The sequence below is a fragment of the Symphalangus syndactylus genome, chromosome 3 (genome assembly GCF_028878055.3).
Source record: "Symphalangus syndactylus isolate Jambi chromosome 3, NHGRI_mSymSyn1-v2.1_pri, whole genome shotgun sequence".
Classification (NCBI taxonomy): Eukaryota; Metazoa; Chordata; class Mammalia; order Primates; family Hylobatidae; genus Symphalangus; species Symphalangus syndactylus.
Genome location: NC_072425.2, coordinates 94116471 through 94238366, shown reverse-complemented (window position 1 = coordinate 94238366; position 121896 = coordinate 94116471). Strand labels below are relative to the sequence as shown.

The window sequence follows — 121896 nt, the reverse complement described above, 5'->3', positions numbered from 1 at the left end:
TATTATTTAATACTTTTGTCCTACTTTTATCTGTGGCTTCATAAAACACACAAAAAAATCCACATTGCATTCTTCACATTAGAGAAATAGCTTAATATATGCCCATTCTTAGGTGCCCTTTGATTACACAAGGATTTATTTTTTTCCTGCCATAATAAAAAAATTCAGAAATGAAAAAAATGTAAATAATCCACTAATTATAATCATCTGGATTTGCACAAGAGCAGATAGATTTGAGACTTTGTTAATTAATGATATTGAAATCTATAAAAATTAAGAAAATTATAGTAGGGAGACCAAAGTTATTTACAAAGGATCATTTATTAAACACATTTTAAAAACAAAATACAAAGATTGTTGTTCTGCATGAATACATCACATATGAAAAAAATAATGTGTTTTTACTGAATTTAATTTGAAGATATTCAGAATTTTGTTTTCTATCAACTTGAGCAATCAGTTTCGCTTTGCACCTTATCTAACACTGTTGTCAATCAGGAAGAAATGTTTCCTTGTTAATTAAATCATATTCATACAGCTAATATTTTACAGAAATAAAATAAGACAATGTCTGTCATACAAAGCTCTTTCTGCAAGGTAACTGATTTGCCTATGATCCTAATTTTTTTTAAGCTATAAGATAGGAAGAATTCAGGAGCTAGGTAAGTTTTATAATAATGTATTAGCAGCAGTTGATAGTAAATGCAACATAAGATTTGTTTTGTCTGTGGTACAAGAACATGTCCTATCAGACTCTACTGTATTTTTCTCTACTTGAACACGGGTAAGCACATACTGATTGTCTCTGGGATGACAAAATGTATAAAAAAGACAAGAAACTGGCTCTGGTTGTCATTGTGAGTGCCTATTTTCATCAGCTAATATGAATGCATTGCTAAATTAGTGAAGACAGGAAAATGACTTAAGGGTAATATATACAGAGTTAAAATACACTTTTTATCCACTTGAGTGATTTCAGGCACTGTGGCTGTTCAGGATAAAATGTTTCATGGTTTATTCTTGATAGCAATTTAATTTTCAGTGCAAGCAAAAGCAAATACCTGCCCACTGTAATACACATGACCTCACACATCTGGAATGTTCAATGCAAGTTCATCCTCGGCATCTTCACTCTGGAGGCATCTTGAATAAAAACTGTTCATAGTTTGCTCTTGATAGCAATTTAATTTTCAGTGCAAGCAAAAGCAAGCACATACCTGCTCACTGCCATACACACAACCAAACACATCTGGAATATTCAAAGCAAGTTCACCTTCTCCATCTTCACTGTGGAAGCTCTTTAATAAGTGGCACTTTGTGTAAACCCTCTATAAATCATGAAAAACAGATTCGAAATGCCTGGATTTAATAATATTAAACATCACTACCATAGTCATCTCTCCGTGTAAACGATGTTTGGGTAAGGCTTGCCATCACAACATTTCTTTCCTGAGAATGGAGCTGGTCCTCTGTTTATATCATAAGTGCGCATGCTCTGAGCTGTGGTCACTGTCGTGACTGTCTTCATTTGCTAGAGAGTCCCCTGTTTGCTGGAGGGTGGCTGCACCAATTCCCGACAGCTCTGATGGGAGAAGTGTTCCTTTTTTCACATTCACCAGTTCCTTTTCCCGAGCTGCAGCTCCTTGCTGTCCACCCTTTACCCTCTTCCACTTCATCCGCCTGTTTTGGAACCAGACTTTCACCTTCAACCAAGAAAGGGAACAAACAAACAGAACAAAATGATAATTAAAATGACATTTTTTTCTCCTTAGTGTCATCAGTGAAAAGTAGTTCCTCAAAGGCTTATACAAAGACACCATGAAGGAGTGAATAGAAAAATAAATCCACGTTGAATTTAATCAGGTTACATATTCATGATAATAATTTTTAAACTTTCAAAAGGTGCATACAAAGTACTATATTTGTATTTTACAGCATACAATGTAAAATATGGAACTAGACAAAAACTTTGTCATTTAAGATCACTCAAAGCACTTGGGTCTATAAAGAGTTTCTGTGAATTGGAGCTAACATAATATTTGTGTTGGTCAAAGCCCCCTCACTCCTAAGTTCTTCTTTGATTTGACATCCAGCTGTCATTTCCTGAACCAATTTAAAACACGCTCCCAGCAGCTACTGATTAAGCGGCATCTGAAAGGCCATACGCTGCCATTAGAAACTACTGCTGCTTTCACAAATCTTTATTTGACCATTCCACCTCACACTGAGCCTATCTTCTTTTGAACTATTCTTCTTATTTTCTACCTTAATTCATTTATTTTACTTTGCAAATATTTGATCTAGTGATTTCTTTAAAATATGGTCACAATAAAAAAATTCTCAACATTTGTTAAATGCTAACACCAAAATTATATACTACATCATTCACGTCAGCTTTGTACAGGTATTTTCTTTTTAAAAGCTTCATCGAATTTGCCTAATACATTTAAATAAACATATATGTAAATAACATATATGTATTAAAACAAAAAAAACAGCAAACAGACATTAAAGGTCTATCCATTATCAGAACTAGAATATAACTGGCATTATTGCATGTTGTTTAGGAGGAAATCTGTTTCTTTCACATTGCATTTCTCATAATTATAGCTTCTAGTAAGCTAAGTGTTCTTTTTACATTGTATTTCTCTGCCTGCCCCACCTAAAAGTACCACAAGCCTGAATTTTGTGTATCATCTCCAAGTCTTTCTTAAAAAAGAAAACAAATTTTTTCATAACACGTAACATTAAAAATATACTCTTTAATTTTATTTGTTTGTTAGGTTTATCAATGGAATGTTCTTAAGTGTAGGCTTTTTGCCATATCTTTGTTAATTCAAGAGACTGTGTTTATTCATTTTTTTAATCATTGTATAATATTCCAAATTCTGTCAATAGAGCACCATTTTTTCATTCTACTGTCCATGGATATTTGAATTCTTTCTTTTCTATATGTAATGCTGCTATAGACATTCTTGCATTTGTGTCCTGATAAGCATATCATGGGAACTTCCCTGGAGACTGCAGTTATATGGCTGCTACTATCTATCTTCTCTCAATGTATGCTGTTTCTTTTTCCTTTTCTTAGAGTATCTTTTGATGATTAGAAACTCTTAATATTAATGTTTAAATTTATCTATTGTTTCTTTTATGACTAGTGTTTTTGTGTTTTCTTTTTCTAAAAAAATCTATTTTCTGAGGCCACTAAGATATTCTATTGTGTCTTCTTCTAAGAGTTTTAAACGTTGCCTTTTCCAACACAGTGGGACCCTGTCTCTACAAATAAATAAATAAACTAAACTAAACTAAACTAAACTAAAATAAAATAAAATAAAATTAGCTGGGTGGGATGGCACAGTGCCTGTAGTCCCAGCTTCTCGGGAGGCTAAGGTGGGAGGATTGCTTGAGCCCAAGTGGTTGAGGTTGCAGTGCATGGTGGTTGCACCACTGCACTCCAGCCTGGGCAACAGAGCAAGATCCTGTCTCAAGAAGAAAAAAAAAGTTTGCCTTTCAAGTTGAAGTAGTTAATTGATGAAGTACAGATTTTAGTATATAGTCTGAAGAATAGGCTTAACTTTATTTTAAATGGATAACACATTGTCCCAGGTCCATTTATTAAATAACCCAGCTTTTTTCCAGTGATCACTGTTTCATCTGTGTTCATAAATCAAGTTTCCATATATGCATAGCTTTATTGCTGTATTCTGTTCTGTTCCTTTATTATTTTTTCTATAGTTGTGATAAAACCACATTATCTTATTAATTATAATTTTATAATAAACCTTTATATCTGCTAGGGATAGTTCTGTTTCATTCTTCTGTATCAGAAATATTTTGAATATTCTCTCTTTTCATTTTAGAAATAATCTCAATTTCTGTAAATAGTGCTATGGAGAAAGTGAAGAAAAATATATTAAATTTCCAAAGACATAATTATATCGGTGATCTTCAAATCACGATGCTTCATCAGCATGCTTTCACAGTGAAATATTTAAACTGAGATAGTTCTCTATTCTGGATTTTTCTTGGTCTCACTTTAAGCCATAGTTGAATTCATGTATCATATATTGCCCAAACACACATTAATCAATTTGACAATAAAAAATAAGCAAAAATAGTACAAAAAAGATTCACTAAAAAGTAGTTGACGGGTGTTCACATATTATTATTATTTACTAAACAAAATAATCAGTAATTGCCTTTTATTATATACCTACTTAGGGATAGACAGCTATACTATTGGTGCTGTTTATCAAGTATTCTAATACAGTTTTCCAGATATTATTACCATTATTCTTATGTTATAGATGAGAAAGTTGAGGTAAAGGTTAAGTGACTTACCTAAGATTACACAGAAAGGAAACCGTGGTGCCAGTATTTAAACTTGAGGGCTGGGGTTTGTTTGATTCCAGATTCTGTTTTTTTCGTTTGTTTGTTTGTTTGTTTTTGGTTCCTGTTATATTTCAATCTCCTATTTTTAAAGCATTTGGAATAAAAAAATAAAGCATATACAGTATGTGGACGCCATCCATATGATTACTATCATTCAGGTAATTCTCCCACTTGATATAATTAGGTTTGTAAATATGACACTATTTTCCTGTACTATAATTTAGGTAATTATACTACTGAGTTTAATTACCTTTGCAAGCTTGACATTGCATTTTGCATTAGATCTATTCCACATGAGTTGAGTTCTACTCTTGGCTTTCCTTCTCCATTTTGTGTGAATTTGAGAAAATTTTACTTCTCTCTACCTCAATTTTCATATTTCTAATGTTGGAATCATGAACCTTTCAAGATTCCCTATAGGGATATTTTCTCATGGACAATTTCAGATGGAAGAAATACATATGCCATGATCATCGTCATTGTCACCAAGAGCTGAAACATTCAGTCTAAAAAATCTTGGCAGAAAAAGAGGAGAAATATACTTTTAAAAATCTACATATATTTCCTTTTCTAGGAGAAGGAGTATAGTAATTATATAATATCAGTATAAAACCTGTTATGGGCAATTCTAGAAAAGGTAATTATAAATGTAAGAATATGGTATTGATTTTAGATATATTATAGCCTATTTTGTGTTGTTTTCTATGTCTGTCATGTGAAATTTTACCATTTCATTTTTTAAAATAGATTGAAAAGAGATTGAATAGTTAATTGCCAATAGTAGCTACATGTATATATATATATATATATGAATAGATATATACATATAAGAATATGCATTTGATTATATAGAGTAACTCTAATACCTTATATACTATTTTAGTTAAAACCTAGATTACATATTTGATACTGAATTTCTGTGATCTTAGCAAGGAAACAAAAAATAGCAACAAATACATAATGGGCATATCTTAGAGAAAAGAGAAGGAAGAATATAGAACTCTAAAAGTCAATATGTTCAGATTTATTTTCAAATATACTATAAAATATTGGGGTGAATTAAAATAAGTGGAGAAGGATTTTCAGAAAAACACACATTTTTCTATTAGCATCACAGTATTAGCAACCCCCGCAACAAAATCTACCAATTTAATTCCAGATTATAAATCAATATTGTCATTAATGTAGGACAGTAGTCAATTTATAAATAAAGAGACTTCATAGTATAACTTAGTATCACTTTATTAACCCAGCTTTATTGACTGTAATGAAAAAAATTTTTTCTTTTAGTTCTTGTTTTTAAGACAGCTAAATTATAATCATCCAAATGCCTAAAATTTTATTTACTAAAAAATAAGTATTTGAATTATTTTTATTAAAATTTATAAGCACATTTTATATAAAAAGATTAATTTATAAACTAGAGTACAAGAATTCTCAAATTTCCTTGGTGACTTGGGATCTCTATTCATTCATTCATACATTTGAAAATATTACCAAATGTCCAGTAACCTGTACTGTGTTAGATCAAAGATGGGAGGTGTTGAAGCACAAATAAAACATAGTCCCTGCCCTTAAGGTATTCGCAGTCAAGAAAATGGAGGAAATGTAAATGTAACTTATTTGGACATCACATTACATCCTTTACCATGTAAGTTCGCAATACCTGTCCTTTTAGGTTTCACAATATATTACCAGACAAAGTAAGTGACTTATGAATCTGTATTGTCACACAATTTCCTAAGGTGTCCTGAGGCAAATAGGTTGATAGAAAGTTGAATCTATATAATGCCATAACCCATATTTATGTAACACCATAAATGTCTGTGTTTTGAAGAAAAAACCATAACATCAAACATCTGGATGAAAACTAAATAGTTCAGTGACATAGCCAGATGCCTCTAAACATCTGGGATTTGTAGATTTAATATTCCAACTGTTTCCATTTTTATCTGGGCACTTGGAATATTGTAGACATTGTCTAACAAATATTTATTTATATCTTTGAGATGTGAAAACATGCAAAGGATAATTGTACAAATAAAATTTTCAGATTTAGTCACATCCCTAGTGATTAAATTTGATCATGGCAGTGTATCTAGTAAATCCAAAGACTCGCCTAAGTAATTCAGTAACAAAGTAGCTGAACTACTGATTTAGTAGTATTAGAATTAGAAGCAAGAATGCTTAAAAGTAAAGGTGAAAAATGGGGAAAAAAAAGCTTTTTTTTACTCTTCCTGAAGAGATGGATTTATATATGATTAAGAGAAGGAATTCTTCAGCGATTTCCAAAAGCTTATTGGAGCCACTAATTGACTCTGTTGTTTCTACCACAATTAAAGGTCGTTTGTGTGTGTTGGGGAGGCTGTTTAGAGTTAGGATATACTTCATAACTAAAGGCTTAAGTCCTGTTTACAGGGCTGCCTCTCACCTTTATCCACTGATTTAGCACATTGGGAATCATTTTCCTACCTCTGTAATTTTTAGTTCTGAAGCCTCTTCTTTTTCTATTTCCAAGTCTTGTGAATCAGGCTCATTAATGTAATCATAACATTTACAATTACATATTTCATATGTTTTTAAAGCACAGTGAATACACATTAGCTATAGACAGCCATGGACAAATAACACATTAAACAAGGATTAACCCTTTCTTGGGGCAACAGATTAAATTCCCCATGACAGATTTGAATCTCACAGGCACAATTATAAGCCAACCTTATAGTCTCACTCTTCTTTCCAAAAATGAACCGAAAGCAACCATTCACATGATGATGCAAAGTGGTTATATGATTGATTCCTTTTAACTTGGCCTTTAGTAAACCATTGCTTTCTCTCACACCCGATAAAATTCCACTCAAATGGCTTCTTTCACTATATTTACAGTAAAAATTCACTATTCTTAATCCCATTTTTACACAAGATAAAAAATAGACACGCCTTTTAGTTATTTTAAGTAAAATATTGTTTACTTAAGTATTTCATGAATAAAAGACTATATCAAATTTAATGAAAATATCAAAACTAAATTAGGTACTTTTTTCTTTATTGTGTTATAAAATTACTGAATAGCAATACCTGAAGATAGGAATTTGTATATTCTGAGCCATTACTTCATGCTTATCTTGTTCAAACTACTGAGACCAACTACAATGATGGTCTTTGATCTCAACATCTTGCCCAATCTCTTGGCTGATGTTTAACAATAATTGGCAACATAATACCGTCAATATTTTGGCTAACAGCTTCTAAGTATAACCTATCAAATATAAATATTTAGCTGAAACAAAGGAACTAACCCTTTTTATAAGAACAGTAGAATACTGAAATATTACTATGATTCAATCTAAATTTATATTCTGTTATTAATATAAAATTGATATTTTGATTATTTATGATTGTTTAAATTCTTTATCAGAATCTATGTGACCCTTTACTGCCCTGGTTATTTCATTTATTAGATTTAGAGACTATCACCTTAGATCCAAGTTTATTATATAAACTTATAAAGATAATTATTAGTTCTGTGTGAGTATACACTGACTCATAAAAAAGTCATTAATTTTAATAACTTCAAAACCTTCAAAAATTTAAAAATATACATTCAGCATAAAAAGTTGGAAGTGATAAAGGGATTTGAAGTTCAAAGTCTATTCTAAATTGAATGCATCTCTGAGTTTTTCATGAGGAGACACAGAAATATGAAGAATAATTGGTACAAAGTCATTTATAGTTAAAGTCTCTAGAAAATTGTCAGTTCTCTTAGGCCTGGGTTTATTATTGTATAGATGTCACAGAACATATGTATGTACTCTTCTATATAAAGATGTAGATAATAGAAAGTTTTCTTAAAATTGAAAATGCCAACACAAAACTTGCACCAGCTTCTCAAAATATCTAGAAGCTTCTCAGTTTTAGAATCTTTTTTAACATGAATAAAACTTATGGATGCAAGAATAGTGTAGAAAAGGAATGTTTGGAGTGATCTTTCATAGCAGAAGTCTCTTTCTTTAGCAGTACACTTTAAAGGATGATGCTGTGATGTAATGTATGATATGTTTCCAAACATTGTTTTTAACTGGTAGATTAAATATAAATTAATAGTTTTGCTTCCCTAGTGAGGAAACTGAGAAACAAAATGTGGAAAATTCTTAGACTCCTGGGAAGAATTATCTTTATCCTTTTATTATACCAGCTTGATGAATGTTTACAGCAAGAATCAGTGGAGCAAATTTCAGTAAAATCTCTAAAATAAAGGCTCATTTTATTTGCGTGTGTGTATATACACACATATGCAAACACATACACACATATACACAGATATGTGTGTGTATATATATATCTATAGATAGATACATCTCCTTACCTCTAACTATACATATGTCTACCTATCTACATCAAAAGAAAGCATTTTAAAAGAAAACAGATTATATATTCTCAAGGCCAGTTCAATAAAGGTAATGTTTATTTTTCTTTGGTTTTTAAAATATTATTTGAAATTTAAATATTTACATTTATTAGGGATGAGTACTTATTTCTTAGCCTTTTACTTTATACAGGTAATATTTCTGAAAATTAATTTTAGGTTAAAACATTGTTTGCACTGAATAGATCTTGCTTTATTATTGATCTTAAGTTACTTTTCATGTATCATAACCTTTTTTGTGTGAAAGCTGAAGTGGTTTTGAGTCTGGTTTTTGATGCTTACCAATACTGTCAATATGTAATTATTTAAACAAAAGCATTATCAGGAATGTCTCTTTATATTTAATATTAAAATACCCTCTCATATCCCATCGTCAACTCTTTTACCCTATACTCTCCCCATTTTACCAGTTGTAGTCAAATTATTCTTAATAATTGTCATATCATGAGTTAAGCAAATAAAACATCTTACTGTTTCTTTAGTTGACTCCCATATACTGCTGTAAAGAAATAAAGAAATATTCTAAAGTCTGGCTACATAAGTAGACTTGAATTAACATGAATAGATGAATAGACAATAAGTCAACTTGGAGACATAATTAGCTAAGCAACTAAATGTATAATTTGTAGAAATGAAACTATGAAGCAGAGAGATTGTGTAAAATAGCTGAGCAAAACAGGCGTGGTGGCGGGCGCCTGTAGTCCCAGCTACTCTACTCGGGAGGCTGAGGCAGGAGAATGGCCTGAACCCGGGAGGCGGAGCTTGCAGTGAGCCGAGATCAAGCCACTGCACTCCAGCCTGGGTAACAAAAAAAAAAAAAAAAAAAAAACAGCTGAGCAAAAGACAAAACCACTCTTTATTTGGCACACAAAATATTTCTCCTTAGTACTCATCAAAAAAATGATAGCTATTTTGAAAATACTTGGCTTTGGGCCATTTGATGATTTATGAGTAAAAAACAAAACATAATCCCGTCATTTCCACCAATGGAGTATGATCTAGCTAGGTGGCAGTTTCCATTTATCTTGGCAGAAGTATCATTAATTTAGTCTGTTTATTCCAGTAATCTTAACTAGTTACAAGTCTGCAACATTGCACCTTTGATTAGCTCTGTGAAAAAGATGTCTTGAAGTGAAAGGATCTCCCATTCTTTCTATATTTGGCAGCCTTAACTCTATAAGAATGTCCATTTTACCACTTCTTTTATATACTCCTGCAGCTGCTTTCTCTCGTCTTCCCACTGTGAGATATTAAAAATCTGGTGGGAGTTTTCTCCAAGTTTATCTGGATGGAGAAAAAAAACGCCAGAATAAGCTTGTCCAAATTAAAAATACCTTGAAACTGGAGAGCCTTTAGACTGAGTTCTCTGCAAATCATTCGGGGTGACTCTGACAATTGAAGATTATTATCTGTTGATCTTGAAGGTTATATGAGAATATGTTGTAAACTAGAAGCTGTAAGTTAGAAGCTGGAAGATTTACTGGAGTGATCTGTAACTGTTCAACAAACAACATTATATAATTAAAATATTTGAAGCTCAGCTTCATTCTAGTTTCTGCATTTTTATTTAACATAAAATGATTTTCTTTAACACTTGTGTGCTAACATGGAATTACTTTGCAGAATGAGCCTCTTTTTTTTTCTTCTTTGGCCAGATGAAGTTCAAACAGAATTATAGACTACCCTGACGTTGCATTATGGAAGATGCAAATGTAAGAGTGTGACATCTTTGTGTGATTCCATGACTATTCTTCAGAATGGAATTTGGAAATTCAAGTCCTAAGTGATATTTAAGGATTTAACATATCTTATGTTTTTCTAAAAGGAAACCTAATTATTATTGCAAATCTTCATGACACATATATGACTCGTCATAAAATTTGTGTTAGATATACTGATCGGTGATATAAGTAAGGTAGGGGTAGCCACAAATAACATCAGTTATAAACATGCACATTTTATTGGCAATCATGTACAATTTCCACATGACAATATGTCTAAAGACTAGTTCTGATTATAAAGTAAGTTTTCATGTAGGAGAAAATTATTTCTCAAAAACAATTCTGTTACAGGCCAGGTGCCATGGCTCAAGACTGTAATCTCAGCACTTTGGGAGGCCAAGGCTGGTGGATCACGAGGTCAGGAGTTCAAGACCAGCCTGGCCAAGATGGTGAAACCCCATCCCTACTAAAAATACAAAAAATTAGCCGGGCATGGTAGCAGGTGCCTGTAATCCCAGCTACCAGAGAGGCTAAGGAAGAGAATTGCTTGAACCCAGGAGGCGGAGCTTGCAGTGAGCCGAGACTGCACCATTGCACTCCAGCCTTGGTGACAGAGGGAGACTCTGTCTCAAAAAACAAACACACAAACAAAAGCAATTTTGTTATATAATTTAATATTTGTTTTCTCTGTTTGCATGATATCTTTCTTTTGATGTAGATAGATATACGTATAGTTAGAAGTGTGGAGATGTGTATATATTTATATGCACACACACACACATATATATCTGTGTATATGTGTGTGTATGTTTTTGCATATGTGTATATTTACACACACACACATAAAATGAACTTATGAGTCCTGTCTCTGCTTTTGAGTCACACACCCACATAAAATGAGCCTATAAGTCCTGTCTTTGCATTTGAATTTCAAAAGACCTTGACAATGTTAAGGAAACTATTTTATATTCAGATAATTCTATCAAAGCTAAGGAAAATATTGAACAATATGAGGTTAGATGTAATATTCCTTGGTGTATATGTTTATTTTACTGAATCTCAGGTTATTTTAACATATGAAAAAAATAAGTCTTAAAGAATGAATATGAAAAGACAACATATCTATAATTAGATATTTTACATGTGGAAATCCTAGGGAAGGATGTTAAGATTATATAAGGTCAAGATATAGATTACATGGCTAAACATAGCATTTATGAGATTAATATAAAACCTAAGTAATGGAATAGCTGTGCTATGGTCTAAATATTTATGTCTCCTCCAAATTCTTATGTTAAAATCCTAACCCTCAAGGTGATGGCATTAGGAAGTGGGGCCCTTGGAATGAGATTAGGTCGTAAGAACAGATATAGCATTACTCAGATTAGTACCCTTATTAAAGAGGTCCCAGAGAGCTACCTAGCCTCTTCAGCCATCATATCAAGGTAGAATGGAAAAATGGAAGTCTATGAAGAAGTGTGTGCTCACCAGACACCGAATCTGCTGATGCCTTGATCTTGAACTTTCCATCCTCCAGAACTGTGAGAAATAAATGTGTGTTGTTTATAAGCTACCCAGTCTATGGTATTTCGTTATAGCAGCCCCAGTAGGATACAAGCTGCATTGCAAATTACAGAAGATGGATTTTAAAGTGTTCTCTTTGTAATTCTGTTAATAACTTTAAAAGCCCAGCCTCCAGAAAATAAACTGAAAATATTTCACTGGGATGAGAACCCTGGCATTTTGAAAGAATATGCCATCTGACCTTCAAGAATAGCAAAGTTGACAACTGACATCATACTATACTTTTTCTGATAAATTCAGCACAGTAAAATTCAGCCCAGAAAATACAATATAACTTAAAATAGATACATAATTTAAGTATGTGATTTTTTTTTATATGGAGTCTCACTTTGTCACCCAGGCAGGAGTGCAGTGGTGCAAACTCAACTCACTGCAACTTCTGCCTCCCAGGCTCAAATTTTTCTCCTGCCTCAGCCTCCCATGTACCTAGGATTATAGGTGCCTGCCACCACGCCTGGCTCATTTTTGTATTTGTAGTAGAGATGGGGTTTCACCATGTTGGCCAGGCTGGCCTTGAACCCCTGACCTCAAGTGACCTGCCTGCCTTGGCTTCCCAAAGTGCTGGGACAAGTACAGGCTTGAGCCACCACTCCCAGCTTGATTGTTAATTTAAGATATTTTGTGCACAGATTCTTAATTTAAGAAACTTAATATGTGTCCATAGAAATGTTGGAATGAAATGGTGCAACCAGAAACATTATCCAATACAATTACATCATCCTTCTCCTGTGACATTCTACACTCATAACAATTGTGAATATTTGTTCAACTTTTACCTCTTCTGTGAATTCTAACAGGTATTTCTTTAGCTTAAGATTTTATTTCCAGCACTTTGCTCAACAAATATTTGTGTTACAAAATGATTAATTCAACATGCTTTGCATAGCAAAGGTTTTTCCCACCTGGGTGATAATTCCGTTTTATAGTTTACACTAAAAATTATTTCATATCCATTATGATATATAAATCTACATAGAAGAAAGAGCAGGTAGTTTTAATTTTCATTTTATGCCTTGGGGAAGATTGTTACCTACTTAAGAACACACAATTCTAATCGGCAAACCTTGGATTTTTATTCAGATTTTTTTCATAACAATTAAATTATTTTTGAATAACCCAGGGAGGCCCTCTAAAGCCTTAGTTTTGATTAGGAATTTAAATTCTGTATGTATACATCTTTTCCCATTAACTTGCAAAACTGCACATAGAGATTTATAGAATAAAAATATATTGTGCACAATAACAAATTTTCAATTCAATGAAAACTGAACTATCTCTCATGTTCTTTGTTAATTTCCCCCCCGTGATGCTGTGGTTGTATTATTTCAGGAATGACTTCCAATGAAGTGGTCCTGTCCTACACTGACACTAAGTTTGGTCATGTGGCTTGCTTTGGACAATGGGGCACTAGAAAATATGACGTAAGAGAACTGAAAAGCCCTTGCTCACTGGAGTTTTCCCCCTCAGTGCTCCTGGGAATGCTTCTTTCACCATTGGAAGGATCCCAAGCTAGCCTATAAGAAGATGAAACCACAAGCAACAGAAACTAGCTGTCCCAGCTGAGGCCCAGTCGTCTCTTTCTTAGTCAACCCACCAGCTGACGGGAGCTCCATGAGGGTTCCATGTAGGGCCAGCAGTATTACTGTCCAACTAAGCCCAGTCAAAATCTCTAACCTACAAAATCTAAAACAAATAAAACTTTGGTTATTATTTGAAGCCATTAAGATTTGGAGTGGTTTGTTACACAGCAAAGGGTAACTAACACAAAATGTTAAAAGAATCTTTCAAAAAACATTAAAATAGTATGTATAGGTATATATAATTCTTGCATGCAATTCTTTACCAAGCTCGCGAAGTCAGTTAGAAAGAAGAAATACCCAAGACACCTTCAACATTTTCAAACCAGATTTACAAAACTGCTTCTAAAAATAAATGATTCTGCTCCATGGTCAAACAATGACAGATAACTGTAGACCATCCCCAAACTGTCAAGTACAGAATCTTGTTTTTCCTCTTGGCTGAGAGCACAGTACTGGATCCTGTCATTTCTACAGATTGGAAGCAAATCCTAGTTTCCTAGTTACTTCATATACTGTATAAAACACGGTTGCATTTCCTAGAGTTCACCATCTCTATATAAGAACATTAGTGTGTAATTCTCCCTCTACATACACCTTTTTATTTTCCTGTTCCCTGTTTAAAAAAAATAATAAAATAGAGGTTTGATGATGTAGATTTTGGATCCTGCTTTCCAGCATGCCAAACGTTGATCACATAGAGGGAATTTTGTATGTGAAGTCCAAGGGAAGGAAAATGCTGTGCTCCATAACATAGGCACTAGTCATAATATGTAATAAAATATAAACTGCCAATAAATAAAACCACAGAAAAGTGTTCCTCTGTATATTTCTACTACCCATAAATAACCTATCAAAGCTGAAATGTAAAAATTAACAGAAGGAAAGCAGATCATTTAAGAAATTGGATAAAATAACTTGCTCTCTTAAGACATGCATTCATTTGTCCACACCCTGTTGATATTTCTTTGATTCCAATGGGATCCTGGAGGAGGTACACACAGTGAAAGAGGAAATGAGACTCTAGCCCTAAGAGTGCCAATCATAACTGCACTGTCCATAAAGATGTTTGCATTTGCCTTTCAGGAATGTTTTTGTAAAGATTCGCAACTGTTAACCGGCAGTAGGCTAGATTCTCCTCAGGGAAACAAGAATCTGTACAAGGAGTTCACTGGGAACACTGTTAGAACAAATCATTTGTCATTCAAAAAAATGCAAGAAGGGACTGAAAAAGCAATTAACTTAAAAATATTATTTAGGTCTCATTAATTGGAGTCCAAAAACATTAATAATTTCAAAGTATTCTCTGAGTGGGTAGCAGAATTTTGAATTACTGAGACCAATACAATTTCAAAAATATTTTGGGTAAAGGGGCAGAAATATTTACCAATGATTTATGTGTCCTTGCCTTTCATCATTTCCCAGCCATCTTGCACCTAAGCTGCACCATTTGACTATTCTAGACATTAGTGTGTAAATAGAAGTGACATGGCTAATTTCCAGGTGAAAACATTTAAAGGTCAGTGCATAAACTTCCAATTCTTTCATATTTCTTGTAGTTACCATGGACACCACATGTTGAGATGCTAAAGAGTCAGAACGGGTCTGTGAGTGATTATCTGGAACGCTGGACATGTAGAGTTTGTATGGAGAATGAGTAAGTAATGAACATTTTTAGGTTATGCCATTGAAATTTGAGGGTGAATGTGTTACTGCAACGTATCTTACCCCATCCTGAGCAATACAGAAAACTAATCTGGGGTTACCAACTTTCTAATATGCCAAATAAGGAGATTTTAACATGTAAGCACACACAATTCCTCACTGTATGCCATCATTATGTAAAAGAAATAATATTTTAAAACCCAAAAATACAGAACGATAATAATCATAGGAGAATTCTTTCTTCAACTCAGTACGTATGGTTTTCTTTTAAATATCATTATATTATTTTTAATTTTGTCATTTTGCTGGCAAAATTTTATCACGGAATAGTATACCTGTCTTCCAACTGGTATTCAAGAATTCTGGATCTAGGTATTTCAAATATGGCAAAGAAGACTTGGACCCAGGGCAATTAAAAAAGATCATATAATGACAATGTCCAGCTTTACCTGTCTTTCAGTGAGATCCAGATTCACTGCTATCTCGTATCGCCTCAGTCTGGTGAGATAATTATGATGGGCAAATTCTGCTTCAAGTTCTCTGATTTGCTCTTTGGTAAATGCTGTCCTTTCTTTCCTGGGTTTGCTGTTGACTTCTGACTTGTAATTTCCTTCCTGGGAGTCTGAAAAAAAAGGGAGACAGAATTGGCAATAACTCATTTATTCAAACACATGCAAACATATTATTCACAGTCATTGAATTACTACTTTTTCAGGTACTGTGCCAGACATGGAACAAATAGAGACCAAAGACAATAAGACTGACAGCAGCTCAACAGCGGGAGATATGATTCTTATTTTTTTCATCTTCCTTCAGGTAACTCACAGCCTATTTGGGAAAGCATGTAATTTTCTTCTTATAAAATATTAACAAAACCTCTAACTGCTTGTAATATGATATTAAGATAAACGAAAACCTCTCCACTTTTAGATATGAAGTTTTTTTTCATAAGTTGTTGAACATATGTACTTGAGGTCTAAGTAGGATTGAACATAGTAATCCTTTAAAAAGTGGCATCTTAATATAGGAGTGTTTGAGAAATTCAAGCATTTAGCAACTGGACCATAAAAAATTTTATGCTCAGACTGAGCATATGTAAAAGCATGTGTGTACTTATTGGCTTTTTTATCTGTATTTAAGTAAAATTCTTGAGGGCAATAGCAATGTTATTTTATTTTATATTATACTTAGTCCAACATGGAATCTATAAATGAAATTGTGTTCATATGACTTAAACTATGGATAGAGTTTTTAAATGTGTTTTTCATTATACATAAGATAAACATAAGACGCACAACATGTACCATCTGTGATCTACAACATCAAATCTTATAATGCAGTGTAAAATACCAATAACAACTTTGAGCATGTCATTCCATTTTTCCTCTTAAGGGTTCAAGACATAATTAACAGATAGAATTTCTTTTATCCTCATAAATACCCCTGAAATGTAGGTCAGAAGGCATTCTTAATATACTAAAAAGCAGAACGTGAATCAATAGTAAACACATGCACACACACACACACACACCAAGTAAAAAGTAATCATACCCAGCTCTAATAACTTTGGGCAAATTTATCCTCAGTGAAATATCAATATAATCAAGATAAAAGGGCACATTAATGCTCTTCTGAAAATTATTTCTGGTATCTAATTATTTTTGCACATGTACAAACAAGCAGTGATATCTTTAAAAAGTGTGAATACACTTAACTCTTCTAGGAGCCCAAATGATAGAAAATTGATGTAGAAAGATGATCATTAACCAAAGGTTTCAAAGAGTGACATTTTAATTGTTTTTTTAATTGACAAATATAATACGGCATGGCTTATACAGGATCTTTTTAGATTATGTTTTTTTCATGCAATGATGCTTAAATATGCTAAGAAGTACAAAAATGAATTTTTTAGTGTTCTATTTCTTTCTATCTGCCCGAGGGATGTTTAACTGAACTAAAGAGGACCCTGCATAATCAAAGTTCACTAGACAAGGCACTTTGATATGAACACTTTTATTTTGATTCTGAGCAGTATCTAAGTGAGCCAGATGTAAAGTTTTCTAGGTCTAGTAGCAGCAGCAGCAGCAATAAGTTGCCTCAACAACTTGGCACACTGACCATTACTTATCCTCTGATGGATCACAGAGTGTTTCACTCACTGGTGCACTGGCACTATCTAAAACTCTTCATTCACTGACCATATTTCTGGGCTTGTCACGTATGCCTGTATCAGCTAGCTTCTCACCTTAGCAGGGCATGTGGGGCTTTATCCAGCACAAAAGTAGTTTGTGACATGTCATGCACAGGTTGATTGCACTTTATAGAAAGCCACTGGGACCAGGTGAGTGACATAAGAGATGATGTGTGTGCTCTCAGGTAGGACATGTTTACATGGTGCCAACTTACCTGGCTGTAAGGATGGAAACTGCAGTCCATCATCCAATTGCCTTTAGCTACAGATATGTCAACATCCACACTGGTGGAGCATTTAGCTATTCTGGCACTGTGTGAGCAACATTTCCAAATGATTGATTTTTTTTTAACTTTTCCGTGGGCTGTTCTTGCAGCCTGCAAACTCAGTCACAGTACAGAATATTCAGATAACAAGACCCTCTCACAAGCATCCATGTTCTCAGGTGAATTGAAAGAACTTTTGCCAATTTGGATCCCTGCTTTGCCTAAAATCTGTGGCTGATTATTCTTTATGTGGAGACAATGCTCTTTTCCTTTCAGTCAAGCAACTCTGGAAACTGACAGTAAAGCCAGCACATTTTTTCTCATGAGCAATTCAATTTGAATGATTCATGGTTAGCACATTCCCTTATGTAAGCATGAATGAACAAATTCGAATTCAGGAAAGGCTTTGACTTATATTTATTTGAGTTTCTTTGAAAGTGATCTTCTTTAACTTTTGCGATATTCAAAAGTATTTCATAAATACCACACAGTCACACAAACAAAAACACAAAACATGGGCCAATGCTCAGAAGGACACTCACAGGTAATAGGTCTATATACACACTCATTGTAACTAGAAATATACAACAGGAGGTTTATACAGCCAGTGACTGGATTTAAGCTAAAATCTGGCTGTAGTTCAATATTTAAATCCATAAATTATTTACTGAATGTTTGATTACCAAACCAAAAATTGCTCACAAAGTGAAATCCAATGATTAAAATGAAGTAAGTTGTGCACACTCATATTTATAACCACAGAAGGAACCATTAAATTGTAATTAAATTACATTAAATTAGATGACAGAGAGTGGATATATGCTTCTTGATATCACCTCCTGTGAGAGAGAACGTTCATGTAGTTGAAGTGGCACCAGTGTTGATTAATCCAGCCACTACTTTTACTCTTGTATGGTAAAAGGTACTTTTACCCTTGTATGGTAAAAGGTACTTTTACCCTTGTAGTGTGGTTTCCATCACAACCCTCATTCTCTTTTATTAAAAACATGCTTCTTGGAATTGCATTTCTGGATTTGTATTTCCTACAGTCTTGGGTTTTTAAAATTTTTTTACCTCTTTCTTTACAGTTTCCAAAGCCTATCACTTGCTGACCTGAAGGCCTCTACTGCCATTACCTAACTAGACTTTCTTCGGTAGAAAATGGGTGGAAGATTTGCACCATGCATTTGACAATTTTTGCATCAGTTTCCATCTGTTTCCCAGCTGTTTTAAGTGAGGCAAAAGTCCCTCCCTTTTCTTCAACCTCCCATATCCTATGCCAAATGGTAGGTGCTGAGGGGGGAATCTGGACACTGCCTTCCTTTCTTCCCTACAACCACAAACAAAATGTCACCATCTGTACAGTGTATTCTAATGTAAAATACTACATTTGTTGTTTTTCGTTTCAAATACTTTAATGCACCTGTGGGTCCATTCACACACACTCTCAGCACTTCGAGGAAATGTTGACTTATGTGTTCAGGTATGGTTGGCAGTCCCAGTTCCCTAACCTTTTGCTCCCTGGGACTACGCTAATGGAAGAAGTCTGCAATACTTCCGTGGAGGATAAAAATTGCCCTCCAAGGATCATTTCTGTCTAGCATTTAGAACTTCTCCACATGTGACTTTTTATTTCCCCTAGTGCAAGAGAATGCCAAAAGATAATAATGTTTTATTGAAGACAAGTAATGGGAGGGCTTCGTCTGTTCACTAGTGGCACAGAGTGCTATTTAGCAAAAGAGAAATAAAAGTACGATTGAGACTATTTTTGGCTACTCTGGGTAAACGTATTAGCTCGTTTAAATGAAGAACATAATTTACCTATGTCTGTAAAATATCAAAATGGAATGGAATGTCTATATAGCTTGGACTAATATAAATTCTTATTCCATATCCTGAAGAAAAATGAATACTAAGCCTCAGCATATTGATGTAACTTTCGTATCAATGTTTTGTAAACTATTCAAAATGAGAGATATTTCATTATTTATTAACAAAACTGCACCAACACATAGTTATGGAAAGCTAATAATTTTTACGTAGGCATAGGGATTGTGGATGGAGGCAGAAAACTTTATGAAATCATTCTACTGCTGCTAGTAATTCTCACATTTAAAGGGGAAATTGCCTTCTTTATGGGCACTTATCCAACTTGCTACTCCGGCTTATTAATGAGTGAGCATTTCAGCTTTTCAGTGTTTCTTCTCTTTTCAAAGTAAACAACCTTCTCCAGGAGTTCTCAAATCCTCTTGCCAATCCACTCTCCAGATTTGAGAACCACAGTCATAGTGAGCTACTATGATTCATGAATGTGTCTATTATACACTAATGTGTGTGAGGAGTTAAAAATTGGATCGAGCACCACTATGTTACATCCAGAATAGGATAGCCACAAAACATCTATTATTTCTTGTACCTCTTTGATAGCTATAATAATACTTTCTCTTACAAAGCAAACCCAAATTTTACATACGAAAAAAGGAATTTCCATTGATTTGTAATTATTATTGTAATAGTTGTCTTCAAAATGCAAAAAAAAAAAAAAAAATCATTGTACCTGCTGAGCAGTGATTATCAATTGGCAAATGTACTCTTTTTCACTATCTGTCCTCTCTGCTCAATATCTTGATTAATCATAGGTTTGTCTAATATGCTTTCATGGAGGAAATAAATCAGATAAATCCCAATTTAGTATAATTGAAGATAGATTATTTTTGTTATATTTATGTAGCCAATTATATGTCTTGAACAAGTAATTTATAGGGGATATCCTATTTATTCCTGTTAAAGGCATTTAAGTTCATACATAGTGGTCTATATTGAAAGAGTAACTGTATAGCTAAAAATTTTATGTAATACGGCCGGGCGCGGTGGCTTACGCTTGTAATCCCAGCACTTTGGGATGCCGAGGCGGGCGGATCACGAGGTCAGGAGATCGAGACCACGGTGAAACCCCGTCTCTACTAAAAATACAAAAAATTAGCCGGGCGGGCGTGGTGGCGGGCGCCTGTAGTCCCAGCTACTCGGAGAGGCTGAGTCAGGAGAATAGCGTGAACCCGGGAGGCGGAGCTTGCAGTGAGCCGAGATTGCGCCACTGCACTCCAGCCTGGGTGACAGAGCGAGACTCCGTCTCAAAAAAAAAAAAATTTATGTAATAGTTTTTCAATTTAAGTTTATAGACTTGACTTTTTCTCAATATATATAGGCTTATGTTTACACCACTCATTCTTAAAATGAGATCGATGAAAATTTTATGCACACGAATGCATCGGTATTTAGCAATAGCTACTTACATAAGAAAATATTACAATTGCTAACTTATAATTTGTGCTGTACAAAGCAATGATATAAAAGGGAAAAGTATGAAGATTTGAGATGCTTTATAAAATCTATGTATTTTACATGTTATTTTAATATGAAAGAGAATTTTAATTTTTGGAAATATCATAAATTTATCACAGGCTGTAACATTTTACCAAAAGGAAAAGAGCAAGTTAAGCCGAGGTTAAATGTGTGTGTGTGTGTGTGTGTGTGTGTGTGTATGTGTGTGTGTAAAGAGAGAGAGACAGGAGAAAATAGCACAAGATTATTCTTAAATTGGTAAAAATTTAGCAACTTAGCATGGATATGGATTTGAAAAATTTGCAAACACATATCTCAGAATTTATATAAAAATAAAATACTTAGGTCTCTAAAGTCCTCCATACCTTAGATGTAGACGTTTCCTTGAAGTAGGTAATAAAATTTCCTTGGCATTGCATTGCATTCCTGGAATAAACTGGCGAGTATTAGAACAAAGTCTTTCTTTTTGCTTCCTCCTCTCTTCTCTACAATTTTGAGGTGATGGAGTTACAGAAATTTTAGCCATTTTAAAATAGGTGCGTAGTACGTAACTCATTTTAATTCCTTATTTTTTGTGCCCATCATCAATATATGAATTCAGTTTTACCTTACAGCCTGTTTAGTGAAGCCCCTTATTTTTAAATGATGAGATTTTAATGTGTCATTTTGTTTTAATTTTATCTTTCCTTTTCTAGAATTTATTATTATGTGATGCTTCATCATAGTAAGAAGATGCCAACCCAAAGGTTCTTCCTCCATGACCTAAGTACAAAGACAAATTCACAAAGAATTAAAAATGGTGATGGAATTAATATCATGATTAATGTGCAATTCCAAATCCATTTAACAAAAACAAAGTATTTGTGTTAAAAATATTTTTAAAGGCCAGAGACACATCAAATAGGAATATAATGCAATTTACTTGAGTTACATTTGACACAGATTTGATTCTTCTAACTACCAACTTCAAAGCACTTAATGCAAAAACAAAACCGGGACAAGTCTTCCGGGTAAAAATAAACTTTGTAGATTTTGCTACACATTTCTAGGCTTAGGAAGAGTTTACAGAGTACAGAAGTGACTTTATGGCTCTTGCTATAGTCCAGAGAGAAAACATAAACTAAAGAAAGATCATGGCTATCGATCCAACAAAACAAGGCACATGTGCCTGGATCTGTCTAATAACTGTAGGTGTCATTGTTTGCACCTACAGTGGGACTAAAGGCCCTAATTAAGACTTTTTGACATAAAGCATTCCATTCCATTTTCCCTGATTATATTAGTTTAAAGAGGGTACCACTTCTGTCAGCTCCCTTCAAACTCCTTCTGTTCCTTTCTTACAATGCTTACCACATTATGTCACTGTACGGATGCTTTCTTTCCTATACTAGAACGTAAGTGTTTGAGGCCAATTTTTGTTCCAGTTTATTCAGACATTGGAGGTCAATAAAAATAATACTTGCATTCACGCTTAATTTTAATACACGCAGAAGCAATAGGCAAGATAGTGAAGAGAACTCAAGCTTCCACATTTGCCCCCATTCACCTCCTATTCAGCTCTTTTGTCAGCAAATGGCCTGGAATTACATGGTGTTACTGCATATTTGAGAAGATAGGAAGGGAAAGAAACTATTTTCACAAATTAAGGACAATAGTAACTTGGCAAAGGCCAAGAGAATTGTGACATTTCTGATTTACATCTGTCAACAGGGCAAAAAGGATTGAGCCCTCTTATGGCATCAGATAACACCATACAGATTTGCAGTGTGATGCCAGAAAATTCAGCACCAATTCTGCTGGTAGTGCAGTAGAACCCTTGGACATGCAACAGGAAAACTTCCATAGAATTTTTTATTTATATTATGAAAGACAAGTCCACACCTTCTCAGAGTGTAAGGACTTGCATTTATGCTGTAATTCTGAGCCATTTCTTTAGCAAGTCATCATAGTGGCTTTAATGCATTTTTAAGCAGTGACGTAGAAATTATTGAACTTTTCATTATTTTCATGTCTGCTTTGCTTCTCTGGACTCTAGACTCTGGGTAACTTACGATTATGAATTTTGTCTTCATCTTTGTATTTCTAATACTAAACACCTACTATTCTGCTTATCTTTGATTTTATGATCTGGTTATAGATTACAGTTACAAAGATAACCCTAAGGAGCCTTGTTCTGGCATAGAAATTTAACTGACCTTCAGCTTAGAAAAAGGAAAAGTATCATTTATTATTGCTTTCTATTAACTTTTAAGACATGTTTACACATATCTCGTGTTACTAATGGCAGACAGGTAATGTTATCTTCATTCTATATTTATAATGATATCGCCAAACATGTTCACATAGAAAAGTACCAAATCAGTCTCCCTATTATAAAATTTGAAACCAAAATGATTGAATGTTATACTAAGTGAAGGAACATATTGCCCAGAGATTACAGTTCTGAACCTCAGCACTATTGACGTTTTGGACTGGATAATTCTTGTTACATTTATATTCAATGAAACATAAACGTATTCAAAATAAAGATGTCCGGTGTGAGGCAGGGACAGTTCTGGGCTTTGTAGAATGTTTGGAACATCCCTGGCTTCTACTTACTGGATGCTTGTAGCAAACCTCAACCTTAATTTTAGTGTTGTCAGATAAAATATGGTTCTCCCAATCCAATTTGAACTTCAGACAAACAATAAATACAGTTTTAGTGTGTTACAAATATTACACAAAGCATACTTGTATTTTAAAATGTTTATTGTTGTATGAAAATTCTAATTCAACCAGATATCTGCAGTTTAATTGGTTAAATCTGGCAATCCTAAATTGCCAATGTACCCCACGGGGAAAAATTGCTCCCAGTAGAGAATCATCGCATATAGATAATATTTGGATGAAGATGTCAATAACTTTCAGTTATACAACTCTCTCTAGGAATGACCAACATGATTCATAAGTTGCATGCATTATTTATGTGTAAATAATCCCACCTTTATACTGTGGTCACGCCCTGTCTCCTCCAAGCCAATGACTAGATTATTTGCAGATAAAAACGTTCAAGAAGAGATTTTGTCAGTGCTAATTCACCCAAAATATAACTGCAGAATAAGTGACTGTAACTTCAGAGGATTATCCACACAGAACAGTAAAATGACACACATGGCATCACCATAGAAATTGCCATGACCCTAAGCCATCCCTTAGAGGTGTGATAGTTTCAATAAATTTCAGAGGGAAGTATTATGTTTCTACAATGCATCGAAGCACATAAGCACAAATAATAAATCAACTATTTGATTACTATTTCATTTAATTACTTACTGAATTAATAAATATTGACTTTGTAGGCACGCATTTTAGAAATTGAGGAGATTCTCACAAACCATCTATTTCCACCTGCTCTCTACCTGAGAAAAGTGAGGCTCAAAGTGGCTGAAGGGCTCATCAATGGTAACAAATAGTCACAGAATGTTTCTAGGCCTATGTGTCATTCAGCTACAGAAACCAACAGGAATACATTTTATGAACTCCCGAAATATCCTTTACATACTGCATGGCGTTTTCACAACGAGGATTTGGGGACCACTGCCATTTAATTGTGATACTAAATATGGTTATGAAATCTAAAATACTCAAACAGAATCTTGAGTACCAAAGATTCCAAATACACAGATATTAAGAGCATCCGCTCTGCTCCTTATCTGCTTATTCAACCCCTATTGTCTCCACTGTGCTCATCTTTACACAGACTTTAAGTGAAGAGGGTTAAATTAAGCAAATCATGTAGAACAATGCCTACATATTACGGGCACTCAATAATCAATTGTAAACTCTAGCCTTTATTAGGAGAGGACTGTGGTCCAAGGCCTTAGCAATGGAAAACTATGCATTTGATAAAATCATGTGTTAGAATTAGTTTTTTTAAATGTAGCAAAATTTTGTTTTTAAAATGGACCTCAATCTAAAAATCTAACAATTTAGGAATTTACACAGTGACTAGCAAAGTTCCACTTTACATTGAAAAATGGTTGGGCCCCTAAAAGTATCTATGTGTTATTTTTGGCTAATGTACAAATGAAGCTGAAAGTTTAATTGCAATTTTCCAAGGAACCTGGGGAGGTGACACTTTACAAGGCTTAGTGGTATCAATGTATGAAATTTTATTTCCTCTGGAAGTTTTATTTGGAAATTCAACGAAACATAACCAAACCTGGCATACCCAGTAAAATGGAGTCAGATAGTGTGCTTGTGTTTGTGTGAGTATGTGTGTTTCTTCTCTTTTAGAGTCCTGGCAAACAGGTACATAAATTTAGGAAGATAGGAGTCACATTCTGCCTAGTTGTTAAGGTATAAAAAAGTTTAATTAATACTTTTAAATGGATTTTTAGAAGACCAAGATAAGAAGTATTTACTGAAAACACAAGCCGATTCTCTTAAATGTAGTGCTCTTATTTGTTTACTTAGAAATATTCTCTAATTATGAGTTTCTTCATATAGAGGGTTTGAGAAAAAAATTCCCTTAGATATTTTTTGTGAAATAATCATATTGGAAGATTAATGACCAAGACTTTATAAATTGATTTTGCTTTAGTTTCAAAGTATAATAAACAAATTATAAACAATAATAAATAATGCATAAAGGTAATGAAATAAAACTAATTATAAAATACCAAACAATATAGGGTTCTAGCCCAGGCATCAGTTTCCTTTTGACTGCGCTAGTGAAGTTAAATTCTTGTGATCTGTTACATGATTGTAGCTGTACTGGCAAGAAGGGAAACAATCTCAGGTTGACGAATCTGTATTATAATCAAATTGTGATTGTTTTTTGCAAAGATTTTCCCAATTAGAGAGGATCTAAATCATTTCTTTGAAGATCTTAAATTCAATTATACACGCAATATAGAAATTTAAGAACATAAATGTAATTATTATCTGCCTCAGTCCATTTTGTGCTGCTATAACAGAATACCTGAGTGAATAATTTATTTAAAAGAAAAACAAATTTATTTCTGACAATCCTAGAGGCTGAGAAGAAGTGCACGATCATGGCAGCAACATCTGGTGAGGGCTTTCTTGCGGCATCCTTAATGGCAAAAGGCAGAAGGGCAAAAGAGCACGATCCCATTCATACAAGCCCTTTTCATAGCGGCATTAATCCATTCATGGGAGTGAAATCCTCATGACCTAAACACCTCCCAAAAGGCCTCACCTGCCAACACTGTTGCCCTGGGGATCAAGTTTTCAACACATGAATTTTGGGGAAAACATTCAGACCATAGAATTATCCATTCATTTATGATATTTTAGAGACTAACTTTAATGTTCTGTTGAGTAAATTATACTAGGAAAATAATTTCACTGAAGTCTGAAATGTTTTTTAAAATCATACTTACTTTCATATTAGATTAAATGCGAAAAATGTTCTACACCTATTTCTGATCTCTGCCAAGATAGCATATAATGATACAGCATTAAGTTTTTATGAATGTGAAGCTATCGTCTAGGTCTTACAGACAGTCCTTGGGTGGTAATTGTATAACAAATTCAGGCACTCAAAACTCACAATATTTTTTTCGTATGTCATAGGTTACATCTTATAATTTCTGAAATGATTCATAAGTTTCTTCCAGCTAGATACTAGATAGCATTCAGTATTCCATTACATGGTGGAGAGAAAGGGACTTGAAGCATACACATTTTTGTTTTACTTAACACGTGTGCTACCACCCACAAAAAGAGTACGTGCTTACTCCTAAAATGTAATTTTCCAATACACACACACACACACACGTAAGACATACCATCTGCTAATCTTGCAATATTTCTCAATAAACAGAAAAATCTTAGTAGTATCCAGTTTTTTTTTTCTTTTTTGAGACGGAGTCTCGCTCTGTCGCCCAGGCTGGAGTGCAGTGACGCAATCTCGGCTCACTGCAAGCTCTGCCTCCCGGGTTCACGCCATTCTCCTGCCTCAGCCTCTCCGAGTAGCTGGGACTACAGGCGCCCGCCACCACGCCCGGCTAATTTTTTTGTATTTTTAGTAGAGACGGGGTTTCACCGTGGTCTCGATCTCCTGATCTCGTGATCTGCCCGCCTCGGCCTCCCAAAGTGCTGGGATTACAAGCGTGAGCCACCGCACCCGGCCAGTATCCAGTTTTTAAAGTTTTTCATTGATTAAACAGAATTGTAGTTATAATTATAGCCGTATAACTTGTATAGTTTTGTTTACAACTCTAATTATTTAGAAGGAAAGAGTGGCTGAGGAATATATCAGGGGCTTTGAAGCCAGCAGACTTGAATTGGACATCCATTGTTGCTACTTACTGTGTGGCCTTCTGAAGTTGGTCTTTTGAAATTCAGATTCCCCATCTAAGAATCCACAAAATTGTTGAAAATAGGAGAATTAGAGAATTTAAAGTGTGTATATCTGAGATGTAGTATTAATTCAATAATACAAACCTACTATTAGTAATATTAAACTTAAAATGTACCAGGAGTAGGATGGTACTGTTATGTTTATTAGCCTTTTCTAAGTCAAATTTATTAGTTTACAAATTTCATTTGAATCATTTAACTTTCATTTGACACCTAACATTTAGTGAAATACACCTTTATTTCGTTTTTAGTGATCTTGAAGTTAGTAAAAAGATGATTTTTATTTTCTAGCTCTTTATTTTAAAAGATCCACAATCCTCATAATTTCTTTAAGCAATCAGCAAGAGTTGTGTATGATTACTTTTAAAAAAGTTAATAGGTTGTGAAAGTCTGTAGGCTTTTATTTCTTTGATGTTTTATAGCTTTGCTGCTAAAAAGTGCAGTCAAGTTTAAATCATAAATTATTTTTCTGAGTGCAATTAAATGGCATTATCTTTTATTTACGAATGTTTGTGTGTGGGGGCATATATATTTACAGTTAACAAAGTAACAAAATACTTTGTTTTATTTAGTCTTCATTGGTCTGATATGCATTTAGTCAAATTCATGCAAATTTTGTGCATACGTAAAACATTTCTAGATCTTTATTTTTTAGGTTCAGCGGGGTACATGTGCAGGTCTGTTACGTAGGTATATTGCATAATCATAAGGTTTGGGCTTCTAGTGAACCCATCACCTAAATAGCGAACATGGTAGTATTTTTTACCCTCTCCTCCTTCTCTCTTTCCCTTTTTGGAATCCCCAGGGTCTATTATTTCCATCTTTGTGTCGATGTGTGCCTATTGTTTAGCTTCCACTTGTAAGTGAGAACATGTGTATTTCATTACTTTCTGAGTTATTTCACTTAAGATAACGGCCTCCAACTCCATCTCTATTGTTGCAAAGGACAGGATTTGATACCTTTTTTATGGCTCCATAATATTCCATGGTGCATATATATCACAATTTCTTTACGCAATGAACTGTTGATGGACATTTAGGTTGATTCCATAAATTTGCTATTGTGAATAGTGCTGTGATAAACATGATAAATAGGTGACTTTTTGATACAATTATTTCTTTCCCTTTGGGTAGATACCCAGTAGTGGAATTGCTGGGTGAAATTATAGTTCTTTTTATAGCTGAGAAATCTCCATACTGTTTCCTATAGGATAGAAGCTAATTTACATTCCCACCAACAGTGTAAAAGTATTCACTTTTCTCCACATCCTCACCATCTGTTATTTTTTTGACTTTTTAATAATAGCCATTCTGACTGGTATGAGATGGTATCTCATGGGGTTTTTATTTGTATTTCACTGATGATTTGTGATGTTGAGCATGTTTTCATATGTTTATTAGCAACTTGTATGTCTTCTTTTGAGAAGTATTTGTTCATGTCCTTTTTCTACTTTATAATGGGGTTGTCTGTCATTTTCTTGTGGATTTGTTTAAGTTCTTTATATATTCTGGATATTAGTCTTTTGTTGGATGCAGAGTTTTTGAATATTTTCTTCCATTTTCTAGGTTTTCTGATTATTCAATTGGTTGTGTCTTTTGCTGTGCAGAAGCTCTTCAGTTTAATAAGTCCCATCTGTCTGCTTTTGTTTTTGGTGCATTTTCTTTTGAGGTCTTAATCTAAAGGCCAGTTTCTAAAAAAGTTCTTCCTAGATTTTCCTCTTTTTTTATAGTTTTGGGTCTTATGTTTAGATCTTTGATACACCTTGAGTTAACTTTTGTATACAGTGAGAGATAAGGTTCCAGTTTCATTCCTCTGCATGTAGCTAGTCAGTTTTCCCAGAACCATTTATTAAAAAGGGTGTCCTTTCTCCATGATTATTTTTGTTGACTTTGTTGGAGATCAGCTAGCATTAGGAGTGTGGCTTCATTTCTAGGCTCTCTATTCTGTTCCATTGATCTATGTGTCTATTGTACCAGTACCAAACTGTTTTGGTTACTAAAGCCTTCTAGTACCCTTTGAAGTCAGGTAATATAATATCCCCAGTTTTGTTTGCTTTTGTTTTTTGTTTGTTTGTTTTGCTTATGATTGCTTTGGCTATTTGAGCTCTCTTTTTTGGTTCCATGTGGATTTTAGAATTGTTTTTCTAATTCTGTGAAAAATGACATTAGCAGTTTAATAGGAATTGTGTTGAATCTGTAGATTGCTTTGGGCAAATATAGTCATTTTAATGATATTGATTCTTCCTAGCCATGGGATGTTTTTCCGTTTGTTTGTATTATCTATGCTTCTATAATCAGTGCTTTGTAGTTCTCCTTGTAGAATTCTTTCACCTCCTTAGTTAATTTCTAAGTTTGTTGTTGTTGCTGTTTGGGGTGTGTGTGTGTGTGTGTGTGTGTGTGTGTGTGTGTGTGTTTCTGGCTACCATGAATGAGACTGAGTTATTGATTCAGTTCTGAGATTGAGCGCTGTTGTTGTATACAATGAAATTGATTTTTATACATTAATTTTGTATCCTGAAACTTTATTGAAGTTATTTTTCACATCTGGGAGTCTTTTGAAGGAATGTTTAGAGTTTTCTAGATATAAGATCATGACATCAGTAAACAGAGGTAATTTTACTTCCTTGTTTCAAATTTGAATGCCTTTTGTTTCTTTCACTCGCCCTGCTAGGACTTCCAGTACCATGTTGAATGTTGAATAGCAATGGTGAGAGTGGGCATCCTTTTCTTCTTTCAGTTCTTGAAGGGAATGTTTTAAAATTTTCCCTATTCAGTATGATGTTAGTTGTGGGTTTGTCATACATGGCTCTTAGTATTTTGAAGTATGTTCTTCAATGCCTGGTTTGTTGAGGGTTTTTATCATGAAGGATGCTGGATTTTAACAAATGCTTTTTCTGCATCTATTGAGATTATCCTGTGGTTTTTGTTTTTAATTCTGCTTGCATAGTGAATCATATTTATTGAGTTGTGTATGTTGAACTATCCTTGATTCCCTGGAATTAAATTGAACGTGATGAATTATCTTTTTTGATATGTTGCCAGATTTGGCTTCCTAGGATTTTCTTGAGAATTTTTGCATCTATGTTCATCAGAGATATTGGCTTATGATTTTCTTTTTGTTGTTGTTGTCGTTGTGGGCTTGCCATATTTTGATATCGTGGTAGGATGAGTTAGGAAGGAAACTCTCCTTGATTTCTTGGAATAATTTCAGTAAGTTGGTACCACCTCTGTCTTATATGTCTGGTAGAATTTGGCTATGAATCCATTTGGCCCTGAGCTTTTGTTAATTGGTAGATGTTTTTTATTACTGATTCAATTTCATAACTCATTATTTGTCTGTTCAGAATTTCAATGTCTTCCTGGTTCACTCTTGGGAGATTGTATGTTACAGAAATGTATTTATTTGGGTTGCATATATGTTTAGGGTAGTTAAATCTTACTGAATTGAATGGAACCCTTTATTATAATTCAATCCTCTTCCTTGTTTTTTGTTTTAAATGTTGTTGGTTTAAAGTCTGTTTTATCAAATACAAGAATAGCAACCTCTGCTCTCTTTCCTTTTCTGTTTGCATCGTAGATCTTTCTCCACTCCTTTACTTTGAGCCTGTGTCATTACATGTTAAGTGGGTCCCATGAAGGCCGTAAATGGTTGGGTCTTGTTTTTTACATCCAGTTTGCCAATCTGTATCTTTTAAGTGGGGCAGTTAGGCCATTTACAATCAAGGTTAATATTGATATGGGAGGTTTTGTTTCTCTAATAGTGTTGTTAGATAGTTGCTTTGTAGTCCCAATTGTGTAATTGCTTCATAGCATCTGTAAACTTTGTATTGTCATCTGCTTTTGTCCTAGTAAGTTTTGTCCTTTTATTTCCATTTTTAGAACTCCTTCAAGCATTTCTTGAAGGTCTAGTCTCATGGTGATAAATTCCACTAGTGTTTGCTTGTCTGAAAAAAATATTTTATTTCTCCTTCGTTTATGAAGCTCAGTTTGACAGGACAAAAATTTTTTGTTGCCATTTAAAAACAAAGGCTAAAAATGAGCCCCCAATCTCTTCTGGCCTGTAAAATTTCTGCTGAGAAATCTTCTGTTAGTCTGATGAGATTGCCTTTATAGGTGATTTGACTCTTTTCTTTATCGGTCTTTAAGATTTTTCCTTCATGTTGACCTTGGATAGCCTGATGATTATATGCCTTGTAGATGTTCATCTTGTATGGTATCTTGCAGGTGTTGCCTGCATTTGTAATTTCTGGATATTTATCTCTCTAGCAATATTAGGGAAATTTTCTTGAATTATCCCTTCAAACATGTTTTCCAAGTTAGTTACTTTTTTGTCTTCTCTCTCTGGAGAGCCTTCAAGTCACAGGTTTGTTTGCTTCACATAATCCCATATTTCTGGAAGTCTTTGTTCATTTTTTTAATTATTTTTTCTTTATTTTTGTCTGACTGAGATAATTCAAAAGTACAGTCTTCAAGCTCTGAATTTCTTTTTTTCTGTTTGTTCTACTCTACTGCTAAGTTTGCCACAGTGTTTTGAAGTTCCTTTAGTGCATTTTTCATTTCCAAAGGTTCTGTTTTGCTTTTCTTTAATATATCTATCTTGCCTTTTGTCTTCTAAATTGATTTTCCGGTTTCTTTGTGATTATTTTCAACTTTCTTTTGGATCTTATTGATCTTGCTTACAATCCATATTTTGAATTCCTTATCTCTCATTTCAAAGTTTTCATTTTGGTTAGGAGCCATTGCTAAAGAACTAACATCGTCCTTTGGGGGTGTCACAGCATTCTGTTTCTTCATGGTGCTAGAATTCTTTATGCTAGTTCCTTATCTGCAGAAGCTATTACTTCTTATTTTTGAATTTACTTTCATTTGGGTGGAGGTTTCCCCCTCTTGAGGGTGTAACTATTGCATATGCTGGGTAGGTCCCTTTAGCTTTGTTTCTTTGTGCTTTTATGATTTCCTCGGCTATAGAGAACCTTAGTTTAGTGGTTTTCTCAAGCGCTAATTGTTGTATGTTGTAGTGATGTGCGGTGCTTGTGGTCAGACTCACTGTCTCCTACAAGGATAAGGTGTTGCAGGTCTAGAGAGGCTTATCTTGTTCCTTGCTGTGCAGTTCTGTCAACAATTATATTGGGTTGTGCAGTTTATGCTACAGGTCAATAGGTAGCTCTTGCAAGTAAGAGCCAGTTGGGTTCCTCACAATCATGCCAGAAGTTGTGATGGGACATGCAGTTTGACTTCCAAGTCAGTAGGTGATGCTTGCAGGTGAGAGGCAGTTGCACTGTTGGCAGTGGGATTTTTGCTTGGCCTTTGTTGATCAAAGGAAGTATTGGTATGTCCCTGGTGAAGGGTGGGGCTGGGGCTCCTGGGGGTATGTTCTGCACTCTGCTGCCAAGGTAGCTGGAGGTGGCAAAGCTGGGTGAGGCTGGGTCAGGCAACTCAGCCACCAGGCTCTCCAAGGCAGGTACAAGCACTGACCTTGGTCAAGGTCTAGGGGCAGCTCTCAGGCCACTGGGCCAATCCTTCAGTGGTGTCCCTCCTGTGCCACAGAGCTCCCATAGGGGAACAGGGGTGGGGGAGGGGGCTGGGGTTTGCAGCCCAGCAGACAGACATGAGGCATGCCCAGGGAGGCCCAGGGAGTCACCCTCCCGTGTTCAGCCCAGCAACAGGCCTGAGCTCATCCCAAGCTGTCTGTTCCAGGTCACTGAGCCATTTTAGGCTTTCCAGACTGTGGAACTCCCAGAGGGAAAAACTGCGGCTGTCAGGCCACACACCCTTCACATTCCAGTTTCATGAAGGGAGGGGTGCCCAGCCCCTGTGCCCCTAAAAAAACCTGTGCCACACTCTTCTCTGTTTTCTAACAATGGGGTCTCCTCCTGTAGTCAAGATCAAGCCATAAATCCCATTTTCATGCCCCTATGCAGTGTGCTTGTGTCCTGCGGAGCTGGGACCAGACCAGCAGTTTTGTCCTCTGGCCCTCGGTGTCAAGCATCAACTGTGATGGAGTTGGTGAGCTGCTCCCAGGCCACCAACAAAACAAGACAATGCTGTGGTCCCACTGCAGGAACAGCCAGGCAGGCAGGCAGTTTTGGTTGCAGGGGTGGCTGGAAGGCAAGGCGATATGTGTTTAAGATGCATCTTGCTCCCCTGACAATGGCTGTGGACCTGTCTTGGGTGCATGAGAGTGTCTGGGCTCTGTTTTCTCCTAGCCAGGCAGACAGCAGGAGCTGCGGCTGTTCAGTGCACGATGAGGGCCCTGGGTGATGAGCACTCAGAGTCACATTTTCATTGTAGCTGCCCAGCACAGTAAAGCCTTCTGGGCTCTATGTAGGTTCAAGCAGTGCGTCTATATGTTCTCCATTTGGCTCCCTCTGCCAGTCCAAAGGTCTGTAGGGGTTATGGAAATTCCTGTTCCTGTTGCTAGGATGTCAGAGTTCTGTGGCTAAATATGGTGCCTGGAGGTTCCCTCTTTTACCCCTTATGATAGAATTTCAGTGTTTTCTCTCAAAATATTTGTTCCAAGTGTTTCACAAGGAATCTAAAAGAGCAAAATCCTTCTATGCCTGAAACAGAGGAGGACGGAGAAGCACACAGACCCAGGAAAGTTCCCCAAGAAAAGGTGAATCTGCTCGTGCACCTCGGACAGATCTGCAGCACAGCCTTTCCTGAGATGTCACTTTCTGCAGCTCATCTCCTTGCTCCAGGATTCGAGGGAGGTGCTCTGGACATGCTTTGGATAGTGGCAGAACCCAGAAGGATGAGAATGCAAGCCTGGCCTCGAAAAGAAAATCTAGATTTTTTTTATTGTCAATTACTTATGCAATGCATGAATCTTTTTCTGGAGTAATTTACAGTGAATTATACCCAGTTGTGTGCTGGAAGGAGGGAAGAAATGCTCGTTTTGTACAATTTGCCACTTCCCATGAAGTAAATACACCTACCAAAGGGGATTCCAAGCCAGTAAGCTAAGGTGATGTCAACAAGGTTACAAACTTCCTGAAAATTTAACAGTCAGCTTCCTAGAGCCCCTACTCACTGGCCCCAGAACACCCACTGCTGTAATACCTTACTAGTTGACAAACTGAATCCTGGTATTCAGAAGCTGTCATAATATAATAGATAACAATCTCCTTAGTGATAACCTAATAAAGAAAGAAGATTAAGGTAAGGAAGTATGATTAGCTAATTTGAAAGTTCTCTCAATGATTAGACAGCAGTATTGAAAGTGATATTCTAAAAGTTCATCTATAAAACTGATAATATTTTTCTGATTCATTAATAACCTTTCTTATAGTGTTAATCTGACAATCAATTCACCAAAATGGGTAAATCACAGAGGCTATACAAATGTCATTGTAAGCAAGGAAATTGCTAGGAGTAGCCATAAATAAGTGCAAAAGATTTCTTTTTAATCATGTGCAATACATAGTAAGCAGTGTTCTTTAAATGAAATAACAGCTATGACAAATCGAAAGCATTGAGAAAAGATATCAAGGAGAAAGCAAACACCCTTTTATATCCAAATACCAAAATGTAAAAGTATAGACATGGGCTCATACCAGTGAAAAGAAACACCAAATTCGCCATGACTGCAATAATATTTTTCAAGATGGATATTGGAATTATTTTTTATTGAAAATATTTCTACATTGAAATTACTTAAGGAATTTACAACCTAAAACAAACAGAAATGTAAAGAATTGGTTGGTAAAAAACACCCTTGGTAGTTATTGAGTACCTGAATTATCTGGAGACTATTAACAAAGAAAGAAGCATTTCTCAAGTGGTCTCTTGGCTGTCATGCTATTTTAAGTACCAGACAATGAAAGTAAAATATGCAGAGTGCCTGACCTCTAGAAACAGTTGGCTTACAAATAGTAAACAGAAGGGAAATGATCACGGAAATATATATATATATCTTGTATTCTGAGAAATGTGTATGAATATTTTTGTGTCACAAGCATTTGTGTGTGCATATGTGTATGTCCTTGTGGCAGTACTAAAGGAAAGTGTTTCTGGTTTATATCTTCTCTTTAAGTACAGGGTCAAAGGAAATCTTTCATAAGTGGATGCCTAATATTCAAAATTAAGAAGAATGTTTATGTGATAATATGTATATTAGTAGCCACACAATAAATGCTAATTACTCTGCACTAAAACCCTACATTTTGTGGTGGTAGCTATGAAAATAAGAATAGCAACAAACTTGGCATAAAAACCTCCGTTCTAGTCCCTGTTTATTTATCTGATAGTTTTAACATCGCTCTACTCTTAGTTTACTCCCCGACTTCCAAATTTTTGTAAATGAACAAATGGGATAATATACGTGAAAGTATTTTATAAACTCCCCCATAGATAAACATAAATTTTCTTCTTTGAATAGCAAAATCCTTTGTCTGATTATATTTTAAATCCTTATTATTTACAAACAGAGCTCTACCATACTTATCTATGAAGCAATGTCTTCTTAAAAGAAAGTACTTCAAGGAACATAACAAAGTTCTCATAATGGAAGGAGAAGTCTCCATAATTCGTAATTACATTTAATCACAAATTTGAAAAGAGCACCAATATTTATCACTTAAAAAATCACACTGACATAAAACTAATGTTCAGAATATGAAAGATTGATATGCAAATTAATGAATGAGCATTTACTCTTCTTCTCTAAGGTGACAGTTGATTTTAATTAATGTTTTCTATTTATTAATATTCTGTTATCTTCAAGACACTATATTGGCTGTGTTTAAGTGCTTTTGTCAAAATATATTTGCTACATTAAAGGCAATTTATCTACAGCATTATCTACACATCCAGTGCATTTATAAATCTGGACATACTCCCCCAAGAAACAAATATAGTAAGTATATATTTATCATGTTAAACTATAGCTAAAGCTTGCACTTTGTTTGATGCTCATAAGACTCATATATTAGGAATATTCCTTAATTTAGGTATTTCAGTACTTCTACAGGAAGAAAGTTTTTATTAGCTAAGTACAGTTGTTTTTGATAGATATCATGCCTTAAAAATATTAAAGTTTCTGTTGAGAAAAAGGTAATCATCCAATTCCCAGAAATCGATGGTACTCAAACATAGATAAAATGAGTGTTGGAAGAACATCACAATTGCTTATTTTTACCAATAATCCAAGTTTGCCTCATGAACGCACCATAGCAGTATCTCAGAGAGGTTCTCATGCTTTCTGCATTAAATGGTAAGACATTTCCAGACATATGGCTGCAAGCTACATTTTAGTAAATTCTCTAGCTAAGCTCGACAAGCATTAAGATTCTGCTTATTATGCAAGAGTCTACTTTGATGGTTCAATTTCTTTGTCTTCTCATATTACAGTATTTCCTTTTCTTAGCAATCTTATGCATTAGCATAGACATTCTCAAGGATAATGATCTAGGTTCTAAAATGTAAAGACAGGAAGCTCAATTTTACGGAACATGAAACTAAAGCTGCTGTGAACAGTCACTGTATAATAATGGAAATGCTAGATGGCTGAAACTTTATAATTGTTTGTAACAGCCAACAAAAAAAACAAATCATGAAAAGTTTTATTTCAATTTTCTTGAAATTACTAAAATGTAGTTTCGCATTTTAAAAGATAATCATTTAATAAAACAGTAGGACTTTTAAAATTTAATTGACCTTAAAAAATGATCACTGTTTCTACGATTACCATGTACGCATTAGCTCATCTTCTAATAAAGAAATGACTTCAGAACTCTCATTTATTTTTAAACTTCTCAATTTACAGACCATGTTTTGGATCACTTGTAAGACAAATTCAAATAATGGAAACATCATAGTTTCAGAAGCATTTCTTTTACTCACTCATTGAAGTTGGGGAAATCTGGTCTTCAACATGCTGAATATTAAGATGTTGATACTATCAGGCTAGAGATATTCCCATAGCATGCAAACATGTCCTTAATTAATAAGCATTTTTAAAAAATCAAAAATAGACAAGCTTTACCTGTTTTACATTTTTAAGTTTTTAAGATTTAATGTAATATTTGCTTATCTGAATTATTATGAACAGCATGAATAAATATTTACAGATAAAACACAGCTACTTGAAGTAAAACTGAATGAGCATTATTTAAATGAATAAAAAGCAATTTTAACCCTATAATCATGATATATGAGATTGCTTTTTTCCTTAAAATTGTAACCAACTGTACATAAAAAATAATTTTATGCCGGCGCGGATGAAGGAATAAAAAGAAAGCGTAAATTACATCCCAGAGTATACAAAAGAGAGATTGTACTTGGAAGGTTTAAGATGGCTCTTTTTTGGAAACTGTATAATCACTGCTGGGATACAGAGGAAAGGATAGCAGGCCGGAGAAAGGGATCTGGGTCCTTTATTGTTACCATTAAAGTCTTACATAAAACTGTCTCCACATTCCATAAAAATGCCATGGTGCTTCAGGAAAAATACAGACCTGAGACAATAGTTTATTTTGGCTGGGACTGAGGTTCCAGAACTGAAGAGTTACTGCCAGAAATAGAAACCAGCTTTGAGAAAAATTTAACTGAACTAGGATGTAGCGAAAGTGCTGCAGCATCAATAACCTAGCGCTTCAGAATCTGAATCAAGGGTTCTTTGTTTAGAACCTTGTAACATAATTAATCACCCAGAGGAAGGAAAGAGATTTGAGGTTGGAGTTTAGTAACCCAGGGAATTCCCTCTTCCTTTGGCACCCACTTGCCAGCACGACTATAAAACAGGAGCAGAAACGCCTCACTCCATAAATGATTAATAATAGCTGATTTACATGAAATTAAGTGTTCACTTGCTGAGACACAGTTGACCTGAATTCTGGGAAGCCCTCCCACAACTCCCTGAGTTACAAAGCAAGTCACCATCTCCAGGATTCCTCATCTCTGTTTCCATTACTCTTTCCTCCCAAAATGGGAAATTCTGCAATAGCCATGCATATGCTGATCTTAAAGTGTTAACTACCACATGAATTCCACTCAATAAATACAGTATTTATTGAATGTTTACAATGCAAGGTATTGTTTTAATAACTAGGAAACAAATTGTAAGTAATATATTATGTAACTTCAATAAGGAGCTTATGAAAATAGTGTGCAGTGAGGGTGGGGGGAGACATCAGAAATGGATAAAAATAATTTCCAAAATGGCTAAAACATCAAAGAACATACTTTGTACTAGAAAAAAGATACAAGCATCTATGGATAATGAAAGATGGAAAAATCACATGCATTGAAGAATCATGAAGTTTCACAAGCAAATTACATTTATGATAGTTCTTCTAGAAAGGACAGAGCTTCTGCTATGGCAGAAAAGAACTTTCCAGATGACAAGAAAAATAAGAACAAAGACTTTACGTTAGGGACTGACTAGTTGGTGCAGGAAACAGTGAGTATCTGGAATATAAATGGGAGAGATGGTAAAGCTCATTTCAGAAACATAGTTAATGCCATGTCGATGCCATGAATGAATGACAGGCTGAGGGACGAAGTTGAACATTTTTGAGCAGAAAAACTCTTCTGTGACAGCAATGAGTATGGGGTATTGCAAAAGTACAGATGACCAGGCAATGGTATCATGGGGCTGAGTAGATCAGGACACTATGCTGCTGATAAGCCATCAGGAACTCAGGACAGGGGTCTTGCCCCACAGAGAGTCTAATATTTTGGATAAGCAAGGCAGAGGTCTCCATATTAAGCCAACACTGTAGAAATTAAGCAGAGTGCTAGAACCATATTAAATTGCCGCAAAGCAATTTGGTCCAAACTCACAAAGTTGGTGACCAGATAGGCCCAAGCCTATAGATCAAAGGTTTTAAGGATCAATAATAAATAGAGGTGGATCTCAGGAGAGTTCTCACCAGTCCAGCTCTTCTAATTGCTTACTGGGAAATCCCACTTGCATGTTTGGCCATCCCTTACAAGTCAACTGGTTTAGAGTCAAATTCCTCTTCACAAAAACTATACTTGCTTCCTTTTCCAACCTCTCTGTGAATTGCACCACAATTTTCCCAATTGTGGGCTCAAAATCATTAAAGAGTTCTAATGCTTTCCACTTTTCTCCATACCCCATAACTTAGTTGCAATGTTCTGTGTAATTTTCCCTTGAGATGGCAAGCAACACCTGCACCAGATTCAGCATCTTGTGCTAAGATTACTGCAATAATCTCTCAGCACAATTGACACTTAATTTTTTACCTACCTTCTAGGTACCTTTCAATTTGCTTTTACTGTTCCTTTGAAAATTGTTTCTATTTTACCTTTGTATGTTTCATACGTGCAAATGATGCTGATCTCATTACATATTTCAGACTAATGCCATATCTTGTGAATATATTATTTATAAATGATTACTGAATGCTTCCTATGTGCCAGTAACTGCAGGGCACTGAGGGGACACAAAGATAAATGAGAAATTATTCCTTCCCTTAAGGATCATAGCATTGTGTACAGGAGAGAGAAGAAATAGAGAGAAAAAAATTGACTTTTTTTTTTGCACTTCTCCATACTTTTAAAATTTTGAATTATAAAAACAATTAAACAAAAAAAGTCAATGCAATGAAAGAATTGCTATTAGCATTGAGGGGTTTCCACAGTGGCTTAAAAAGAGAACAGAAAAGAAGACAACACAGGCACTCAATCTGCCTGCCTTTTATTAAAAGGGACTCCCAGAGAAGGTAAATATGAGTCAGGACTTGGAAACGGAGAGGAGTTTGCCTAAAAGAGAAACGAGGGCAGATTGCATTTAGACAAGTGAACAGAAGACTGAGATAGAGCATGTGGAATGTACTGGGAACAATTACTTTCTTAAAGTGCTGGATACAAGGACGTAGAGCAAAGAGGAGAGATGAGGCTTGGACCAGCCTGTGAAAGTCCTCGAATTTCATACTGAGTATTTTCTCCTGTTAATAGGAAGCCATTGGTGATTTTTTAAATTGAGAGGGAGTAGGGAATAAAATAGGTGTGAATGTCTAACTTTGGTATGTATAAATGAAATGTGATATACTTTCCCTCAATACTGCTATGAAAACGTCCACACTTCTTGGATATTCTGAGAATTTCTCCTCCCCATAGTAATTAATATATATATCCAGTATTGTCGCATTGTAGGTATTGAACAAAAAATAATCAGTTAACTCTGGTATGTTCTTAATGGTCTAAAAATTGTAAGAAATTTTCTCTGATAAAATTACAATGCAATACTATTTCTAATCACTCAAAATAAAGGAAATTATTTTAGAATATAATGTAATTTCTACAGGGTTCTTGATATTGACATAATAATATCTAACCTCTAGAGTGCTGATTATGCACCAGGCTGTATTCTAAGCACCTACATTTATTTACACAATCCTTCATTTCAAGAATGAGGAAACTGAGACACAAGAAGTCCAGTAGCACATGCCAGGTCACACAGCCAGCAAGGGCGGGCATTTAATTCTGAGAAATCTTGCACTAGACTCTGTGCTCTTGATCAGTGCTCAAGAGCCGCTTGTCCAAGTGTTCTATTTTGAATCCATACTAAGAAAGACTCTACTGAAAAAAAAGGAAAAATAAGGAGAAAAAATATGAACACTATTTAATGGCTTCTACCTTTCCTACTGAAAAACTTCAAAGCCATACATGATTTCAACAATCTCAGGGTCTTCAATTACACAGGGGACCACATCATTAACAGACTGACATGATTACTTAGTAATTTCACTTCCCCAACATAAGACAACTGAATGTTAACAAGCATATCCTAAGAAGGAATGATCTAGAACCCATTCAATGATTAACTCATCTTCTTCCCAGTCTTAGACTCTACCAACAAAGGATCTGAACAGCTTACAAAATACCATCTTTAAAAGAAAGAATCTTTTAAGATAATAGGGATTTAAGACTCAATTGCTTTGAACCTATAGGCTTCTCAGCAATTAATTCATTTTCGTTGGACTTTTCTGAAAATGTGTTTTCAAATGCAGTAACATGCTTTTACTGTTCAAAAGAACTATTAGGTAAATTAGCTGTGACTGATTTATAGGATATTTTGGGATGCCTCTTTAGAACCCTGTCATAAAGTAGAAAATGCATATATAATTTCTCATGCATTTTGAATACTCTCATTAAGTAATCTATAATATTTTTAACAAAATGTATGTGGCATAAAAGCATGTAATATATGTCACAATATCTTTTGTAAACACCAGTCATATAAGCAGATCTTCTATTCTCAGCCAGAAGTATTTTCCATTTTGAAAGCAGCAATAACATTGCCACACTGGAAAAGAAAATATCTACAAAGAGTATAAAGCATATCATGGCCCATATAAATAGTAAACATATAAATAAATAAACATATAGTACAAATAAAGATATTCTAAAAAACTAAGCCACCATCTTTTTAATTAGGTTAATCTTTTTATTTTGAGATAGTTGTTGACTCACATGCAATCTCTATTTCTGCAAGTTCTCTATGTCTGTAATTTTTGTCCTCTCGAGAATGCTATTTATATGGAATAATACATTGTTAGTCTTTGGGGAATGACTTTTTTCACTCACTATAATTCTTTAAAGATTCATCCAAGTTGCTATAAATACATCAACAGCTCCCTCCTCTTTAATTGCTGAGTGGTTTTCCATGTTATGGAGGTACCACTGTTTAACCATTTGCCTGTTGAAGAGCATTTGCACTGTTTCCAGTTTTTGTTTATTATGATTAAAACTTCTGTGGATATTCATGCACAGATATTTGTATAAACATGTTTTCATCTCTCTGAAATAAATACTCAAAAGTGCAACTGGTGAGTCATATGGTAGTTGCATGTTTTGTTTTTTTAAGAAACTGTCAAACTTTTTTCCAGAGTGGCTGGGCCATTTTACATTCTCACGAGCGGTGGTGTCTGGATGATCCAGTTTTTCCACATGCTTGCCATCATGTGTTAGAATCACCATTTTTCAATTTCAGCTCGTATGATAGCTGTGTAGTGTTATAACAGTGTGGTTTTAATTTGCTCTTTCCAAATAGCTAATAATGTTGAACACCTGTCATGTATTTATTTGCCATCTTCATATTCTGTTTGATAAAAAATCTCTTTCTATCCTTGGCACACTTTCATATTGGATTTTTTTATTGTTGAGACTTGAGAGTTCTTTATGTATTTTTTATATTCGTCCTTTATCAGATATGTGGTTTGGTAACATGTTCCCCCATTTTGCAGCTGGTCTTTTCATCCTCTTAACAGAGTATTTCACGGAGCCAAAATTTGTAATTTTGATGAAGTCTGCTTTATCAATTTTTCCTTTTATGGATCATGCTTTTGATGTCAAGTCTAACAACTCTTCACCAAGCTCTATGGATTCAAAAGATTTTCTCATACATTTTATTGTAAGTATCATAAGTGAATGTTTTGTATTTACATCCATGATTCATTTTGATTTAATTTTTGTATAAGGTCTGAGGTTTAGATCAAGATTCTTTTTTACCTATGGTTGTCCAACTGCCTTGGCACCATTTGTTGAAAAGAGTATGCTTTCTCCACTGTTGATTTTCTATTTTTTCCATTAATATATGTTTCTATGTCTCCACCAATACCACACAGTTTTGATTAATGTAGGTATATAATACATCAAAATAGAATCCACCACTTCTTATCGCTTCGTTCTCCCTGTTCATAATCGTTTAGCTATTCCAGTGTCTCTGCTTTTCATATACATTTTAGAAAATCCCATGTCTACAGAAATTCCTGTTGGGAATTTGATAGAGTGACATAAAACTTACAGCAAATTGGGGGAAATTGACATCTTTACTATGTTAAGTTTTCCAGTCCATAAACACAACATGTCTCTCCATTTATTTAGATCTTCTTTGATTTCCTTCAGCATTTTGAAGTTTTCTGCATGCAGATCCTGTGAATGTTTTGTTAGATTTATACCTAAGGTATTTCTTGTTGAGCTATTGGAGCTCGAATTGTGTTTTAATTTTAGAGTACATGTGTTAATTGCCAGTTAATAGAAATACAATTATGTAATTTTTGTATGTTTATCTTGTATTCCACTACTTTTCTGTACTCACATATAAGTTCTACTATTTGGGGGATTTTGTTGGTAAATTCCATGGTTTTTCCTTGAAAACACATGTATCATCTGCAAATAAGGACAGGCTTTTTTTTCTTCCTTTCTGATCTGTGTGCATTTTATTTCCTTTTCTGGCCTTATTGAATCGGCTATACCTTTCAGTCTTCTGTTGAATAAGAGTGGTGAGGGAGGACATTCCTGATCTTAAGGGTAAAGCATTCAGTCTTTCATCATTAGTATGTTAGTTGTAGGCTGCCAGTAAATTTATTTTTATCAAGTTGAGGAAGTTTGCCTCCATTTCTAGTTTTCTGAGAGGTTCTATGGTAAATGCATCTTGAAATTTGTCAAATATTTCTTCCGCCACCAATTGGTTTAATCATGAGAATATTTTTGTTTTTAATATCGTGAATTACATGGATTTTTAAATATTTAATCAGCTTTGCAACTCTACAGTAATGTTTACTGTAGAGTAAACATTACTTGATCAGAGTATATAATTATTTTTATATACTACTGAATTTTATTTGCTATTATTTTAAGAATTTTTACATCTATTTTCATGAGCAATATAACTGCGGTTTTCTTCTGTTATACTGACTGTCTGCTCTTGATATTACAATACTATCTTCATGAAGTAAATTGTAAAGCACTCTCTCCTCTGCCATTTTCTGGAAGAGAATGTATAGAATTACATTACTTCTTATTTCAGTTTGGTAGAATTCTCAAATGACGTCATATGGGCCTGTATATTTTTTTTTGACATTTTTAAATCATAAATTCAATATCCTAAATAAATTTGGAACTATTCAAAATTTTTTTTTTTCATATTGGGTGAATTGCACTAGTTTGTGCTTTTTAAAAAGTGGGTCCATTTCCTCTACATTGTCAAATTTATTTGAGTGGAATTAATCATGCTATTTTGTTTTTGTCCTTTTGGTGTCTGCAGGATCTGTAGCAATATGTCTTATATAATATCTAATGCTGGCATTTTTGTGGCTTCTCTCTGTTTTTCATTATCTGTCTTCCTAGAAGATTATCAGTTTTAAAAATCATTTCAAAGAACAAGCTTTTTATTTCACTTATTTTCTTTATTATTTTTATATTTTCAACATCATTGATTTCTGCACTTATCTTTTCTATTTCCTTCCTTTTGCTTGCTTTGAGTTTATTTTGCTCTTTTTTTCTAGATGGGAGATTAGATAATTGTTTTGAAACCTTTTCTGTTTCCTAATGTTCATTTACTGCTATAAATTTCCTTCTTGGGGCTGCTTTAACTAGATCCCACAAAATTAACAATGTTGTATTTTCATTTTCTTGCAGATCAATGTATTTTTTTATTTCTATCAAGATTTCCTTTTTGACCCATAATATTTAGAAGTGTGTGTAATTTCTGTGTTTGGAAATTTTCTTGTTATTAATTTCTAGTTTAATTCCAATTTGGTTAGAAAACACATTTTGTAAGGTTCCAATTCTTTTAAGTTTGTTAAGATTTGTTTTATAGTTCAGGCTATGGTGTACCTTGATATACGTTTAGTGAGCTTTAAAAATATGTGTATTCTACTGTTTCAGGATAGAATATTCTATATATGTCAATTAGGTCTTGCTGGCTTATGGTGTTGTTAAATTTTTTTATATCCTTGCTAGTTTCCTGTCTAGCTGTTTTATCGATTGAGAGAGGGATACTAAAATCTCCAACTATAATAATGGGTTTATCTATTTCTCCCATTAGTTCTATCAGTTTTTATTTTATGTATTTTGAAGCTCTGCTTTTGGTGAATATACATTTAGGATACCTACATCTTCTCAATGAATTGACTTTTATCATTTTTAATATCTCTGTCTCTGGTAATTTTTTTCTCTAAAGTCTACTTTATCTCATATTAATATAGCCACTCCTTCCTTCTTTTGATTAAAGTTTGCCTGGTAAATCTTTTTTTATCTTAATTTTCTTTGCTCCCAACCTAGATTTATCATTGTATTTAGAGTGAGTTTCTTGTACACAATAAATGGTTGGTTCATGGAGTTTTTTAATCCACTCTACCAATCTCTGACTTTTAATTGCTATGTTTTTAGGCCACTAACACTTAATATAATTATTGTATGCTAGAGCTTAAGTCTGCCCTTTTACTTTTTGTTTTTTCATTGTTTCCTTGGTTTTTCATGTTTTTCTTTTTTTTTTCTGCCATTCCCTTGGTTACTAAACATTTATTTAGAATACAGTTTTGATTTGTCTCATGTTTTTGAGTGTATCTCTTTGAGGTTGTGCTGGATATAAATAATCACAGTCAACTGGTGTCTTCATTTTATCAGTTTGAGTGAAGTGTAGAAACCTGACCTCCCTTTATTCGTCTTTAACCCCCCCTATTTATAAAACCATTATCTTAATTATTTCCTTTATATTCAGTTTAAAACCACATCAGACAACATTATAACTTTTGCTTTACATGACAATAATAACATAAAACTCAAAAGAGAAAGACAATGTATGTATTTACCTATAATTTTACCCTTGCATTGTTCTTTTTCCTTTTGATGTTCTAAGATTACTTTCTTTATCATTTCTTTTTTGTCCAAAAAAAAATTCTTTAGTTATTCTTTTTGGGTAGTCCTGCTAGGAAAATTCTCTTAGTCTTCCTTCACTTGAGAATGTCATGATCTCCCTGTCATTCCTGAGAATATATTTTCTGGGTACCAAATCCTGAGTTGACTGTTCTTTTCTTTCTGCACTTGAAAAATGTTGTACTACTTCTTTCTGACCTCCATGGTTTTTAATGTGAAATATACTATCATTGAAAAATTGCTCTTCCTTAGTATAATTTCTCTTTCACTGATTTAGACTTAATTTTATTTTCTTTGTCTTTAGTTTTCAGAAGTTTGACTGTGATGTGTTTAGTGTAAATTTATTTGTGTTTATCCTGTTTAGGATTCTCTCAGTTGCTTGTTTTTGCAGGTTTATGCCTTTTGCTAAATTTGGAAAATTTCAGCCATTATTTCAACAATTTCTCTGTCAGTTTCACCCTCTTTCTCCTCCCCCTCAGGAATTCCAATTACACAAATATTAGATTGCTTTTGGTCACAGTCTCACAGATCCATAAGGTAAAAATTTTTTTTTCAATTTTCTTTTTATCATTCATTATGGATAATTTCTATGGTTCTATCTTCACATTCTCCAGTTCTTCCCTTTGTCCTGTGCATCCTGCTATTAAGCTCTTCCATTGAGATTTTATTTTGGCTAGTATATTTTTAGTTTTAAAATTTCCACTTGGTTCTCCTTTATGTCTTCAAGAGCAGTGTTGAATTTTTTGCTTCTTTGCTGAGATGTTTTATTTTTTCATTTGTTCCAAGCATGTTTGTACTTAATCATTGAAAAGATTTTATGATTATTGATTTAAAACATTTTTAGCCAATTATGACATCTAACTTCTCTATTATCTCAATTTTAAGATGTAATGATGGTCACTCTTCATTCAACTTTAGATTTACCTGCTTATTAGTAAGGGTCTGATGAGAGATTTTTTAACTGAAATCTGGATAGTTTTAGTATTATGTATGGTACTCTTATTTAAACCTTCTGTTTCAGCAGCTTCTTTTGACACTGCTGTGATAGTGAGGGAATGAGGGGCAAGGCATGGGGAGCAGGCTCCTTAGTGCTACCTGAAGTAGAAGTTCCCCACTAAGCCTCAGTTTACATCAAAAGTGGAGAAGCTTCCTGATTACTGCCACCTGGAGGTAGGATTTCTAGCTCCCCACTCAGCCTCTGATAATACCACCTTAGCTGGCAAGGATAAGACTAGCTTTTTACTAATACCACGGATTGGGTAGGTGGAGTCGTCCTCATTAACACTGTGTGGTTCTGAAATTTCAGACTTTCTACAAGGCCTACTCTGAAACCATCCCTTTGGGGAACAGGATGAGTAACTCGTCACTGCCAGTTGGCTATGGGTCCTTAATCAGGTTTCTCTGACTTCAGCCTGGAGGGGAGGTGGGAGGAAGATTGGGGTTCTCACTGAAGCCTGGTGAGGGTGGAAGTCTAGGCTATTCACTCAGCCTTCACTAGTGTGGATGCAGAAGAAGCCATGGGTTTTTTTCCTACGGTGTCTGACTGGAGTAGAGAGGTTGTTGTCTTACATTGTTATGCTTTGCGAGGCTCCTCCTTTCCTAGATCTTTGTCTAAAAACAGCAAACATCTGTTAGAACTTTTTTGTCTGTATGTATTGGTGTATTGGATTTCTGGCTTCTTCAATTCTGGTATTAATGAGGCAAAAAAGCAAAAAGAGAACTCAGATCTCAAAATCCCAAGCTGTTATGGGCCAAAAGTTTGTATCTTCCCCCAATATGTATGTTGAAATCTCTAATCCCCAATGTGATGGTATTTTGAGTTGGGGCTTTTGGAAGGTAATAGGTCACAAGACTGGAGCCCTGAAGAACAGGATTTGCACCCTTATAAGAAAAGATGCAAGAGAAATGGTCTCTCTCTGCATATGAGGACATAGTGAGAGGACAACCATATGCAAATCAGGAAAAGGATCATCATAAGACACTCAATCTGCCACCCTGACCTCGGACTTCCCAGCCTCTGGAACTGTGAGAAATAAATATTTATTTTTTAAGACAACCAGTCTATATTTTGTTACAGTAACCTGAATTGACTAAGACACTAGCTATTCTGCCTCGTCTTTCTATCTTTCAGAAATTCCTTATGTTCGTTTTACATATGATATCCAATGAGCCAGTACTTTCTTTTTGTAGACAGAGTCTCACTCTGTCACCCAGGCTGGAGGACAGTGGCATGATCACGGTTCATTACAGCCTTGATCTCCTGGGCTCAATCAATCCTCCTGCCTGAGCTTCTCAGGTAGCTAGGACTACAGGCACGTGCCACCATGTCTGGCTATTTCTTATTTTATTTATTGTTTTTGTAGAGATGAAGCAGAAGTCCAAAAATTTACTTTAATATATAACTTATTTATAAACTAGGCAATGTTATTTTAAAATATGAAAGGTGTGGAAACCATAATGTTGCATCTTTTTTGCAACCAATTTTCATATATTTATATGTAAGCACAGGAATTAGTGGTAGTAAAAAAAGAAATGCTTTTGCAGTCGGGTGTGTGCATATAAAATGAAAATTTTATATCTGTGTCTGCTACGTGTCAAAGTATGCGTAATGTCTAAGCCCAGAATTTTAAGCACTTGAAAGCAAAGAGGGCCGGGCACAGTGGCTCACGCCTGTAATCCGAGCACTTTGGGAGGCTGAGGCGGGCAGATCACAAGGTCAGGAGATCGAGACCATCCTAGCTAACACGGTGAAACCCTGTCTCTACTACAAATACAAAAAATTAGCTGGGCGTGGTGGTGGGCACCTGTAGTCCCAGCTACTTGGGAGGCTGAGGCAGAAGAATGGCGTGAACCCGGGGGGCGGAGCTTGCAGTGAGCCGAGATCGTGCGTCACTGCACTCCAGCCTGGGTGACAAAGCGAGACTCCTCTCAAAAAAAAAAAAAAAAAAAGCAAAGAGGATCCAGCTTAATAATTTTTAGCAGTTTTATGTGATATAGATTCTTTATTCTCTTTCCACAATTATTCAAATATTTATTTTATTCTTTTATCAAGTACTTGGGTAATACTCTGTACCAGTCATTGTCTTAAGCACACAGAACTAAAGACTTTGTCTCTGTAATCAGGTTTAGGAGACACAAGTTAATAAATGATTACAATGCAAAATGACTTTTTCAAAAATAAAAGCATGTGCAATGATCTATAATATCATTGAGAGGAAAAGTGAATACCTTTCCTTCTTGAATGAGCTAAGGATGGCTTCCAGGAGGAAGTGACACCTGAGCTAGATCTTAAAGAATGAGTGAGATTTCTGTAGATGCAAAAATAAGGGTATTCCACACAAAGGAAATAGCAAGAACAAAATCTAGAAACACAAAAGAGCACAGAATGTCCTATGGAAAATCATACCCTTCTGGGACTAAAACCAGCACATGGAGAACACCGGAGAATGGTAGAAAAAATTAGCAAGAGAGTGTAGGCTGTGAGCAACAGGGAGTATAAATAAAAATCAAGAATTTTACTCAGCACAGTATTAGACGAGTATGCCTGAAGAATAGAAACCTGACCTTATTCTTTGAATCCTGTCCACCCTACTCTCTCGAGGATTTTTCAACTTTGGCACTATGGGCCTTCTGGACGAGGTAATTCCTGGTGGTGGGGCACTGTCGTTTGCATCGTAAGATATTTAGCAGCATCTGTGGCTCCTAATCACTAGATGCCAATAGAACTATTCCTATCTCCGACTTGTGACAACTATTTGTCTCTAGAGATTACCAAATGCCTACTGAGGGACAAAATCACTCTGATTTGAGAACCACTGATCCCACATTAAAGGTCCCTGCCTGTCATATACTGCTCAGGGAACAATGGTTAAATCCATGGTCACAATTGCTTTAAAAATGAGAAAGGAGCCAGGCGTGGTAGCTCATGCCTCTAATCCCAACACTTTGGGAGGCCGAGGCGGGGGGACCACCTGAGGTCAGGAGTTCAAGACCAACCTGGCCAACATGGTGAAATCCTATCTCTACAAAAATCAGCCAGGCATGATGGCAGGTGTCTGTAATCCCAGCTACTCGGGAGGCTGAGGTGGGAGAATCACTTGAACTCAGGAGGTGGATGTTGTAGTGAGCCAAGATCATGCCATTGCACTCCAGCCTTGGCGACAGAGCGAGACTCAGTCTCAAAAAAAAGAGAGAGAGAAAGGAAGCATTAGGATACACTGAAGAGGGGTTGACGCAGGTGAATAATAGCATTTCTAAATTAAGAAACTGGGTTAAGGGAAATATTAAACAGTTGCCCAGAATGTAAAATTGGTAGGCTTTGATAACTAAAAACAGAAATAGCATTTCTGTTGATAAAAGTGGCTATCTTTTTTCCTTATCAAATCTGCCATGACCTATAGCTGAGCTACTTCACATAATAAACTAAGAACGTATTCACTCACATCTCTAATTTTTCTTAGAGCTAAGTTAATTATGGTTTAAGAGAGGGATATTCAAAGTTTCTCAATTTTCTTTATGTTTTGTTAATATATTAACATATTCACAAAACTGACTTGATCAAATAGCCACCTACATAAACTATGGGGCCTGAACTTTTGGAATGCGTTTTGCTTTTAAAATCAACTATATTTGTTTTTAGAAGTTCATCACTTTGCCAACGGGAGGGACTCAATATGCACTTTATAAGTGACTGAACGACTGAAGGAGTAGGGAGATGAATCAATCATCCTAAAAAATATGATCAGCCATTTCAAAGTGGCATTCTTGATGCGTTTTCCTTTTATGGCAAGGCAAACACACAAAGTTCCCTGTGTAACACAGAATGCATTTATTATATGGCTGGTAACGATTAGGGCAGTGCTGTATAACCACGAAAGAAAATCATTCTCTGAGAGAAGCTAACGTTCAAAACCTAAGCCTGTGGTTTTGACATTATTAGTACCACTCTACCTGCTTAAGCATTGACAAATTATTCAGTAACAGATAATGACTGGCTGGGGTGGCAAACATAGATGCTACTAACTCCATAATTGCACAGCTGCATACTATAAAATTGCATTATGCAATGGAAAGAGTCAAGTTAAATAGGGTAAACTAAAATAAATTTGTTTTGTATTTAGACAGAACTTTGCAAAGTTAACAATTTCATTTTCATTTGAAGCAAGTCCATCCTTACACCCTGGAATTAAAATGAAAAAGATCAGTGTTCCCCCACCCCCCACCCCACCAACTCTGTTTATTCTCTTTACTGGTGTTGACTAGGAAAATCTTGGACAGAAAATTAGCACTACTACTGCTGTTTACATTTGAGTTAATTTTTGAAAAGGAAAAATAAAATCAATGAAAGTCCATTACCTAGAGAATTCTAATTTAGCAACTTTGAAGTCTTCAAATAAGAATATAATTTAATGTCATACATAATATTTTTTCTTTAGGGATGTGTATTAGTTATAGGGGTTTTCAGTTCTCCATTTTCTTAAACTAAAAGCAATTAAGTAGATAGGGAAGGAAAGATTGAGACAGTTCTACTTACAGTTAATTTTAAAAGTATGTATACCAAGCTGCTCCAATAGCATGAATATCAGCTGCACAATAGTCTAATGAGATTTGAACTGTCAGCAGAACAGAACTTTTGAATGATACTAGATTCAAAATAATAGAATAGAGACAGAAGGACTGGGAAAATTAAACATATTTTGTAGTTGCCAGGCAATATAATTTTTCAAGGTTGAGTAATGCATTAATCCCCTATAGGAATAAGCAGACTTTTAGTTTCCATAGTGTTATAAGCCAAATTTTGATATTTTTGGCTTAGAACAATGGAGCAGGCCCCCATTCCTTCAAAGTTTTTCCACATCCTCTTTAAAAGTGCAGTGACTGGGAGTATTTTTGGTAATTTATTTGTATTTCATACTGAGATTTATAAAAAATGAAACCACTCCAAAAGATTTATGATTGAATGCAGGACATATGAAAATTTAAAAGCACAGTTCATTAAACAAATCAATGATTCCCATGATTAGAAAACAATAATCTAATAGACAGTGCATTTTGTTCTGGAGGTCAAAGTCTAAGTTATTATCAATACTCTGGGAACAAAAGCCCCACAGTTAAGAGGTCTCCATACCATTTTATCAAATAATTCAAGGATGTAAATAGCATGAAATATACTAACATAGTGGTCATTCTCACATCTATGAATAACCAATCTGTAAATCTATTCTACAGATAGAACACTAGCTTCCCTACTGACGTTCCCAGTGACTGAGGCCACACAGAACACACAGGCATGACACGCTTTCACAGCCACAAATAACATTTTATGTAAAAAAAACAGAGATTTCTGAAAATCAATATAATTATAAATTCATTATTGAAAATTAATGAGTAAGAAGATTAAATTTTCAAAAAAGATGTAAGAACTCATCTTGTGGCCAACTGTGTTAATGTCAAGCAAGAGAAATTTCTGTAGTAATCTTTTTTTTTTTTTTGAGACGGAGTCTCGCTCTGTCACCCAAGCTGGAATGCAGTGGCATGATCTCAGCTCACTGAAACCTCCGCCTCCCGGGTTCAAGCGATTCTCCTGCCTCAGCCTCCTGAGTAGCTGGGGTTACAGGCGCATGCCACCACACCCGGCTAATTTTTGTGTTTTTTTTTTTTTTTTCAGTAGAGATGGGGTTTCATCATGTTGGTCAGGCTGGTCTCGAACTCCTGACCTTGTGGTCCACCCACCTTGGCCTCCCAAAGTGCTGGGGTTACAGGCGTGAGCCACCACACCCAGCCAATAATCTTTAATATATACAAATGACATAGCACTAAACTTATTTTTTGAAAGACAAAAATAACATGCAAGCTTTCTGAAGGCTGGGACTATTATAAATTAAATTAAATGCACTGTGGCAGGCATTTAAAGAGAAACACGGGTATAAGGCAGGCAGTAAGAAGCAAATCATAGCTCATAGTAATAGCATCATTCCAATCACTAAGCTGCTGGAAGAGACAAAATAACTTGTTATTTGATCTCCTAATTAGACTCTTGCTCTGTTCAATACTATCTGTTTGAAAATGTATAGATAGATATAGATAGATAGACAGACAGATGATACATAACTGATTTAAGAAGTTTATCAAATCTTGAGAGAAAGAAAATTTTGAGTTCAAATGAAAATTTTAGTTCAGATCAAGTTTTGTTTTTGTTTTTATTTTGTTTTAGCATCATGATTGTTAAAGCAAATATAAACTACAGTTGGCTGTACTTAAAGAGCCAATATATGTGAAGGAGATAGGTTAAGAGGGATCTACTCTGCTATTGAGACAAATAAATTCATTAATAAGAAATAAGGGATTAAACAAAAATATGCTTTTAAATTTAATTTTGGGATATGCTTTCGGTCTTCCTCTTGATGTCTGTTTCTTCCCTTTGTGTTTTATTTGCTTTTTGATCTTTCTAGTTGTTGTGGCATTTGGCTTCTCTTTTTCTTACCTCCTACCTGACCTTGTATTTCCCTATTAAATTGCTAGCGAGAATATATATGCAATTACTTTGGAGGTACTCATTTGTTTTGATTGAGGTAAATAACAATGAGTCATAGTTCTAAAATTTTCCAACATCAAATATGCCAGCAAACAAACAACAAAAACTCTCAGCAATAGATGCTTGATGTTTACTCCTCAAGCAAGACCTCACCTTTCTAGTAAAAGCTCCTATATAGGGATCAACTACCATTTGATTTAAAGTAGAGTATGAAATAATTTAAAAATAAAAATACTTCAGGGCTAATTCATTGGGTGGGGGACATAACCCTCCAGCTATAATTCCTAACATTTTCTCTTCAAACTTCCTATGTTCCCACAAATCAGTCTTTCTAATTAAGAAGTTTGCAAGGGCTGTACAGATTTATTTCTTGGCTTAGTCTCTGCACTTTTGCTAAATGTCAAGGTTTGAGATTTGTTAGAATTCGTGCTCTGTGGATATCTGCTGGACTTTCTAGCAGGTGTGAAGAACCCACCACTCTTTCTGTTGCATCTCGTTTCCACTTATTAAATACTTTATCTTGGAGGATGAAGCAAAAGTGACTTTTGTGTTTCCTGGCAGTCTCCTGTTTCAAAGGACTTAATAGTGATTTGTTTATTTCAGAGGAAATGAACACCAGTCAGTGATGACAGATTTATTATTAAGTGGACATCACACACACACACACACACACACACACACACACAGCCTTTACTTTTCTTACAGTTCAGGGTTCCTTCTAACCACACTCTAAATGGTCAAGACAATGTTACACATTTTGGCAAACCAGAGCCATGTGATTCAATATCATCAAATCTGTGAATCTATATGATTTCCTCCAGATATATTTCCAGAATAACCCAGGGAAAATAAAATGAGCAAAGAAAACTAAGATTACCTTAAAGTAAGAGAAAAAAGCACCTTAATGAATCAGTAACACTAATTATCTTTTGGAAAATACCTGAAGGAATATTAAAAGCAAAAAGAGATTAATTTCAGGAGTTCAAGTCAGATGTCTGTTATTTAGAAAGAGAATACAAGCAAACCCTGAAACTCCAGATCCTGAAGTAGTTTCAAGTACAACAGCACTATTGATTTACTTGTTATTTTAGTCACTAATGACATATATTAATGTTAAGTTGAATTTTCAAAATACATTTGAAGAATAAATATCAACTCCAGAATGGTCCAAATTATTCTTCCCCCAAAATGACCAATTTTACCATGTAGTAAATATCATGCATGTCAGACACTGAGATCTCATCAAAAAGAATCAAATCCCTTTTAGATTCCATTTAAAAAATACTGGCAGACTAATTTGCAGTATTCATTCAGATCAAGTGGACACCAGTAATGTAACAATAATTTTGCTAGACTAGGAAAGTGGATTTATATGCTATCCTTACCCTTATTGCTGAAAGTGCTCAGCTGAATAATCCTCAAAGGTAAAATTTCAGCTACTTGACACCTTAATAAATAAATGAAATTAAATGTTCAAAGAGCAGATTATAGAAGATACTCAACTGGATGCTATTATTCCCACCTCTGCATATATGGTCTTGGGGTGCCACTTTCTGAGCCTCAATTTTCTCAACTTTAAGATTGAGAGGGTGGTTTTGATGGATTCTAGAACCCCTTCCAATTCTAACATTCTGCGAATGTGTTCAAATGTAGACTGCAGGAAGGTATTAACAGCTCTCAAGATAAAGATGGAAATAAAGGAAGAAATGTCAAGACCAATGGAGGGAAACTCAGAAAGGGCTAAAAGTCACATCACTTGTTTCATAATTTTCATCTAAAGTCAGTCCTCGAAACGGGAGAGCTAATACAATCACAGTCATGCCTGTAAATGGAATTCTCAATGACTTCCATAGGCCTAATCCTCCCTTACCTTATCAAAATGGCATTGATTTCATGCCAGAAATAATGCAGCTTATATATATTTAACCAGCTATGAAAATCTCCTGCCTTTCACTGTGACTTTATCTAATGATGTCCTAGGAATTGTATTTTTGAAATACAAAATTTAGTAACCTTGGATCAATTACTGCTTCACAAATCTTGGTGCATGAGACAAAGAAATATTCAAATGGGGCTGGGTGGGGTGGTTCATGCCTGTAATCCCAGCACTTTGGGAGGCCAAGGTGGGCAGATCATAAGGTCAGGAGTTCACGACCAGCCTGGGCAACACGGTAAAACCCTGTCTCTACTAAAATACAAAAAATTAGCCGGGCGTTGTGGTATGTGCCTGTAGTCCCAGCTAGTTGTGAGGCTGAGGCAGGAAAATTGCTTGAACCTGGGAGGCGGAGGTTGCAGTGAGCTGAGATCGTGCCACTGCACTCCAGCGTGGGCAACAGAGCAAGACTGTGTCTCAAAAAAAAAAAAATAAATAAAATAAAATGGTAAAAATTGATAATTATTTATAATTAATAAACTTGTACATAATTCCCTAAGTTCCAGGGACTTGGCCCTATGCTTTGGGTACAGTAAGATGAATAGAACACCTTGAAGTTTCTGGAAGGGTCCACAGTACAATAGGGAAGCCAAAGATGGAAACAAATGGTGACAATCTGTGATAGAGGGTATAATAATGCAGCAAACATGATGCAAATACCCAGAGAAATCCAGGGAGGTTCCAGGAAAAGGGTGGCAGCTGCCTCAACTCCTCTCACCTCATATTTCCTACTTCTTTTTTTTTTTTTTTTTTGAGACAGAGTCTCACTCTGTCACCAGAGTGAGATTTTGCACAGAATTTCAGGAACCCAAAAGCTACACTGAATTAAATATGCTTATTACTTGACAAAGTCCCTTATATTTTTCTTCAAAATGATTTGATTCTGGCCACCATCTACTAGATATTCATGTACTCATCACCTTTTAGAAGTAGGAAATAAGGCTGAGCGCAGTGGCTCACACCTGTAATCCCAGCACTTTGGGAAGCCGAGGAGGACAGATCACAAAGTCAAGAGATCTAGACCATCCTGGCCAACAGGGTGAAACCCCGTCTCTACTAAAAATATAAAAAATTAGCTGGGCGTGGTGGCACATGCCTGTTGTCCCAGCTACTCAGGAAGCTGAGGCAAGAGGATTGGTTGAATCCAGGAGGCAGAGGTTGCAGTGAGCCGAGATTGCACCACTGCCCTCCAGCCTGGTGACAGAGTGAGACTCTGTCTCAAAAAAAAAAAAAAAAAAAGAAGTAGGAAATAAGAGGTGAGAGGAGTTGAGGCAGCTGCCACCCTTTTCCTGGAACCTCCCTGGATTTCTCTGGGTATTTGCATCATGTTTGCTGCATTATTATACCCTCTATCACAGATTGTCACCATTTGTTTCCATCTTTGGCTTCCCTATTGTACTGTGGACCCTTCCAGAAACTTCAAGGTGTTCTATTCATCTTACTGTACCCAAAGCATAGGGCCAAGTCCCTGGAACTTAGGGAATTATGTACAAGTTTATTAATTATGATGCTGCTGAAACACCTATTGCATTGGTGTGGTGTGTTGGGGGTCCTAGGGGAGGTAGGCTACAATTTGAAATGAGTAACCATTTATGAAAATCATCCTTTTCTGAGCTCCTGCCTTTAAATAATTCATCTTGGGCTAAAATACTAATGTACTTCCTAAGGTTAATAAGTGATTTTAAATGAAGTATATTTTCATTAGGAGATGTAAAAGGAGAAAGTTTTTAAAAGGTATTAGAAGTGTAGAGAAAATGTGAGGAAGTATTTATATCTGACCTGAGAATAGCTCAGCTACTTAACGAGGAAAATCCCTTAATCACATTCTGTGTGTGACTCTTGTGTTAAGCATTCCCTCCCTAGTTCAGCACCTCTTTAGGACACAGTTAAACAAAATATTCACTTTATTCCATCCCCTTGGAATAACATATTTAAATTTCTTATTGGTTTAATTTTTTTCTCACATCCCGAGTTTTCAAGGTAAAGCCAAGTAATGTGGAAACTACTTATTTCTACTGTGTACTAACATGCATTTAACTACAGTTGCCCTTTGAACAACAGGGGGCGAAACTGTGTGGGTCTGCTTATGCATGGATTCTCTTTGCCTCTGCTACCTGAGACGGAAGACCTCTCCCCTCTCTTCCTCCTTCTGCTCAGCCTGCTCAACCTGAAGGTGATGAAAACTGAAGCCCTTGATGATGAGCCACTTCCACTTAATGAATAGTAAATATATTTTCTCTTCCTTATGAGTTTCTGAATAACATTTCTTTTCTCTGGCTTACTTTATTGTAAGAATACAGTATATAATACACATAACATTAAAAATGTGTATTAATCTACTGTTATGTTATTGATAAGACTTCTGGGCAATAGTAGGCTAGTAGTAGTAGTTAAGTTTGTTTTTTTTTTTTTTTTTTTTTCTTTTGAGACGGAGTTTTGCTCTGTCGCCCAGGCTGGAGTGCAGTGGCGCGATCTCGGCTCACTGCAACTTCCGCCTCCTGGGTTCAAGCGATTCTCCTGCCTCAGCTTCCTGAGTAGCTAGGATTACAGGCACCCACCATCACGCCTGGCTAATTTTGTATTTTTAGTAGAGACGGGGTTTCACCATGTTGGTCAGGCTCGTCTCGAACTCCTGATCTCAGATGATCCGCTCACCTCAGCCTCCCAAAGTGCTGGGATTACAGGCATGAGCCACCACACCTGGCCGGTTGTTAAGTTTTAGAAGACTTGAAAGTTATACATGGATTTTCAACTGCACATGGGGATCTGCACCCCTAACTTCCACATTATTCAAAGGTCAACTCTACTTTAATGCAGTTAATTAACATAAATTTAATTAGTGTCTCTAATAGGGATGCTATACATATGCAAACTATTTCTTCTAAGTGGTTTCTATTTAAAACATCGTCTCTTACCTCTCCTCACTATGTCCACGGAAAAAAAATAGCACCTTTTCTTAATTTGCAAAACGTCAGATTTATTAATCTAAAGTAAAAAACAATTGGTATTAATAACACAATTATCACATCCACACATTTACACACCAATGACACCAATGTCGTACGAGTAAAGTTTCAACCTAAAAGTAAACTCATAAATGTCACTCAATGAAAACTACTGAAAGATTTTCTCTACCCTTCTTCTATACTGCCAATAAAACTTTATTACAAATTATATTTGGTTTAGACTTATTTCTGTTCCAAAACCCCTTGTGAATGATGAGAGTTGCCCGGGCACTTATTTATATTTGGCTCAATGCTATAATATGTATATTTGTTTTTTGTGTTTCTAAGATACCCTGATTGCAATCATTAACACTTTCATACTTTGTCATTAACATTTTCCTACTTTAACGCACACTCTCAACTCATAAATTCTAACGTGAATATGTCCAGTAATATCTTTGCCTAATGTGTAGTGTTAATACTACCTTTTCTACCAAAAATCACTAGCAGGTTAATCCTCAATTAATTTCCAATTAATCTTTATTAAAAATGAATTCACTGGTGAATAATCCTCCTGCTTCCCACATAGTCAAAACTCTGCAGTCGTGGCAGCTGAATTGCGTAGTGTATGGCCACGGCCAAAGAGGCCCAGATGTTTCACGGTATAGACAAGAGACTCCCTATACGTCACTCTTACTTGCATTTGCTCTTTTCTAATGCCAAGATGAATACTTTATTCCCATTTTCCTTCTAAAAAGTTAAAAACTCCTCTAGTAACTTCTCCTCTTTCTCAGCTACCTGACTTACGATTCTGGAATTCAGAGCACGGATTACTAAAGACTACATCTATTGAGAGGCTTTAAAGGTTAATGATTCTAGGTCATTAGTTGCCACTGCCTGATTCGATTGAGTTTTCATACTTTCCCCCTGGAAAATCTAGCCTAGTTCCTGGCGTGTTCCCCATCCTTTCCCAGAAAAATGTCTCCTCCCCATTCCTCAAGAGGCCTGGAAGAATCTCCCTAGTTGACCTTACAGTCTTGAATATGCTTTTATTGTTTGCTTTCCTGCTTCCAAAATTCTACTTTTTTTTTACATTCACTTCCATTGTTATGTTGTGCTTTACCTCATTTTAATTGGGTATCTACAATTCAATGATTTCATATTTCTGATTTTGCTTCTATTTTGATAAGTCCCCATATCTTACACATATGCATTATGTTTAATAATTATTTTAGGATGTACTTAGTCATCTTCAAAACAATGAATGCATTTTATTTTCATAAATATTTGGTTGATAGATGCAAGAATTTATCCATGAAGGCATTTGGTAAAATAGTACTCTTTACATTTCACCTTCAGATATGCTTCAACTTTTCATTGTAATTGGCTTCTTGTAGTATTTGAATCTCATAATCTCTTTGTCCATTGAGGTGGGAGAGGGATGGCATCCTTGATGGCTCCTTCATTAGCTGAAGGGTAAGAAAGTTTGTCTCGTTGTTTAGAATGACTGTCCAGCTGGAGTTACTAACAGATGAAAATGTTCTATATTTGTGCTGCCCAATCCATTCACTAGCAGCCACATATAGCTATTGAGTACTTGGAATGTGCTTAGTGGAGCCAAACAATTGAATTTTTAGTTTTATTTAGTTAAAATTTAAATTTAGATAGCAACATGTGGCTTTACATACCATACTACATGACATAAAATAGTATTACAATAATTGATGCTAAGCATATACGTACAAATGGTCATTTCTAGCACATCTGTAATATTTGTTGAGCAACCCTGTCTGACATTGCTCTCTAGGTGCAGAAAAAGATCATATTTAGACTACGGGGTCCTTGACTCTCAGAACTTTTCAACTGAGAAACAAGACTATTCTAAACTGGTAATTCTCAACTTTGTCTATACATTGCAGTCACCTGGAAGCTTTTTTAAAAACATTAATGTCCAGATAAAATAATAAGATATCTGAGATGTTTTCAAAATAATTGGGACACTATGAGGCAGTAGTGGGATGGTACAAATAAATAAGATTTGCCATGTGTTGATAAACATTGAACATAATGGAAACAGGGAAGTCCATTACACAATTCTCTCTATTTTTTAAATGCTGTAATTTTCCAATATAAAATTTTTTAAATGCCAGCTCCATTCTAGATGAACTTAATCATATTCTATGGGATATCAGTATTTCTTAAAAATGCCCATATCATTCCAATGTAACATCTGTGTTGAGAATTACTAGTCAGAAAAAAGTAATTTTATGATAAATTAAAGAAGCATGGAGAGTCTGACAGTGATCTGTTCTTGTGAACTAAAGAAATTGCTAAAATGGAATCAGTATCAGAGTCGTTGGTAACAAAACAAATCAGATTTAACAGATTTTTTTAAACCTATCAAAATGTGTTGCAATATGGATTGATTTTTACTTCCTTACAGAAATAAATGCTAACTCAATTGCACAAGTAGACTTATTGCACGCTTCCCTTTTATTAGACAGTTTACGTGACTAAGCCCGTAACCACAGGTGAAATGACTTTATTAGCTTGCCCACCCCTCACTATCATTGCTCCTTCCTTACAAGCCAGGCCACAGTGTGGTTACTTATCAGTGTCTCATAACCACATAAACAAACAGCATTGATGAATATGGTTAATCAGTCATACTCAAATCAGAGTGACATGACACAGGTATTACAGTTTAAATCAGTATCATTGTATCAAGGTCCTTATAAAGGAGATTTTTCATTTCTTTTTTAAAAAATTGGTCAATTTGGGCTGGGCATGATGTCTCACGCCTGTAATCCCAGCGCTTTGGGAAACCACGAAGTGCTAATCACTTGAGATTAGGAGTTCAAGACCAGCCTGGCCAACATGGTGAAACCCCATCTCTACTAATAATACAAAAATTAGCCAGGCATGCTGGTGCATGCATGTGATTCCAGCTGTGTGGGTGGCTGAGGAAGGAGAATCACTTGAACCCAGGAGGCTGGGGTTGCAATGAGCCAAGATTGCACCACTATACTCCAACCTGGGTGACAGAGAAAGACTCTGTTACAAAAAAAAAAAAAAAAAAAAAAGTGGTCAATTGAAAAATTTGAAATTAAACTATTTTTTATTTTCAAATCACCAACTATTTTCGCCACTATCCATTACTACAATGTAGATTGCTTGATATTCCTTATATTTCTCAGTTGTCCAATGATTCCATGTTTTATTTAATGTTTTGTCTCTGTTAGACTGACATATTAAATACTATGTTTCTTGACTGTATGTAATGCTCAGAAGCTAAACAATGTATAGCATAACTGCACAGAATGTATATAGAATCTTATGTCTTACTTAAAAATAACGTAATGAGGCATTCTTACGTTAGAAAACTAGGCTTGACAATTTCCAAATTCTTAAAAATATAGACATCTTACCTTTGAAATTATAGATTGTTTCACTGATTTATGGTAAACTTTTAAAAATGCATATTTATTTTTGTCCTGATTAATCTAATAATAGCAAATATATCACATATAATCAAAGGTCTTTCACTTTAGAAAGTATCCGTAAATATTGGGCAGGGCACGGTGGCTCACGCCCGTAATCTCGACACTTTGGGAGGCCGAGGTGGGCGGATCATGAGGTCAGGAGATCAAGACCATCCTGGCTAAAATGGTGAAACTCCATCTCTACTAAAAATAGAAAAAATTAGCTGGGCGTGGTGGCAAGTGCCTGTAGTCCCAGCTACTTGGGAGGCTGAGGCAGGAGAATTGCTTTAACTCGGGAGGCAGAGGTTGCAGTGAGCCAAGATCGTGCCACTGCACTCCAGCCTGAGCATCAGAGCGAGATTCAAAAAAAAAAAAAAAAAAGAAAAAAGAAAATATCCATAAATATCAATTAGACACAAACACAGATAATTAAACTTAACCTGGACAGTCATTCAACTCTCCTACAGATTGCCCAGGCATCTTCGAAATTTGCCCTACTACTAAGAGCCTGGAACCAAGACCTTCAAAACACCCCTAACAAAGAGAAATCATTCATTACAAGGGAAGCATTTTCTATGCCAGAAATAGGATTTACCAAGAACTGTGCACCTAAGCCTATGATGGAAAACACACTAAAAGAAAAAGAAAACACTAATTTTTCCTTAGGGAGTGCATATTTCTGATCCAAGTAAAAAACTAGAGACATGTGAACTAGGGACAACAAAGATAGCCACAAGGGAAAATGTAAGTGTAGTCTTCCGCACTTTATAGATACTATATGTCAAGGGAAAAGTAATGATTAGTGTAGGGAGGTAGTAATCTCAAAAGGTGTAACCATCCACATTTTAATGAAAATGATGCATATAGATTGGGAAAATATATTACAGGCTATGGGATAAAAATAAAAAATAAATCTGGCAGGCAGCATAGGACTAAATACGCACACAGAAGTGCATATAAAACAGTGAAATCTGAATAAGGGCTCCTTCTGTATTACTTCTTACAACTGAAGGTGAATTTATAATTACCTCAAAATAAAGATTTTTTTAAGATGAGGAATAGGCATAAACAAGTCTATCAAAAAAAAAAGATTGGTCAAAACAAAAGCAAAACCAACATCAACAAAAACGGTCCTAGCTGGTCAATAAAGGTTGTACTGATTAGGATGACAGATTGTAGACAGAAATCCATTAAAATATAGTCTAAATTCTTTTCTGAAAAAATTCGATAGTAAGACATAGCATATCACTGGGGATTCCTGACTAACTGAGAGATGTGGAAAATCATGTAGAAAATTTGAATGTAGCTAAACTATAAACATTTAGATATTCACATTAGAAAGTATCAGAACATTGTCTTAAACTCTTAAGCATCATGTTCCAAAGACTAAATGAAAAGTTCACTTTGCCAGAAAAGCAGTGCTCTAAATACACACACACACATGCATATATGTGTATGTGTATGTAGATACATAGATGATAGATAGATATAATAATACTTATATATCTATAGATAGATATAATATTAAACAAAATTTGGTTACACACAAAAGCCAGTACAAGTAATATCTAATAACATATTATTGATTGACATTAGCCGGTCCCTGTGTCATGTGTTTCAAAGCCAATAATTCAACATTTGTATTTTAAGTGTAGAATAATTTCAGGTTATCATAGAATTCCACAAAGAGAAATGATAGGGTCAAAATAATACTACATGTTGTATTATTCTACAGCATTTAATTAGAGAAGAATGACAAGAGATAAAGATGCTCAGAGAATACTCATTTCGGGAGTCCTCGGGGAAAGAACGAAATTAAGTGCAAGAGACTTGAAAGTAGGTACAGGGAAAAAATATAGAAGAATATGGAATAGAATGGATTTGAACCATGCTCTGGTAGGATGAAGTAATGGAACTCAGTCTTAAATATAAGTCTAATAGAAAAGAAGAAATCATCAACTGAGACTATAAATGTGAAAGCATTTTGACAGTAAATTAAAATTAATTAGATAAAAGATTGTGTGTGTGTGTGTGTGTGTGTGTGCGTGTTTGGAAATGCTGTTGTCTTTAGAAAACAAAAGGAAAAAAGTTATGGAATAATTAACTATTTTTGATATTTAATTCTGTGTTTTGAGAGTCTTGTAAGAACTAAGGATCTGAAATAGACAAGAATGGTCAATGTTAGAGTGTTCCAGAGGTTATACAGTTCATTGTATTAGAGAGGAACAGATGGGTCTGGTGTTTACACATTGTAGGGAAGATGGGTGTGAACAGGAGAGGAGGAGAAACAAGGAAAACATGCCTGGTTAGCATAAGAAAAATGACCAATCATCAATATTTTTCATCATCTTCTGTGCAAAAAGATTGCATTAAATTTTTTAAAATCAGTGGTTTTCTAAAACTGGGGATAAAGTTAAGGACTTAAGATAAGGGAAGGTTTTCTGGTATCTACTTGTGGTAATGTTTTTTATTACCTTATCTGAACACAAAAAAGGCAAATACAATATAGGTAATGCTCAAGTTAACAAAATTTACTTGGATTAAATGTTAAATTTTTAAACCAAAAAGCAGATACTTCAATTCACAAATAACTGCCTAAAATATGATTCTGTTCACATAAATATCTACTATTTACAGCAAAGCCTATCTGCACATTGCCAGCTATTAAACTGTGTCAAATATATTCAGGTACTTTGGTAATTGACCACAAAAGCTATATCATTAAAAAAATTAAAAATTGAAGCTAAGGAAGTTGATCACTGTTTACATTCGTAAAACAAAGCTGAAAAATGTCTGAGGTAATCATGAAATCAGATTCTGGGAGAGGTAATTTACACTCAAGCAAAGCACTTTGTCAAATTCCATCTTGTTCACTTAAAAGCAGTAGCCAATATTTTAAATGATGCTGAAATTTATTTTTACTGGGAAGACTAAAAACTTAAGGCTTCAAAATATTTTATGAGATTTTCCTTTTAAGGGCACTAGGCTGAAGTCAGGATATGGAAGCTTAGCTGCCACTACTTGGCTGAATGGACAGACATTACTTAACTTCTCTGGGCACATTCCCTCATCTAGGAAATACATTCATTGAACTGGGTAGTGCCTTGAGTCTCTTCTAGTGTCTTGATTATTTTGATTCTAATCATCTGTTTAAATATTACAGATTACAATTCATTAAGGAAACTTTGACAAATCAAGCCTCCTCTAAAATCAAAGCGTCAACACTGGTTGATGCCGTTGGACCCTTCTTGTCCCTGCTGTGTGTTATCGGACATTTAACATTTTGCTCTTCTTCCTGTACTCTTCTCCCTACATCCTCCCAGTTCTTCTATTATGTAGCAGAGAAACACTCTCTATTCCTTTAAACTTCTCTCGTTTCAGGGATCAAATTGCTGTGGATCTGAAAATGCTTAAAAAGTTAACTCTGCATTTGTGATTTTAATATAATGTTTGATTCTATTATTTATTCAAAAGGCGCTGTAGAAGTCTCGCATATATAATCATTTAAAATTTCGCTGAAGTACATTTCTGAATTCTGCACACTGCATTGTGGATGTGGGAGAGGTGACTAAACTAAATAGAGTCAACGCAGTCAACCGCCCAGGAGTTGCAATTCCAGGGGTTTTGCTGTTCTCTTTTACCTCTATCTAAGTGGTATTTCTCAATAATGTATTAAATATGCAAAAGTGAACAAACAAATAATTAAAATATTTTCTTCGTAAAAAGAAATTATACCACCAAGATAAAATTATTTTCATGCATTTTGTGTGGGACATATATGTTTTCAGCTTTTAGTAATATTTGCACATTTGCCATTCTTAAGGGTCTGCAACTGGAACTGCTAAAAATAACAGAGCTACAATAAGAAAATTCTCTCTGCAATAAAGTTTCTAACATAGCAGGAAAATGTCATTCCCACCCTACTCGTTAACAGCTAAAACAGAGACCCAAAATTTCATTGTCATATTTGAATTCCTTTTATTTAAGTTCTGTTTCCTCTTGACTAAATGCCCTGCCCCTGTGTACACTCTTTTTAAAAAGTTAAGTTCTGGCCGGGCACGGTGGCTCACACCTGTAATCCCAGCACTTTGAGAGCCCGAGGCAGGCAAATCACTTGAGGTCGGTAGTTCCAGACCAGCCTGGCCAAGAAGGTGAAACCGCTTCTCTACTAAAAATACAAAATATAGCTGGGCGTGATGGCGAGCGCCTGCTTAATCCCAGCTACTCAGGAGGCTGAGGCAGGAGAATCACTTGAACCTGGATGGCGGAGGTTGCAGTGTGTCAAGATTGCGCCACTGCATCTCAGCCTGGGCAACAGAAAAAAACTTGCTCTCAAAAAAAAAAAAAATCCTCATTTTATTCTTTATTTTGTTCAATATGCACTCTTCCTGAAAACAGCTTTTCAATGGAGAAGTAGCAGGAGACACAAGAGAAGAGGAAGTTAGGAGAGGTCCAAGCAAAAGAGCCTGTGGAATGGAAATCTTAAGGATAGGAAAGGCAACTTGAGCCTCTTACATAACTTGGCTAGAATTCACCTTACATTTCAGGGAAATTTGATGCTGTTTACAATTCTAAGGACAATGATTATTTTAAATCTTTAGTAATTACTTAGGCAAGTTACATTTCCTATAGCAGTATTTGTAATAAAATGCAAACAGGTAGCATAAAATAGATTATTTTCAGATGGTGCATATGCATGACATAATTGTACCTTCATTGATAGATGATAAAAATAATAACTAACACTTTACGAAGCCAGACATTGTTCTAATTGCTTTGTGTATATTAACTCAATTTCCTTTTCAGAAACGATGGTACAGAAAAGTTAAATTTGTGGCCAAGGGGTGACAATAGTAAGAGACAGAGAGGGGGTTTAGCCCTAACCATTGTGTTCTCCCAGATATGCTCGCCTCATTTCTTCTGCGGTTGATTCTTAGGGTCTCATCCACCTAACCCCCTGGGGTTCTGGCTTCGGATAGTGTTTGGTCAATGGAAGCAACAAAAGAAGATTGGAGGACATGAAGACAGGTTATTGGATGATATTTGACATGAGCTGCAATCCTCCATCTGAGGTCCCAACTTTTCCAGAAGGCTTCTGTCCTGTTGTGCTCACTGGATTCTGGTAAGAGCTCCCTGCATTTATTTGCCCTCTCAGGTTAGGGGTGCTAACATACTCCAACTGTGGACAGACCCTGGGGGATCGATCATTTCCTGTGGTTTCCCTACATTCTACCCACCATCAAATTGCCATCATCAAACTCTCTTCAATTATCCCTTTGAGTGTGACATCTAATTCCTTGTCTAATGTGATAACTAAGACATAGGATAAATCTTTTATGATTTATCAACAAATGGCTAAATATGCAAAAGTGTTGCCACTTCTTTATACTTTCCTAAACATCTGGGTGTTCTAGAAAATAAATTATAAAGCTCTACTTCCAGGAACAAAGAATAGTTCTGGAGGAAAAATTATTTATAATTACCTGAATTTTGAGTGTGGACATTCACAAGATGGTAATCCTAGAAACGTGGGTGGCAGCAAGCCTCCAAATAAGGATGCCTAAACTCTGACTTTCCTGTCATTTCAATCTGTCTCAATCATTTTTACATCTACATTCTGTCTAGTTTAATGCATCCAGATCTGTTTATACTTCAAATAAGAAAAAAATTCCCATGTAAGCATAGCCTATAGGTGAGAAAATTTTAATTATTAAAGGCAGAAAACATACTAAGACCTCATTTTATCTTTGAATAATATTAAATAAGAGACATCACTTGATTCCAACCTACGCAGTGAGTGCTAAAGCATTATTTATGTGGTTCTTTAAATGTGAAAGTTATTTGCTAAATTGCTGTTGTCCTACAAAATTAAAGCTAGTCCCCATTACGTTTCCGATAACACATATTTATTTTCCTAAATAGTTTCCTGCTTGTGTTACCTACCAACATAAACCAACGATTTGCAAAATTTGCTTTGCATTCATTGTTAATTTGATAAGAGTCATGCCCATTTAATTGTTTCAACTAATAAGAATACACCTTAGTTTAGTTTGCTAGTTTTTTGGGTGGCTAAGAATAATCATCCAAATGTTTACTGTGCAGTCCAGACAGTGGACAAGCTACCTCAACAGACTCCGAATGTATTTCACTACTGCATTTGCAAATAACTACCACTTTGCAAAAATAAGTTTTCATTTGGGTGTCACTTCTGGCAAAAATTTAAGGCTATATTTTCAAAGAGTAAAATTCCAGGCCTTTAAAATTCTACTGGCATCTGCCAACCTAAGCTGGACCCTCCTCTAGGTTTTGCAGAGCCTGACAGATGACTTCACCTTAGTCATTTTCTTGCCCACCGTCACGTAAGATAACTGGGAATTTGTTTTTTTCTTGTAGCATTATAGGAATCTCTTGAAGTGTGTGAAGAATAATGAGCTAAAGAAAGAGGAAAAACAAAAGAAAACAAAAACTGCAGGGACTTGGCAGGCTTGACTTTTATGACTATCATTGATTGCCAGCTTAAGCCTGCTGGACTCTTCACGAGACTATATATGCTTTAAGCTTAATATTTAATTTTGTAATTGGAACATTTATAATCATATTATGCATTTAATAAGGATGCTCTAATTCAGATTTACTATTATCAGGAAATTAAATTTGGAGTTCTAGTAATGTATGCATATATATGTGTGGGTGTGGATGTACATATACCTATATATGCATATACATATATAAAGTAAATGCCTTCTTTTAATGTGTGTTTTAAGTATAGCTTCCACGTCCTAGTTAATTCAGCACCCTCCCTTTTATCATTTCCTTGCCATTATCCTCTCTACTAGACTACAATAAAAACAAAAAGCTATGAAAGTAAGCAGCTTATGATCATAATTTTAATCAATGAAGCCTATACAAGCTTTAAGAAACATACTTCTAACATCTTAGAAAGAAAGCTTATGAACACAAACAGCAGAATACTTAAATACATTTGAAATATTCACATTGAATTGATTCTATAAAATTTTGAAGAGCAACAGCTTTTGAATTTAAAGCTGTAATCAATACCTTAAAGTTTTTACCACTATGAGTTATTACCTAGTAAAAATATGTTATATTTGCAATAAAAGTACACATTGTAAGGACATAAGAATTGTCATCAAGGTACACAAATATTTTAGAATTATTAAACATTTGAGTAAATGGAAATTTTAAAAATAAAATAGCAATATTATCATACAAGTTAAAGATCCAGTTTATTAATTTCTAAATCTATTGATAAAACAAGGGATTATTTTTGAAAGGCTTTTTCTATCTTTCACACAAACCCTTTCCAAAAATGTATAGATACAGTATAGATTCTACCTGATCATTCTTGTGCATATGCTGATGTAAGAAACCAAAAACATATAAATTATTTTCATAACACTGTGAAAACCAATATTTAAAAATACAGTGCACAATTAATAGCGAGTAACATGTATAAATGTAGAAATATTACATTTCTGTAGACAATGCAACATTATAAATGAAAGCTTCAGGAATAATGAGCTACTTTATTATATATCAAAAATTTCAAATATAGAGGAAAATTAATAACCCACTCATCACCCATGAAAATTAATAACCCATTCGATCATACACTTACCATGTAACTTTCTGTTAATTTGGTAATAAATAATGTCAAAAGGTTTTAAATGAAAATACTTATTCTGAAACATAAAAACAACATCTGAGATGAACACAAATGGATCAATAGATACATTATTGATTATTTGTATCATAAAATACTATCTCGTACAACATTCTTTAAAAAATTCAATATTTTTATAATGTAAGTAAAATAGGAAGAACTGTTAGAGAAAAGGGCATCATATTTAGATTAATTCTGCCTCTAACGCAAATTGAAGGCTGAGCCCTATATGACCTTGACCATTGTAAGTTTTACTACATTAAAACACATAAAATATTCCGCAAGGTTTTCTCCAACGGGACTTTGAATCACACTGATGACTATGATTTAGGAGTAATGTAGAGAGTTTTGCAACTAACTTTACTTTATACCGTTACTCCTTTTCTACTTGGGGGTTCAGTTCAACACACTAACAAAAGAAATAGTCGTAAGAGCATCATAAGGAAAGTAGGCAAAATGTTAGTGCCTCATTATATTTACAATCTTTACAAAATATGTATGTCAGTAAACCATATTAACATCTAAAGCATATGATATGTAGAAACAAATTGTGACTACAAAATGTGTCTTGCTTCTTAAATATGCTAAATAGGAAATAAATCGCATCTACTTCAATTTTTAATCTGTGGACTTTGGCCTTAGTTTGTGTTTTATTTTATTTTTTTGCTTTTGATTTTAACCACTGAAATCATTTACCAATACTATAAGCCAGGAAATACAATGTAACTGGCCAGTTGAGAATTAAGCCTTCTCATTTTATTATTACAGTCAAGGAGGGAAAGGCTTATATATCTTCCTGCACAAAATGTTTCATTTATCAAAAAAAAAGTGAGAAAAGTAAAGAAAATTTGAGAGAGATAAATCATCCACAATTATTAATTCAACAGATATTATTTAAGAAATTCCTACCTGTAATTTATTTTCTAATATTTCTGCATCCTTAGGATTTATCGCTCAAAGACATTTGCAGCCCTCATAGCAGTGCTTGGAAAATTTAGAAATAAATTTCTGAAAATTTAGAAATAAATTCCTGAAGTGAATACAGTTCAAAACTAAAATATATCATTGTATTATATTGGTTTTTCTCATTTCAAATGAAAATCTAAAAAGCCTTCACATTTGGTTTTGTGTGTCAAGCTGCCATTATAAAAACACTAAACGAATAAAATTTCACAAGCAAGGCAGCATTATCAGGCTAAGTACATGTAGTGGGCTTATATATGGTGACGTTTTACATAATTCAGCTATTAATTCATCCGTAGATTTACATTTCTTAAGTGCAAAAAAAATGTAATTATTTCATGACATACGGAATTCACCTCCCAAATTTCCCGGAATCTAAGAGAAAGGACTGATATTTTCTGATATTTCATTTTTGCTTAAAATTAAGTTCTTAGGATGTTTAGATCTTCTTATAAATATTACAACTTAAATTCCAGAGTTATAATGAATGGTCTATGTTTTCAAACACAGAGGGAAAATGGGGTAATGACTGAAGTACTGTTTTCTCAGTTTATTAGTAAAAATCAGCTTATAAGATGTCATTGTAATGGTTTCTATTGATAATTACCATAAACAAATATTAAAATTTTAAATACTAGGTTCTGGATTTCTAAGCCCAGTGAAAGTTTGTGCAATACTATGCCTTGCATTTATGATTTTTCTTTTAAAAAGAATTATAAATGAAGAAATTTACACAGAATTGGAAACTATTCCTTGTATTTGCATTCTTACTTCCATTCATTGCTAATGTTCAACAATAAAGCATTTTAATTCTAAAGGAATTGTTGCTTTTAACTTGAGTGTGATTATTTTAAATCACAATTTAGAACACTCATGTAGGTCAATGATACTTAAAATTTTTTATGTCAGATTACCATTTTTAAATGTTCACACCTAAAATTAGTATACCAGTCCAAGATAAAGAATGAAAGTGGTTTTTTTTTGTACTCCATTTGATTTGTTCAATACTTCACTCTAATCTTCACGATCCAGTATATCATTTTTTAAATTCTGAAGCAAATGCTGAAAAGTCACAATCCAGTAACACAGAAATGAATAATAACACTACTTTATTCCTTTCAGAAAACACAATGATTGAAATATCTTGGAAATATTACAATACTGAATGAGGTTGAGAAGGTATTACTCTGAGTTTAACTTCCAGCTTATTAAATGTAATATTTGCTAGTCATTCTGCATAGTCAAGCATATAGACAGGCATAATTTGACAGCAAATGCTTTATGATATAGTAGCTATAAATAAAATATTTGTAATTTTACAAGAATCTAATATGATTCAAAACCTAGTAAAGTCTACCTCCCCAAATTGCTCTTTTCTTTTTTGATATAATTTTTATTTTTTATAAAATATTTATTCATAAATTTGAGTATAAAATATCTAGATATGTACACTGTATAATGCATGCACAAAAGCTAAAGTTCGATTAATGAATTAATTTTAGTTATTTTAACTAAAAGTGGGAAGTTTATTTCTACTACTAGATTGCTCAAAGAGCAATGAAATGTAATTGAAGCCAAGCAATTCACACTATTTATAGACATTTTTCAGAATCACCTGCTTTGTAGTGATTTTTTTCAGCACAGTTGTAAAGTTTTGATTTTTAAGAGTCCCTTTGAAGATGTGGCAGATGTTGGCTTTGCTAATAATGCTGGAAAGCGTAGCAGGTTCAAAGTTACAAAAATGTTTAACACATATAAAATATAATGTCGTGCTTTTCCATTAAATTTGGTTATTTTCAATTGTCAATAAACTTACATAAAGGAAGCCTAAAGTCCATAAATATTTGCTTCCAAAACATGAAGCTGCTAGAGTTTGCATATGTGTGTGTCCATGTACATTTGTGGAGGGAAAATGAATAAAATATATGCTAGAGAAGCTTACATATTATAGTTTTAAATCATTACTATGAATAAAATTGTAAGGTTTATAAATATTTAAGCTGTTTTTCAATACTTTCTGGTACTTAAAATTCTATTAGAATTTAACACGGTAATTAGCACATATACATACAGTCTAGGTATTAGATGCAGGGATACAGAATTTTGGTCCTGACTTTACCCTGGATGTATGTACTAAATTTTCTCTCAACCATAAATGCAAAGTAATTATAAACTACCTAACAAAATACAAATGGTCTCACTATATAGGATGAGATTTTTATCTAACACAATTTTAAATTTCAGGAGTTCCGAAATCAATTTTATTTTTTAGAAATATTGATATACTAAACTGTGCTATAAGCAATGAAAGATATACATATTGATAGCATACCAGGATCATAATCATTTTCAATATTGCTTTAGTTTGTGCTAGATCAAGATGTCTATGAAATAAAATATCTTTGAAGATAATTTATGGAACACCTAATGCAGTTGTTACAGGAGAAAGATATCTTTAATTTAAATCTATCTGAATATCTGACAAATATACCTTAAGCTGAAATTGGCAAATAAAATTTTATTTTCAATAAGTGTACACAGATTTAAACAGGAATTATTGTGATGTTCCTTTTAGTCAATATTTCTTCAAAATATCAAAGGAAAGAAAAGCTCATTCTAAATCCCCAGTATTTTTATCCTTGGTGATGACTAATTGTATTTTCCACTCAAGTTTTAATCTGTTAATAATTTACGTAGCTGACACAAATACTTATATTTGCTTGTTTTTCCAGTACCCTCATTATCAGCTTCAACATGTAGAAATGAACTTAATTTTGTTAAATGGTTATTTCCCATTAAGTTGGAGGGGAGAGATAAATAAGTTTTGTTAAATTATTCCATTTAAAAAATTATTAAAATAAATTAAGGGAATCAGTTATTGAATTCCACTTTCTCGATTTTCCCCAAACAAAATAACATGTGCTTGTATGAAAATTCAGTTTGCCCTAAGAAACTTAAGGGCAATGGCTCAGTTCAGGAAGCATAAAGAACAATCTATCATGTAGGTTTCTCATTGCAGAAAATAAAATGAACAGTAAGAGCTTATGGGAATTGCAAGAGTACTCTCATCAACCTGACCTGGGATCTGCTTCCAAAGTTACACTGATAGCAAATGTACAGTTTATGAAATTGTCACTGCATTATAAAATCGACTGTTTTTCTAATAAAAATTGAAACCTTCTTGCTATGATTAACCTTTCAACTTACTAGCTAAAGAGAGTTTCACTTATAGTTAGGAAAATACATTAAATAACAGTGACACTACTGGTAATTTTCTTATAAAAACTAATTTGTGATGGAACATTAAAAGTTCACCCCCTGACCTTGGAAAATAAAGGTTAGCTTTTGAGACTATGACAGAAGAATCCATCCCATAGCAACGCTGAAGAACAATTGATATTGCTGTGAAGGGTGAAGGAATATTAAATATGCGGCCAATCATTTTCATTTATGTGGCATCTTACCTAAAGCTTTATACACGATAAACATTTTTCCAATCCTTCAAACCAACATACGGGATTACCTTCTAGGACTATTATTAACCCATTTCCGCAGAGGAAGAAAAATATGCAAATATTATATTAAACAAATGACACCTTCCAAAAATATGTAATCCAGGTTGCACTAGAGCCACGAAAGAAAACTCACAAGTCCCTTAATTTCAAAGTATCTTTCAACAATGTTATGATAATACAGGTAGGTAAGAGCTTTGAAAACTTGTCTGGAAAACTTTGAGTTTCTCCGGATTGCTACAATTTACTCAGCAAGTTGTGCCTTCAAGCACCAGAAGTCAGGAAGCTTCCCCTTTTGCGTGGCTGCTCAAATTATCCCCACTGAAATCAGCGCCTCCTGCGCGCACCCTTGCATACCACCTTCAGGCACGTAGCTAACTAACACTACCCGAGTTGATGTTGCTTCGCAGTATTTGTCTCTACTAATACCTACTTGGTAGAGGGATTTATTTTCCACTTTTGAAACTTAGATTCTGTAATTAGCTTACGCCATATGAACATGTACTATTAAGGTTCGTCTTTCTTCCAGTGTGAGCATCTATTTATTTACAATTCTCTGACACATTCCTTAAAATCTGAATTCCTAGATAATGTCTTCTTCCCCAATAAAGGGAAAATTTTACCATTTGAAATAGGGTGCTATTTAAAGAACGCTGAAATAAGAATGTTAAAAAAAAAAAACTAAAACTTTTTTTTCTCATGCGCTCTGCCAAGTTCCATTGCAAGTTCCAAACATTGTGCAATAATTTGGAAATCCAGTTAACGATGGGAAAAATCGAGCCACTCAGAGTCGGGAAGTTGCAAGAGAAAAGTCAAGAAGCGGCACTCGCACGCACGCCTGCCCAACGGACGCTGCATCCCTGGGCGCACGCCCCTCCCTCCCCAGCGCTGGGATGGAAGGTCACGCTTCACAATCGATTTCACAGCCACTTGTCCTTTTTTATTCAACCTTCTGGTAAACTAGTTTAGGACCTTGGAGAGCTTAAAGCTGCTGGCTGTATATGCATTGCTCTCGGATAAACACGTGTCCCCAAATATCAGGACCAAAGCTTCACCGCCGAATTTGGCCGCGGGAAGCCACAGAGGGCAACACATTCCCATCTTCCCCGCCGCCACCCTCCAGTGCGAGAATCTCCCCTGGTATCTCTCCGCCCCCTTTCCAGGCCGGCGCGCACTCTCGAGGGTGCCTGGCGCGCCCTTACCTGAGCTGTCGCTTTTCCTCTTGCCACCGCTTCGCTTCTCCGCCTCCGCAGGTGACAGTGCCTGGCGGCCGTAGTCCCCCGGCGCGCACGCGGCCCCAGTCGGGGTGCTGGAGCCCATGCTGGAAGAGTTGGAACACAGGACGGGCGGGCTGCTCCCCAACTCTGGGGGCCCTCCGGAGTCGGGCTGGAGGCAGAGGCTGTGCCGAGCCGCACTCGGTGGGGAGGACATCTGCGGGAGGTGCCAGTTGGTTTGCAGAGCCTGGTGCTGCTGCTGCTGATGGTGGTGATGGTGATGGTGGTGGTGGTGGTGGTGCCCCCTGTGATGCTGGCTGGCAAACATGCCCTCTTCGTTGGGGTATCCCGCGATTATGCAAGATGAGGAAGAAGTAGAGAGCTCGGGGTAAGACATATGGTCCGATCTTCCATGGAGGGCGAGAGAGGATTGAGAGAACGGGTGCAAGCCTTGCGCCGTGGCGTGAGGGCTGCGCAGGCAGCCAAAGAGCGGGTGTTCCATAGCATGCAAGTTTCGGGTTCCAGGCAGAAGACTTCACGACGGTTCCAAAGGCCACCACCCTCTGTCACTTTGCACTGGAAACCGTGTGATATTTTTTACCTTCCCAAAGCAATAGCGGTGCACTTCTGCAGAGCTCGAATAATCCCGGTCCTGAGCCCCAGCGGCCAGTCTCCTTTACATATGAACAGTCGGACCTGGAAGAGCTTCCCTGAGCTACTCAGATGTCAAGAGTGGGAGAGGTTGAAGCCAAAAGAAGGTGGTCCCAGAGAACTGCTTTCAGGGGGAAATGGCTCTGAGAGGTTATAAATAGAGTGTAACGTGAGCTGGGGGCTGGCTTAGGAGCCCAGAGTTGACCACATGCAAACTCCCTCCAAAACTCCCGCTCAGTCTGCACCACGCGCTCCCAGTTCCACTTCCTATCTCCTGCTGGACAGACGTAGAGCGTCCACGCCCGCCCAGCACTGCCGGCTGCCAGGGCTACAAGCGGCATACCAGCGTCTAAGTCCCGCCCGGGAGGGCAGCAGCTCTGCCCTCCAGACTCTGGAGGCCTGGGCGCGGGGCACACCACCCCCAACCCAGCACCCTGATTCCTACCTACTCACTTTCCTCTCGGGGAAACGTGACTTGTCAGTGTCATTTGGGAACTGTCACCTGCAGAAAAGCTAGGGATACGCCTAGCCTTTCAGAAACACGAAAGAAGTAATAGGGTTAAAGGAAAAGACCAGAGCTAGTTTGACGCACCCTCGAAGTTTTTCAAATTTTGCATCTTCCCATGTTCTGGGCGCCGCAGCGCGCCGAGGTTTTCGCAGCTGGTTTCTGTGGGTGGGTTGTTAATGGGCTGGGACGCCAGATCTGAGGTTGCAGGGATGAGCACCATGGCCTGGAAAAGGCGGTTCTCGTGCGGAAAGAGGGACCTGGTTGGGTGGGTGGGAGGAAGGCGTGAGCCTGAAAGGGTTGCAGATGCCTGCTCCCTGGCATCCTCACGTGCGATGCCAGGTGGAGGCTCCCTTCCCCCTCTTTCCTGGTCCCGCTCAATTTCCTAGCCACTTGTCCACCAAGAAGAAATTTTCCAGGGTCACGAATATTTCCAAGCGATTTTGTCCCGGTCACATGAGATGTGTAGATTGCATGCACATTTCTAGCCTTTCCCCTCAGGAGCTAGCCCAGGTCTCCTCAGGAGCTAGCCCGGGTCTCCTCAGTTTCCTCCAGAAATCCACTCTCTTCCGCTCAAAAATAAATCCGCTAATGCATCCCTTACCACCACGGTTCCATTTACTGAGAAATCTTACATTTCGATAGCTCCCAAAATTCACTAAGCTTGGGCACTTGGTTACAACTTTGCATCCCTGAAAATAAGTTAGAAAACTTGCCTCCAGTAAGCATGAGAGAGCAAGGGCAGGGCTTTGAAATTGCCACTTGCTTGGCAGGCGACAGGGTCCGCTGGGGGTAGAGCCGTTTACACACAAGTGAGAGGCTGAGAGGCGCTGTAATGAGCAGGAGGAACAGTCATGTCCCATCTGGGACCTGTCGCATCAGGAGAATATCTGTAGTCACCTATTCCGCCCGGGGCCCCAAATGTGCCACCAGCAGTGTTGCCCCTTTTTTTCATTGTCTCAGGTGTCCAGAGGATGATGACCAGGTCTTTGAAGTTGTTAGTGGGATTAATGGGTACAGCAAACTGGGCTAGACATCTGGTTTGAATTAGGGAAAAGTATTGATTAATCTTTGAGAGGTGTCCCCAAAGCAGAACCTTTCCCCTCCTCTTCCAGTCCCCCTGCTTAAGCCTCACTATCTTCTTTTCTTTTAAGTCACACTGCAGAATAGTGGCTTCGCAATAACATCCGTGTGAAAGATCGAATTGTTTTCTATTGCTTAGAGGTGGGGTGGAGTGGGGGTTGATCAGGAATTCTGAGATTTGTAAGCGCTGCTTTCTTTAACGGAAATTGAGCTCTATTTTGAGGGAAATTAGTTTTGCAGACTTCGTTTAAAAAAAAAAAAAAAAAAAAAAAACCTAAAACTTTTGTTCACCAGCTGCTCAGCTTTTCAGTCTGGGTCTGAGCTGAAACCTGCTGCAAGTCTTTGACGGTAAGACTTTCTTTGCCGATATTTTGGGAATCTAATATTGTTTTAGACTTCGAAAAGGGGTGCTGTTCAGGTTGCACGTTTGTAGGGGCTTTAAGCACTCGCAGGATGGCGTCCAGGACTTAGATCTTAAGAATATTTCTTCCTGCCACTCCCCACGCCCTTGGCTCTTTAAAAATAAAAAGAGGTGGGGGAGTTATAGTCCTCCAATATCGTCGGAATATTTTTTTGTATTTTCATTGTGTTTATGGTTTCAATATGTGCTCTGATATTAAAAGTTAAAGTACAAAGAGCAACACTAAACTTCCCCAACTCATGTAGCTTCTCTATGGATTCTGGGTGAAAGCATTAAAGGCTTTATTTAAAGTGAGATTTAGGCAACCACCTCAATAAACCTAACCAGAAATATTTACATACTATAATGCTGTCAACTAAAAGTATTGTGGAAAATGTCAGACAAGACAGACTAAAATTACACATGATCTGCAGACATCAGTACAAAACATCCACAATGGTCCTTTTGGTTTGCATTACATTGATTTAGAGGAAGCCAAGCAATTACTAAACGAATGGATTTGAATTTAACTAGTGTGTTGCAGGTAACTAGCAACAAGCACACACACAAACCTTTCATCTCCCGAGGCTGCCACTTCTTCTTAAACCTGCCCAGTGACTGTGCTGGATTTTTTCTCACTCACTGTGTCAGATGTTAACAACCTGTCCAGAAGTTTCTCTACAACCTGCCCCAGTCAGTCAGCCTCTAGAACTGCGGGGCCAGAAACCTGGGAAGAAAAATTTAGGAAAGGTTAGAAAAGGAGGAAGTCATTCCAAAGGCATGCAATGAAAACAAAGCTATCAAGAAAGGGCTTTTTAATTGAAGACACAAAACATTTAATATCAGCAAAAATTATGAAGTCCAGTTTTCTTATAGAAAACACAATATAAGGAAAATATTTGGAAGGAAAAAAATGAAGGACTAAAAAGGAGGTCTTGGTGAATTCCAGAATTAAATATGACTTTAATTTTCTCTGGATTTCTAAATATGTATTAATCACTACATAAAGATTTTTAAATTTTATTAGAATATTTGGAATAAGATAGAATATTGAATTTTATGCTCTGGGTTATAGAGAAATTTTTAAAATGTAATGACAACAGGAAAAAAATCTCTAGCATTTCCTATAATAGCTACTTCAGTGTTCACATCCATAAAATCCAATATTGAAAAGATGCCTTTTTACCTAATGATATCAAGAAGAATGGTAAAAATATAAAATTTATAAAATTTCTACATAACAATCATTTAAAACTATATATGATATAGTATTTATCCTATATTTACAATATACTTGAGTTTTCCTGAAGAAAAGTTATTTAATGCCAATATTTCATGTAAGGTTTCAGTACCAAGTAACACATTATAAAGAGGTTGATTATGTGAAAAGGTAAGCTACTTAGCTCTTGTAGGGTCCACAATTATAATTATTTTAAACATAGGCTGGGTTCTTTAAAGTTGATAAGTGTGTATATCTATTGTTTCCTTGGCTTAAATCAAATGACATTCAAGAGTAAAGGTAGAGATTTTTTTTTTATTAGGACTGTTTTATTTTAAGGGGAATAGAACTCATATTAAGCAATACAACAAAATTATATTTAAATTTTACTTTAAGATTCATGACGATTCTTTTAAAAGTTGCCAGTCTTCTGCACACGTGTGACATGAGTTATCATGGAACTTCAAATATTTAAAATTAAATAGAAAACTTTACTTTGAATTTTACCTAATAGATAAATTTTCCTTGATAACATATACTCATAATATATGAATAAAGGGTGGATAATTAAATTAATGTTGTAATTTGTTTCTGAAAACTTTATTGAGTATAGAAATATTATTTCTGCTATATTTTGCCAAAAAGTAGCAGTTATGTCCTTCAGTTGGTTCTTCTGAAATAAAGAATTTTGAAAATGGATCCAAATATGCTAAATACCCAATGGTAATCTATGTGATTTATGACATACTTTATTTTATAAAACTAAGGAATTGATTTTCCCCAGGAACTATGCATTATAAAATTTATGGAACAATTTTGCTATGGCTAATACATGTTATTTAGTGATTCCGTATACTTTTACACATTTTTTAATGTTATTATTTTTACATAACATTAATTGGTACATTCACAATAAAACTTGTTACATTCATTTTACATGTACCAAAAGAAATGAATACTTAAAACCTTACTTCTAAACTGTAAAACAATCCAACATACTTTGTTTTTCCAGTTTCTAGGTCTTCCTGCATTTAAATTTATTTCTTTCAGGAGTTAGTGTTTTTCTTCCATTCAATTCCAGTATAGTATAATCAATGAAATTGTTCTAAACACTAAATATAACTCTGCCTAAAGCAATAAGAGAGGAAACAAAATATATCAAAATTAGAACTATTTAACAGATAATCTTTAGAAAGCCAGCATGCAATATAGATTTTGACTAATAAAATTAAATCTAAAAGATTGAATTAAAAATTCAAAATATATGCATTCTTTCATAATATGTATTCACACTGTTAACAAAATTCTAATGATCTTTTGTCTTTCTTTTTCTTTTTTTATTTTGTGAGGCGTCTTATGGTTGGGAAGACATAGATTGCCTCTCCAATTTCAAACACTTCTAACTGGACTCCCTTTTGTTCACTTGTTTTAAATTCGTAATTATTTGATAGTTAACTCATAATAATGCTAATAGATGATAATTAATTTCTACATTTTCATTTGCATTCACGTTTTATGTTATTTTTATTGATAAATGTAGGCCTTTTCAAAATTTTATCATTGAAAATTGTATCCTTTCCATAACAGGGAGATGTACAGGCAAACTAATTCAAGATAATTCTGTAATGAAATGCTCTATATTATGTTATATTTTCTATAGCATCCAACTCATAACCATTACATTTCTATCCACAATTTAAGGGAATTACACCATTTATTTCTCCCATGTCTTAAAAAGCAATGCTATCCTTTTATATGAATTGAATTTAGAAAAGTTCACAAATCTCAGAGAAGAAAAATTGAATCGAAAATACAGACAGGAATTATAAGTAAAACCTTAGTCTTCTGTTTTAAGTTTTCCAACTTGAAGAGTTTAACATAACTAATGTAACTTTGGCACTATGATAAGTTTTTCTTGTGTGTTTTTATTTTTCATACTTCATCAATTTGTAGCAAGTTTTATTCTTAAAGTGGCTTTTCCATTTTGAGCTCAGGTTTATGATTTGGATTACTAAAAACCTCTGTGTTTTAGCTGTTAGTATAGTTTTCCAAAATATTTAATTGCACACTCGTATTTTATATGATTCAGACTCAACAAAGAAATACCAGCTGTCTTTTATGTCAACTTTTTTTTTTTTTTTTAGGAATAAAGGAAAAATGTTGTATATTTGTATACCAAACAAAATGAAAAGTTAAGGCCAAATACATGATCTCTTATAAAAGCATATTTTTAAGGGTTTAACATTATAATAGTACTTTGATGGAGCACAGGTTTTTTTGTTTTGAAGATTTTGAGAGTGATACGGAGTATTTCATACAAGACAATGGCTGTATGGAAATGGATCAAAACAAAGATGAAATGATTAAATGACAACTGTCTGCCCATGTCTTAATTAACATAAGAAACAAGAAAGGTAACAGAAGGTAAGAATGGGCAAAAAAAAAAAAACAAAAAAAAAAACAAAAGAGTATTTAGCAGGTGAAAAGACAGAAAGTGAGATAAGCTTAAAGATATTAAAAATAATTTTAAATTTGTGAATACATAAATCGTAAGCCTCATATGATCATGGTAAAAAGATTCCAGGTTCATATCTTAGTTTAATTGGAATTTTAAAAATAAGTAATCAGAAAGGTTCATATTTAACTGCATGGCATAGATATTTTTGATAGAAGTAATAATGAAATATTACTATTCTGAGAAACAGTTTCAAATGATTAATGTGAAATGTGGATATAGATGTGATCAATGCTTAGACATGTGTAGGCTATTGAATATCTGAAGTTCTGAATAATCACTACCTTTTCGTCTTACAAATTTGTAACCTGAAACTCATTGTAAGCAAAAGGTTTTTCTAAATTTTATCTATTTTTAGAGGATGATTTCTGCTAAGTTGGGGTCATAGTATATGGGAAGGGAATAAGCTGGTTTTCAACAGCTGTTAGTGTCTGAGGAAAAAAAACGAAGTCTTGGGCCAACTGCACTCTAAAGCACTTCAAAGCACAAGTAAGGAAATTCTGTACCAAACACCAACCAGAACCCAGGAGGAATACCAGCTCTGAGCTCTAAGGCCCAGGACAAGGCAATTTCTCCTACCACCAGCTAACAGTTGTTTTCATCCACAAAAGGGCCTGTGATCAAAACAAAGCTGTCTCTATATTATATAAGATTTTATAAATACTAGATGCAACCTCTTCAACCCTTAGAGTGACTAGAAAAGATTCTTTTTTCCCCACCGGACATGCATTTTGCATGACCTTTGTCCTATAAGCTCAAAGTTGCGGGACTCTACGTTGGTCCAATTCCACTTCTAACAATTCATTCTCGAGGGTATAAAAAACCAGTGGGTAGAAAAAGAGCACAGTGACTGAAGAGGTCAAAATAATCTTGTAATACTTCATGATAAAATAGAATCAAACTAACAATTGATGTTGAAAATGGACTTCACGAGTAAAAGAAAACTGACAGGTTTTTCCTCTAATTTAGGACATCTGTAGTAATCTGAAGCAGCAATTCTGCAAATAACTTATTAAAGATGATTAAGTGTGCTGGTTAAAGTGATGGTAATGTTTCTCTGAAGATATACTCAAGGTCAAATTAAATAGACTTGACCCATAATGAAATACAATAATACCTCTATTTATTGCAAGCAATTTTAAGAACATTCCTTTGCTATAGTAACTATAGAGCAATAAAAATAGCACATTTATGACCTTCCATGTTAATTATTTTATTCATCATAATTATCATCTGTGGGCCAGTAGTATCTGTCAACAGCTCATGAAATGTTTGAATTTCTACAAATTTTGTTCTTGGTTACCTCTGATATCCTACCTCTTACAGTTAATGACATGATTTGATCAAAGTTGAAAGCTGAGTCCTTCTGGGTTTTGAGATCTGATCATACCTTCATCAGATAGACCCCACCAGGCAAAGGTCTTAGGCCCAGGTAGCACCACTTGGAATCCTTCCAGAACCAAGACAAGCACATAAGTATAAAACTGCAAAAATGTTCACTGTTGCACATGTGGCGATAAAGCCTAGTGTGTATTTTTAGAGAAGAAAGATATAAAGAAGCACATAGAAGCTTGTAAATCTTATGCACTGTAAATCTAAGGTTACTGAACTAGCTATTGGTGTTTCTCTTTCTGTAACAGTATTAAAGACTTGCTAATCTATGTCTAGTTCTGTTATTGAACAATATTTTTCTTAAAAAGCAATTGTTAGATCACTATAATCTGGCATTTGTGTCAAATATAGCCGTGGCTAGAACCAAAAAAAGTGGGTTATTTTCCTTGTACTGTACTAGCAATTCCAGTGATCAAAAATTGCTAAATCTCAATTTTCAGTGAGCAAGTCCCGTCAGTCTCTCTCTAAACAGCCTTATTGACAAGTCAGTTGCTTAAGTCAGAAGTAGGAACCCACAACTGCCAAGCCCCTCCTTCCTTCTCCTTTTCCCCCACGCAATCAATCATCAAGTGCAGTATTCCCAATTATACTTATTTAATGTTCATTAACTCCATAATCCTCTCCACCACCAGTCAGTACTTTATTTGGGGGCCTCACTCTTCTTGTTTAAATTATAGAGGAGTCCCATGATCCTGTAGTTGCCTAGAGCATTCCTCCATCTTCAGAGGCAGGGTGGAGAATTGATTTGGATCTTAGCTCTGTCACTTTCTAATTCTGTGGATATATTCATTTGTTAACACAAGAGAATATTATAATAAACAATTTCGACAATGCTGTGAACATACTTACCATGATGACTGGCGTAAGCTCAACAAATATTTAACAAATTTAAGTTACATCTAGACCTCACTGTGGAATACAGATTCGTGTGGTTGTTGAGTACTTGAAATGTGGCTTTTCCAAATTGAGATTCATTTCAAGATTAAAATGCATACCATATCTCAAAGACTTCTTGTGAAATTAATGAAGTTTTTCATTGACTACATGTTAAAATAACCGTGGTTGGATACATTGGGCTAAATAAAATACATTATTAAAATTAACTTTCTTTCTTTTTTACTTTTTTCATGCAGTTGCCAGAAAACTTAAAATGACCTATGTGGTTTACACTGGACAGTGCTAAGCTAGAGGGTGTCATTTAACTTTTTCTCTCTTTTATTCCCTCCCCTTGCAAATAGGTACCAAATTACATATATATCTGTCAAAATGATGTAGGACCTAAAGTCTCTCTGTAAGTTGATCCTTTTGACCCCATGATTAGGAGCTTCACAATGTGGTACCACACCTGGAAACCTCCAGAACAGGATCTCAAGGAAACACAGGAAATTCCTGAAACAGCAAAACCCCCTATGTGAAGACGTCTGTTATTCCTTTGTGTATCAGGAGCATCACTGTTAATTAACTGTTGATACACTTCAAACAGCTTGGTTGGCAATGTCCTTTTTGAAAAAAGAAGAGCCAGGTGTGTTTTTCATGATGAACTAGACAATGCTGTCACAAGTTTACCTCTACATCTTATTGCCTTGGAAAAATTTCCTGCATATCGTGGCACAAGATAGTTGGCTTTCCAGGCAGCAGTTGGCGTTGTGAATCAGTCATCTCAGCATGTGTCTCCAAGATCCCACAGCAGGGGAAAAAAGAGGTGGAGGGTCACATGCCTGGTGTTATATACTTTGAGGCAGAGGTTGTAGGTGCCATTTCTGCTCACAGCTCATGGACCAGAACAAAGCCATGCATACCTGAGAGAGGACCAGAAAATATTCTGAAGCGCATGGCTGTTTGGTGAGCAGTAAATGTTTCTGTTACAACAGGTTTTGACAAACTTCAAATGTACTCCTACTAGGCCTACTTCACACCACTAAACTCTATACTTCTTGTTTCTTGAATGCATCTTATGCTGATGTTTTCTATCATAGTGTCCAGCACAAAACAAGAGCTCAATACATATATTTAATAGCACATTTAGATCTAAGAGTTTCACTTTATCATAAGATTTTAGTACCCATGTAGCTGTTGGGCCACATCAGGAAAATGTAACTGCTACTACAACTGCAAAGAAAATTTAACTAATTGTATGCTCATCCCAGCTTCAGGTTTTTGTTTTGTTTTGTTTGCTAGCTTCTTTTTATTTCATAATTTTTGCTTTGTTTTTTTGCCCTTGAGCAGAGGTTCATTTCTAATTTTCACTGGAATTAGAACAACAGTTGTGTCCATATGCAATAACAGTGTTTCAAATTCTTTGGGGATTTGCCCACAATGTCTGCCGTCATATTGTGACACCAGTTGTGATGCCAATCTCTGTAAATCAGACTTATTCCCAGTGAGACATTATATATTTTTGCAGCCAATATGATCTATTTTATAGTGATTTATGGCATTGTCTCTGAAGAGGATACTTTGGTTTGTGTCTTGTTTTGTCAGTTTTCAACACTTTGATTGTGGCCAGGCTAATTAATATTTTTGTGTCTAGGTTTCTTCATTTCTAAAATAAAGATGTTTCTTTCTATAGCTTCATGTTGACAATTAAATTATATAATTTATGTTACTCAACTAGCAAGTAAATTGATGTATAGTGTATTTATAAATGATAGATACTATCTTTATGTTAATTTTTATTATTGTCATCATTATCATCAATTTTCATGTCCATGTTCTGACTAAAAAGAAGCCACACTCTGTCTAAAACAAGCTTTGTAAGAAAATTTTGAAGTATTTACTTATATCTAACCGTTCATTCCACATTTTCTCCCAAATAACACTCTAATATCTTGAGACATCTTGTCTAGGGCCAGATTTCATAAATGCTTGTGAGGCAGGAGAATAGGGTCTGGAGGCAGGAAACCTAAAGCCAATTCACATTGACTTCCTATAACTAAATCTAAAGGAAAATCCCAACTTTCCTCGCCCAAGTAACAAAAGGATCAGAGGCTATACTCCCTTTGCAACCTGCCCCTTTTCTGCCTGGCAGATGAAAAATGAAAAGTACCTATGACTGGTCCCCTCCCACGACCAGTCAGACTGGTCAGGGATCACTACTTCATTTACATAGGGTGTAAACCGAGTAACCAATGGGAAACCTCTAGAGGGTATTTAAACCCCAGAAAATTCTGTAACCGGTGTTCTCCAGCAGGTTGTTCAATCTTGCTGCCACTCTGTGGGGTGTACTTTTGTTTCAATAAATCTGTGCTCTTCCTTCGTGGTTTTGTTTGTGCTTTTTGTCCAACTCTTTGTTCAAAATACCAGGAACCTGGACACCCTCCACAGGTAACACTTGTTAATCAAATAAATAATATGCTAATGATAAATGTAACTTTAGTTATCAACATTTTTAATTAAATGATTATACATTTAGGTTGTACGTATTTCACTTGACTTTTCTACTTCCTTCAAAGTAATAGTAAAACAAAAACTCTTGGCATATAAAACCCGGAATTTGAGATGCCTGACAAAAATGCTTCATATGGCCAAAAGAACTATTAAATTCTAAAGAAAAAGCCGTATGTCATTTCTTACCTAAAGCACTTCAGATAAATTTACAGTGGAATTTGATTTTAGGTTGTACAGGATCTAGCCATTAGTTCAAAAGTAATGAACTGTCCTGTAACAACAGAGGTTTAGTGAGATAATAACTACCGGACTAACCCTAACCTCAATTATAGTGTAATGTGCAACTCACTTAACTCCAAATAAATAAGCATACTAACAATGAAATAAAATACTCATAAAACAAATAACATAGAACTTAAGATTTAGCATCTATTTACATCATTTATGCTTGATTCATATAGTGAGTGTATATAAGCTATGCTGAAAATAAGCTCAATGTACTGCTTAGTGCTGACTAAAATGTACATTCTTTTATAATTGAATCCCTACTTACAGAAATGTTTTGTGGTGATTTACAGTACAGTTTGATAAAACAAAATGTAAATGTAGAATAAAGACTATAGATTAAATAAATTCTAAAGGTCAACACATTATAGACTAAAGTGTAATATAAAATAAAGACATGAGAACCTTCTGAAAGAGAAGTTTCTAAACCTTAAATATCAGAAGAAACCTCTGGCTTTTGTTTTGTTTGTTTGTTTTTAGGAAATGCATTGTAGCACACAGCTATGTAAGGACAGTGAGAACCAGAGCTATCAGGATGGACACAGGTCAGGGGCACCAAACACCACTTGCCCAGTGTTTTTTACCTTCTCCTCACAGCCCACAGGTTCCTGAGTGGCACCTACAAAGAAACAAATGGATCTTGAGACGCAACCCAAAAACCAAGCACTAATTTCTCCAATATATGTAATACAGCCAGTGAAATGGCCCCTCAAATGCCATACCTGTGTTTTCTTGGTCTGTTAATTCATTTGATAGGTACATTCTTGGGGCAAATATTTGAGCAACTTTTTTTTTTTTTGTTCCAGAGACAAGATCTTCCTCTGTCAGGGGTGAAGTGGTGCAATCATAGCTCACTGCAGCTTCAAACTCCTGAGCTCAAGTAATCCTCCTGCCTCAGCCTCCCTGGTAGCTGGGACTACAGGTGCGTATCACCACATTCAGCTAATTTTGTAAAATGTTTTATAGAGATGGGTCTTACCATGTTGCTCAGGTTGGTCTCAAACTCCTGGCCTCAAGCCATCCTCTCACCTTGGCCTCCCAAAGTGCTGGGATTACAGGCATGGGCCACCACACCCTGTTTTCCTTTATTTTTGTCTTCAGCTATTTAGTTATTAATTCCTTCCAGTTTTCTAAGTTTTGTTTAATATATAAATATAGATTGCCTAAAACTATGAATGTAGAATTACTTCTAATGCAGAAAATTTAATCTAATACCCTTGTATTTATCGAGTCAATTTTTTTTAAAAAAGGGACATCTCTGTAAGGCCTGAACAGCAAAATGTTACTTAGTGGAATTTAGAAAAATCAAATCCCCATAGAATTCAGTGCTAGAAAAACAGAGCCTAACAAAAAGAGAACAAAGGACATGAATTACTGAATTATTAAAGTAGAACTATTTATGATCAAGAAATATTAAACTACTGGAAACTTACTTGTAATAGAAATGAAAGTTAAAAAAGATAGCATTTTCCACCTATCAAATTAATAACCATTAAAAACAAATAGCTTATGATGACAAGGATTTTGGAAAATAATAAATGTTGTACACTTCTGGGAAGAGTGTAATTAGAACAGATTATCTAATAGAAATTTTAGGAGTAAGTAAAATGCTAACTTTAATCCAATAATTGCAGATGAATTAATATAGTGAAAGGAAATAACTAGATATATCAAATGACATACATACAATTATATCTCTGAAGTGATATTTATTATATTGAAATATGTCAAACAATAAAAATGGATTAAATTATGGTAAATCATGATAAGTACAGCCTATTAAAAATCATTTTCTAAAATAATAAAGAATATGGAAAATCAATCATGATATAATGCTGAGAAAGAAAGCAGGTTACAACCATATGATTCAAACGCACTCACACCATACAGGTTTTGTTGTATTTATTGTATATATATCTGATTTCAAAGACACACTCAAAATGACAACAATTTGAGCTTATTAATACTATCTCTAGTTGGTGAGATTAGTGGATATTTGTATTGTTCCTAACAGTTTCAAAATAGTTTTATAAGTTTTTATAGTGAATGGGTACACTTTATTATCAGGAAAATGCCTTTGTTATTTCTAAATATTTAAAAGATGTCCTATGTATTAGAAAAAAATCTGTAGTGGCTCGAGTCAAGTTTTCACATGTTAAATAAGTCCATTATGTATAGACACAATCATCACGTAATTATTCATTGGCCAGCAGCTGTGTTAAAGGCATTGATTCTCTTTAATGAATCTTTGCCTTTGAAACTATTGTTTCTCTTTCTAAATAACATCCATTACTCTAAAATTGTATTGTTGTGCTACCTCCAATTTGGCACTAATCCGAACCAACTCAAATGTGAAGGATTCAATGGTCTGCCTCTGCAGTAAGGTGAAGAATATGGAGTGCATTACACTTAAGATCAAGAGTTTATACTGGCTGGTTGGTAGTATCTGGGGGTATAAACCAGGGTGTTATCTTGGACAAATATAGTTCTTTAATAGTTTAAGTTATGGTAAATTGAAACCAATTCTTCTCCCATGTGTAAAAGTTGAGACTGGGGCAGGGACATTTTTGGGTTTTTTGCTATGATAGGGTCTAATCTTTAGTGGGAGTCAGAATGGCAGCAAGTGTTCTCAAATGAAGGGATGACAAGGAAAAGTTCAGAGTATCACATGACACCTTCTATTGCCTATGAGGCATGAACTGCTGCAGTACTAAAGCACAAGTTTACAGAGTTTCAGGGTCTTGAGATTTTTACACCAAATTTCAAACAAGACTCATGGTGTTACTTTTTCTCCTGAGTTGATATCATTTTGCAAAATACAAATATTTAACTAACAATCCAAAAATAAGCACGTTCAAATTTCTAATACATAACCAAAGAAATAGTCTTTCCTTAATACTAAAAATATTGCATGAATAAAACACAGTTTAACATCCATTTGTAGTAAATATCCTCTTCCTCTCCCTATCCCTATCCTTATCTTCCACCCTCTTACTCCCTCACCTCTTCTCTCTCTCTTTCTCTTGCAAATGACTTAGATACTGTTATTGATGTCTCTAATATGAAAATACTCTTGGCATAATGAGAGCTTAAACTGTACTTAAAGTCCACTGAAATGTAAAGTTAAAAACAAATCTTAAACTCAGATGGAAGCGACTTCAGAGATCATCTGATTCAATCCTCTTTATTTAAAAAGAAGAATTCAGGGGCTATTTGCAGCATATGAATGACCTATAAAGTCACAAGTTAAATTAGAAATTAGTAATTTGTTAAGAGGCTGTATGACAAAATTTAAATTTCATATAGTCAACAAAACTGATATAATTACAGTTAATTTGGCTGTTAATATTTTGACCCAAAATTTCTAAGTGACCTCAGTTAATACATATTTATATCTAGAAAGAACTAATTTGAAGATTGAGAAAAATGGAGTGCCCTAATTCATATCAAAATATTTGTATCAAATATTAATATTTTATTGTTCCATTAACTGTTTTTCTTTTTTTCTTGTTCTTTTTTTTTTTTTTTTTTTTTTGAGTCATGGTCTTGCTCCATCACCCAGGCTGAAGTGGTGCAGTCTCGGCTCACTGCAGCCTCAACCTCCTGGGCTCAAGCAATCCTCCCACCTCAGCCACCGGCATAGCTGGGACTACGGCCACATGCCACCACACATGGCTAATTTTTAAAATGTTTTGTAGAGAGGAGGTCTCACTATGTTGCCCAGGCTGGTCTCGAACTCTTGGGCTCAACTAATCCACCCACCTCAGCTTTCCAAAGTGCTGGGATTATAGGTGTGAGCCACCATGCCTGGCCAATAATTTTCATTTAAGGAAAGTAAATAGCAAATATTTTAAATTGGCTATAAATTATTATATTATCGCAAAGTCCCATAATTCACTAAGGCATCAGTCATTCTTATACTTTAAAATAACTTTCTGGTTCATGCCATGAGAAACTATATATAGAAAACATTTTCTCATAAAATAATTAGCCTATACACTAGGAAGAATTTGATGAATGATTTCATTTAATATATATTTTTATTTTTATTTTTTCTTTTCTTTTTCTTTTTTCTTTTTTTTTTTTTTTTTTTTTTTTGAGGTGGTGTCTCACTCTGTAACCCAAGCTGGAGTGCAGTGGCACAATCTCAGCTCACTGCACCCTCTGTCTGCTAGGCTCAAGCAATTCTCATGCCTCAGCCTGCTGAGTAGCTGAAACTAAAGGCACATGCCACCACACCCAGTTAATTTTTTTTGTGTTTTAGTAGAGACGGGATTTCACCATATTGCCCAAGGTGGTCTTGAATTCCTGAGCTCTGGCGATCTGCCCACCTCGGCCTCCCAAAGTGCTGGGATTACAGGCGTGAGCCACCGCACCCAGCTGGATATATATTTTTTGTTGCAAAATGATGATGGAACTGAAAGGTTTGTGGCAAAAATTGCAGTTATAAGGAAAAGAGGTTCATGTTTCCACAGGTATAAAGATGAGCTACCAAGTAACTATGTGACCTTAGCTACCGTCATGAACTGGGTGTTATCTGACCCATCAACCCATCAAGTTGGTGTATGAAATAACACTCCATCATCAAATGGAAGTGGTATATTTGTGATCTGGCCCTAGCAGGCTGTGAAGGCACAAGTCAGTTACATGAAGAAGTGGACAAAATGCCCCTGGTCTCCGCTCCTGCTACCCTGGCTTCTGTCTCTCAGCCTGCACCTGTGGTCTCATGGAGTTCCCGATGATCACTTGACGGAAGAAGTGAAGACTAGGACCTGGTTAACAGATGTTCTGCGTAATACTGAGGCATCACCCTAAAGGGGACAGCTGCAGCGAAAATAGAACAAAAAGGCTTCGAAAGGGCACATTTGCTCACTGAGCTGGGACATGTATTGTCTCCTGCCCTTGGACATGAGCACTCCTGGTTCGCAGGCCTTTGGACTTTGACGAGGATTTCCATCATGGCTTCTCCTGGTTCTCAGGACTTTTGACTCATACGTCTTATGCCATTGGCTTTCCTGCTTCTCCAGCTGGCAGAACCTGGGACTTCTTGGCCTCCATAATCACGTGAGCAAATTCCCGTAATAAACTTCTCTGTATTTGTTTGTGTGTGTGTTTGTGTTTGTGTGTGTGTATTCTGTTGGCTCTGTTTCTCTAGATAATCCTGACTAATTCAGATGGAGGAAAACATATCATTTTATCTGATAGTCAATAGTGTATCTCTCTTTTGAACTTGACTTCTTTTGTCTCTATTAAAAACTTTTATTGTATTTGATACCTTACGGCTGTAATAAGAGGAGTTTTTTTTAATATATATTAACATAGTGATCAGAATATTTGACTCTAAAGTAGGCCATATATTTAACTTTTAATAGGTCAGATATGGCTTGGGTTTAAAGGTGAGTACAATAAATTTACACTTTAAAATTTCTCATCAATATTTCCAAAGAAGATATCAAGAATACGAATATGTACTTGTGTACGTTTTTTTCAGTTAAACTTATGTTGATATTTGACAATAGTTTTCATGAAACACTTGAATAATTGTGACATTTAAGTAGCAGTTAAGATGGCAAAATTTCCTGAGGAAACCAGCCAGCTACCTGACGGCAGGTTGATTCCACTGAATCACTTTCATTATGAAAGTGTCCACATTTTGTCCTTACTGGACAAAACTCAACTCTAGATATGGATTTTCCTTCCTTGCAGGCAATGATTTTGCCAAAACTACCACCTGTAGATGTATAGAATGCCTTATCCACTGTCATGATATGCCATACAGCATTACTTCTGATAAAGAAATTCACTTCACAGCAAAGAAAAGTGTGGCAGTGGGCTCATGCTCATGGAATTCACTAGTTTTACCATGTCTCCAACCATCCTAAAACAGCTGCCTTAATAGAATGGTGGTTTGGCCTTTTGAAGGCTCAGTTACGGTGCTAGTTAGGTGACAATACCACTTGACCAAGTTCTCCAGAAGGCTATACGTGCTCTGAATCAGCATCCAATAAATGGTGTTTTTTTTTTTTCTTTTTTTCTATAGTAAGGATTCACAGGTCCAGGAATTAAGAAGTAGAAATGAGAGTGGTACCACTCGCAATTACCCCCAGTGACCTATTAGCAAAATATTTTTTTTGTTACCGTGACTTAGTGCTCTGTTTGCCCAGAAGTCTTAGTCCCAGAGAGAGGAATGCCTCCACTAGGAGACACAACAGTGATTCTATTGAACTGGAAGTTAAGACTGCCTCCTTAAAACTTTGGGCAACTCATGCCTCTGAGTCAACAAGAAGGGAGTTTTGGTGTTGACTAGAGAAATTGAACTGGACTACCAAAAGAAAATTGGCCTACTCCACAATGGAGGTAAGAATGAGCATATCTTAAATATAGAGGCTTCCTTAGGACTTCTGCTAGTATTACCATGCCTGTGATCAAGGTTAATGGAAAACTACAACAACTTCATCCGAACAGGACTACTAATGGCCCAAACTCTTCAGGAATGGTTTGGGTCACCCCACCAGGTAAAGAACCATGACCAGATAAGGTTCATGCTGAAGCAAAGAGCATACATAATGGGTAGCAGAAGAAGGTAGTTATAAACACCAGCTATGACAACAGGACCAGTTACAGAAACTGAAACTTTGTCATGAGTATTTCCTCCTTATTTTGTTATGAATATATTTTGCTTATATATATATTAAGCAAATATCCTTGTTTTCTTTTTTCTCTTATTCTCCTATTATGTAACATAAGATATTTGACCCTACATCAGTATTTAGTATTGTTAATTTCATATCATCGTATTTAAGTTATAAAATATTAGAAGGATAAATACTACTTAAGGACTGTATCTCCTCTGGAAGGGATTGGTGGATTTTCCATTTTATGCAAGATAGTTGTATTATATAAGGCAGAATTATGGTCTTCTTGTTGTCTTTATTTGGAAACTAAGTATGGTTAAAGGACATGCATATGGGTGCCAAGTAGACAAGGGCGAGATAGTGAATGATATTTATCAACTTGACTCAGCTAAGGAATGGCCAGATAGCTGGCAAAACATTATTAATGGGTGTGTTGAGGAGGGTGTTGCTGGAAGACATTAGCATTTGAATCAGTAGAAAGGGTAAAGAAGACTGCCTTCATCAATGTGTGCAGGTTTGAAATAATAGAGTTTATAGGAGGATGTGTTTAGCACAAATACCCACAATTGTTTTCTTAACATGATAGGTTTTAACAATTATATGACCTGCAAATAACACTAACTGTATGCCATAAAAGACATTATATTTTTAGTCAAAATATGTCAATACTAGGCCAGAATTATTAAATAAAATAAAAATCATGCCATATTTCTTGAAGACAATTATTACTGATTTATCTGAGAGATAACTTACATATAAACCGTGTATATTCTACTACTATGTTTAGTGCAAATAAAAATTATGAAATCAATTTAATAATTTATTTCTATAGTGAAAATCGCAGGGTAAAAATCAACAAATATACTTTGAAATATAAAATGTATCTCTATACATTTGTAAAACAGGGACCAATGCTTACTTCAGTAGGCAATAAAGCATACACAGATTATTACACTTACCAGCATTTGGTTATATTGGTTCTTCCCTGAAATAAGTGACAACTGTTTATCAAAACATATTTTTCTGGTTCAACTTTTCCCATATAGACTTCATAATTTTATTTTAAGTACATATAAATTATATATAAATGATTACTAAAACATTTCAGGTTTGTATGTTAGCTTTAATTCATAACACTAATCTAGCTGTGCAAGAAAATTGTTAGTCATCTAATAATTCAAGTAAAATAAAACTAGATAAAATCCCACTGGAAGATCTAACGACGTGCTCATTCATAAAGGTATAGACAGATTTTAAAAGTATAGACAGATTCCTCTCCCGAGAAAACTTGTTGGATTTCTAGGAAGACAAGATTTACACATATATACAAGAATATATATAGTCTTCCGTAATTCATAAGTTGAGGGAGGGAGGAGAGTGTGGAGAGAGAGAAAGAGAGAAATAGAGACTTTACATGTTAGAGTGGCCTGCAAAAGGTCTCTAGGAAGATAAAACAGCACAAATTAGAAAGGAGTTTGAAATTTCATTTGGAGAGAATGCTTGTGCATTGTTTGAGGCAGAAAGTTAGGTAAGAATTATCAATTGATTGTATTTTAGGATTGAAAAAGTAGTTATTGGTGGCCATGCAGTCCATCCCCCTGGGAGTAGGAGATGTTGTATTTGACAAAATTAGAAATATCAAAAAGGATCTAGCTAGAGAGGAAAGTGGTGAGTGCTTATGTATTATGTATTTAATACATACAATTCGAGTGGATGGTTGCATATTGAATATATTCCTTTATTTGATGAGTTGGAATTTGCATTAGAAGTAAGGATAAAATTAAGGCTTGGTTGTCAAATGATGATTAAGACTATGATTTTAAATAAGCTTTCTGAGATGGCACAGAGTGACAATACAAAAATAATGGCTCCTCCTGGAGGTAGTCTCACATTCAGGAAGAAAGAAAAGGATGAAACTTCATAAGGAAGGTTTGTCAGAGAAATGATTAGAGAAGCAAGGAGCAAGCAAGCACAATATCCAGAAAGCCACGAGGAGAGAAAAATTCTGGAAATGGGTAATGAAGAGTTTCAGGTAGAGATATTGTGGAAGATAATATTTGAGAAAGGCCTCAGGGAAGGATGTGGTTAACAGTATAGAGAATGTTTCATCAGAGCAGCAGAGGACCCAGAAGACAGCAAGAAAAGAGAAAATAGATGCAGGGCTTATCAGAAATCTAGATATGAACAGGCAAAAAAGTAATGCAGCTATCTAAAAGAGAAGAAAAGACAATGAAAATGTTTTTGCTATTGTTTATTTGCTTTGTCTTAAAAAATAATCCTTAAGAAATTTAAGTTGAAGGAAAGAAAGTGATTATGTTGCCATTGCTTGGTACACGTCTGGGCTCAGTATATATTGAGTGGATAATTGAGAAATAGTTGGAAATGGCAAAAGTTATGAAAACAGTTATATTTTTGGAAGTCACAGAAGGTGAACACAAGTGGAGAATTTCCTTTAAATGAAAAGAGAGAGAGAGAGAGAGACATGCTACTTTAAAAATAATGTGGCCAAGTGTGGTGGCTCACACCTGTAATCCCAGAAATTTGGGAGGCTGAGGCAGGCAGATCATAAGGTCAGGAGTTCAAGACCAGCCTGGCCAACATGGTGAAACCCTTTCACTATTAAAAATACAAAAATTATCTGGGCTTGGTGGTGGGCACCTGTAATCCCAGCTAGTCAGGAGGCTGAGGCAGATGAATCCTTTGAATGTGGGAGGAGGAGGTTGCAGTGAGCCGAGATGGCGCCATTGTACTCCAGCCTGGGTGACAGGGTGAGACTTTGTCTCAAAAAAAAAAAAAAAAAGAGTAAAAATCTTGTTTTTTTTTTTCCATATGCTGGGATGGGATTATAGAGTTTTGAAAAAATTATTACTTTGGTATTAAATAATAATATGTTGCTTGGCAGTCTTGGTTTCTCTGATCCATGTATATTCCTCTTTTTGACCTTACTATTTTAAAGATGCTTGAATTTGGTATATATAGCATTCTCATTATGTATCTATAATTCAATCTAAAATAAATAATAAAATCAATAATACATAACCCAATAGCTAAATTTTCTGCTATGTAATTCTGTAATAGAAATATGCACATCGAGTTTCTGACCAATAAGAACTTGGTAAAGAAAGCTAACTAAATACTTATCTCATTAGGATTTCAGGAAATTGTTACACATCCAGTGTTAGGTACATATTAGAATACAGTGCTAAGCACTACAAGTCATGAATTTTACAAAAGATTTACTCTTTCAGACAAATATGTAATTTACTTTGTTAACTTTAAATCACTTCAGCATCTTTCTAAGAATGTATTCATTTGGAATTGACCAGTGAGTTCTGTCAAGCAACACTCATATTTGTTCAAACATTAGGACAATGCATTTTCCCAATATTATCTTACAGGAAACAGGATGCCATAGTTTGAATCACTGAATCTTTACATAGTCTGATATGGCTCATTCTCTCAGTTACTTTATTTTTAGCTATAAACCACTATTCAGAGAGACATGTTAATCTGAAACAATGTCAATTAATGCTTTTAATGTTTATGATTATTATAAATTTATAACTAAAAAGGAGAAAAAAATTTTAATAAATTTTTAAAAAATTTTAACAGGAAATTACCTCAGAATAACAAGTGTTAGTTTATGATACTGCAAAGAAATCTTTTAAAGATTACTTAAAAATAGGGTATGGTGAAGTTGTGAGATCAAGCATATATAAATTTCAGGAAAAACGAAATGTTAATATTTTGTAAATTGGTATAAGAATTGAGACAAAATATTGAGTGAGATAATTATGCAGCTCTGTGTCTCTTTTAAAAGGAGGTGAGGTTTATGTACTCTTGAAAACTGCCTTGGAAGACTCAAGACATGACTCCAGTATGGACCATGAATGAATCAACTGGTGTCGAAGATGCATATTAAGGGAGTAAATAGTTTCCTATGACTTCTATAACAAATGACCGCAAACTGTGTAACTTAATAGGATTTGATTCTGTGACAGTTCTTGAGGCTAGAAGTCTGAAATCAAGGTGTTGGCAGTGCCGTGCTCCCTTTGATGGCACAGGGGAAATATCCTTGGTTGCCTCTTCCTGGCTTCTGGGGGTTGCTAGAAATCCCTGGTGTTCTTTGACTGCAGCTACATCCCCCTGCCTCCATGGTTACATAGCCTCGATTACTGTGTTTCTCTTCTTATAACGACACGAGTCATATTGAATTTAGAGCCCACTCTAATCTTATATGGCCTCAACTTAACTAATTATCTCTGTAAATACAATATAAAGCCATGGAAACTAATATATAGGAAGGAATCACTAGAACACCAATGAAGCATGCTATACATACTTCATCAACTGAAGGTGATGATAACTCCTATGGAAGGAAAATTACTACTATAATGAAAATTACGTGAGAAATTGAAAGCCAAGGGACTGAGGTCATTGAAAACCCTGACTAATGTTTTACAACCTTTGAAATAAAAATCTAACTATAATACATGATATAAGAGGATTATCCACTAGAGTTCACACACTTAAAGTAAGTAAAATAGATACAAGGCATTTGACTTTTATTCACCACACCTGCTCAAGAGGAAAATTTCAGGGTCTGCCCCTGCTGGAATTTCTATGAGATTTTTAAAAAATGTATTTGATCTGAGCATAAAATCTTCAGATTTAACAATTTATAATTATTTACACTCACTTTATGCGCAGAATAATTTGAAAGCTTGAGTAACTTTTTAGTGCAGAATTTGCTCTGCCCAAGTTAAGTTCCTGCCCAAAAACCGGGGCTAATCAGCCAATGTTTCACATTTAGTTTAGTCCATTTTCACTGAGCATACACAAGTAGTTCTAACGAACAGTTTATTCTAGAATCTTCCATTTCTCTTAGCCATAAAAGTCTACCATTTGTCAAATTTTAGAAAGTTCATCTCGTAAATATATCTTGGCTCTTTCTTTTTTCTCTTCATAATTATCTCTACAGCTAAGTCTGTAAAATAACTTCTATATTTTTTGTTTCTAGCTTAGGATTCTTCAAATCCAACCTACATGTTACTACCAGAAGAATAAAACCCAAATCTGGTTATGATTTCTTATACATATATAAAATGCACACAGACTGCCTGGCATATATAGAGATCCTACTTTAAGGTAGCAGGATGTTTCTGTCTTTTAAAATCTGCTTCCTAAATTGCTGCAATGCCTCCTCATTACCTTGACAATGAAAATTCTTTGCCTGATGAATTGATTGGATGAATTCACTGCTAAGAAACCCAGACTCAAAGTGGCTTAACAAGAAGAACATTTTAAATCTCACATCACATGAAGCTTAGAAACAGCATGGGGTTCTAGTTTCTAATACCTCAAGTTTCCAGCCCTGCTTCTCAGGTTTTCTTGACTCTGCCTGTAACCCAGTATCAGCTAATTATTCTCAATCTGGCTTCTCTCATGGAGCAGCAACCATGAAACATACCTCTCACCATCCATCTGGTTGCAGAAAAGATTTTTCTCTTTTCCATGGAGTTGAAGAAAGTTTCTCCTTGATTTAAATTTGCTTAGATTCATCTACTCCTGAGCCAATCATAAAAGAAGGAATAAAACTACTATGATAGGTTTATCAATATCTGGAGAATAATTATCTAGTACATAATGAATATTGAAGAGTCAATTGCATATTTTCATGTAACATATTCGATTTTTGCATGTTATTGCTCCAGATTTGCCTACACATATTCTAAATACTAATCACAACAACCACTTCCTGTTCCTTAAATGTGACATGTTCTTCCTCCCCTTTAGTCATTATTTCCGTTTTGCCAAGAACGACCTTCACCATGTCTTCATCTGACTGATCTCAAGCATTCTTCAAAGCTTAGTTTAAGCATCACCTTTCCTAGATATATTGCCCTGTTTCTACCAGATGGAATCAAGAGCGCCTTTCTTATCACCTTGCTTGCCTCAAGCACAGTCCTTCTCAAGCTCCTGAAAATTAGGATTACTCTGTAGACCATTTCAAAATTCTGATGCCCTGGAACCGCGTCCAAACATCTGATTCCACTGGTTTGTGGAAGAGCCTGGACATGAGATTTATTTGTTTTTAACTTCTAAGCTGGTTCTAATGTGAAGTCAAGATTTAGAACCCTGCTCTCGATCACTTGCCATATCCAATTATTAGGAAACATTTCTCTTTCTCCTCTACTAGGGTTTTAGTTTTTGAGGGTATGACTGTGTTTTTTACCTTGGTAGCCTAAGTGCCTAAAAGAACATCTGATATAATGTTGGTGCTCAAAAGTTTGTTGAATGAAAATAAACGCTGAGTTTCAAAGGACAGTTTTTTAAAATTCAATTTAACAGTTGTAAACCAAATGTTTTCTGTGTGCTAAACTCTATATAAGCTGTTGGTATACATGGTAGATAATGTAAAGTCAGGTATTAGTACGATTAATTTTCAGTTAGGTGCTAACAAGTTGGCAATTATGATCACAGTGTTAGTAGCATCAGGCCACTACATCTTAAATTACTCTTCCAGACCTGCGACCTTCAATCTAATGCAGCAAGTCATTATTTCCTTAAATAATATTCCATTATCTTAATAGGTTGCATAATTAAAAAAATAAATTAGGTCTTACAAGTATATACTTATGAGTATGTAAAGTCTAACTATAAATAAGTCCATCCTTTTCTTTTTCTTTTATCCAAATATTTAATTTTTTTTTTGTTTGTACCTAGGCTCCAAACAAAATCTAAAAGGTTTTGCATTGATTTAATATCAAATGAAAGGCAGGTGTTCACTAAATGCAACGAGAAAAAATAAAAGCAGCCTAACTGCAGAAGTGTCTTTGAACCACAAATTTAAATTTTTAGTGGTTTTACAATTTTCTCAAGCTGTCAATGGAAAAACATGGCTTGACACTGAACACATACCAAGTCAGTAGCATAACTATTTTATAATGTCTGATTGGTCATTGAAAAAAACAGTTTAAAATTCAATCCATGTGATAGAAATGCCACTTAGAAAAAGACCATTCATACTGCAGTGCTGTAGGAAACCTGTGGTTATAACAGTTCCCATTTCATCCAGCAGCAGAAGGGGTTTTAAAGAATTACAAATGGAATGGTTCCTAGAATCCTACATGTTGGGTATTATTAATATAAATTTTATCATCATAAAATTCACTATTAGAAAAAAAAACATTATTTTTTCACTCTCATTCATTAAAAAACTTCATTTTAAATGACAATTTTTAGGTTTATTTATGGGAATTCTTTGGGAATGTCCATTCATAATTTCATTAGGTCATTCATTCATTAACTGAAATATGTTGAACACTTGCTATATTGTTTCTCATAGTGGAAAGGGTTGGCCTAGTCATCTGTCCAACTGGCATTTATATTAGTCATGAATTTTGTATTCTATTTGGAAAGTCTGTGTGTAGCTATTAATGGCTACAGATTGCAGAATTACAGATTACCTGAGACAGAACTGGTTGTTTCAAAGTGTTTATAAGCCATATAACAAAACCTAAGTAATCAACATAAAGCAAATGGTGAATTTTTTAGATTAGAAACTATTCTGGAAAATTATGAAAAATGAAGTGGACTTCATCCACATTTGGAAATCAGATTTGTCGCATATATCTCAGTATCAGACAAGTTCTGAGGACTGTAAATTTTGAATTTCTAAACTTCTGCTAACTTCAGCTAAATTTGAATTGTCTAATTTTGAGAAATCCAAACTCATTGATTTTCTCGTATGCCTATTTGTCTATATTACTTCTAGACTTTTCATTATTAATTAGCAGTTTCAAAAGGGTAGAGACAAGGGGGAAAAAAGCATGGACAAGAAAAGACAGCAGGGACAAGAAAAAAAGCATTACACAAATTAAGCCATTTATGCCTGAGGTTGCAGTTTCTTGAATTTTTGCAATCAGGCTTTGGCGATGATCTTGAGCAGTACGATAAATAACTCCCACACGCTTAGCATTCCAATAACGGAACAACAGGCATAAATTGGACAGAATTTGCCCAATCTTGGTTATCACCTCTAAAAAATGATTTAATAGAAAATAAGGTTGAAATTAGTGTGAAAGCTTCAGATAATATGTGGATTGCAAGATCCGCTTGATTCCCTCCCCCCATCATTGCCAAAAGTTAAGAATTAGTCCTCCATGTAATGGTATGAAATTCATTCATGTTCTCATCTGTAAAATAAAAGTTAAGCATTATAATTGACTTTAATAGTTATGATAGTGACGACTAATAAAAATTCCTGCAAGTATTGACAAGCCTTCAAGGGTATAGCAGTTATGAGTTACTAGCTAAAAATTACTTTGAGACCTGGGCAGGAAGGTGCTTTACAGCTACTTTATTTTTTTAATGTAATTTGATTTACTTCATTCCTTAAGAGAAAACATTTTATTAAGGCTTTTCGTTCGTGTGTTTTTTAGTTTTTTTTTTTTTTTTGCAATAGACTTTATTTTTTAGAGCAATTTTAAGTTCACAGCAAATTTGATGAGAAAGTATAGAAAATTCCTATATTCCTATATTCTCCTTCCCCACACCTCCAGATACAGCCTCCTCCACTACTAAACATCCAGCATGAGAGTGGTACCTTTGTTACAAAATAAACCTACATTGATACAGTATTTTCACCAAAGTCTTACTTTACATTTGGATTCACTCTCCATGTTGTATATTCTAAAGGTTTAGATAAATGTATAATGACATGTATCCATCATACAGAATAGTTTCACTGCCCTAACATACCTCCGTGTTCTGCTTATTCATCCCTTATTTTATCCAAATTCCAGGCAACCACTGATCTTTTTACTGGCCCCATAGTTTTGCTTTTTGCAGAATGTTATATTGTTGGAATTATGCAGTATGTAGCCTTTAAAAATGGGCTTATTTCACTTAGTAATATGCATTTAAGTTTCTTCCATATCTTTTCATGACTCAACAGCTCATTTCTTTTCAGTGCTAAATAATATTCCATTGTCTGGCTGTACCACAGTTTATTTATCTGTTCATGTACTGAAGGATACTGGTTTGCTTTCAAGCTTTGGCAATTATGAATAAAGCTTCTATAAACATTTGTGGTTTTTAGCTTCTTCAGGTAGATATCAAAGAGTGTGATAGCTGGATCATAGGATAAGAGTAAGTTTAGCTTTGTCAGAAACTGCCAAACTATATTTCAAATTTTCTGTCGTATTTTGCATTCCCACCAGCAAGGAATGAAAGTTTCTGTTGCTCCATATTCCCTCCATCATTCGATATTGTCAGTGTTTTGGACATTGGCTATTTTAGTAGGTATGTCAAAATATCTCATAGTTGTTTTAATTTGTACTTCCCCAATGTCATGTGATGTAGTACATCTTTTCATATGCTATTTTCATTTGTATATCTTATTTGGTGAGGTGTTCAGAACTTTGGCCTATTAAATTAGGTTGTTCATTTTCTTATTGTTGAGTTGTAGGAGTTATTTTTGTATTTTGGATAACAGTCCATCAGTTAAGTCTTGGACAAATATTTTCTCCCTATCTGTGGTTATCTTCTCCTTCTCTTGACAGTATGTTTCACAGAGTAGAAGTTTTTGATTTTAATAGAGCCCTGTTGATCAGTTATTTCTTTCATGGATCTTGCCTTTGGTGTTGTATTTAAAAAGTTGTGATCATGCCCAAGATCATCTAGAAGTTCTATGTTATTTGCTAGGAGTTTTATAGTTTTGTATTTTAAATGTATGTCAGTGGTCAGTTTTGAGTTAACTTTTGTGAAGGGCATAAGGTCTGGTTCTAAACTCATTTTTTTTGCATGTGATTGTCCAGATATAGTAAGGTGGAATTTTTTTCTTTTGGGTTTTTTTGTTCATTAGTTTGTTTTAGAGAGATGAGATCTTACTTTGTTGTGCAGGCTGGGCTCCACAGATTCCCAAATAGCTGGACTACAGGCACGAACTCTGGTGCCCAGCTTAGTACTAAGGTTTTAAGCTTTGTTGGTTTGGCCTGTCTTTTTGTGATCAAGAACTTTATAAATTATATTATATTTATTTTAGAAATGTAATGCAAATGGAAATTTAACCTTAGCTGTAACTACTAAGGCCAAATAATCAAGAATTATAGGTACCACAATGTCTATGAAAAGAAAACCCTATATAAAGGCATTTGATAAGCATACAAAACTTTCATGAAAGTCAAAAGAAAACACACAGAAAACATTTCCCTATCACATTTTAAATTATATCTTACAGGAATTTTATTGAATAGTAATTTTACTGTTAACTCAGGTAGTATTAGTAATTAATTATTAGATGAATACATACCTAAACCTAAATTTAAAAATGATGTCTCTAAACAGAATGGCATAATTTCCATATAAAATCCAAGTCATTACTTTTATGAAATGATGAGAAAAAGGAGGAGAAGGAGGGAAGATAAACATCAAACATGTTCAGCCTCTAATTTTAACAATGGCTGTATCAATCACTGTATACCCACTAAAAACACTACTGCCAAAATATTCTAAATCTAGGGGCTTACTTTAGAAGGTTACTATGTATCATTTCAATGTAAAAAATACCCACTTATCTTAAAAGGAAGTGTGATGGGAAGAGTTTTTAAGAGTTATTGTTTGATACTATGATAGGCAAATAATGTCCTTTTTGCTGTGCATTCTTAGGATGGAAAGTCAAGAGTTGTGGCATGTGTGTGCATGTGTGCATACATACGCTTTTTTAGGCATGTGTATGATGGGAGGTGAGTAGATAATTTTTCTCCAGGATTTTAAAAGCTGCATATTTACATCTCTTCCTAAATCAAGCACAACAAGAAGGTGTTAAAAGTGGTGAAATACAATGATTAACGAGGGGAATGGAAATCAAATGACAATAAAATTACATCATACACAGACGAGAGTTACGTATTTGTGTAGAGGAATTAAACCGATTAAGGTTTTCCTGCATATAGCTCCATACACACATTGCTTCCATAACTTTAAATAATATATTTTGGTTTTTTTTGTCCTGGGTGTATTATTGAAATAAGTACATTCCCTCTTACTCGTTCTTCTCAACCCCAGATCCATTTTCCAATCCCCCACTGATCCCATGTCAGCATGCTCTGTTTTTGACTAGACAAATAATACACAGATTTATTTCTACAGGAAAAACCTCTGGTAAAATCATAGAGTGCCTACTTGAACGATACCCAAAAGGTAACTGCATGCTTTCGCTGGCCAGAAATAACTCACAGCAAATGAATTCACAGAGCAGTCAATGGAATACTGTAACCCTCTTAGGGGAGCCATTGTACTATGAGAGAAACTTAAAACAGTGAAGCAGCCTTTATATCTATATATATCTGTGTATATCTATATATACATAATACAGTGTATGTGTGTGTTCATATATATACACACATACATGCATACATATGTATGTACACACATACCTACTGTATTATGTACGATAGAAATTATGGTAAGAATAAGTTAGACTATTGATCTGTGACAAATTTCCACTTGAAGTCATAAGGTGTTGGCTTAATATTCCTTTCATTTACATTGTATTATTGTGATAATTTATTTAGAATGATTTTCATTTATTAGTTGTAAGACTAGCAGTAGATTGAACGGCAGTAATTCTAAGACAAGAATAGACTGACGTTACTTCTTAGATGTAAATCTACTGATTGAAAGATTGGTACTATGAGATTTGTTTTTTTGTTTTGTTTTGTTTTTGTTTTGAGATGAAGTCTTACTCCGTCACCCAGACTGGAGTGCAGTGGTGCGATCTCAGCTCACTGTGAACTCTGCCTCCTGGGTTCAAGCAATTCTCCTGCCTCAGCCTCCCCTAGTAGCTGGGATTACAGGCATGTGCCATCACACCCAGCTAATTTTTGTATTTTAGTAGAGACGGGGTTTCACCATGTTGGCCAGGCTAGCCTCGAACTCCTGGCCTCATGCAATCCACCCACCTCAGCCTCCCAAAGTGCTGGGATTACAATCCTGAACCACTGCACCCGGCCCAAGATTTGTATTTCTTAAACTGAATTCCAGAATTTATTTAAGAGAAAACACACACACACACACACACACACACACGCACACACACACACTTTCAGTGCATGAACAGCATTCTGTATTACTGGGATTAACTATAAGAATTAATTTAACAAATTTCTTTTACAGAAGTCAGTTTAGAATTGGGGGCAGTGTTAGGGCTGAAAGTATGGAAAAATAAAGACAGAAATAAAATTTTTTAGAAATAAAACTCAAATTTATGACATGGGAGAAATCATGAATTTTTCAAAGTTAACAATGTTTGGCTATTGTTATATATATCATGGTTTAGCCAATCTGCACATCCATTGTTTTATGTTGACATGTCATGTTACAAGTTTTGTGTTATTCTTGGCAGCTAGCACACTTCTGAAACTTTTGGTGACCATTCTGGCAGAGTATCTAATGCATCTGAAAACAAACAAACAAAAAAAAAAGTAATTATTTGAAGGAAATCAAGGCACAATTAAAAGTGGAGACACATTGTCAGTTTGCATCAATCTAACTTAAATATGTCTCCTAAATCTAAATGTCACTAAGAATTACTAGTTTTCTGGGGTTTTTTTTTTCAGCCTAGGTATTTGGAAAATCTTCCCCCCTTCCAAAATGATATTTCAGGGGATTTCCAGACCTTTTCCCATTACATTTGATTGCTTTCTATCTCATCATTTCAAAATCTAATGTTTTCTAGAATATCTACACACTTACACACACACACACACACACACACACACACAAACTACATTTACATTGCATTCCCTTTAGCCCTAGTCATATTTTTTTAGGTCATCTAAATTTTGGGCTGGTCACTTTTCTCACTTCATCTAATTTCTGGGATGGTCATATTTTTTATTTCATCTTAATTCTGGTCAAGGGCAGGATTTACTGTGTCTGGACAGATAGTGAGAGAGAAAGGGCACGACAAAGGTGAAGAGATCACACTCCTGCCTCCCACCTCCCCTGAGAATATGTATCTCAGTCTATCATTCTTCCTTCAGAGTGATGCTCCTAGATGTATAAGGAAATGATCAGAGACTTGCTGCTGGCTGAGTGCATTTGATTATATAGGATTCCTCACAGGAACTGAACTGCAAGTTTCTGCATGTCTCATAATTATTATTCCTGTGTACTTTTGTGTCTGTAGATTATCAAAGGAGAAGGCAAAGGGGGAAAAGGGGAAAAACAGAGAAAGATAAAAGTGGAGCCCTCTTCACAGCTTTTCTTTCTATTTGTTAATGGCTATGAAGTTTCCTTAAAACTTGAGTAGGTTTCTGCATTCTCCCTTCAGGAAAAGAAGAGATGGAAGGAAACTGTTGCTTCATTTTCTGTTCATGGAAGGGGAGAGAGAATATCTGAGTTTGATGGGAGCAAGCACAGCCAGCAGAAGGTAATTATGCAGCCAAATTCAGACTTGGGAGAAATACAACAACTGTGATAGGCGATTCCAGGACATGGAAATGTGCTCCTAACAGAACTTTTTTTTTCAGTCTGCATTTTTTTTTTCTCCTGGCCACCCAGACCACTTGTCCAGACATGGAACTCCCAACAGTAGCTTAGAGCTCATACAATACCAAGTATTGCAACCGGGCAGAGTTTTCTCAGTTCGAAATTACAGCTGAAGTGTGAAGGTGTCATCTGGATTTGGGATTTTGTCTGAATTTATCTTACGTTTAATAAATTTTTGGCAATGCTAGGCCAGAGTTACTCTTTATGCACAATCCATAGCTTAAACAGAATGTTGTGGGTCAGGTTGGAAATACAACCACCAGTGACAACATTGATTTTGTCTGCTCAACAAATATTTATTAAGCACTATGGGGATGTATTCCAATTTTCAAGCAAAAGTAGCAAGACATAGGTTTTTACAATTAGTGATTATCTGAATATGAGTGGCATTAAAATGTATATTGAAATTATTATTTTTTCCAGATGTATAGAGGCTTAATATTCTCTTCCAAAAGACGGCAAAGAATGAATTTCAATTACTATGATCACCACTATTGATTTAATATGACTTCTTCAATTGGATGTGCTATCTTCTGCCATAAATATGAAATAGAAAATGATATAATCTGAAGAGTATTTTTCTCATTCAATTTCTATAACATTTATTTTAAATTCACACTATGCCTTCTTAACTTGAAGAAAGCAAGCCTGCATTTGAAAAACACTATAGCAAAATTTACTTCTGAGTCCAGCTTCATGTACTAAGAAATGTTGTTATTGTCTTATTGTAATGTTATTATTATGTATAAAGTAAATTTTCACATCTATAATTACTATGCCATGTAATTTAAATATCTCTACATTGTCACAGAAATATAATAGTATAATATTGACCATTTGTAGATATGTATTTTAATTTAAATGACTCATAAAATTTGAGTTTATTTTAAGAAAAAAAGGAATGGATTGAGGCAAAATAATATTGATAAGTTGAAGAAATACCAGTGGGCAGTTAGAAGCACTAAGCTGAATTTCTGACTTCTTGTCATATTCTAATTATTTGTTTTGATTTTAAATTTGGAATATTTTAAAATACAATATTTTAGTATAAGAAAGTTTGGTTCAAAGATATTTGGGCATTTCCCATTACCCCTTAACAATGTACTATTAATATTTTCAATATTATACTTGATACAGTAAACCATAAAAAGATTTTCTTGAACTAATTAGAACATAAAAGACTCGTATTTTAAGCAAATAATATTCTAAACAGTAAGTCTCCTTTTATAAAGACAAATGACGGTAAACAGACCAAATCAGAGAGTTTGTAAAATGCTTATTATTATGATTGAAGGAGAAAAGCTCATTTGGGTTTTGGTATTGAGGCTGATACAGATACGAATGTTCTCAACGTGCATGATTTACAATTGCCATTATACCATGATGACAAATCTTCAAACAGAGTTGAAATAATTTTGATCATCTCCCCTCTCCACGAAAATAAAAAATGCTATTACAATAGAAAAAGAAGAAAAAGAAACATAATGGATAACTGAAAGTCATTGACTTGATTTAAAATCTGGTCAAAAGATTATGGCTCTCTGTAAACAAAGAAGCATAGACTGTCTCATTCTTTCCCACAGTTGTGTTCTGATGCAAGAGGATATATATTTGGGTTCCCAAATTCTTGCCTCCCTAAGGGAATTTAACTTCTATACAATTCTCAGCAATAAATATGAACTACCATTTCACACTGTAAAACATTTCTGTCAACATAGCAGATGCTAAAGATGATATATTTGACTAAGCATACATCCAGATAGTACAATGTATTTTGAGTGATTTGGAAAGAAAAGTAACCTCTGCAGGTGAAGAGAATATTCTAATGATATATTTAATTTAGACAATATAATTTTTTAAATGTTTCTACCTTTTATCTTTTCTTAATTTTAGCAAAGAAAAAATATTTAGAATTCTCCCAGAATTGAACTTTAAAGTAAAAGTCACAATGTTCAGCTATCTATTTTTGTTTTATAATATTACAGATTTATACATGGCCTGCATTAAATACAATGTGAGCTTTATAGAGAAAAGAGAGGACATAGATATTACCTTTAAGAATATCCCTTATTTGATTTTAACATAAAATGTCAATCTAAAAACTAAACACTTTAGATGGCCTTTATGGAAATTTTCAGCTATAACCATCAGAAAATGGCCTGAGAAACCCTGTCAATTTTGTTAATCCATTGAACCAAATCATTTTGCAATATATTGTATTTGTACATTTTTAAAACTTTTATTGTTTACATTTAGAATATAAAGCGGCAGGGCATAACTCCTCCAAGTAACTTCCAATTTTTAATAACAGAGTAGATCTAGGACCAAACGTCTAAGAAGTGTTTTATTGTTGTTGTTATTATTCAAGGTATGACCCATAATATGTACATGTGGAAAATCCCTATTTTTCCAGTCGTCAGATGTTTTGAACTTGTGTTGACTGAACCATAAAAATGGCTGACTCCACCACTACAACACTAAGGAAATTGAACCTGAAAGATATGTTTCCTTGTTTTGTTCCTGGGTTTTTTTCCTTCTGAATTACTTGATTTGAACTTCAGAATCTCTTTTACTATGTTTTGAAATTATTCATTAACCTCTCAAGCAAGTGAACAAAATCGATGTCACCATTTAAGGTGAGAAAAAGAAATGCTCTGCCGCACAATTTATTATCATTTTTTAGCACTGCATGATTTTAAATCAAGGTTTAGATATTCTGGAATGGAAAAAATGCACTAGAAAAGAACAAATTTATAGCTACAGACTCAAAGGGCCTTTTTCCCTAAAGAACCTCTGCTTCCAAGATCTTTCTGATTCATCACAAAGACCTAAATGTGGGGAAAAATATTTTTAAAAAATTAAAAAAAGAATAATTGGAAAATATGCTTAAGTGTTGGAGAAGTGAGAGTCTGTCAGGAACAGAAATAGACAATTATCTAGAACAATAAACAACCAAAAGTAATTTCCAAAATATATTGACGTTTCTGAGAATTTTCTAGAAAATTAATTCTCGGTATGTTTTCTAGCTAAGAACATCCCCCACCAGACTGCAAATATGAAACTGGTTTTTGAATTTCTGAGAAAAGAGGAAGGAATGTTTTTAATATGTAACAATGAATCACATCCTGACAGCGCCATCTACCAGTCACAGTTCAAACTGCAAGGGAAAACCGAGTTCTAAAACAAAGCTTCTGATTGTAAATAACCAAAACAATTTCTGAAACAATATATAATTCTGTCTAATATATGAAACATTTTATTTTGAATTCTTCATTTTAAACTTTTATTATGTCCTCATAATAAATTATATAGGGGATTTCTAGTTAACCAAAAGAATATAATCCCATAGTCCCTGAATCATTATTTTTAGATCTATGTGGCATAGAAAAATATAGCTTCCTAAGCTAATTACTATCTCAAAGTTCATTGTGTTTTCATCACTACAAATATGTTCTCCAGGAAAATATACTGCCCATAGTTTGTCTATGTCTTTCTAACTGTGTTGGTATCTCATGCAGTGGATAATTTTATGACTTCCTGTTTCACTGGCATTCTCATGGTATCCTAAGTTCCAGAAAAATCTATTTTTTATCCTAGCACTGATTTGAGCTTGCAATTTAAAAGACTAGGGGCTTAGTCTTTATTTTTCTCTTGCAGAAATGGAAATAATTGAAATGACACATTACTAAATCATTAAAGCATTATCACAAGCTGTTTTGGTGTAGTCGTTTGGTTTGGAGCCTGTGGAATGGAAAACACACTATTCTGTTTTACCTTGCAGCCCTGCTTTAGTTAAAAGACATTATAGTCTCTCATGAGTATGTGGTATAAGCTTCTCCGTCCAAAACCAACAGTCAGTTGGCTCCACACTCACTCATTTCCTTCTCTCCTCTTCTTCCTCTTCCTCCTCCTCTTCTGACAGAAGCAGAAAAATTACTTGAGCATTTTGAAATAAATGTCCTTTTGGGGCCCAAGATGTCTACCATCCAACTGGAAAAGCAGGAGAGACCATGTAAACTTGAGAACCAGTGCAAGTGGTGAGGCTGAGGAGCAAGCATATTTCCAAGATGAAGCACAAATGCTTTTATGGGTAACTGAATTGGCTGTGGCGTTTGGATCCACTCTAAGGATTCAAAAAAATTGTTTATAAGCATAAATAGTAAAAATATGTAAACATTATTTATGTGCCTAGAGGTTTTTTTTTTACGTGTAACCTCCATTATAGATTGCAAATGAAACAAAAATGATATTTCTTAAATCATAAAGCTCTATTTGGTCAATTTCTTCTTTTAAAACTTTAGGAAGTATTTTAAAGAACCACAAATTATATTCCTCTTTTTTTTATCTTTTAGGGAGAAAGAATATTTAGTTTGTACTTGTTTGGATATCAGCAACATAAAGAGCTTTTTCTTTTTTGGAAAGAAAAAATTTTATACCCTTAGTTGACTTCACACACACACAAAAATCTGGTACACAAATGTAGGCAATTTAAACTAGTCACTTGGGTGAAAATCTCTCTGTCTTCATCTCATTAAAAATATTACCTAAAAGTAATCTGAACCATTTAGAGTAGCTCTACTTAAATCCTGTTATGTTTTCAGTAGTAAAGACTGATAACTTGATAGTTCCCAAGGGTTTGATGCTTACAGTTTAAGTACAAAGTTGACATTACATGCTCTTTCCTAAAAAATCCCCAGGGCTATATCAGAGATGAGATAAGTAAAGATGTATAGAACTGTGTAGAAATCTGTGGGTATCTTCGAACACAGTACTCTAAGTGAATATCCCTATAGGTTTAGTCATTCTCACATTAATATAATCTTGTTACTGGTGGTTAATGAAAGAGTGAAAACTTGGCCTCAAAGTTTTAAATACTTATATATTTCTTTGGAAGTAGAATTACTATGAAAATAGCATTTATTATACATTAAAAAACACTTCAAAGGTATTAATTTTTAGAGGTTATGAGTTCATTTTTTTCACTCATTCTTGCTCTCTAACGTATACTTAGAATAGTATGCCCCCAAAAGGCTCTTATTTAGGCCATCATAATTTCTATTCTGGGCTATTACTTTACTCCCTAACTTAATCCCTAACTTCGGTGTCGCCATTCTTCTTCCTTTGCACAGTACATTGATTTTTCTAATCTCCTTATCCTATCATCAGTGCATAAAAATACACACAGGCCTTCAACAATGTTCCCTTATGATGGCACTTCATCCCTCCACTTCTCCATCTCCAACCTGAAATCCAGCCACACTGGATTCATGACAGTTCTTTTAAAGGCTTTGCCCTCTCACTTCCTGTTCTCCAGTCCTACCCACCAATCTCATATGTTTAGGACATCTTCATTTGTGTTTTAATACCTACTAAAATAAAACTCCACAGAGAATCTTTCCAGACCTCTGAACCCTTCTCTTTAACTCCCCACGTTTCCAACTCACATTGTACTGTAACCCCTTACTTGCAATTCAATAGACTGTAAGACATTTATGGGCAGAAAGCACGTGTGATCCATTTAGAAGGATAGCGCTGAAGACAAGGCCTGATAAGAGATAATTCTCAATATCAGTTCACTGAATAAATGAAAGGATGTTTGAGTAGACAGTCAGATCAACTCAGTAACTTTAGAAACAAAGAAATTGATAGGTAGTTTGATTAAAAGGCTTGTCTAAGGTGACTTTTTGAAGGAATGGCACCATGACACCAGGTGACAATTATCATTCAGGGCTCCTTGCCCTTATAGCTCGACAACAGTTCCTGAAAAATGCCAGTCTCAATAGCATTAATTTAGGACTAAATCTTAGCTATGTACAACGTCCCAGTAAGAATAATATTCCATGTTTGTCCTTTGTGTTTAAACAAAGTGTGTGATCAATTTGAATTTAGTGTCCTCTGCCCCATGCCTGAGGTGGGGAGAACAACTTTAGAAACTGCGAGTGGCAGCCCTTCTATGAAGCAAGAAGCTTGCTCACTTAGCTCTCTTTTCCATGGTTTCTTCAATACTTAGGATTTTCCTGACTTCCTCCAGTTGTGTTTTTTTTCTTTTTCATTTTTCTTTTTTAAGTTTGGAGAAGTACAGCCAGCTGGCTGGAATCTGCCTCCCATGTGTTCTTAATAACTATTATTTCCCCAAGGGCTTGCCTATGCTTCTCAAACCTGGCTACAGATTAGAATCTCCAAGGTAACTTTTGAAAAAAAATACCAATGTGTGGACCCACAACCAATGATTCTGATTAAATTGGTTGGGGGTAGATCTTGGGCAACAGTAGGCTATAAAAAACTCTCATCTGATTCTAATGTGTGACTAGACCTCGCCATCTCCACTCTTGACTTTTTTGGGAGAAATAATGAAATGGCCTGGCATTCTACTTAATTTGTATATCGTTTCTGTCCACAGCTTCCAGGGCAGGGGATGCTGCATGCTTAATATATACATTCTATTCAAATGTGGAATGAATGATGAAAAGATTGTTCTTTCCTTGTATGTTATTTTGGATATGTGGCTGGTCAAAGACTCCTATAAGGACCAATAGAAAGGAAGGTATCATTGGATTCTATACTGTCAATGTCTGACTTTGTCTTGGAAAAATTGTACTGAAGCCCTATTTGGAGTTGGCTTTGGAAAGCCCCTCCTTCCCCCAGGAGGGTAAGGCAAGGGGTGACAGAAGTTGATTACAGAACAAAGAACCATTTCCCCAATTTCTCTTTAATTCTGAGTATTTTCTTATCAAATTCCCATTCCTCTACACTTATTCTTCCCTTGCATTGAATATGTGATCTGAATAGGTACTAGATCAGTGTTATTATAATTTCTTTTTTTTTTTTTTTTTTTTTTTTTTGAGATGGAGTCTCGCTCTGTCGCCCAGGCTGGAGTGCAGTGGCGCAATCTCGGCTCACTGCAAGCTCCGCCTCCCGGGTTCATTAAGTTGTTAAGCTGTTGATATTAATATAGTAGAAGACTAATGAAAAGTGAACAACTAGCTGTTCTTGGCATAACAATAAAAAGCGAATAGCACTCTGGCACCTTGTGACTACCTAATCAGTTACTGTCATTTATGGAGAGACTGATGGTTCTCTTGAGATATTAATTTGGGTTTTGGGGACGGTTAGGGAAAGAATATGTTGCTAATGTGTGCTAGTCAATTCATTTATATTTTCTATGCTTCTTTTTCACAGTTCGTCTGTTCCATAGTGTCAGCTTACGGAGCAACGTTATCCAGGGAGCCCTATACCTCTGGCCATTGCTGATTAGACAAGAATAAGCATTTGGTTATTTGTGACAAATCTGATTTTTTTCCAGTGATTCATACTAATAGTGCCAGAGATATTCCGAGGTATTCAGAGATATTGACACCTTAAGGTTATATATTCTAAGGCCGGTGGCCAATTTCATCTGCTTTTTTTGTTGTTGTTGTTGTTGTTGTTTTTTTGAGACGGAGTCTCACTCTGTCGCCCAGGCTGGAGTGCAGTGGTGCAATCTCGGCTCACTGCAAGCTCCGCCTCCTGGGTTCACACCATTCTCCTGCCTCAGCCTCTCCGAGTAGCTGGTACTACAGGCGCCCGCCACCACGCCCGGCTAATTTTTTGTATTTTTTTTAGTAGAGACGGGGTTTCACCGTGTTAGCCAGGATGGTCTCGATCTCCGGACCTCGTGATCCGCCCGCCTCGGCCTCCCAAAGTGCTGAGATTACAAGCTGGAGCCACCGCGCCCGGCCTCATCTTTGTTTAAGTTAATAATTAAACAGGGAAATCTGGTGTTATTGTGTAGTCTAATAAATAAAATATACTGAGTATTTGGCTTAATGAGCATGCCTTGGAATGAGTGGCAGATAGAGAAAGGAGACCAGCTACCTGCTTAATTTTTAGTTCCTGGGAGTCCTGGCTACTCTTTCTTTCAGTCAGTTGGTGAGATTCCCTTGTGTTCATCAGATACATTCATTTTTTCTTAGCTAATTTATGTTCATTAAAATAACACTATCCTTAACCAGGAAGAATAATAAAGTGTTCTGTAACATACATATTTAGATTAGTCTTCACTGAATTTCTTTTGTTTAAAGTGATTCAAAGAAACCATTTAGCTTTGGACTGACAAATTTCCAGGGGAGGCTTTTCACCTAAAAGAACAGACTGTGGAAAGATCTATGGGCTTATGTGATGAAGGAAAAACAAAGAGCACTCAAAAGATGAGGAAAGAACTTGAAAGTTAAATTCTCTGTTACTTCATATCAGTAAGTGATTTCTTCTATATAATTTACACTGTAATAGTCTTTAAATGAACAAAAATATTTTGTATATTTGTGAAAGGCCCTATGCATACACTGGCAAGAAATGTGTTAAAAATGAAAGAAAAATGCTGACATGCCTAGGAATGATTATGATAATGATAACGATTGTAAATATTATGGGCCAGACTCTCTACCAATACAACAAAAATAACAGCAATAAACTTTACATGGATGATAACATTGACTTCTAAAAACAGTTTTATGAATTTAGAAATGTTATGTCTATTTTATGAATAAGGAAACCTAGACTTACAGCGGTTAAATCACAGTCCAAAGTTATACAGCTGTAATATGGTGGATTCAAATTGCAAAATCAACTGAGTATTGTTTTAGAGTCCGTGATCTTAAGCACTCTGCTTTAATATACTTAGAGGAAAACGTTCCTCAATTTCTGGAGATGAAGAAATGGAAAATTATCCAAGCTAGTGGCAATGCAAACCATCTGAGAAAGGAGAGTCTGGGAGTGTGGCTGTCTGAGACACATCATTTCATCGCAGCTGGTGCTCTTGGGAAGAATTAGGACTTTGTAAGAAATACTTAATTTGAAAAAGATTATCTTGACACTTCTGTGGAAGGTCGACCAGAAAAATGAAGATACATCAGAAGACTATTTTAGTAATTAAAATGAAATGAAAATGTCCAGTTTGGGGTTATAATTATCAAGGTTTATAGAAGCTGGTAAAGGAGAAAAATTGTTACAGATAATTTTAAATTTTGAGTCTGGTGGACTGAAAAAATAATGATGCCATTGGGAGCAAAAGTAAAATTATAAAGTGTCTGTTTTTCGATGAGGGAAAAAATATATTTCACTGGTGGTGTAATCAAGCTGTGAGCAAAGATGTGAGATAGATCTTTTCTTATTCAAGTGAATTATCTTCCTGTTCTGTTCTAGTCAGGCTTTCTGAGTGTGCAGGTCAGCATCCCAACCTCAAATTATTCTTTTAGCTCATCTTATTGTGGTCTTTGTCTTGTTGTTTGAGACTGTGTCTTCTTATCTCATATCCATTCTTCATTAGCTGGATAGTACACTATCTTATATGCTGATATCCTGTCTTGTATCTCAAGAAGATCCACAGTTATGGAGGCCAGTAGCTTAACCCAGTGGTTGGAGATTCTAACTGGTAGTAGCTCTTTGGTGCCAACTTTATACATACTTGGATTTTGACTTACTGACTGATACGCACAATTTTTGTAGTGTCCTATTGTTTACCTTCCAATATGTCAGCTTGATAACTTTCCTCACATAACCTTGATTCTCAAAGGAACATCATCATAGATGTCTACCAAGTTTCCAAAGATCAGCCATTTCCAGTGGAGCAGATTATACTTGGGCCATAGTCCAAATACTTATTTTCTTTAATTCCCCTGTATATTCATTATGTCTTGATGTTATTTAATAGATCAGATATATTTATTACACATTTGCATATATATTAATACACATGTGCCCTCTGATCTATTTATTACATTTATTAATTACTTTCTTTGTTTTCCAAAATTGGAATCATGCCACAAATACTGGTTTGCTTTTTAAATTTTTATCCACTTACTCAATTATCATATGTACCATTTTAGGTTAGTACCTCATTCTTTCTAATAGTTTTATAGTAATTTTTAAATATAGGTACTATAATTATCTCATTTTATTGTTTATTGATATTAAGCCTGCAAATAACATTTATAATGAATATCGTTTATGCATAAGTGTCTCTGATTGCATGTGCATGTGCTGTAGAGGTTAGACCAATGTAACTGAAGAATAGATTCTTAGATTTTCGATTTCTAGGGGAAAGAGAGGACAATCTTAAAAGTATATACATCTTCCCAGGTTACTCTCCAAAACCCATATCTACTCACACCAAATATTTATGACTATACACACTGCCCCACCTTTGCCCACACTGAATGTTGTCAAATCTTTTTATTTAAGTAGCTAGGTAAAAAGTATAACTTTATTTTATTAGATTAGTGAAGTTGAACATCTTTTTATGTGTTTGCTGGCCATTTATATGTCTTCTAATGTCAAGTTGCACTCTTATTTTCTTTATTTTGTTATTGAGGTATATATCGTTTCATTTTATATGAGCTCCCAAATTTTACTAAATTTGAATGCAAAAGTTATTCTTTGTTAATGTGCTAATTAAATATATTTCTCTGTTTAAATGTATTTTAAACTATATTTTAATTAAATGTACTCAGAATACTTTACAGTACACTGAAGCAACCTTGGAGTGATTTATTTTAGGATTGTTCATTAAGTAAGAGCTACATGGAGAAACAGACTTAATCTGTCTAACGGCACATACAAGTACAACAAACTCACAGCACACACCTTCTAGACTTTAAGATCATGTAAAAGATGTCAACTTTATACTGTCTGTTCTTAATCATTGCAGTATGTTGAAAGTGATTTTAAAAATATTTAGCAGACATAATTGAAGTATTTACAAAGAATAAATGAAATGAGATTATGCTTGCCAGAAGTCCTATGTTGTATACATTTCTTCATATGTTCTATTTTTAAGGCACAGTCAACTTTCAACATACTCATGAGAGGCGTGTATAAACAAACATACTATGTTATCTCCCAACAAAATATTGTTTCACAATTTCATATTGATTTTCAATATAATAGAATTTGTGCTGGGAGTTTAAGACTAGGTTTACAGGCAAGAATGAGATTTCAGTGACTATGTTTTTAACGATAAAGATTGAGGAGTTGCAAACGAAATAGAAAATGAGAAAGTATAGCTGGAGAGAGATGCTCAAGGAACAAATCCTAAATTGCCATGGGACTCAAGATAAACTGACTTACACAAAGGAAATTTTTTTTTTTTTTTTTTTGAGACGGAGTCTCGCTCTGTCGCCCAGGCTGGAGTGCAGTGGCGCAATCTCGGCTCACTGCAAGCTCCGCCTCCCGGGTTCACGCCATTCTCCTTCCTCAGCCTCTCGGGGTAGCTGGGACTACAGGCGCCCGCCACCACGCCCGGCTAATTTTTTTTGTATTTTTAGTAGAGACGGGGTTTCACCATGGTCTCGATCTCCTGACCTCGTGATCCACCCGCTTCGGCCTCCCAAAGTGCTGGGATTACAAGCGTGAGCCACGGTTCCAGGCCTACAAAGGAAATTCTTCACTCCTTGCTCACCTTTCTGTCAGCCCAATATCGCTTAATTCCTCTAGAAATCAGTAGAGTATGCCTGCAGAATAAAAATCTCTTTCTTTCTTTTCTTTTTCTTTTTTTCTTTCCACATTAGTAAAATGGATCAGCTAGAAACTTTCCTCAACCACTTCTGTGTATCTGGGGTCATGAAAAATATATTTCTAAGAGAGCTTCAGTGGAGGTAAATTCTTGCTGCTAAAGAATTGTAGCCAATACACATGTCCATTGCCTTCTAAGTGAATAGTTGGTAAGCATTCAGGGTAAACATTATGCATATTAAAATCAATCAATATGTATAAACTTATGAATGAATATTCAATATTTACTGTGTATTTATGGTATGTTAGAGAACATATTGATGAACAAAACCAGAAAGCTTCTTTCATGAAACTCAAATATATTTTAATAGAAATATGTTCAATTGGTTTTACAATAATATATTAAAAATATGATGGCATAGTATAAATCATGGGCATTGGGATCTCACATATCTAGATTCTTGTACCAGCATTGCCACTTGCTCACTACGTGACCTTGGGCAATTTATCTGACCTCTTTAAGTGGTCTTAATTATGTTGTCAGAGATTATTTCCTCCTGTCATTTAGAAGGTGTAATGGAAAAAACCACTGGATTAGAGATAGAATCCTGGCTTAAGGTTTCTGCTCCTGGGTCCAGCACCACCCTGCTCTGGGTCTCAGTTTCCTTATGTATGAAATAAAGCTTTGAATAATGTAATTTGCTAAGCCTCCTTCATATTTTAGGACCCAAAGAACCTTTACTTTCACACTTAATTTCACATTCATGAGGGAAAATTAGCTTCCTTAATGTTTCCCCCTTTTTTATTTTTTAGATTCTACTGCAAGGCTGTAGCTTCAAATCTAGGAGCAAAATATGTTGAAAGCTTTAGAGTTTCAAAATCATTTATTTACCAGAGAAGACCTTTGCCATTGGATTTCAAACAATGGTAGGAGTGGTTTTAAGAAACACAGTCTATACTACAATTTATTTCCCAAGGGCTTTGAAAGAAAGGCCTCTCCTTCTAAAACTTACATTTTTGAGAAAGGTGGAGCTGAACTCTCATCTGCAGAAAACATCAGTCAGAATCTATGATTCATTGCCAGAAGCCTTATTTTGGAATCTTTTTTTAATAACAACCCTGTATAACAAAAAGATGCTTTGTATTTCAGCAATGCCTTTATTTAGACCACCTTTCCAATGTATTTATAAACATGTCTAAGAAACACAGGCTATGTCTAGACTATCGAAGCAAAAGGGCACTAAAATCAAACAGAAACAAAGGTATAGCATTGGTGAACTGGTATGTTCAGTAGTCTGAACATCCATATTAGTTTATTCCATTGATAACTCTAATAAAGATTGTAGAGAAAAGTATAAATTTTATGGCAGTAGATTTTTATTTAAGTCATTCCCTATCAATTTGGACATTTTCAAAACATATTTATTAACCGTGATTGGTGCTGATAGCTTAAAGAAATGTAGGTTATTCAGGGCTTACCCACATGAAAAGCTAAAAATCAAAACAAGAGTGTCTGTTAAAATCTTTTGCCCATTTTTAAATTATGTTGTTTATTTTCTTATTATTGAGTTAGAAGAATTCTTTATATATTCTAAACACAAGTTCTTTCTCAGATACATGTCCTGCAAATATTTTTTTCTCAGGTTTTTGCTTGCCTTTTTGTTTTTATAACAGTGCCTTTTGAAAACCTAACGATTTTAATTTTGATAATGTCAAATGTACTGAGTCTGTGCTTGCTTTTTGTGTTATAGTTTAAAAAATACTTGTCAAGCTCAAGGTCACTAAGATTTTCTTTTTGTCTTCCAAAACTTGTATAGTTTTAGGTTTTTGATCCATTTTGACTTATTTTTACATATGATATAAAATAAGGCTTCTTTTTTTGCATATGGCTATAAAATTGTTCCAATAGCATATGTTTTTTTTTTGAGACGGAGTCTTTCTCTGTTCCCCAGGCTGGAGTGCAGTGGCGCGATCTCGGCTCACCGCAACCTCCACCTCCTGGGTTCACGCCATTCTCCTGCCTCAGCCTCCCGAGTAGCTAGGACTACAGGTGCCCGCCAACACGCCTGGCTAATTTTTTGTATTTTTAGTAGAGACGGGGTTTCACCTTGTTAGCCAGGATGGTCTCGATTTCCTGACCTCGGGATCCGCCCGCCTCAGCCTCCCAAAGTGCTGGGATTACAGGCTTGAGCCACCGTGCCCGGCCCGCATAAGTTGAAATGCTTATCCTTCCCAGTTGAAATTCCTGGGGACCTTTGGCAAAAATTGATTGACCATAAATGCATGAATTGATATTTAATATCTATAATCAATTGATCTGTTTTCCTATGATTACAGCAATACCCACTTTCATGATTACTAAATTTGTAATAATAAGTCTTGAAATCAGAGAGTGAAAAGTCCTTCAAGATTATTTTTCTTTTTCAATGATGTTTTCATTTTTCTAAGTTCTTTGTATTTCCATATAAATTTTAAAACAAACAATTTCTACAACAAAGTCTACTGAGATTTTGACTGGGCTCGCATTGAATGAATTTGCAGGGAATTGATGTTTTAACAATATGGAGTCATTACACTATGAATGCACCATATTTCTCCACATATTCAATCTTTAATTTATGCTAGGTATCTTTTGTAGTTTCCAGTGTCTAGAACTTATACCTCTTTGTCAAATTTATCCCTAAGTAGTTTATATTTTTAATTATAAATTTTTATCATTTTATAAGTTCATTTTTCTAATTGTTCACGGCTAGTATAATAGAAATATAATTTTGTAAATTGATCTTGTATCCTGAAACCTTGTTAAACTCATTTACTAATTCTGATAGTTTCTTTGCAGATTTTTTAGAATTTTTTACATAAATGATTGCCTTTTATTTCTTTTTCAACCTGATAACGCAGGCTGGAATCTCCAGTAAAATGTTGAATAGAAATAATAAAGAGTGTACCACTTTGACCACTTTGCTTTGTTTCTGAATTTACAGGTATAGTATTCAGTCTTCACCATTAAGTATGATTTGAGTTGTTAGTTTTTCATAGATTCCATTTAGGGATATTTAAGGAGTCATCAGACTCTATGGAATACACACATGTAAGATTATTATTAAAAGGCAACGGATTAGACACAGAAAGAGAAAGAGAAAGATAATTGAGGCAAGCATCAGATATCAAAGAGACACATTCCACAAGAAGGTTTCCTGGGACCGCTATTCTTATTCATGTCCCACATATGTAACAAGCTGTATCTCCAGCCGTGCTGGACAAAATGGTCAGGCCAGTTGCAAATATCAGTAAAGAAACTGATTTTGAAGGCCATTAGCAGAGTTTTGGACCTTAAACAGCATAACATA

At 35.0% G+C, this 121896-nt stretch overlaps 1 protein-coding gene and 1 long non-coding RNA gene across 2 annotated transcripts; one reads left to right on the top strand and one right to left on the bottom strand.

Annotated features, from left to right (window-relative positions):
- Positions 1-302: 302 nt before the first annotated feature.
- On the bottom strand, positions 303-76210 carry MEOX2 (mesenchyme homeobox 2). The gene is made up of 3 exons (XM_055269971.1): positions 75419-76210; positions 15815-15987; positions 303-1703 (listed from the first exon to the last, which is right to left on the bottom strand). The coding sequence occupies exons 1-3, from the start codon at positions 75930-75932 to the stop codon at positions 1479-1481; spliced, it is 912 nt and encodes a 303-aa protein (XP_055125946.1). The 5' UTR covers positions 75933-76210; the 3' UTR covers positions 303-1478.
- Positions 57508-71521, top strand: LOC129478367 (uncharacterized). The gene is made up of 4 exons (XR_008656414.1): positions 57508-57853; positions 65532-65678; positions 66995-67179; positions 68451-71521. It is a non-coding gene; the product is annotated as an uncharacterized lncRNA (long non-coding RNA).
- Positions 76211-121896: the final 45686 nt, after the last annotated feature.

Excerpts from the sequence above, each read along its gene's own strand:
- MEOX2 (XM_055269971.1), bottom strand. The coding sequence starts at position 75,932 with ATGGAACACCCGCTCTTTGGCTGCCTGCGCAGCCCTCACGCCACGGCG. Across the intron at positions 15,988-75,418 it reads GAGGAAAAGCGACAGCTCAG|ACTCCCAGGAAGGAAATTAC; the intron begins GTAAGGGCGCGC and ends CTTTTTTTTCAG. Across the intron at positions 1,704-15,814 it reads TGGATCTCACTGAAAGACAG|GTGAAAGTCTGGTTCCAAAA; the intron begins GTAAAGCTGGAC and ends TCTTGGTTGAAG.